Source organism: Amphibalanus amphitrite, unplaced genomic scaffold (genome assembly GCF_019059575.1).
Source record: "Amphibalanus amphitrite isolate SeventyFive unplaced genomic scaffold, NRLGWU_Aamphi_draft 000210F_arrow, whole genome shotgun sequence".
Classification (NCBI taxonomy): domain Eukaryota; kingdom Metazoa; phylum Arthropoda; class Thecostraca; order Balanomorpha; family Balanidae; genus Amphibalanus; species Amphibalanus amphitrite.
In genome coordinates this window covers 723,810-828,753 of record NW_024881705.1, presented here as the reverse complement: position 1 = coordinate 828,753, position 104,944 = coordinate 723,810, and the positions used below count along the sequence as shown (strand labels likewise).

At 49.9% G+C, this 104,944-nt stretch overlaps 2 protein-coding genes across 7 annotated transcripts; one reads left to right on the top strand and one right to left on the bottom strand.

The window, feature by feature from the left end:
• The first annotated feature begins 3,232 nt into the window (after positions 1 to 3,232).
• LOC122385160 lies at positions 3,233 to 47,102 on the top strand. Of its 2 annotated transcripts, none has more exons than XM_043373233.1 (7): positions 3,233 to 3,379; positions 10,648 to 10,826; positions 19,242 to 19,395; positions 21,518 to 21,672; positions 29,616 to 29,739; positions 29,930 to 30,038; positions 43,671 to 47,102. In XM_043373233.1, exons 2-7 carry the CDS (start codon positions 10,709 to 10,711, stop codon positions 44,331 to 44,333), a joined length of 1,323 nt encoding a protein of 440 aa, XP_043229168.1. In that variant the 5' UTR covers positions 3,233 to 3,379; positions 10,648 to 10,708; the 3' UTR covers positions 44,334 to 47,102. The 2 variants fall into 2 exon arrangements, with proteins under 2 accessions (XP_043229168.1, XP_043229167.1); XM_043373232.1 differs by having other exon boundaries at positions 3,292 to 3,365.
• Positions 47,103 to 53,315: 6,213 nt separating this feature from the next.
• Positions 53,316 to 103,767, bottom strand: LOC122385141 (dnaJ homolog subfamily B member 6-like). Of its 5 annotated transcripts, none has more exons than XM_043373186.1 (8): positions 103,561 to 103,767; positions 95,941 to 96,145; positions 81,602 to 81,879; positions 68,417 to 68,545; positions 65,380 to 65,489; positions 63,023 to 63,256; positions 59,399 to 59,792; positions 53,316 to 54,548 (listed from the first exon to the last, which is right to left on the bottom strand). In XM_043373186.1, exons 4-8 carry the CDS (start codon positions 68,479 to 68,481, stop codon positions 54,446 to 54,448), a joined length of 906 nt encoding a protein of 301 aa, XP_043229121.1. In that variant the 5' UTR covers positions 68,482 to 68,545; positions 81,602 to 81,879; positions 95,941 to 96,145; positions 103,561 to 103,767; the 3' UTR covers positions 53,316 to 54,445. The 5 variants fall into 5 exon arrangements, with proteins under 5 accessions (XP_043229121.1, XP_043229118.1, XP_043229119.1 ...); XM_043373183.1 differs by having other exon boundaries at positions 103,582 to 103,767; XM_043373184.1 differs by lacking the exon at positions 81,602 to 81,879 and having other exon boundaries at positions 103,582 to 103,767.
• Between the last annotated feature and the right edge of the window lie 1,177 nt (positions 103,768 to 104,944).

The window sequence follows — 104,944 nt, the reverse complement described above, 5'->3', positions numbered from 1 at the left end:
CCCGAAAACGCCGGGGATGTAACACTTTAACCGCTACCTCTCCCTTCCGGAGGCCGATCTGTTAATGAATTTATCCCCACCTTATAAGTTAGAACACAGACACTTAGAAATATGACCCCCAAATATAGCTGACTCATAGACAATCCTCTCGGACGGATGGTTTCTGTGCTGATATTTTTTTCAAAGACGGCATTCATGACGTCTCTGAATTCGCTTCAGCGCATGTGCAGCGAGCTCCACGTTCCTTTTTGCTCTAGCAAGGCAAAGGAGCCCTACCGTATCCTCACCTTCCCACGTAAAGAATGTTTTACATTCCAAGTTCTTAATGAGTACTGTAGATACATCAGCATGAGTGCGTCCATCGGGCAGAAAGTGAAGCTCCAGTGTGATCACCGGGGTAGGACGGATTAGGCTCGCTATTAACGCTTAAAAATCTCCCCTATCGCGACGTTCAAATCTTACATTGGTTTCATAACTTGCGTGCGTGGGTGGATCGGCCTTGGGAGTGTTTTCCTACGCCGAACGTATGATCTGCACCAAGGCACGTTCCGTCCGCACCATCGCATGGCGGTCAGAAAGACAGCACGTTTGGATCTCAGGGCATGGCCGATGATGTTGGTCCTTTTTGCCCAGGCCATGGGACTGGGGCTACCACGTCCCCGTAATCCATAGAAGTGTTCATGGCAGTAGCGCTGGCTCCTGCTACGACACGAGCCTATCACGCTGTCTGAAAGGAGCAGAACTTTCCTCGGGAGTCGGCTTCTGACAGCCTGTTTCTAGTCAGCGTCACAAATGTTGACAACCTTTGGCCAAGCAGAGTTTTGCGTACTGCAATGCTTTTGCTAGAGCTGGGACAGCTATGTAACGCTCGCCGGCAAGTCACCATGTTTCGTTCAAATTGCTCAACGTTCCATGCCATTTTCACGCTGTTTTTTTGCCCCTCTCCGTCGCGGCGAAATGGTCCGTTGCGGGCTACAGGAACATACTGGTGCACGTGCAGTGCCATTGAGTCCTGGCCACGACGCAGTTGTAGTATTCCGTGCTTCTTCCCGTGCTCTCTTTCCGGTGCGTGTTAGTCGCCATGCTCCACTGAGCGTTGGTCGTTGTGCCAGTTTGGCCAGAGGATTCATGTAAGCGATTCTCCTGGCTCTCTTGCCGTGCACTGGTCCGAAAGGAAAGGTTGCCAGTTCCGCCAGCCGAACTTTCTCTTTGCACTGTTCAGCCGTGCGCTGGTCCAAGATTGGTGCCAGTTACGCCGGCCGATTTTTCGTTGCACTGCTCAGCTGTGCGCTGGTGCCAGTTACGCTGGCCGATTTTTCGTTGCACTGCTCAGCCGTGCGCTGGTCCAAGATTGGTGCCAGTTTCGCCGGCCGATTTTTCATTGCACTGCTCAGCCGTACGCTGGTCCAAGAAAGGTGCCAGTCTCGCCGCTACACTGCTCAGCCGTGCGCTGGTCCAAGATTGGTGCCAGTTACGCCGGCCGATTTTTCGTTGCACTGCTCAGCCGTCCAAGATTGGTGCCAGTTTCGCCGGCCGATTTTTCATTGCACTGCTCAGCCGTACGCTGGTCCAAGAAAGGTGCCAGTCTCGCCGCTACACTGTTCAGCCGTGCGCTGGTCCAAGATTGGTGCCAGTTACGCCGGCCGATTTTTCGTTGCACTGCTCAGCCGTGCGCTGGTCCAAGATTGGTGCCAGTTTCGCCGGCCGATTTTTCATTGCACTGCTCAGCCGTACGCTGGTCCAAGAAAGGTGCCAGTCTCGCCGCTACACTGCTCAGCCGTGCGCTGGTCCAAGATTGGTGCCAGTTACGCCGGCCGATTTTTCGTTGTAATGCTCAGCCGTGCGCTGGTCCAAGATTGGTGCCAGTTACGCCGCTACACCGCTCATGCAGCTGCGCGCTGGTCCAAGTTTGGTGCCAGTTACGCCAGCCGAAATTCGCGACACGAATGTTCTGTAGTCCCTGTTCTGCTGATCTCCCCCGTGCTATAGCAGCGCATTACTCTCAACGTAATGTAACTCGCTAGGGCTTCCGTGTATGCAGCAGATGTAGTTTTGCTAATTTGCAAGCACGCTGCGTGTGTTGCGGACCATGTGCTGGTGTTGAAGCGAGCTGCGTCTCACGCGCTCCTCAGTTACCGTTTGCGGCTATTGTATGTTGTGTGCCGGACATGCGCCGGGTGAATGCATTTGTTTTACTTTTATGCAAATTTTTATCTGCACTTAATTTTGCTAAGCTTACCTGCCTACGCATCGTTCTCGGGTTCGTGGGGGTAATGGGCTTTTCCTCACCCAAAGGCATTGTTGGAGTGCACAATACATAGACCCATAATCACAACAACGCCTTTGCGAGCTCGAACGAAGCGTAGAAATGTAACATTATAAGTCAACTGATAATGTTTTTTCTCCGCGGTGAGGGCGAGCGCCGCCCATGTGATTGCGTCATACCGCCCGCTCGTCAGGTCCGCATGACCCGAGCCCGGGTCATTCGCGCTCGCAGCGCCGCCGAGAGCAGTCAGCCACTGAGCCGTGGGCTGAGCGCGGCGCTTCCTGCTTTTCGCCATCCACCTCCCCTCCGCCACCGACGCGACTGTATTTTATCATTCGTGTAATTGTGCAGCTTCGCGTACATGCTTGATGCGTTGTGCAATGTACATACCCTCGTCTTCGGCTATGTATTGTGGGCTTTTCCTCACCCAAAGGCATTGTTGGAGTGCACAATACATAGACCCATAATCACAACAACGCCTTTGCGAGCTCGAACGAAGCGTAGAAATATCTTTTTCGATTTGACTCATTGAACTTGAATGACGATTGAGCGTTGATCTTTCCAGGGCGGTATGTAAATATCAAATTATGCCTATTAATACGTATCATTCATTATGCATGCAATTCATCCGCTTGTTGAAATTTATGGGCTGTCCATGAGCCATGAGCGATCAGCTATTGCCAAAGTGCACCATCGTGAATAAATCACGCGCGCAATTACAATAATCAATCCCTCATCGGACGCGGATAAACAAACCATTCTCCCTGCGCAAGTGACGGCGCATGGCATCTCCCCTCCCCTCGGAGCACATGTAGACGTCTTCAGACGCAGCTGTAAGCGGGGACTGTGAAGGCTCGAGGGCGTGTCGTCATCTCTGCCTGGGCGACTGCGGGGCGCGGGGGCACGGCGGACACCTTGGTGGGTGCTCGGCGCCCGCTCGGTCGGTCGCCCGCGCGGTCGGACGGTCGGACGGTCGGACGGTCGGAGGTTCAGTCGGGCGGCGGACGGCGTGTGAGAAGGTGTGCCGGGTGCAGAGTGGAGGTCTGTGTCGACGAGGATCGGTGAGGGAGGAAACTGAGCTGGTGGAGGATAGAAGGAGGTATGGTGATACAGGTACGACACACGGAGTCAGATGATGGGATTCCGGATGCTGATGTGCCCGTGTGAGAGGTTGGGATTGACGTTTACTTTTATAAACAAAAACAAAAAAAATTACACGGTGCATCTCTTTGAATTTTGAAGCTTTGTGTTTTTGCTACTGAATGTTACCGTCACAATGTGAAAACAGAAAATTAAACAATACATTCCATACATTTGATAAAGTAGACATAAACGTTATGCTTGATCATGTAAAGTGCATCACCTAAATTCAAGAAGAGCAAACATTTTACTTGAATTGACAATTCAGTTATTGTTCGATACCATATTATTGACCGAAGCCTCTTGAAACTGTTCGACAAGTAAACTTTTGGTTTTAAAGCCCTCTTCTTCTGTTGAGGTTCATGATTGTTTTCCATTCAATCATGAACTCGTCTCAGAGCTCTCGCCATCTAATATCAAAAAGCAATTAGATTGTGGCCAAATAAATACCTTGGCCAATGGCCAATCATTGGAGCCAGGAAACTTTGATCCAAACTCCTTGGTAATCGGCCCCGCTTGATCAAGTCAAACTGTTAAAAAGCCATTGAACAGGTGTGGGTATGATATACAAATATGCTTTCCAATGTTATCCAATACCCTCATGCATGCTTTATGTTATCCAATTACGCCTTTTTGCAGAAAATAATAGCAGGCCGCAGGGCGAATAGGAAGCTAATACACGTTACTGTCACATTCCATTCCTTTGCTATAGATAGAGGCTCATTATGCGTACACACATTGACACAGTAGGAAAAAAATGGCGCGGCCAACATTATTATTGTACACTGGGCATTAGGCACGCTGGCCAGTATTATTCTAAGTGGCAAGTGGTGAACGGAAAAGGCGAAAATATGAGTCGCTTTGCAACCGGGTGCGATCAGGCTTTCAATGAGCATGGACAATGGCTGACGCCATACTATTACATTTTATTTCGTTTTATTAATCACATTTTACATTTGCTATACCTAACATTTCTATCCCTACTTTATAACGTTTTATTTCGTAAACCTTAGTGTTCATCCTAACGTTCGTGTGCATAGTCAAATTAAATAGTGCGAAACGAAGCAGCTCAATGCTCGTCGAAAATTGCTGGGTCATTCCGCTGGAAAACATTATGCTCCATCGTACAATAAACATTCATTGTGACAGCCCATGGGTGCAATGTGACAAGTTGACAGCCATCCTAGTGCCGCTGAAAAGCATGCAAATTTCATATTTGATGTATGCAAGCATTGACACACTTCAGTTTCCACGAGGGCATGCTAATGCATTAGCAGCACCAAGCTCAATCAGCCATGAAGGAACAGTCACTCCCAAAGACATGTCTATGTTGAACAGCAGGCTTGCCCTAAGACTTATTACCTACCATCTGTGACGGAATACTGAGCTATGTTTCTTGGATGCGCCTTCACCGTTACCTGCTGAATGCATAACATTAAACGCAGCTCGGGTAAAGCCTTTACTGTAGCAAAGTTGTGTTCTAATCTGAAGCAACTCCCGATCCCTGTAACGCGACGCGCTCCGGCAGAGTGCCTGCAATGCCAGGCTGTACCGCAGAGCACGATGGTATGCGGCACAGCCTACATCACAAACAGCCAAGAGGCTGCCTGCTTGATAATCTCCCCGCATTGCTGTCTGATGTAATTCGGTTTTCAGTGCCCTCAGCCTGTTTTTCTTCACTTTTAAATTGCTTCATCTAATAACTCCTTCTTTCCTATCCCTGGACGGAAGAGCCTCTCGGAAAGGACGGTAGGAAAATCTTCCCGATTTGATCTTACCACTATTTCGTTGCGTGCGCTCGGCTATCTGCTGCAATTGGGGCTCAGCAGGAGAATGTGCGACCATCAGTTGGCAATAAACTGGGTGTTAAGAGTGGAAATCTGACCACATGTGTCGGCCGCGGGCGGAACGCGCCTCTGAAAATATCAGATAGTTGGCAAATTATGATTGAACGTTTAGTTTAAAGCATCGTGGCAAAATTCTTCCGGATAGTTGAGTACGGAAGACAAGTTATAACTGAACGCCAAATATTGGTTTTATTGATGCTGTCTCACACTAATCCTTTCGCGGGCATGAACTATGAAGTCTAATTAGATCGTTGACGATGACGATCAGCATTCAGCGGCTATTTATTTTACCCTGCAAGATAAAGGGAGCATCACTTAAAATTGCTTCAGCAATGTTCCAGTGGCGCTAAGCTCGGCATACTTTCTTCATAAACATTTTTGCTGTGAATACCTCCAGTTGGATTAATGCAAATCTCGAAAAATAAATTGTTAAATTTACTTAGCAGGACGATGCGCCCGGTAACCTATCAGCATGTCCTGTAATTTCGTCTTCGGTCTCCTGGAGGTCGAAGCACTGACGTTATCTGAGGCCTGACGACAGCCCCAGAACAGCCCTAAAGGGGCTATCAATTGCCTTTATCGCGCGTTTTCCTACCTCTTCTAGCTTCGCTATGCATGATGTTTGCCAGAAATGTCAGTTTTAGTTGGCGCCATACAAAGTTTGACGTTTGAAAACTTCTGCAGTTCTTCAGACATTCCTTTAGCGGCGGCAAAGAGTGGTCAAGCTCGCCAGAACAAATTAATTAAGGAAATGTTGGACTAATGGACGTTTTTAATGGCTGATATGGAAGCTAGTATTGATATAATTGCAGCACGTGCTTATTTACGCCGCACGTTATGTACCGTCCAGATCACAATGGATGACACTAGCATACCAAAGTACACCAGAAACGCCTAAGGGCTTCACGAACACATTAAACAAGCACGGAAACATGATATTTTTGAAAGATAAGTAAACGCCTATGCATTAACTTACAAGTTATCATTTACTGAACTAAACAGGGGTCGTAAACTAAGAATACCTGATGGTCTGAATAGTAGGTGGCCAAATGCGTCCTTAGCTTTTCGCCATTCAACCATTTCGTTGAAAGCGTGATTCTCAAGTATGACATTAGCATTTATCAATAGTCAATGAGACGAACTGCAAGAAATCAACCCTCCCTTTATACAACCATTGTCAATCTGAGAAAGAGTTTTACTAACACTTGAGATTGAGGTTCTTTGCTGAAAAGTGTACTTCAATGCGTTATTGCGTTGGAAATGAAGTTCTTGTATTACCGTTCGCACACTAGGTTGACTGGTAGAAAAAAGCCCTGTAGGGAGCTTAGAGTGTTTTTCACTTTCTCTTGAATTGCTAAAATATTTGCCCTAGCTGTTGTCACCACCCCTGCTTTTCGCTAGCCTGTAGTTTGCGTTTGCATGTTTGCTGCGATGTTTGATTTAAAGGTAGTGTGCCAGCTTTCTTGGACCGTATGGAGTTAATGGCCCAGATAAGGAGAACCGGATTTTTAGATCTTATCCATACCTTCAAAACTCATGGAAACGTCTTAAATTCTTCAAATTTTGAGTACCCCAGTGCGAAGTTCGCCCCGACGGGTTGTCGGTCGTACCCCAACCACATTTCACACCACTATGAACAATAAATGCACACACTGAAATCGCTATTACCGATATGCTCATCCAATCAAGTTTCGATAAACCCGTTCATCATCATCTCCTGCGGTTTCGAACACGCCTGTTAGGTGGCTTCTGATGCTCGTCGAGGTCGGAATTTCCAAATACGCGTGGTGCGTCGGGCCGCGCGCTCTGACTTCGGCCAAGAAAAATGCGTCAGCTGATCATTGTCATTTCTGCCACTTGCGTGTGGTGAAATGGGGTCATAACTTAAAAGACGGCTTTTTCATATCAATTATTTTACATAAAATCATATTTCAAACCATAAATAATGTTCGACAGCCAAATAAAAGAAACAATACCAATACGGGCTTACAGTTTAAGGCTCGACATTGTGTTGTCTACGATTAGACAGCTGATAACTCATTCCCGTACGTCGTATGGTCGTAACACTATAATGACCTTTGCTTATTGTCACAAGTGCGCCGCATTCGCGATTGTTGCCCGACGCCTGTTTGCAGGTGAGCCCACTACAGTTGTTATACATATCTAAAAACCGATAAACTTTTAGGCGAAAAAGGCACTATTCCAGGCCCATTTTTGATTTTTTTTGCGATATTAGGTAAAAACAGAAGCTTCTTATCCTAGGAAAAATAAAATGGGAAATCTTTCAAAGGTGGCACACTACCTTTAACCCTCGCCCGCACATGGGGGGGGGGGGTGGTTGCCACCCCCCCCCCAGGCAGTCTTTCTGCTCTGCACTTAACATTTTTAGAGCTAGAAGGCTGATTTTTCGTATAGCTGCTCGTCTATCCTTTCTTGATGTCCACTAAAATTTCAAGTTTCTGTGATTTTTGGTTTCGGAGATATGACCTTGTTTTTCAGGTCATGTCATGACCCAAATGGCCAATTCTCAACATCTTGCGTTTGCCATGGGCCTTGTGAGCTTTTGACACCCTGATTTCGGCCTTTTTTGCCAGTCTTACCTCCCACCTATCATGGAACATGTTGTTCGACGATGTACAGGGGTCAAGGTCAGGGTCAAGGTCAACCTAGGTCATCTAAGATAATTGCGTTTTAGGCAAGCTGAATTTACTTTTTGTGAAGTTTTTTGACTGCATTTTGGGTAAAAGCTTCTCAGATCATGATTTCATGTGATATGGACCCAAAAACAATCGGTGCACACATCAGTATACACACAGACACACACAGACATACAAACACATATAATTGACCTTGACCTAACTTGACCTGAAATGACCTCAGCAGCAAAATTCTGGTCGGATAGTGTGACAAAGAGGTTCTAGCTGGCTTGGCACCAGAAAACAGCATCGTCATCGGTATTTGATAAGCAGCGCACTTGATATCCAACGGTGACCCAAAACAGCAACATTTTTTAGTTTGACCTGACCTGGAAGGTCAATGACTGACCTGAGAAGGTAAAACTGGGTATCATTGGATTCGTCTCTTCCCAAAGAATCTTTTTGGTCTTTACTGCTAAGCTCTATCTCCAACAGGAACGAAATGGCGCGGGGGGGGGTGGCAACCACCCCCCCCCCATGTGCGTTCTAGGATGGGAAAATGGCATGTGCGGGCGAGGGTAAGTTGCGGTTTCTGATCTCACTCAATGTTATTTTCATTTATTCAGTTGCCCACTATATACGTACAGGCATAGTCAGGCATAAGTTCCTTATATCTTTTGCCGTTTCTTTTCCATTTTTATATGCAGTGCTGCCATGAGAAGGTGCAAACAATGCGACCATCAAAGCTCCCTCAGGAGAAGTATAAATTGGCAGTACTGCCGCCAGACATGAAATGTAATGGTCTCATGCACTGCATGCCACCAACAAAATATGCAATGCATACCATACTCGTAACTGAGTGTTCTTAGGTGAATATCTGACGCGTTCAGTGTTTTCCTTGATGCATACTTGAAATTCGTTGAGCTAGCCTCGACATAAGCTGAGTACCTATGTCGCATCATCGAGGTTTTAAACGTGCACATTTTCTCTCACTGTGCTTCTATGCCACATCCCAACTATGCTAATTCCTTCCTACTAGGCAAGTAACCGATGCGACATTTTCTAAATCTGTGGAAGGTGGAAAATGTGACTCAGCTGCTAAATTCTCAGAAACTAATCATAACTTTTCATCATTTGCATGATTATAAAGCTGTGCTTGGGTCATATTTAAGGAGATATCCCAACAGAGTAAGCAAACTAACTAAAGCCTGTGCGGGCTGAAGACCACAAATGGGGCAGTTTCAGAAATCAATTCTGGATTTGGTGATTAATCGCTTTAGTCTGTTACGCCATAAAGGATTATGGTTTCTGGGCAGCCTTAATGATCGAACCATCGCTAAAAAATTTACAATCGTCTGTCACCCGTCTACGTCTACGCGCAAGTAAATATAAGGTGCGTGTAACCCTCCGTATAATGTGATTACCGGTGGATTACCGTTATCTTTACGCACAAACTTAACTCACAGATGTGATTATAGAAGTTTGCCTTGTCGCTTCACTGTAGAGCTGTCGCATCTTACAGCTTGGAATATCTGAGAAAAAAAAAATAGTCGAGAAAATGAAAATGGTTAAAAATCCAACATTTTAGTGACGTCGGTATGAATAAGAGCAGTTTAAATATTGCTTGGACACAAGAATTGCACGAGTAATGCATACAAGATACTTGGAAAACATATGGGGCTATGAATAACGTATGGGAAGCGAGGAGTGAGGACGTTCATCCACATGCAGCATAAGAGGAAGAGTGTGATGTTAAATTTGTTGCTGCGTGTGGAATGTGATTAGTAGCTATAAAACGTTGTCTTTCCAAAAACTTAAGTTTAAGGTGTCTCAAATGATTTAGAATAATTGTCTCTTTCTTACCCTTTAACTGACAATTGACAATGGACTGTTTCCCTCCAGTCCTCTCGCCAGCACATCTGCGTGAACACGTTGTCTGTTCTCGAACTCAAGCTGCGGCTGTCAGGACAGATTTCTGTGACATATCACTCAATCCCGCACTCGCTAAGAGCAGCTGCTATACTGAATCAGAAAACTTCGTGATCCAGCTCCGTGTAAGTGCTGGCGGCGCGACTTTCTAGGGCCACACGAGACCTCACAAAGCTCCTTAAATCCCACAGGCGAATGCAACACCTTCTACCGTGTTTCAGCCGCCGTGAGAAAGCTCCTGGTCGTGTCAGCCGCGCCGAAATCGTCGCTTTCTCCATCTGACAGCTGTCACAGCCTCTCCTGTGTGTTTACCAGACATTTCCCCATCTGTCCAAACTCCCGCAGCCACTGGAGCGGACTACCCTCCTCAGATTCCGTCTGGAGAGTTTTTGAGCCGGGGAGTTTTTCCAATGCGTGGATGGCGGCCGGCTGCGGTCGAATGCAGAATGGAGCCGGCTCCCGTAAAGGCGACGAGCCGCCGAGAGAGCGAATGGAAGGAATAAGAAGAAGGCGTGGGGTCGATGGGGTTGGTGTAGAAAGGGAGAGGAGGGGACAATGGGGAAGAAAGGCGACAAAATTGACACGTTCCGAGGAGATCCACAGTGAACTTAAAAGAGGAATGAACTCCCAGGCTGAAATGTTAAAATCTGTAATATGTTAGAAAATGTTGGAACCTTGGACCAATCATGATGCCGAAGATAATGGTGAATAATTGCCTTTATTGGTACGGATCGAAGTCACTATTCAGATTGTGTGTTGTTTATATTCGCACCCGCAGCTGTATGCCATTACGAGCATTGTCACAGTGGCGTGTTTTTGTTGTTTTCAGGCCGAGGATGCGTCACCATGCCTGTCCCCGTCTGTGAGTGCCCGCGCGTGCTGGGCATGAAATGTTGCTCAGACGAGGTCACCTCGGCCAGTGTCGTTCTGCGCACGCGCAGCAGGCGGCGCTGATCGTGACGTCACTGATTCTGCAGCTATGGAGTGTCACGGTGGCAGCGGATTTCGGTAAGATTTGAACATGGGCCAAAGAGGGTTTGTGCATTCATATGCTATGGATCTCCTTGAGCGACCCCAGTAGCTATCCTCAATTTGAATGCGCGATGCACTTTTTCGACTGCACACGTAACACAACGAAGGGGATGCGCATTATGTGTTGTCCCTCCAATTTATTTTCAATAAACATGCAATCTACTAACAAGATGAATGCAGCCCACCACTCATTCCTAGATGTCGACCTTTGCGAATTAGCAATGATGCCTGTGACGCCCCAGCCCTGCTGTAAATCCACCTTCGTGTGCAATGGCACGCGAGTTCCAGCGTCATTTTCAGCGCTCACGTGCAGGAATGCCAACATTACATTGCATGGCTGCTACAAACACGGTGGGCTGTTCGGATAGATCATCAAAATGGATAGGTACTATAGATATAGTGCCATCGAATTTGTTCATAATTAGCTTTGATTGAAACGTTATTTATGATGGGCATTCATTTTATCCAATTGGATCAACAAACATATGCCTAATTCATTCCGACCCTTCAAAAAATATAATGAATGATCGGAAAGTATCAAAACAAAGCAATGACAGAACGTGAAAATCGGTGTCCGGTGGTGCTTTTCATTCCTTAATATAAATTTCGAACCGCGTGATCTCATCAGCGATCGGATGACTGATATCAAAGGGCAATGACATCTCAAACGGAATAGCTGGCCGTTCGTATAAAATTGACCTGCTGCCTTAAATAACTCTTTGTCTTCTTCAGAGGTAACGACCCCTACTCCAGATGGCTCGCCTGTACGGCAGCCCTAAGCCTGAGTGATGGCCCAGTCGTCTCTCTCCGGGCACACACCCTTTGCTGGATCAGAATTCACTGCAGCTGGAGGAGGCTCATGTCTCACCAGATCAGACGGGGGCTCGTTACGAAAGGTCGCCGCCGCTGCGGCACGTCGCCCGGCCACTCTGCACCCGAGCGGTCACGGTCAAAACGAACCGCCGACCGACACCGGCCGCGCCAAAACGGACCTTTGCTTCCAGTGGTCACTGCTCGGTCCGACAGCGGCTGGAACCACCGCCACGGCACCCATAGGAGCGCCATAGGTCAGGTCAAAGGTCACTGCATGAGGCGCAGGGTCACCTGTCTGGCGGGAGAGATTAGATGGAAGGTGCGCAGTGATAAATGGTAGATTGGAAGGCAGGTGGGGAAAGGGCTAATTTACACTCGCATGGTGCAGCATAACATGTGTATTTTAGTGCAACCATACGAGTTAAATAAACAATAATCATGACACAAACATCATCCATTATATATTTAAAGTGATACGACAAATGATTATGACCAATAGGAGTGCTGAGCATCGATTTAGATACAGCGATAGAATATATTAATATAATAAATAACATAATAAGGTAGGGAATAGTGATTTCTCATCACCGTTATAGTGGCACAGCTATGTTATTAAACAAATGCTATAAAAGGAATCTGGAACGAAGATTAAACGAACTTTTCATCTCTCACGGAGGGAGACGGCGACGACTTATTTCAAATTCAGATAAAACGGGCAAGTAAGGCCGAGGCAGATCGTCTTCTAGATCCTCCCAGAACTCCAAACTTTCGACACTTTCGACACCGACCTCCACCATTGCCCGAAATCGTGCCACCCGAACTTGGGGTCAGCTCTCCACTGAAGAGGCTGGAGCACCGAACTTCGTGACCAAGTCGTAACATTTGTGAGTAGGATGAATAGCTTCAGCTGAAATCGTTCTTTCAGATGAGTAGTTTTCTGAATCAGCAGCAAAAAAAAAAATAGTCACGGATTGATCTTTTCAACAGAAATCGACACGTTATGTGTAGCGAATTGGAGTCAGTTCCCAATAATTGCCATGTTATTTTACTAAGAACTTACATGGACCTGCAGTGATTCATTTGCCTGGTCTGATAAGCTCAGCCGGGGGCCTGGGACTTCCCCGACCGACCGGACTATGCAGCTGGGCAGAGCTGAGCCCTCTCTCCCGACCAGAGCAGTCGACTGGGTTATCGGAAGTACATAAATCTTAGAGGATTTCCCGGCATTCCACAGGTGGCCGGCACAGTCCCCATAGCCCTCGCTCGACGACCCAAATGATCTAACGTCGGCACGTAGTTAGTTAGGTGGGCAGTGTTGACTTTCTGCCGGTCAAAGTTGGACCAGCTGATTGATTTAAAGAGGATAACTTAATGTCGATAAATTATGCTAACGTGAAGACGCGTGTTTAAGTGAAGTTCGGCTCATGGTCCGAGATTCACAATGTTATTTTGGGACCTTCCAGAGCAGAGAAGCCTGAAGAGACGCATGATTGAAATACATAATTCTAAAGAACGAGGATTACAGATTTAGCGTCCAGCTTTTCAATCCTTTTTCATCATTTTATTCATTCTTTTTGCATTTTCATAATGAAGATCGCTATACGTGTGGCATACAAGTGGATTGCTTTCGACTTATCACATTTTTACGCTATCGCTTCAAAAGCGACGGCCTGCTATACGCTGTTCCCGTGGCTGAAACATCACATTCCATGCATAGTCTATTCCAGGAGTCCGAAGACAGAGCCGTCGCCGTGTAATCCTGTTATAAGGTGCCGTGTCACCTCATAGGAGAGTGGTACTAAACGTGGATCCTGTTAAAGCCGGCTTTACATGCTACTTCTGCACGTTCGGGGCTGATGCAAAGACGGTAAAGACGGCCAACATATTTTGTTATTTATTTAATTGCTAATTTCCTATGTCTAAGTCCGTTTGGCACCCATGTCCCTCTGGCATTAAGCTGATTAAATTGTTGGATAGTGGATACCTAATTATATTTTTAATTTTATGTTCTCTGACAACTATTTCACGGCATGCTAACGGTATCATATACCTTGGTCACTGTGTTCTCTTGCGATATCTACACTATGCAATTACGAGTATAGCTACAGGCGACGACGTCTTAACCTTCCAGGCGGTGGGGGGGGGGGGCATTTTTTTGCCTCCCCCCTTTAGTTTTTTCGATATATCTCGAGAACCGCTGCGCCGATCGTCACCAAACTTTCAGTACCCTCCCGGGAGCAGCTAGCGCACATGGTGACCAAATTTTTTTCCAAAGGCTATGATAGGTTGGCCGCTAATGACGTCAGAGTGACGCCATTTTTGCCATTTTCGACCCAAAAAAAGGTTTCGCGGGAAGAGCTGTCAGGCCTACAGCTTTAAAGATACAGAAAAATATTTCAGACATAAGAGGTGTGGAATTAAAAGGGCTACAAAACTGCTATTTCGGTTTTTCGAATTTTTTGAATTTTGACCCCCAAAAATAAAAAATAGATTTTTTGAATATAATAGCCAAAAAATCAAAAAAGTTTTTAGAATTTCGAAAAAACCGGAATATCTTTGATAGCCCCTACCGCCTTCTATCTACATACCAAATTTGAGATCGATACCTCTTTTTTTGGTTAAGTTATAGCGAAAAAAACTGTTCAAAATTGATGACGTCAAATTTTCAAACTCAATTTTTAGCAATTATAGACCTCGTAGCGCAAAACAAAGACCACCATTAGACTCCCCGTGACGAGCTGCATCGAATCGATACCCATTTTATGCAAAAATATCAACTTTGAAATTTGACCTTTTTTGACCTGACCTTGACCTGACCTCCACCAGAAAGTACCCTAAACCGTACCTGATGGTCTTATAACCAACACCATTGAGTTGGAAATGAAAAACTGGCCATAAAACATGCATCGCATAACCTTAGTAAAGTTGGGCTCATGTGGTGACCCTTGGTGACCTTTGGTGACCTGACCTGTGACCTGACCTGGTATGACCAGTGACCTCTAATAGCAACATATGTACTAGACAACTGACGCCTTATCGCTGATTTTCGACAAAATGCGTTTTACTCGGTGTTATAGCGCTTTCCCTAGAAGCCCCGTGAACGGTGAAACATTTTATCTTTGACCTGACCTGTGACGTCATCGGTGACCCCGAGGTCAATGAAATTTGGTTTCCTTCGACAAATTTGACAGGGCTATCGAACGCTCTTTGAATTTTCCGGATCCGTCCAGTAGTTTCGGAGATACGGGGGGGGGGCAAAAAAGTGCCCCCCCACCGCGCGGAAGGTGGCTGGTAGGCCCACCGCCTGCCGGGTTAAGATCATAAGTGCAATGTTATCGACCAGCCCGTATGCACATTCAGGGAAATAAGATGCAAACTTTTCTTGCAACCATGAATACAAAAAACCTACTTTGCATTTATTCGTGTTTTGGTCATTTTTCATCTGGCTTCCATTCCTTTGTCAGGTAGAAAACGCCAGCCTATCGGCCGAAAAACTCGCACGACATTTCGCTGCCAATGGCTGTTCCATTTATCAACCTGGCTGTCGCCCAGAGGACCGCAAAAATAGCCGGCATTGTTTGCCTTCTTTCAGCGGAGCGATCTATGGCTCAAGGTGTGAGCGCTGCCAGTGGAGGGCCGACCTCCCCTGCTGGTCCCTCGAGCCGCGCGGCCCACGAAACCCCAATGAAAACCATTCTCACCGCCATAAATTGGCGGCGAATAAATTGAAAAGCTAGCGGTGTCCCTGCTGTGGCCGGCGGCGGTAGAGGCGGATTGGGGAGACTGGCCGGCCAGACGTGCCGTCCTGGGGTGTGACTGTGTGACCCGACTGCCGGTCACAGGTCACGGGGTGGGGCGGCAGCGTCTGAGCCACTGACCCAGCTGAGAGGCCGAGTCCGTCTCCAGACGGCCCGGCGGTAATTGTTCCAGCACCAACTGTACTCCCCAGCGGGTCGTGACCGAATTAGAGGGATAAGACTGGCGAGTTCATCAGTGACGGCGGTGAAAAGTTGAATTGCGTTTCGAGCTCGCCTCTAGAAGCTTTCAAGAAGTGTAGGTTTTATGGCGGGTGCAGTGAGTAACGTCCAGTGGGTGTGAAGAATCGAGTGGTAATGGGCTCCAGAAGCCCGGCACTGAACCACCTAACCTTTAACCTACCTTTTTCTTAATTTTATGAGAGTCTTCGTAGCAATGCGGGGTGCGTTTCTTTTCTATATGATTAATTGAAAACTACGGGCCGCCTGACCTGTGGTTAATGACCCGTGAGCGGGATTCGTCAGACCTAGCAACAGACATACTCACCATTTTCGTTACATATACCCACCTACTCCACCTACACTCAACCGGAAATCGTATGATCGACACGCAAACGGTAGACCGCATTCCGCACCAGCAGAATATTACCAATGCCCTGAGCACCGCACGGTCTTCCGGTCAGCTCGTGACCGTTCAGACGTGCGCCACACGAACCCTTCTAGAGAGAGGGGCGGGGAGGCTCTGCGCAGTGCTGCTGACAGACCATCGTTGCGTCAGTGACATCAATGACCCCGCGGGGTGTCGTCTTAGCCATGTGCGCTGAATGCCAGTCACACCTTTCAGCCGGGTGTATAGACGCCATGACTCGCAGATATAGGGAGAGGATGTCACTTACAGATCTAGATGAATAGGTGCGGACTGCGGAGATTTATATTGACGGTAACGAGCTCATAGGTCCTGCGAGTAACCAAGGTAACGAACGCTCATTATGTGAGTTTGGGTAATAAGGAACACGTTATAGACGAGGTGGTGGCGTCACGTATAGATTAGTGCCGATCTTATTAGTCGCTTCTTTGGAACAGGTGGCTCTGTGGATTGAAGCGCTCGGTGCTCAATACGTGTTTCTCAGATGTGCTCATAAGGACCACGCCTTTACACAGGTTTATCTAATTTTTCCAATGCTAATTTTTCTGGTCATTGATTTCTTACCGTAATTGAGACATACGCGTCGCAAGAAACGAGCTTAGATGATGACTCAAGACATACCTACAGGCTCACAGCTAGTAGCTTAAAAAGGAAGCAAGCGAAATGATTGAGATCGTTTAGATTTTTTTCGAATTGTATTTCCTATGCGTACGCTTCAGAAGCGTGCGTAAGGACGAGCTGGGCCACTTCTGTTTAAATTCTTTGCGAGAAAGGAAACAAGGAGCGCCTTTCATCTCGTGTCGGGTGGTGCTCGCTTTGATGCAGTTCTTGCGCGAAGATCGGCGGCTCAGTTACACGCCCTATAAGGAGCCTGGCATGCTTGGGTGGCGTTAATTACAATCGTCCTCCAATTACACACCTTAATTGTGATACACGCCACACGGTACTGCCTCAGAGACAGGTCGCTACCGTTTTCTTCATTCTTCTTGTCACAACTGATAAAAGTCAAAAACACAAGAGAGCCATCTATAGCCTCTACACCAAAAGTAAATCTAACTGTTGACCCACAATTCAGATCACACACACGGTCCACTACACCCCAGTCCCTTCTGAGTCAAGTCGGGTGTAAACTTCAGCACCGCGCGCTCCTCTGCCCCCTCCCTCTGAGGGGTTCAGACTGCGCCAGATGAAGCGGCCACGTAACTTCGCACGGTGGCCGAACTTACTCTTAGGCACCAGCTGGCCCCCGGGGAGGGGCCTCGGGCTTGGTGGCACCTCCCGACCCGGCGGCGCCTTTCAACAGGAGGTGTGCTTACTTCAGCCTCTAACGCACTCGGACTGTGTGCTGGGAGTAATGGTCACCAGTGCTTTACTGTCGCCCTTCGGCGAAAGCTCTTACGTAGGGTTCTGGTTAATCATGGATGCTTACTTCCTCGAAACTGGCTGCTGGCTCGTGCGAATTCTATTAACTCTAGCTGGAACTCCGAGAAACCTTTTGTACGTGCATGTCATTGTTTTTCTAAGCTTCCTGTTGAAGTGGAAACCATCTTGCGAGAAGGTTAGAACGACATTCTTGATGTGATCAATTTATGATCTTGCCAGGGCTAATCTTTCACTCACCCTTGAGCCGTATTACATAGAAAGTCTAAGAAATTGTATTGTATTTTACATTCAAGAGCGATCCACATTTTCAAATTGCGTGGCGATTGCTGCGAAACTATAAAAAGAATGACTCTTCTCTAGGCTAAGAATCCATTGAAATGTTTTATGGCCCCATCTACGCCGGTCAGTCCTATGCCCAACGTTTGAATGGAGAATAGCAAAATAGTGTCCGACTCTCCAACGTGCTACAATGTTGCTAATCTGGCCCTATTAAATTTCAATCTATCGGGCCCCCAACCTTTCCGGATGGCCACGCTAAGTGCATGAGCCTGCAGGGGAAACACTACCCAATAAAAGTCGCTGGAGGATTTAGCAGGAACCGCCAAGTAACCCACAAGCGTCCCACACAATCGACATTGATTCTACACGGAAAACCGCTTCCCAACGGCGCGTGTTTAGTGTTCGATGTGACTGGGCGCGCGTTTCTGGCATTTCGATGCTGCCTTTCTGGCGCAGTAGAGCTCCCCACAGTCGCATCGGTTCTTCAGGAGCTGGATGTTTGGACAGGCGGTGCGATGGGCTCTGAGAAACAACCGCACCGTATTGGGAACGACAGCACTTTTTGTGATTGTGAAACAATGCAACTGGGAGATATCTGTAGAAGTCAGCTGGTGTCTGACCTGATTTCGTTGCGCCAAGTGATATATTGAAGGATGATGTATTTTACTTATCACGAAGTAAATAAGTTTTAGGCAATTTGAATAAAGCCAATTAATAGTGCAAAAGGCTCAACGCTCTCTTAAGTAATGTCAATCATCTTTTGTATTAAAGTTTTAAGTTTACATATTATTGGCCATTTCGGGACAGGACAGTTACTAGAATTTTCAACCTTTGTCCTTTGACTATCCATGCTTTGACGAACAAGGATTTCGGACTCCTCTTCGCGTTTGGCATTCCTATTTACGTCCTCAGCAATAAAAGCTACACCAGATGCGCACTTGATTAATATCTGCTTATCTACCTCACAAACAGCCGTTGACACTCACTGATTTACAGCCCGTTTCACGTGTTATGGCCCATGGGCGTTAATATGTTTGTACTGCACTTAGACTGCACTAAAACACAGGTTCTGATTGACTTAATAGCGAGTTGCTGGCGAGTTGCAAACTCATAATCGGGCACTAAAACATTAAAGCGTAATGGTGGTGCTTAGCGAAATAATGAGCTAATTCGTGAACATGGGGTAATGAGTTAAGTTGGCACAGCTACGCGTAAACTGCAAATGACATTTTTACGTCCTAGAAGTGCCAAAAGTGTTCAAGAGGTGTCCCTGATACTCCAGACATGCCATTAAATTTGTCAATTCAAGAAGCAGCCTAGCCGATCAGATCAGAACACTAAATGCGGTTTATAAAGTCATTACACCGTTGCCAACGCCTTGCAGTTTCTGATTGCTCTATATCCAGATTTTCCATTTTTCAGCTTACTAACAGGTCCCTCATCTGTGATATGTCCCATACTTCTGACTGATCCCACCAATCTAACCCTCTCCCGCCCGTTCTCTATATTTTCCAGGAGTGCCGGCGAACCTGACGATCCGCGACTCCACACCGTATGCCGTGTGTTTGACCTGGTCTCTGACTGCCGCCGGCGGCGGGGGGAGGAAGGGCGAGGGTCAGGCCGCCGGCCCGGTGCAGCTGCAGCTCATCTACAGGCCGGTCAACGCCAGGTCAGCCGCCGAGAAAAGGCCAGTCTCACTTTCGGCTCACTCTTTTACTATCCCTCTAGCTCTAGCTTTGCACCACTGTGTCTGTTTAGGTCTAGCCTTAGCTCCACCTCTGGCTCTAGCTTAATCTCTGGCTTTATCACTAGCTCTCTCTCTCTCTCTCTCTCTCTCTCTCTCTCTCTCTCTCTCTCTCTCTCTCTCTCTCTCTCTCTCTCTCTCTCTCTCTCTCTCTCTCTCTCTCTCTCTCTCTCTCTCTCTCTCTCTCTCTCTCTCTCTCTCTCTCTCTCTCTCTCTCTCTCTCTCTCTCTCTCTCTCCAGCTATCTTCCTAGTTTCCTTCTTGCGTGCCTGCCTTTCTGTCACTGCCAGGGCTTATGGCTGTGATGTTGTATGCATGCGATAGAAAATATTTTTAAAAAGCATTTTATTTCTTCCACAATGCTGCTTACTTTTTCCCTTATTGACGGTCATCAACTATTTCCTATAGGTACATGTGCTTTACATTCTTCAGAAAAGCACTAGCCATTTTTGTAGATCCTATAATGTCTAGTAACTCTTGCTCTATCGCTCGTTTCCACGAATGACTTCCCTGTCGCTTCCGACCCTAGGCAAGCCCGATAATAGTGTCTAGCTTGGACATGTCTTGCGGCGAAGCAGTGCAAAACGTCGGTGTTTGCCCGCCCGATCGCAGGAATCCGTTCGCCTGCTGAACAATTCATGCATCTCTGCGGCACTCCAGAGTTCAGTGCAGGCCCACCTTTTGCCCGGAAATTGACAGGCGCGTTAGTTATTCAGGCCTGTTGCTCCAGGCACCGGTGCTTACTGGTGCGTGGACATCTATTTTCGATGAGAACCCACCCGTCATCGAGCCTTCGCAAAGCGTCATCACATATTAACGCCGATGAGAGGTGAACGGGGTATGCCTACGAACTTCAGCTAAATTGGCTTTTTACCAATCGTCTGCGTTTATGAGTTTAAGTTCTGGGGAAGGACGGAGGCTACAACTTATTTCTTTTCTGTTTTCTTTGCTTTTTTTAGTAGGCAACGTTTAAAAGTTTGAAGTGTTGGCCTTCTCGTCTCTTTAAAATGTGTTAATTATCAATTTTGACATGGCAAAGATAGACACTAACACCCCAACCGCCCCCCTCCCCCCAAAAATGAGGCAGATATGTCTCCAGTGAGAACAACACTGGTAGCCTGCCGGCTCCGAAAATGAGGTGTGGGCGAAAAAGAAAGGCACCTTTGCAATATTCGGCTTTCAAATCCAGGCCAGCTCAAACCTCAGAGGAACGCAGTAACGCAACTGTTGATTCTTTTTGTTGAAATGGCCCAGGCGTTAAAGCAAAAGTTTGCTAATGTGCATTGTGTAAGTTAGGTGGCTGCTGAATCTGTTGCCACCAAACATCAAACCTGAAGATATTTTTATATGCATTCGCTTACTGCGGAGTGCTTGCGACACTTCCATGTGCACTGACTTTAAATGAACCACATTAATGCCATCCTCTGCCAGCTTCCTGCTATTCCAAATCACGGTAAAGACATCAGGAGACCGGCCATCCAATCTAGGCGTCTTTGAAACTACGACTCGGACCTGGTTTCTGGCCGAGTGCGGTCGGTCAGTTCAGTTAGTTTCTCGGGCGCCACGGTCGACGGCCGCCCGGGCGCTGTATGCCGACCAAACTGCATTTCCTGGCGTGAGAGCGCACCGGCTGCGCGGCATTCAGCTCGGACGAACACGGTCGGCTGGCTCTGAAAGCTCGGCTGCAAGTGCCGCCGATCGAGTCATGTGCTCAGGTGACGGCCATTCAGCTTCTTATGGCCGCGACCGCAGGCGCGGCTTGCGGTGGTGAGAAGTCAAAGAGCAATGAATCATTTTTGGATGAAGAAAGAAGTTGCTCACCAGTTTTTAGCATTCAGAGCCTTTACTGATCGATTTTTAACTATGTCGGCTGTGGACTAGAAGTGGATTGGTAAAACAAACGCAAGGAGGTTGTGGGAAGCGCATTCTTCGGGACTTCGTATTGTTATCCTCTTCTTCCCTGTACCCACAACTACCTAGGGGGAAATTAACTTTTTTCCCGTCTGTCCACAGGAGCCTCTCTGTTAACTTCCCCTCTCACCCCACAGTTACCGCGTGGTGGCCGACCTGCACGGCCACCGTCGCTCGGCCACGCTGGACAACCTGCGGCCAGAGACCCAGTACCGACTGGTGATGACGTCATCCGTGAACGGCTCCCTGGTCGGCACCAGTCCCGTGATCTTCTTCCACACTCCGCCCACGTGTGAGTGAGGCTGGGGGATTTGCGGGGGGGGGAGGAGACGACTACCGTGGTAGGAGATTAAATTCAGTGCTTGTTCTGCAGTTTGATGAGCTATTCATGTTTGCATGCATGCATGTATGCCTGGGGTGTTGACACGTGGGCTTTGACAAGACGTGCAGGATATCTCATATGAAGATGTTGAGTTGATTGGTGAAAAGGTCACTCGTTAATGACGTCTGGGAGTAGCTCATTTTGCCCAGCCGGCATAGGATTCGGAGGAACGAAATTAAAGCTCTAGCACCGGCACATTAGAAAATGATAAATATTATCTCTGAGTTATCAGAAAACCTTTCCCGTTTTCCGATGTCACATGTTAATTTAATCATCGCTGTCGAAACCGACTACGTAAGTCATCCAGTTAACTAGCTCATTCGGTACACGACTTTAACCCATTAATGCCGGAATTTTTATTTTTTGATTCTTTAGTTGTCCTTAACAAATGTTAGCCACACGGGTCCCTGTAAGAAAACTGTGCAAGCTTAAAAAAATTGTTCCATCGGTTCTCAAGTTATAAGTATGGGTCATAAATGACCCAACCGGCATTGGCATAGTCACAAATAAGGAGTTGTCACGAAAACCGATTTAGCTAGATACCTTATTGTGTATACTGTATAGCGGTCTCAGCCAAACAATATTAAGAGGCACTGCATTGCAATGCTTTGCAACGTCTCATTGACGAGGCCGTTGGTGCTGCTGGCAGGCCTGTGGTGCCCCTGTTAGGCCTCTGGTGCTCCAGAGGGGACACCATAGGCCTGGCGGGCCTGTGTTGTCCCTGGAAGGACTGTGGTGCCCCTGGGCCCTGACAAGCCTGAGGTGCCCCTGACAGGCTTGCGGAGCCCCTGACAGGTCTGTGGTGCCATTGCTAGGTTTGTGGTGCCCCTGGCAGGGCTGTGGTGCCCTTGGCGGGCCTGTGGTGCTCCTGCTAGGCCGCTGGTGCCCCTGGGTCCTGGCAGGACTGTGGTGCCCCTGACAAGCCTGAAGTGCTCCCGACAGGCCCGTGGAGCCCTTTACAAGCCCAAGGTGCACGTGCGAGGCTGGTGGTGCCCCTGTGAGGTCGATGGTGCCCCTGGCAGACCTCTGGCTGGTGCCCCTGGCAGGTCTGTGGTGCCCCTGACAGACCTGTGGTGCTCTTGCTAGGCTGATGGTGCTCCTGCAGGCCTGTGGTGCCCCTAACAAGCCTGTGGTACCCCTGACAGGCCCGTGGTGCCCCTCGGCCGGCCGAGTCGCCGGCCCGCCCCGCGTCACGGCCCGGGACAACCGGTCCGCTCATGATATCCCAACATCGCAACAATAGGCCTGTGGTGCCCCTGATAGGTCGGTGGTGCCCCCGGGTCCCAGGGGAGGTCATGAGTGACCCATATGACCCCCCTCCTTTGGATCCGCCACTGTGATCTGATCACAACCCCCAGAAATAAATAATCGTATAATCATCAATTGCTTCCCTTGTATTCAACATACGAGAAAATTGACAACACTATTGCCGGCTGGGTCATTTATGACCCAAGGATATTTGTCGAGGAAAAAAAGTTATCCGATGGCGACAAGAAGGGCAAAAATAAACATCATGTCTTTTTCAGACAAATTTAGATGCCAGGTGGACGATCATTCAATGGATAGTAAAGTGCAAACATAACATAATATTACTTTTTGGGACGGCGCGCCATTGCCAGTGACCGGCGGCTGTGCAGTCCCGTCGTCTTGGGCTCCAGAAACTTCAGTGGACGAGCTCACACGAGTTTTATGCGGCTCCGACGCTCGTCGCTGAACCCACAAATCCAACAAAACACACGCACAAGTTCCTCAAAGTGCCACTTGCCTCCATTTAGAAAAAAATGTTAAGATGTTGCTTTTGGGTCATATATGACCCAAGCGGCATTAATGGGTTAACGAAAAACTGGAATTCAACACTTAACCCTATTCCTGGCGGGCTCCGCCGGGGACAAGAAACTGGCGGGGGGGGGGGGGCCGATTCGGCCCCCCCCCCTGAGATCTCGAGAACGAAGCAAGATAGCGACAAGCGGTAAACGGCATCGGATACGCACGGCCAAGATCTACAATTTTTACAGAGGTCATTTTCAGGTCAGGTCAAAGATGACGTCACAGGGGTCGAAAAAGTCAAAATGGCGGCGCTAGATATGGAGCGAGTTTTTCTCGAATAACTTTCGAATTAGTCAAGATAGGAACAAACTAAGGGCATCATCGTGATCCTCTCGTCAATCCGCATCGAATGATATATATGTTGACCTCGAAAGGTCAAGGTCAAAGGTTGACCTCAGGTCACGTGACCTCGAGGTCATCATGTATATCATTCGATGCGTCTTGACGAGCTGAACACAATGAGACCATCCACGCGCCTGTATCTTGTTCCTGTACGGAGTTATTGGCCAAAAACCTTTGGTGACCTTTGATGACGTCACATGACCTCACAGCTGCCCAACAGCAAAACAGACCTCAAGGTAGTGAAGGTTGATCGTATATGAAGTCATGTATGGTATGTGGGGCCATTCCGACCCGTTTTAGTGGTAAAAACAGGGAGTTGATTTTTCCCCCATTGACTTATAATGGGGAGGTCGCGAAATTGACCTGACCTTAGGTCACCGATATCAAAATTCCGAGATATACAAATTGCACATACTGGTACCCTAACTAAACCCTGAAGAGAAGAAATTGATCGGTCAAAAACTCTAGCTCTGGCGTGATTGCAAACTTTTCTGAGGTAGGGTCACCAAACCGCCTCTGGTGACCTGACCTGAGGTCAGATCAACTCAAAATTTTCAGACATGTTGCGTAGAAGCCTTTTAGGAAAAGTCAGAAAATTTGAGCTTCCTAGCTCAACGCGTTTGGGAGAAATAACCAAAAAACCTCAGGGGGGGCTCCTGAGGCCCCCCCCCCCCCCCCGCCAGGAATAGGGTTAAGTAACGTTTAAATTCCCGCTATGCGGAGGCGATGCGCTGGCAACGTTTATACGACATTCCTCATCATAATCACACGACAGTCATAAAGAACTACGACAACACAATCTCCTCCCATCACGAACCACCCCACTGCATATATGATTTATCGTCGGTGCTTCTCTCTCTACATCGCGTATAGTTAGCGGCTCTCCGAATTTCCGGCTCTGCCGCCGCTAAACTCATTCATCTCTGCTGGGGCGGATCGCTCGGCTGTGTGTTTTTGCCGGTGTGATTTAAGTGGCTCAGCGGACGTGAGCGCGGTTGGCTGTGATATTTCCACTGCAGGGCTGTCGGACGGGTGTGTGGGTGATGTTTTCCGACACGAATTCCGCCAGTAGCTTCCGGTTATGTATGCAAACGTGATAAGATAGCTGAAGAGGATAATCGTCGAGACTAACAGCGTTTAGTTTTGAAAGATTTTGTGGGGTAGCTGCCAAGTGGTGGTTTCATTTGATGTGAATTTATAAAGTATTTTAAATGTGGTAAAGAAATAGTCATGCTGCCTGATAGATGCCTTTCTATAGCATTTAGAGTTTCTTGAATTGTCTCTAGAACATTGCTATTCATCACACGAAATATGGCAATTCGTTTAACATAAAACAAAAGCATAACTTTGCCATGACATTTTATATCCTGACGTTCACTGTATGTTTTTAAATCTAGTAAGCCCTTTTTAAATGAAGACATTCATACGATTGTCACACTTATCACAAGTATATCGTGTTTCTAGCTGAATGCAACTCGCCCTATCTCTGGTGGCTGTGGCTGGCCGAGAAAGGCTGAAGCCCTGCTAGCGTCTGTTCTTCCGAGGCGAATCACGCCCGCTTTTTCTCCGAGCCGCACCGCGCATACATGATCAAGCGATTTATTGGGGACCAATGCGGGGAATTAGCCGGGCAATTCCGCGACTAATTGGTATTGATCATAGCCCGAACGGACGGCTTTCCTGGTGGTATTGCTTTACGCCATTATCGACCGCGTACGCGCAGTGGCGAGTAACAAGTTTAACTTGCTGGGGCCGATGTAATTTTGGTTTTTACCCGGTATCGGTGCTAAAGGTGAAATACAATCAGCCTACGATTGGAAAAGGGTAAATCAATTGAAGGCAGCAATCGGCTTGATTTCTTGATTAATGCAAGCAATTAAAAGGTAATAGTGGAAACAGATGCTTTACATTATAGAAACATACCTATCCTGTGGTACCATACGTACATACATATAAAAAAGGGCGTTTGCAACTTACCTGAAATGCAAACTGCAATAAGGCAATCCTAGACATGTAAAATATAAGCAAGCATATCTTTCGCAATGGCCTAACAACGATGCCATCAATCACAAGCCTTAAAGTGTCAGTGGGCAGCAAATGTCTTGTCCAGCGTGATTGAAGACCCTCTATATCGTTCAAAGCCTACCATTTGCTTTCAATTTGGTGGAACGCTACACATATTATTTCTAGCTTTATGTGGGTTTAATTTTCGTACTCGACCGGCGCCCCGGGCAGTGAACGACAGCCGTTCAGTTACACCGTGGAATTATTTATGAGCTTCCGTGTTATCCTGGAATATCTCACTAACCAAGGCGTGTTGAATAAACATTGACACGCCTTGGGATAGACAGATGTCGATTCAACACGCTTTGGGATGGTAAGGTTTTCCAGGATAGCACGGAAGTTAGCAAATATTTTTTTTTACCTGTGAGCGACCCGAGCCCCTGTCACTGGCCTGGATACTGTGCCGCCGTGCACAGCGTCCCGTCCGTCGCAACCGCTTAGAGATTGAGGGACGACGTTCGCGACCTACTTTCCAGGCACACACGCTGGAATAGTGGTACGCCTGCCAAGCTGGTCATTTTTCTTGATCTGGTTACGCGTTGCAGTATAATGTATGACGTGTGTAGAATGATAAACGTTGCGCAGAAGGCATCAAATATCAAAGCCAAAATTACGCGGCGTGGGCCAGTTTGTACCAGCATTTGTGGCTATCAATTATTGCCGTCAAGCATCTCGTGCTTTCTCAGAATTCATGACCAGCCGGGCCATGCCACGTGTCACATTTTCTGCCCTCTTTGTATTCACTCCTTTCACGTCCCCCTGTGGAGTTCTGACCCCGAGCTCGGATCAAAGCCCGTCTTCATGACTGTGTGTCATATCAGCGTCACGCCAGTCCGTCATCGATTGTTGGACCTGCAACGAGCACCATCTGCTAGCAATCGTTGTGATGCGGCCATTTTGCTCAGAAGGTCAAGGCAGCTCTTTGTCAATGTCACAGAAGCAATATGTATCGATTGTCTCAAACAAAAGACAGTAAAAGCGATCTTATGTGCCTCCAAGTGATAAAGCGTTCCGCAAAGAGGGTATTGAAAACGGCTAATGACGCGTAAACGGTATCGGAAGGCGGATATTAGCAAAGGCTGGTTGTTGGAAACCTGTATGAGCATTGAGATCGGAGTTGTTGCGTAGGTATTTAAGTGTGTACATTTGTCAATCCCAAATAAGCTGTTTTATTTTTACCATGAATAATTGTTAAACATTTACTTAGTACTTTCCGTTTAATATCTGTGGGCATGATGGAAGCGGTCTTTGTTTCTTTTGATCCTTTTCGGAAATCTTCCTCAAGCATACCTATATAAGTGGCAGTGATAAAAATTCCACATTCCACTTTTGTGAGTAGCCTATCACACTTGAATATGGGGAATGCATAAGTCATTTCCATATTATCGTCGTCTATCGTGCGGTCTGTCGCAACCATTTGAAGCAGTTCACCAGCACCCATTTCCCTGACTTCGCCGCTGTAACACGGGCTCTAGCAGGGACGTCTCTGCCATATCTCTGTCCGGTGCCTTTAACTAGCGTCTTCACCGCCTTTAGCGGCTGCGGCTGGCTCAATATGCGGACAAATTACCGCGATACCGACCGGGAAACGCGGCAATAAATCGCTAGCGCGGACCACGGGGAGCTTGTGCATGTCATCGGCCAGTTAGGGCGTCCTGCTTCTGTGGCCGTCTAACCGCAGGGAGATTTAACGCAGAGTTGGTGTCAGCGCCAGAGGAAATGCCCGGAGCACCGGTTTTTGGCAGAACGTTGAACTGGTCGAGATCTTGCTTGACTGAAAGATGTTTCACCAAGTATTAGCACACATAGGATCAAAATATTGTCATAGTTATTGTTTGCGATGCATGAGTGCTGTGTAATGTCTGTTTCCGGTTAATTACCGCAACAGCTAAAGGTATTTATAGAATAAAAGCTAACGTTTTTTATTTGACTAGTGTACCGATTAGGAAAAGACCAAGCACACAAATGTATGCCCAAAACTTTGGAAGCGATTCGACCTCATCAACTCTCATTGCACCAGGATACTGTTAATGTTTTGAATATCTACATTAATATGCACAAGTAGGCTCACATGTCCCTCGTCCATTTGTCTTTCTTCGCCGTCATCGCTTTCTTTGCCATATTCAGGTCAAAGACACCGTAATTGCGTAGGATGAAGAATGAAAAATAAATTGCTTGGTGTCTCATGATGCTGTGTGAACCGATCTATTACGAGCACAAACAGCGTGTGCGCTTCACACGTACGATGAGCTCAGTCCTCGCTTAGTTTAACGGCGTGGTACCTGAATAAACGAGACAGAACTCGCAAAGAAATATGTTCGTCACTTGATAAAGTCTTGTGATTTATGAGCGTACGTTGCTTGAAGTATACGGTCCATTCAGAACGCGTTGTCACGATATTACGGCTGCGTAAATTATTACGTGTAAATAGCACACCCAGCACGCTTTCCTCATGCTTTATCATATAGATTGTGATCATCATCAGTGTTAAAGTCCTTAAAACAAATGGTGCTATTTACTCTTTGCGTTTCACGACCTTTGCCTACGGATAAAATATTTTGTGTGCCTGTGCCGTTTTTTTTCTCGCACTTATCGACCATTTTCCCTTTAAGAATCATTGCGCTACTGTGTGATACCGTGAGGACTGAAACGACCCGTATCCGTAATTCGAGTTGTGCATTTTACGAAGCAGGTACATATGTACTCTTACGACGTGGCATGTGGGAGTTTTGTGTCTTTGACGTTCACGTCGATACGGCACAAATTCATTGTTTAGCTTAAAACCGCTCCCGGGGAAATACGTTGGAGTTTCGGAGTCTTAGAGCTTCACGAGCTGCTCTGATCTCTCAGGTACTAAGTTTTGATGAATCGTGATGCTTGAGGGAAGTCTTATGCGGAGCAAAAGACTTGCGCCAATACCCAGCTGGGACATGAGGCTTTAGAAGTATTTTTAAGACAAATTCCGCTTTCCCAGCTAACATTTACAAGGCATCGCTTAAGGAAAAGCTCACTGATGGGTTCTCAAGGAGAAATGCTACTCCACGCACTAATACCATGACCGCTCGACCTCCTTTTGCCGTTGTGTATGGACACTGTAAACTGCCTGATGAATTTATCGTGTAATGGCAGCGCCTTGTTTACGCGCCTTTTCAGCTGACCTTCAGACCGACATTTACGAGCAGGCAGTCTGTTTACCGTCCGGAGCTAACAGCCCGCTCCCTATCCGTTCGCACGTGGTGCAAACTTTGCCGCCGAGGCGTGCGCTCAGGTGCTCGGCAGGAAGCGCAAGTTTCAGAGCACAATTTAGGTCATTGAATTTAGAGGTCTTTGCCACTCGCATATTTCTGCTCGAGCTATCGACACTACACCCGGCTACAGCAGTGTGCTGATTGTGATTTTCATTACCTACCTATGGTTTCAGAACATGTCAAATTTGTTACTGCTTCTCTGCATTGCGGTGCGACAGATAGCCATCCTCTTCGTCCGGTACGCATCCATTTTATATTTATAGCTTTTAGGAATTTCCCAGCAGACTGTGTGAAGATCGGCTATCCACCTATACGTCACACCCTCTCCGCTACTCAGTGATTTCACATTTTCCCTGTCCCGTGTGATTTCAGTGCCGCTCGGCTTCGTCCCGTCTTCCTACAGCGATCGAGAAGAGATGCTCAGCGCAGAAGAGATCGGCATCATCGTCATCGTGCTCGGTGTCTGGATGATGGCCATAGTCCTATTCTTCAACAGGTGTGTGACCCGATAGCCGAGGAAGACAAGGCATCAATCGCGTCCACTTTGTCAAGATAATGCATGATTTAGCTCACTTTCAGTCGAACTTCAGTAAGAGAACCATCAAAAGTATTATGGATGTTTTAGGAAAAAAAGGGACGATTGGCTGAAATGATAACCTGAAATTGGCCACTTTTTTGCATTACAGGTGGGGCAAGATCCGTATGCTGGAGCCGTACGAGTACAATTTCAAGTACCACCATCCGATCCCTGAGGTGGCCAACCACCGCCCCAGCTGTCCGCTGGCCGACGGAGCGGTGAGTCAAAACGGCGCAGAATCACACACAGAGCAGCGCGCTGTTCGCCCTTACTGCCGTCCTAGAACTGTGTTATGTGATGCAAATCTGTTGAAAGGACAGCTGGCTTATCTCCTGAGAAGTGCCAACTACTTTTGCATTTTTTGTTTAGCTCGCTTCTGCAACAGCAGCCAGCTGGCGCAATCTTCCTTAGCTTAATGAGAGAGAGAGAGAGAACTTTGTATTTACAGACACTTGGTCCAATGTTACATAACATGAAGATTCATGGCACTCCCAGAGCATCATTCCATGCCGCTCTTAGCGGTGATCGCCGGCGTATGTCACTGTCAACCAGGACATTGATGATCGCGTTGGTGGATGCATCTAAACGCTGCATGAAACCCCATGCTGCTTTTCGGTACATCACGTCAAAATTATCTAATCCTTCACACACATGCATAGACGAAGCGCTACAGAACCTGGAGTAGCCAAAGAATATTCTGACAGCATTGTTAAGACACACTTTGAATTTTCTTATAACCGCAGCACTATAAGCACGCCACAAGTGAACACAGTACACAGAAGCACAGTAGGTCGTGAATAAATACTTTTTCACAGCATACGTACACATGCCAAATTTGCGAATAAGCGAATTGGTTCTACAGCACAGCATACGATATTGCTGCTGAATCTCAAGATCATCACGCACATTGTCAGTCATGAAGTAACCAAGATATTTGTACTCACTTACAACTCTTAATATTGTGCCACATAGAGACAGCTCAGGAGTTTTAAGATTTTTCAAAGCCTTTGGACGCATAATCAAGCATACAGTTTTCTTTGTGTTGTACTTGATATCATACTCCTCTGCAAATCGTTCGCAAGTATTCAAGAGCACTTGCAAGCCATGGTGAGATGGCGAAAGAAGGATGACATCATCAGCATAAGCAATGTGATTCATGCTGCCTAAATAACGGCAGCCAACGCCAGTTTCATCCAGTGCTGAAGAAAGAGAGTCTATATACACATTGAACATGAAGGGGGAAAGTATACCTCCCTGCCTCACGCCGTTACTTACATTAAAACCGCCAGTTGTGACACCACCCCATTTGACGTGAAAAAGCTGAGTACCGTACCATTCAACTAGAAGTTTAACGAGGCTTTTATCAATTCCACGCTTTAAAAGTTTGTCATAGAGTTTCCAGTGATTCACTCTATCAAAAGCTTTTGATGCATCCAGAAAACAAACATACACGGCACTATTGTTTCTAAGGTAATAATCTGAAATTTCTTTGACTGCATATATTGCCATATCAGTACCATGAGCTGGCTTAAAACCAAATTGATGGTCAGTTGTTTTTAGGTTCTCCTTGCAGCGCATAAAGATCAACGTCTCTAGAAGTTTAGAGCTAACACTGGCCAAAGCAATTGGTCTGTAGTTGTCCTTCTCCGAGATATTACCAGTTTTATCCTTCACGATTGGGACCAATACAACTTTAGTAAGGGCCTGAGGCAGATGCCCGTGCTTTACCATCATACTGAAACATAGCGAGAGGTGAACAACACATGATTGAGGTGCGAACTTTAAATGCTCCGTCTGTAGGTCGTCGTGCCCTGGGCTACGACCTGATGACAGATCACGTATCGATCTGGAAACTTCAGCAACCGAAATAAGTGGGATATCAGGAAGGTCAGCATCAAGCTGTGACAGTACGGAAGGCCTTAAGCTTTGGTCCGTCACTGAATTAAGTATTTCAGCAAAATGGTTCTTCCACATTTCACCAATATTAGAAGCACCAGTGACGCCACCAACCGTAGATGCTAGCGGTGGCGAACTGTTGAGCTTTCTAACTTCATTCCAAAAAGAGGATACATTTCGTGGATACCTGGCTAGTTTATCGGCCATCGACTTAGCCCGTAGATCTTTTTCGTTCCTAAGGCACCAACGCAATGAATACTTGAATCGAGCTTTAGCCAGTCTCAATTGATCATAGATGTAGCCATCTCTTGGTTTACCTACCAACGCCCACAGACAGTATATGTCCCCGAGAACTGAGTGGGCTTCCTTGACAAAGTCATTCCACCCTGAGATGGCCTTGCCATTCCCTGTTACCGCCTTGCCAATGCTTCGGCGTGAAGACTCGCGCAGGCATGCCATTATGCTCTGGTAGTATTTGTCTATCTCATCTGAGTGCCTTCTACAAGCAGCGTCTGTGCAATCAAGGACATGGTACGGTACGTCTACGTCCTGGAGAAATTCCTCGACACAACTGCGGTACATCGCTATACTATGTTCGTCAAGAGACGACCAATCCACAACCCATTTAGTGCTCCCAACCTCTTCATTAGGAGCTGTCACATGTCCAGGATCAGGGGTCGCAAGCGTTACGGTCATGGGAAAATGATCAGAGCCATGAATGTCACCAGAGATAATAATTTGCTGAACAAGATCGTAAGCACTTGAAGTACATACAACATGATCAAGCCATGATTCTGAGGCATGCCCATCATTGACATGAGTAACGGAATTTCTGTCAAGAAGTAAGTCATCCGCTACAATCAAACTAGAGTCATCGCAAAAACATTGAAGCTCTCTGCCAAAGGCCGTAAGTTTAACCAGATCAGCGTTGTAATCTCCAAGTATATAGACGAGTGGAGAGTCAAACTCTTCAATAATTGCTCTTATCTTCCCTAAACAGAACACAAACTCCTCAAAATTATGATTGGCGTTATAGGGCAAATAAATTCCAAGGAACAAGATCTTAAACTCGTTAGAACAATATTCCAGACCAATAATTCTGTCGTCATCAAAGGTCACTACTCTCATAAACGGTGCATACTTTCTTTTCCACATTACAGCTACCCCTCCATAAGGCCTCCCTATAACAATATTTTCCTCGGGCTTCATAGAAGATACGCCATACGCCATAAAGTCAGAATTGATATTATTTAAGCTCGGAAGATCGGAGGGAAAAAGCCAGTGCTCTTGCAAGAAGATGATATCAGAGCTGTCACAAAGCAACTGAATACTACCAATATTACGTTTCGATGACTGACAATTGTATGTGCTGACCTTCATAAAATTTACAGAGAAGAGAAAACACAGTAAAAATAAGGCAACACTCATGATACAGTTCCCGAGTACCCCAGCACGCATCCTCATACTGTAGCAGTCGCAGGACCTTCAGACAGCGCGTTATCGGCTTTCTTTCTTTTCTTTCTTAATGCCACCTGAAAATGTTACAAGCCCAACTAACCAGTAAACACATGCGAATAAACTAAACAAACTAAATACTGAACAGCATGTGTGTTAATGAAGTGAACGTTAACGAAGCATGCTGCTTGTGAGACAAAACTCTTCAATTATGCATGTCTCATATCCGTTAGGTGGCATTGAGGGCGTTAGAAAGTGTAATATCGCTGACAGCTTAATACCTTATCATCAACATCCGGAAGAAAGTTTCGCGTACATTGCTCACTTAAGTTTCCTATTGCAATCTGCCTTATTTGATGAAACACACGGATGAGATACAATTACCTTTCTGGCGTCGGAACTTTGCAGCGAAATTGCCTTCATCTCTTGAGCTAACTGAAAGCCAACGGCGAAGTTCGCACTTTTACACGTGGCGTAGTTCGTATTGGAGAAGTTATAGAATTTGGTCCCCAAGAATAGTGCTTCTCTAATAGGAAATACCTTGAAAGGGATGGGAGTGATACGCTGAGTACCTAATTGAGAATTATTCCAAGTTTGATGGGCTTTGATCAGTTAGTCAGACTTTCAATCACATTATTAAAAGCAGCACATTGCTTTCAAAATGTGGAACGTCTTGAATCTGAATGTCTTGAATCTAAGATTGTGACGGGAACTCATGAATAGCAACGATTTGTTTCTTTCTGAGGCATGCTGAAGGCCTTATGTAAGCTTCAATAGCATGTCTTTTCTCTCTCATTCGTACCTACACATGGTCCTGTTTGGTTAGCGTGCAGTAAGGACGAAAAATAATCCAATACGATAGTCAGCATGGGCTTGATGATGTCGCACGTATTACTAGTATTACTTATTACTAGTATTATTACTAGCATTACAAGTATTACTAAATCAAAAGTAAGGGTTTTATCTTGAAATTTGAAACTTATTTATTCACAACGAGTCCACTGCAATCAGTGGCTTTTCGTCATTGCACGTCACAGAAGTAAACAAACATCGTTGATGGGGGGCACTCGTTCACAAACTCACAGCTCACTGCAAATCAGACACGACACACCACTCATGCCCGAATAACGTCTGCGAACGATACGAGTACATACATAGGCGTCAATCGCGGCGGCTAAACAGATGCCGCTTGGTAGCGGTTTTGAAAGACATTCCGGGTGGTCTCGGTACGTCGTTGTACGCCTTCACAGCACTGTAGCACAAACGACTGCGCCCTGACTCGGTGCGGATGCGCGGCACAGAGAGGAGACCCGCAGTCCGTGTATTGTGATCGTGCTGATGGTGAGCGGGAGGGCAGATAGTCTGAGCTATGGGTGACGGCACATGGTAGTCTAACAGTCGGTGAATGACTAGAACTCGGTGGTAAGTTATGAGCTCTTCAGCAGTAAACCAGCCCAGCGCTCGTACTGCATCTGAAATGTGATCAGTTTTCCGGCGTCCGGTCACAACACGTGCGGCAAAGTTGACTAATTTTTGGATACGACGCACCTGGGTTTTGTTGCAAATTCCATAGATAGACATGCAGTACCGCATTGTGGGAATATATATTACTGAACGGCTCTGGGAAAGAAAAATGGAAACCGAGGTCTTTAAAAAATTGTAGGCACGAGGTGTAGCCGAGTGCCGGAGATTTTTTGAAGACCGAGGTTTCCATTTTTGTTCCCAGAGCAAGTTCAGTAAGATATTTCCCATACGTCGTTTAATATCTATTCAGAAACTCACAATTTAATTATTGAAATCACCTTCTTTAAGATTTTTATCAAAAAATCACCAGAACTGTAGGTCATCAACCCGTGCCGGAAAACAGTGCAGGAAAGATCACGTGCAAATGTTTCCCGCACGGCTAGGATAATGCTAAAGGGATATCTCGGCGTATGGGAAAGACTAGAGCTTGCACAAGGTACTTCACAGTCGCGATGGGAATAACATGTTTGGCATGGTTCAGCGCGAGCAGCATTGCAGTACATTTTGGAATCAAGTGATCGACATGTGGCTGAAAATCTAAGTTGCGGTCGAAAATCACACCAAGATTGCGAACCTGGCTTGTGGATCTGATCGTTGCATGGTTAAATTTAACACTTACATTGCCAACATTCCTAAGCATTTGTTTCGTGCCCATCACCAAGAACTCTGTTTTTGCCTCATTTACTCTCATACCATGATCGCAAAACCAATCAAACATGCATTGTAAAGCAGTTTCAATTCGGTTCACAAGCTCCGGTAAATCCTGCTTTGCACCGGTAGTCCAGATTTGGGTGTCATCGGCGAATTGAACCACTTTTACGAATTCTGGCACGTGAAGACATATGTCGTTAGCAAAAATGCACCATAATATACAGCTCAGAGATCCCCCCTGGTAGACGCCTATAGAGTTCCGTCTCGAAGACGATCGCATCGAACATCCACTATGGTTGTTAATCTGCACCTGTTGCGTGTGACCTTGTAAATAATCCTCTATCCAAAAAGGATCAATACCATACAAACACAATTTTTCGATCAGTCTGTCGTGCGGCACCATATCAAAACATTTCGAAAGGTCAACCATTGCCCAGAGGGTAATTTCGCCACAGTCCATTGCTCGCAGTACATCATCAGTAACAACATGAAGGGCAGTCTCGCACGAGTGTTTTCGCCGGTATCCGTGCTGTGCCTCACTCAGCAGGTGGTGGGTCTCCATGTAGTCCGTGAGCTGGAGTTGAACGGCCCTCTCGGTGATTTTGGTGATTGCCGGCAGCATTGAGATAGGCCGCGTACTGGACGGGTCTGACGTGACACGCTTTCCCTTGGGAATCGGGGTTATGATTGCGTGTTTCCACGATGCCGGGACTCTACCGGTCTCCAGACTGGCATTCACCACGTCCAGCACGATGTGTCCGAGTCCTGGGAAGAAATCTTGAATGACTTTGGCACTTAGTCCATCACTGCTTTCAAAACTGGTACACTGACAACCAAAACGATTTTCCATTCCCTTTGATCATGGTGTGTCATGCTCCTATAACTCTGCCGTTTTCCTGGCGGAATGCCCTTAAGATACTCAAATGATTCCTCAAATGATTCCTTTTAAGCATATCAGGGGTTTTGGTCTAAAACAACACCCTGATCATTTTCTTCAAACATACCCAAACTATACCCTCATTCTTTAAATACCTTCCTTGAATTCTTCTAATATACCCTAGTGTACAGTCTCTGCCGCTACTGTCAGATACCGTACCTGTGCCGCTCGGCGCCTCCGGCGGTGACCGGTCGGCGGGCCGGGCGGGCGAGGAGGACGGGCAGTCGCTCCCTGGACGTGTTGCTGACCACTAACCCGCGCCCCGCTGGGCTATTCAGCCATACGCGCCCTGCTGGGGATAGAACCTTAACCCTCGTTTTGGATGTGTTACGATATATAAAGAGAAATCGGACGAGGGAGCTGAGAGTAATGAGACAGTTTCTGAGCAAGTTCTACGACGAATATACCTAGGGCATTATTATTTTCCCTTCTGGGTCTATGTGGGGTCTAATGCAAGAATACATTGAGATCAGTGATGGAAATCACAGAACAATACGGGAGTGTTACGTGGTATAATGCGAGTATAGTTTGCAAAATATTCCCCTTATACGCTTAGAAGGAATACTAGAGGTTTCGATGTAAGGGTATTTTGGTAGGTTAAAAGGAGTGTACTGTGGGTATCGCAGGGAATAGAACAGGAATAATATTCCTTTCCTATTCGGTACTTACTAGGGTATATTAGAAGAATTCAAGGGAGCTATTTAAAGAACAAGGGTATAGTTTGGGTATATTCGAAGAAATGATCAGGGTGTTGTTTTAGACCAAAACCCCTAATATGCTCAAAAGGAATCAAAAAGGTTCTCAGTGTAGGGTATATTAGAAGAATTTCAGAGTGATATTCAAAGAAAGTGTATTTGGGGTATATTCGGAGAAATGATCAGGGTGTTGTTTTAGACCAATTCCCCTAATATGCTTAAAAGGAATCAAAACAGCTCTCAGTGTACGATAGGACCTTTATTTACGGTAGGACCTTTATTCCACGAAAGACACATGAGCCTTGTGTTCCGGTGAGACGAATAGTTTAGGAGAAAATATTGTTTGACTAGCCAAATCGGGTCAGCATTAGCAAGCTCAGATGCAAGCTGCGACACCCAGCTGTTGTAGCTGCTTAGTTCAGTTTTGAAGCCTAATTGCTGGGTAACTACCAGCATAACGTGCGCTGAAACCATCCGTCTAAGGAGAACATCGCTAATGCCACTATCAGCCCCGGGCTGGGCTGAAGGGCCACGGGAGCATACAGATGCGGCCGCCGCCTTCCTGAACCGAACTACACTCCAAATCAAGTTAGATGAGTTAGCCGGGAGTGGATTTGTGGACCAGTGTAGTGGAGTGATATAAATGGGGAGAACTGATGTGCAGCTGAGAGCTTAAACCACGGACAAAAGGGACTTATAAAGTTAAAAATATGCATCGACTATGGTTTTCCTGAGCGTGTGAGTCTGTAAATAGGTCAGGATACATAATACCTATCAAATGACACTTTTGTAAGAGTATTTTAATAATAGTAATAAGAAGAATTACAACAATAATCTGACTTTCTATGACGGTATTTTATAAGTAACGTTCAATGCTTAGCCAGGCGAAGTTTGTTCGTGACTCCTAGATGTCGCTAGTTGTAATCGCCTGAAGTGGTAGACTGTGCCGCACGACGCTAACCTGGATCGGTAGACTGTGCCGCATGGCCTAGCATCGGGCCGAACGGAATACGGATATTGGGCGAGAACTGAGAAGACATTTTTGGCCATTCGTTTGCTGGCATAAGCTCGTGTTGGTATACCTCTTTGTCGGTACTTTGCCGTATTCTTCCATGTACAGAAACGCACAAATGTCATGTCGTTGACAAGTGTCACCAAAGGCATGTGACTGTGTCTGCGTTTGCGAAAAAATCAAATGTGCACGATGGTCATTTGGGCTTGTGCACCCAAAGACGATTGTGTAGTCGACGCAAGAAAGTTGTGCTGTAATGAACGTCTTGTGAAGGTCATTCTTGCGACAGGATAAGTCACGAAGCCAATGCAATGCAATGAAAGTAAATGATAACATTGATGCCATCACATTGAAAACTAAACGAATAAAACAAATCAAGAAACGAAATAAAAGTGACTTGCACCAAGAGACGGTACGTGAACAGCCATTTGCAGTTTGATGTTCCAGAAGCGGGTCATTTTCCGTCTGGGACGGTGTGGATCGCCATCGGGCCGGCTCGGCGGCTCTTTTGATCGCCGGTCGTCGGTTGAACGGTCCGCTCAGCGGTCCATTTCCCCGCCCGGAGTGAACCGAGGCGCGCCGCGGAGCCTCTCATTTCCCGACCGCCGCCTCCGCCATCGGCTTTGTGACGGGGGACCGGCGATGATGCGGTGATGTGACTCCGGCGACACAGACGTTACGGTCAGCAATGACGGCCAGCCGGGGACGGGTGGGTGGCGTTTGCCGCTGTTGGCACCACTGACTGGCTTTGGTGACATCTCATTCTCTGAAAGAGTAGCTCCAGCTAGATAAGACTCACCTTCGCTGCTCCCTCCGCCTGAATTCGTTCAGGATATTCTCTAAATCGGCCCTGCGGATGAAATCAGGAGGCGATTTGCCCCGGAGAATCGGCCTAATGGGATGAAAGGTGCAGTTAGGGACGCAATGGGCACTCCCAGGTGATGAGGCTATTGTGGGAGAGGCGTTTCCCACACTTTGCCGAAGTCATTGCTTTCATGTAAGTAACAAAAGCTACTGCTGCAAAACCTACAGATAGTAGTTAGGTAAGTACATGTACACTGTTGTCTATGCAGCCTTGTACGCGTAAAGATCTTAATTGGAACATTTGCCCCACACCCACACATTAACAAAGTCAATGCGTATTACAAGCGGATAAGCCGCCGATGTTCAGCACGAAACCCGTTAGCAATGCGCACGTATTTTTCCCCATTTGTTAAGATTAATCAAAACGCAATTTATTATGTAATTGGTTACTATTATAGTAAGTATTTTTGTCAGTTTATCGAAACTATTGGTTACGTGAAGCGAGCCAAGTGCCCAGGGGCGTCGCCACGGCTCTCCAACTTGTACGGACACATTCTGTCAGCCGTAACACTCGTCAGAGGTGTAAACCCACGCGGGCCCGTGGAGGGCATTTTTCGTCCTCCTCCCCCCACCCCGGACGAATAGTTGCGATAGCCCCCGAATGCCTAGGGGCTTCGGAAAAAATACAAACACATTTTTGATACCTACATTAGGGTAGATGGCAGGTCAGCGACCCCGAGCTGCGGCTTTTTTTGCAGAGTTCTTCAGCAAAGAAGGTGGTGCCAACGCATTATATCAAGATGCGTCGAATGACATATAGTTAGGTTGTTTGAAACGGTCAAGTCTTATGTTGACCTCATGTGACCTCGAATGGCCTTTGGTTGACTTTTGCACATGATCAGTCTCATCTCATTTGCTGTATTTGAAGTCACTGGTCACGATTTTGTCATTTTCTTTTGCTCTAAGCATTCATTTAGTTTAGTTAGAGCCTTAGGATGACAAAAGTCACAGAATTATTATGGCTGACGTATCAGTGAATATCAGTCTATAGAATGATACAGAGTGTAACGAAATTATCCGCACACCTTTTTTCCGCTGTAATTAAGAAACAAACAACCTGAGGTTGTTTCCCTTTGATGATGATATAGCCATCTTTTATAAGATCATATTTAGAAATGCGTAGAACATTCCAGCTACTGGGTTTTTAAGCAGAGTGGGTTTGATGTGGACCGACGCCGTATTAGCATGTGCCTACGCCTACATCAACATACAGTTGCTCTGTCCTGGTGCCGGGTGTCCCCTTATTCACCTTTTGCTGGACAAAAGTCCATAAGATCTCGATGGAATTAGGATGAAAACTACCTATTTCCAAGCCGTAGTCCGTTAGTCCAGAAGGATAAGAGCTTCTCCCGGCGCCACTTCTCATTCTCCATACGGACTAATTTGTCTGACAGGATGTTGCTCCGGTAATACTCGTCAGTCGTCACTGATGGTGGACTCTTCTGTTAATGGGTTGGTCAATGCATGCCGGAACATCGCACAGCAGCTGAATATGCTCCAAATCTGGATCTCGGCCGCATGTTTAACGCCGGTGACGGCCGGGATGTTTGAGTTACCTGGCAGTCAACACATGGCCGCTTTGACAGTTCAAAGGACAATACAGCGCGAATAGCTGCCCATTTCATTACACCATGCCTTGCTTATGTGTTCCTTCGACCAGTGGACGCGTCTTGGCGTGAGGCTAAAGGTGGTGCACCGGCTATTTTCCCGTCAATTTCGTTGTCTTTTTCAGTTTGATGAGCAGAAGAACCAAGGTAAGGGGCGGATAGCGGTGGGCCATGATTTGGGCCCTCTTATCATCGGTCTTGAATTCAAGTCAATCTGCTTTGGCAAAGGGTGGCTTTTGCGGTCGCAGCCGGGCTGAGTTCATCAATCAAGTCCGGCAGCTTATTACGCCTCAGGCAGATGTGCAGTTGGCTGCTGCTGATGTCCATGGAGCTGCTGGCAGACCAGCTTCAGGCTCATTGCCGCAATGCCACAAACATGCTTCCTAATACAAAAAGAGAGAGTGTGCTCCTTTCTGTCCATTGCTTTTGACGAAAACTATGTAGTTATCAAATGAACCCGTCGATGACTCGACTAATTACTCAGAGCAAGAGTCATCTGGCAACGGTAAGTCTTTGCTGAGATGAGAGCCGATACCGGAGGCACTTATGTATACCGCTTCTAACATCAGAAAAGAAACTGTGCGAACAGATAGGACTAACAAATATATGTCCGGATAATTTCGTCACACCCTAAATGCTAGTAGTAAATACTCTTGCGTGACATTGACTTTGGGGCTGCCTTGGATCGTAACTTTACCCACAAATAGGGGACTGATAGGTAAGCGTTAGGCTACTTCAAAACATGTGCAAAGACTGTTTTGCAGTAGTCGAAACTTGTACGGACATTCCGTACAAGTTTTCGGGCCTTCCAAAACTTGTACGGACACTGTCCGTAGTGTCCGTAGTGGTGGCGACGCCCATGCAAGTGCCCAGCCCCCAGCACCTCAATTCGATGATGGGAGTGTTGAGCGGCTACTTACGTTTTACGGATTAGCCAGCCCGTCATGCTCCAATCGACGAAATTGCCTAACGATTAGTAACTACGCCATCCATTAACTCTGCCGATAATTAACGTGTCCTTCATGGCCGACACAAATTTCCCTGGCACGGCAATTCATACCGCCTATTTCCGGACTGATATTACACATAATTACCTGGTGGTCGAAAATGTCATCCTGCGGTCGTGTGTGTCGTCGTCCGTCGGCTCGGATCGCTGTAGGGTTATTGGGTGCAGAGGGACTCCAGCGGCAGCGGTGCCCGGCGCGCTGGACTGGGGAGGAGCAGGCCGGGACATTGCGTGTGTCACACACGACTGCTCACAGTGGCCCGGGCAGTGGCCGTGTCAGTGGGTGGCGTGCAGCATGCGAGAGAGGTGAATGGAGCGTTCCGCCATCGCTCCCCATTGCCCCATAGTTCCACCTATCTTTCCCACTACTAGAGTGGCACGTTTCGTGGGAGGGCTACTGAGATCGGATGAGACGGAGACGGGACGGAGACGGGACGGAGACGGGACGAAGACGGGATGGAGACGGGACGGAGACGGGACGGAGACGGGACGGAGACGGGATGGAGGTGGAACGAAGACAGACGCGGAACAGAGACGAATCAAACGTTCTAGCCCAAATTTGAATCGACTTTCTACTGTTAAGACCTGTTAAATTTTGTACGAATTCGTCTCTGAGATAAACTGTTTCATTGACAAAACAGCCACCTGCCACCTGATAATGCTAACAGAGCGCTACTTTTCTTACATATAAGTTGCATTCTGCCTAAATGATAAATTTTCAGCACCACTCTACTCGCTTAACGGTTATTCCAGTACCATTATGATAACTTATAACACCCGACCGTTCGGAACGCTAGCAATGCTTGCCTCAGATATCAACCACATGTTTTGCTCGCTTAATTTAAACTGGCATTTGGACAGCCGGCGCAAAATCAGATCTGCAGCTCGAAAAGGAAGCCCCACATTCCACTCCCTGGAGGTCAAGGCCAGTAGGTTGATGTCTGATGACCATCTGGCTACCAAGGCAGGTGTCAGCGCTGTCGCTAACGCCAACAGCCGCTCCTCATTGCCGGCTGACGGCGCGTCATATATTGGGTTTGGAAATGTCAGTCTTTTTGTGGGGCTACAAATAGGCACGCCTTATTGATAATGTGGGGAAGTACGCGGGCCGACTGGTATATGGGCTGAATGTCATGCGGTAGTGTGTGGCGTGTGTATGTGTGTATGTGTGTTTTCATTAATTAACTGTATGGTGGTCCACATGAGATCCTCGTGACATTTGTCCCTTTGGGGTCTGCGTGTTTGGCTGATAAGGCACATGCTCGGCACATGCTATGTTGTGTGCACTCTACAATAGAAGGTTGTATATATTCCTAGGTGCGGGATCATATCTATGATCAGTTGATGTGTTCTGGCCAGTCCGCCCCTATATATTCTGCTTAAGCGTATGCTTATTTACGTGCAAGTTTTGATTAGAGTTCATATGTATAATATTCCAACTTTGAAGTAATTTTAACGAAGACTGGCACGTGTGGATAACACTTTGCGGTAGAGATCATTAATCAGAATAGGCTCATATTCCTACCGCTGAATAAAAAGGAAACAACCAGTGCATCTGCTATTCTTGGTTTCGGGTTTCCACCATTACAGTCCACTACACCAGTACCGTCCGTCCCACTAGCCGTGACAGCGAGATCCGGGAGATTTAGCACGGACTAAGGAGTCTTATCTCGCCTCAACTGAAATGGAGCTGCTGCTCTCACTCGATAAATGAATATTCATATTAGAGGCGGCAGCGTCACAGAGTCGAGCACTAAGAACGCGGCATTCTTTTAAAATAAACTAAGAGGCGAGAGCTGAGTTCCGCTCCCTGTTGCTCTTATACCATCACCACCGGTCGTCTTTTAGGCGTATCTCGATAGCAGACATGCATCGCAGGATGACGTTGACTGGCGGATTATAGTGGTAACCTTTCGCTGATGAGTGTCGGCAACTGACCAGTGACCCTTTAACTGCCGACCAATGGTCACAGGACCACTGGACCACTGACCTCCGGCTGCTGACCATCCCATCACTGACCTGCGCCCCACCCTTCTGTCCCAGTCGCTGGCCGCTGACTGCGCTCCTCTTTCTGCCCTCTAGCCGCAGACCCGTGCCTCTCCGTGTGTCTCCGGTCTTTAACTACCGGGGTGCTGACGCCTGACTGCGTCCCCCCCTCTGCGCCCCCAGCCGCTGACCTGCGTCCCTCCCTCTGCGCCCCCAGCCGTTGCTGCAGACCTCGTTTGACCGGCACTGCTCGCTGGACCGGCGGCTGGCTCCATACGGCCGCCGCTGCTCCTCCCTGTCCGCCTACCTGAGCACCGAGCCCAGGATGATCCGCAACAACAGCGACCCGGCGCCTCCACACCCTCCGGGTCAGCCCCGGCCGGGCGGTTACCGCAGCAGCATGCAGGAGCTCCGCCGGGAGACCGCTCACTACGGACCCGACCTGGGGCCGGCGGTCGGCCGACCGGCCCGGCCCGCGCAGGACTCACCGGTGGCCGTGGCGGTGGTGCAGGGGGCGGCAGAGACCAGCGGAGTGTCCCGGGTGAGCCCGGCGCCGCCACCGGCGGGCGTTGGACGGGGGAGTCCCACCGTCGCGAGGAGAGAGACAGGGAGAGAGGTGGGACTGACCAGGGGTCGTAGTGTGGTGGCGGAGGAGGGCAGACTCGCCGGGGAGGCCGGCGGCAGGCGCGCGGAGCCCAGTAGAGCACTGGAGCGGCCCCGGGAGCTACTGCTGAATCTTGAGAGGGATGGTCACCCGGCCGAGACCGGCACCGCGCCAGGAAAGGCGTCGGAGCCGGACAGACGACAGAAGCTCACCAAACCGTTCCGCCTGACCTGTCGGGAGACGGAGACCGAACCAGCTCGGGATTCAGAGGTATGACGTCAGACCCACGACCGACGTCACCAGACTGTGTGGCGTCATTCGGCCGTGTCACGTTACACGTTATGACCTGCCACTAATTAACACGACGTGCCACCGGTGAGATTCCGAACCCGGTAGCAATCCAGAAGCCTCAGCGTCCTGGTGGAACGTCATCAATTCGGGGCGCACTCCGCGGCCCGCCCGGGTCTGATCACGACGGCGCCACAAGATGCGGGCTCGGGGCGTCTCTCAGAAGGCTTCCCGGCCGCCGGCGCCGACAGCGTCCGCTGTCGATAGTCCGGTGATTACCTGCTGCAACCGTACCGCGGCCCCTTCTCGGGAGCGGAAGGGGAGGGGGAGGGGTAGCTGCGGACAGGTGGCTCGGCGACGGACTCTGTTGAGCTGGGTTGAAACTGAGCTGAGCTAGCTGAGTAGTGAGTTGAGATGGACTGAAATGATGTGGAAAAGGGTTAAGTGAGGCCGTAACCGAGCTTCGAGAAGCTGAGTTGGTGCTGGACTCAGTTGAGTTGTGCTGAACTGCAGATGGAAGTCTCTGCAAAACTTTGAGCAGCACAAGGACCGGGCTTCACTGCCGTGGTAATTGTGGAGAGGGTCGACCTTTTGACGCGCCAGTTATTTGGCAAGTGCTGACATGCGTGCAGGTGCTGCGGGAAATGTGACGAACTTCTTCGCCATTGGAGATGTTCAAAGACGATTATCAGTGTCCATTTTGAACGCTACAATGCGACTTGTTTAGAAGGACGCACGTACTGTCAGTGTCGACAATGGATTGATCTCAATTTGTGATCAGCGAGAGTCTATGTGCGGAGCATAAGTGAACGAGTGATTCCGGTGAGATGTTTTGTAAGTGCGGTGCCCGTATCGATCAGTGAATTTGACCACCTCCCTCATGCCACCTCCCACGGTACGATTATCACTCCTATGTGCCGCAGTGCAGTGACGTCCTGCGGCACAGTCTGCCTCTGCAGTGACTCTGAGCGCTAGTCCCGACTCAAAACCCACCGTGACCTCCCCCGGTCCGCCGCGGACACATTTTCCGACCACACCACCGGCCCTGACCACGATCGTGGTCGCCGCCGCGGCCAGATGGCCCGCCGCGTCCGTCCTGATTAGGGCTGCGCACATTGGCCCCAAACAGATACCAGACGGTCGGCGGGTCGGACGGCGGAGGGCCGGTCGTATTTCGGCGGCAATAGGTCACAGTAACGACAGTAAACGCCCGTGTGAAGGTCAAACGGCTCCCGTTACCACCCCTGGGCCCCGGTCTATCGTCTGACTCAGGTCGGCAGGATCAGCGATCGAGGTAAATCGATCCTAAATCCGCCGTCAGTGAGCTGTATCGGTCCAACGCACTACAGTCCGCCGCTAATTCACCGTTACAAAGCCATCTTCTTTCCAAAGTCCCACCGTTTCAAATCCATCGTCCGTAATCCACTGCAAGGTCCGCCACTACAATTCCATTGCCGGTCAAACGTCGCCGTGTCGGGCAATCCATCGCCCGGCGCCATTTAGGGCTATTAAATTTACACAGCACGTGTTGACACAACCGTGCGAGACGACCTGACGCGAACTGTAATATCGTGCACGCGTGTGACGTGATCTTTACAGTTCGGACACGAAACGTTACCGGCTATTTATGGTTTGTGTTTCCGTCATAATTCTCGTTTTAATGAAGTGTTTTACTGAGAAGGATGTTTGCGTTAGCTATCCATTGTGTACAGTGCACACAATCATAAGGGAAGTGTCCTTCCATTAAGCCATCAACTGCGGCATTAACCATGTTTTGCGGTATTGATTAAAAGCTTCCGAAATTTCGGTAGCATATCAGAAAAGGTGAAGACATCTGCAGAATTTATGTAAAATGACATGATCTCAAATGGTTGCTCCTGCATCTGAGAACAATGCATGAATGCTGACCCTATCATATCGACCTTGTGCCGATAAACGCGAATGTGTAGACAAGTGCTAGCATTTATTCACTCGATGTATATACCATATCACATATCTCGGCAGCTGGCACTCTTGTCTCGAATTTAAGCCCCTCTGTTCTAGCGTAGACCGCCTAGAACAGCAGATCATGCGCCCACACCCTCGTGTAACTCCCATATTGTGTGATCTACGCGGGCACTGTGGCTGTGCTGAGCGACTTGTCCGAGCCTGGCGCGGCGCTGTGCGGCGTGCGATGGCGCGGTCCGACGTGAAGTGGCGCGGTGCGACGTGTAACGGTGCGTGTCGTCTGCCGGTCACCTGGCTATCGTGGTGTGACACCACCGTCTGGGAATGAGTTATCGATTGTTGGACGGAGAGTCACTGTTTGCAGACGGTCATAGCGGCCGTCATTGCCGACAATTGAGACGGGAGAGACGAGAGACAGAAAGACCAGATACGAGAGACGGAGGAGACGGAGACACAAATCTGAGAGAATGAGACAAACGATGGGAGACGAAGAGACGGAGAGACGGAGGAATGGGAGACTGTTGGGCTGAGACAGAAGATGAGAGGCAAAGAGACTTAGAGACGTATACAGACGCGACCGGAGACGGGTGTCTGGTGAGAGAAGTAAAGACGAGAGACGGAGAGACGGAGAGACAAGGAAACGAGAGAGGTATAGATGACAGACGAAAAATGAGCGTCGGTAGACGAGGTGTGAGTGAGACGGTATTGTGAATAACTGTTGTCTACTTTCGTATCCACCGAAACGCGTCAAATAATCAAACCGTATTGCGCATGTTTTTCAAACGCGCGAAATACAGATTGCTTAAACAATCGCGCATGTTGTGCGGGGAACGATTAGTAATGAATGTGAGTGGACTGTGGAAGAGCGCCAGATGGTATGGCATGCCTCTTTACGTTATTGTTTTCTTTCGAAAGTATCATTGAAAGGAACATGTTTTCTTTGATGTGTTTATCTTGATAGGGCGAGTCAGCAGATGGCAACAAGACCTCTTTCGGACATGCCTCGTCATCACTTCTTGACAGCTGGCGCGGGATACTGTCGCGTCGCCGGCTTGAGAATTTTCAGTCTCTATGGCCACGAGGTGTCTTTTCTCGCACGTGTCATTGATCGGCACTTCAGACGAGTAGGAGCCGTGCCAATCGACTTCGATCTCTCTCTGTCTAACATTCTGCAGACAGCTTTAATTCACTAACTTTGAACAGAAACCTGAGCAGTTTGCCCCAGGGAGCTTGGCTTTCTGACGATTGCTTCAGAATAGACCTGAGGATCGAACGGCGGGTGAAGATTGTTTTCGGTGTCCTTATATAGACCAAGAGCGAAAAGTGAAGCTCTGCTCCGGGGCTCTCTTATGCCAAGTTCTGAATCTGAACTAGGCATTATTGATGGATGGTTGCAAATTTCTGTTCCGTTCTGTCTCGCGCTAAAACTCTCCGGTCACTTGAAGGCACTGGTCAATATAAAAAAGTTGTCATTGATATTGAATCGGTATTGAATGCTTTTGGGTTCCATAAAGTGATGGCTTATCCCAGCAGCTGATCAACCAAGGCAGTCAAGTCTTTCAAAGTTCAAAGGCATACCGACTCCCAACACTTTTTGTGCTCTTTTTAGAATCGCACACATCAGTCAGCCGGACGGCCGTAGGCTATTAACCCGAGTACGAGCATTTCAATCCCAATAAGCAGCTTTCTGAGCTGCCAGGAATGCTGGTCCCATACTGGGAACATCAATTAATTATTCCCAGCCCACTTCATTTCCCGAAAACGTGCTGGTCTAGCTACAGTGACAGATCAAATTTTACAATTATGTTAATGAGGAATCCTTGGTTAGGGGCAGGCGTTTCGTTCAGCCCAGCCAACCTGCAGGCGCCTATACATAAGAAACGTTCACGGGAACATTCCAACAGTTAAATGTTTTTCACTTGCCCCAGTCTCACTTTTGACTCTACACAGTTTAAACCACGGACTATGGCTAGTGGCAAGTGTGAGAAAACGAGGAAAGTGGGGTGATTAAAAGTGGATATATTCCGAGAAGTGACATTCACACTCTATCTGTTTAATTGTCCGCGTTCCAGCGCTACAAAAATGTAGCATAGGTATATGGCGTACTGCGACGCTCAACATTGACTTTTGTGTAAAGGCTTACGCCATCAAGCCCCTGAGCTAAGTTCCTCTGCGATTACAGAAAGTCACAATCTCATGGCGTCCTGAATCGGTCGAATCTTCCATACCATTGGAATTTGAAGCAGCCTTCCCTGTTCTTTTCGGATCTGACCTCTCCACTTGGTCCTGGTTCAATTCTCGAAATGAAAATAAAAGTCACAAGTCGACCATGAAGTGTAGTTTAGGGCCCTCAGCGCTGCGCAGGAAACGCCATTATAGGTTATTTTGGCACACCTGAGCTCGGACGACATTTTCCAACGGCTTTGAGGGAATCGGCTAGATGTCAATTATGCATGTAAGGTTTCTTATCATTCCCAAGCTACCAAATATATTTTAATAAAAGATAAGCGGAAATTGGTACGTTTACCGGAAATGATTATTCGTTAAAAAAACTGCAAGAAACATTTAGCATTACTGGCGTTGTTCAACTAGCTCAGCACCCAGATTACCGTCCCGACTTCGTCCCACCCCTGCTTACATAACTAAATACTTCATAGCCACGGAACTAAACCACTAACCAGCCCAAGCATCAGCGTCCAACTCAGTCCTACCAGACAGTTAAAACACCAGCTCACAAATGTCTGAGATTCCAGCCCCGACACCGGCTCAGTGTTCAGGCCAGTGTCAGTCCACCGAGGCTGCGGACGGACCAACCCCGGCACTACATCAGCAGGCGGTCGGCGCCACTGACCCGCAGTGTCAGCGTGCCAGCGTGGCAGTCGTCCGCGCCGTCACGGACCGGCCGTCACGCCATCCAGCCGTGATGTCCGTGTCACGGCCCGTCACATTGTTCAGGGAAGGCTGTGACATCAATGTGACGGAGTGACGCAGCTGAACAACGCATACCGCGGCCGCAAGACAGGATCCGAGAGACAGGAAATGATAGCGAAGAGTGCTTGTATAGCTGACGCTAGATGGCAGTAGTAGTCGGCGCCTGAAGTGGTATGCTGTGCCGCACGACTCCTACTCCGCTCAACCGATACTCAGTACTCACTCAGCCAGAGCTACGGAAAGCGATCTTTCTTACCAAATGCGTATTGATAGGTAACTGTTAAACTGGTCAGATAGGCACTTAAGTCAATTATAGTTCGTTTTTTTCAAAAGGACTCTGGCTCCAAGTATGTTTTTCGAAAAAGCACGCGTTTTAGCGAGCAAAACGAGCAAAAACTGAACTTGAGAAACTCGAACGTCGCCTTATTTTAACATGTGAATTATTCCAGATAATTTCCATATGTGCGTTTTGGAACCAGATTTTAGAACAGTGGTGACGTCATGCTGTCGAACTTGTTTTGCAATATAGCGTATAACTATCATGGATGAAACCGCTTACTCGATTATAACCTCGGCAACAGTGAAAAACGAAGTTTCCCCCCAAATTTGTCGAAACTTTGTCCCATCGTACGGACATTGAGTGCCTGCTGCCACCAGTGACGTCATCATAGTATGCTAATTTTTCAAGACACAATTTCCAGGTACTTACCGTGCACAATTTGAAATCGAATATTTTTTCGGTAAGAAATTCTTGGCCAGACGCTGAAGCTGCCAAAACTCACGTGAGAGCTTCGATAAGGAACTTGGAGCCAGCGTCCTTTTGAAAAAAAAACGAACTATAATGTGCTGAGTTTTTGCTTCACTAAAATACTTATGGTGAAATAATGGAAGAGGCAAAGCCAGATGATGCTCACTCGCCAATCGACTCGCCGCCGGCCCTCTCAGGACGGTGTTCCAGTCCAGCCCACTGTCCGCAGCGCGGTGCAAAGATCGGCCTGCACGCACTGACCGGACCGGCCGTCGATAATCAATGAGCCCTATTGGACGGACGTGCCGCCCATTAGATCCACGGACAAATATAAGCACACAAGCTAACAACAGCTCGGCGGCGCCCGGTATGTCAGGCACGCCGCCCAGGCAGGTGAATGTGCCTCCGTGAGGATAGGTGATTGGAAGGATTTGTTACGGGACAAAAAGGGGAATTTTTACCTACGAAACATCCCTAGGTGATGCACCTAATGATCGGGTTCAATTGCTATTGACGTTGAAATAATGGACATAAATGTCGAAGCGATAACAGTGGAGCAAGGTGGTTCAGTTTGAAGAAATATTTCATCTCAAACTTTTGCACAGTCCATTTCAAGGATAAGGAAATAGGACCAAGACAGATATCTAAAGCAACTTCGTGACCACCGACCATTTAATTTTACGTGAAAGCTAAGCTTCTGTCAGTTTGTGAATCAATCAAACTTCAATACCTATCTTATTGACGTTTGCCTAATCGAGCATAACTATGTATATACGAGTAGGTAAGTATACTGAAAAGGCATACATCCGGCATTACATAATGTATAGTTAATAGTTAGTTACCCCATTTTACCAATTCTCATATCCGCTGAATGTCTTATCACACCAGCACACGTACCTAACGATAACAATTTCCTATTTTACCGACATTCGAACTTATGTGCATGCACGTTTACTGAATTAGCCTTCGACACAACTAAGTTCATGAATAGCTAAAACGTTCCTTTGCATGGCGAAGTCCATTCTTAGCTCGCAGTCTGACAAACATTTCACGACAGCCTCTGTTGTGCGGTGAGTTATGACAAATGGCATTCGTGTCAATACAGACCAAGGTCAGTCAGTCAATATCGGCCGAAGTAGATATGGTTGGCTTTATTGTGTGGCTGTGCCTTAAACATTTTGAAGGTTAGGTACTGAAATAAAAACCAGTAAAAAAGTTATCACTTTCAGGTGATCAATCGTTTAAACATGAGAATGTTGTTTTCATTAGGTAGTGAGAGTTATTGCCGACACATGCATATTGATATGTGAACATTATACGACAAAGCAAAAATTCATTACTCGTCCCTGTTCACATGGACGAGGGTAAAACAAACCCCTTGTGCAGCACCGACAGACAGTTGGTTCCACGTACCGCCATAATGTAATGGCCGGACCGCCAGCCCTTCCAGCCGGCTGCCATACAATGGGCCACTGTCAGAGGGTCAGAGAGGTCAGTATTTGACGTCTCGAGCGGCAGGTTCTCATTGCAGACCCGCCGTCTTTGTCTGCACATTCCCCGCTCGGGTCACGACACACGGACTCATGTCCAGCAGCACCGCCCACATATTGGCTATATTTGACCCGCTCCTGTTGCCCCCTAATGCGTCATCAACGGTTAACCATTGAGCCGAGTGGTATCGTGTCCTGTGGCACAACTTGGCAGCTTAGCAGTCTGAGCCGCTTTACGGCAACAGCCTCTTAGTCGTGCTGTGTTGAGGACGTATTATGAGTCGAGTCGTCGGCGAATTAGGAGTGTCTTGGAAACGGGTGAGCTGCTGACAAGTGCGCATATTGTAGGCTGAACAGTGGACGGGCAGCTCATGATTCCTGAATAGTCGTGTCGTGTCATGTCGATAAGGTTAACTTAGCCTCTATTGATGATTAGATTACTCCTATGCGCGGGAGTGTGCAGGACCGCAGGGGGACCTGGAGTTGCCCGACTATAGGAGGCAGAGCATTACAAAATAAGTCACTTGCAATGGGAATTCTCACCAAACTAGACTACATGGTTAATGTTTCAAGTCGTCGTGTGTCACTTCACGCATGGCGCAATTGAAAACTCAAAACAAACACCAAAGCTTATGCAGCACCGTCGCTGTCACTCAAACCGGTCAGTCAGTACCGCACACCGACCCTCGCCGGACCGGAAGAAGGCCCTTCCGTTTACGCCACCGTAAGCTCTCTATTTTCAGGGGAGAATGTTTAGCGTCGGATTTAGGCTCATGACCTCACGGAAACGTCCTATTTCTTGGCCGCGTGAACAGCACCTGGCGGCTGAAGTGTGACGAGCTCCTTACCATGACACGAACCGAGCGCAAATGTTTGATGTTCTCGATCGATACACACAGGGGTCGTATGGATTTTCCATGGCTGATAGCGCCCGTACTCATTCGGCATTGCAGACTGATGACATGCGGGTCACAATTTCCAGGGAGCCCTCTGTGAAGTTGCGTGATCACGCGATTCGACGGGATGATGCCTGGGCATGAAATGTCAGAGTTGCTCGTCTTCATCAGTAGTAGTTATCGCTCTGGGTATGGTCAACAAGGCGGGCTATGTAGCTCTCTGTGTTGTTACGCGGGAGTCAGAATCTCATCATGTTTATACTGTCGGTACTCGGTGTAACATGAAGCCCTAGGGCATAAGCAGCATGAACCATATCCCGTTATTAGGTCGCCTACATGCTGCTAAATTTCACTGCCACGAACATAGCTGCGGTACGAGCAGAGCCTGTCTCGGATATACAGGAAATGGCTGAGCTGGTTAAGGGCAATCCGAACAGATGGTGACAGCATGCCAACACTGTGTCCTGAGCAGCGGAGAACGCCGAATTACGACGGAGTTGATGTGGGACCGGTAATGAGTAATTTAGTTAAATTACAATATTTTTAATGCCATCATATACACTGTATATGATTATACAGACACCAAATACCGTCAAAGTGGCGCTCGTTGCCTATGCCTCAGTCGCAATCAAAAGAACAGAAAATCTGAAATAGCCCGTCGGTCACCTCTCTGTGCGTTTTCAGCCCTCACAAGCCTTCGAACTTCCCTTCGAACCAGCTTACGCGGTAAGCGGTGTCCGCCGGTCCGCGGACCGACCCCCCCCCCTTCCCCAGCACCGGAGCCCATCGGTCGGTCGCCGCGTCCGTCCCCAGGTGGCCCCGCTCCCACACCGTTCCCTGACCGGCCGACAGTCGCTGCCAGTCCAACCCTCCCGCTTTTAGTAGTCGGCGGCAGCCGGAGAGCCCACCCATCTCCGGTCCGGACGTCAGATGTCAACTCCCACGGCTCAACACGCCACGCTGCGAGAGACGGCTGTTTATTAATTCCGCTGGAACTAAACCTGAACGCGATCGGTCAAACGCAAAATCGCTTTGGACTGGACGGCCAACCGCCGGAGAGCGCTACACTGAGATAACTGGGACCGCAGACCGGCCACGGTAACACGCAGACGGTCTGACGTCATCACATTGGTGACGTCACACACATACACACACAGACGGGTCGCAGCGACAATGAAAGCTCGGAATACCACCTCTCTGGCCCGAGGCTGGCCGGCTCTTTCCGAGCCGTCGTCTCGGAGTCACAACACGCAGTATTCAGTCCGCACAGCTCAGCCGCCGCGACCTCTCAACACAGAACAAACAACTCCTCGGCGTGTCACATCCGAGCCGTGACGTCACAATATCCAACACGTCATACATACGTTCACATGACGTCACACACGTAACGTATCGAACCGCACGGGTTCGCCTTTATTGAAGTTCAATGTGTCTCGGTGCTGGGTTCGCCACACACTCTGAAGTTGGTCCGTCACGAGGTTCCTTCTGGCAGTACCATCCCTGACGGTAGTTCGCCCCCTCCGGCCCTCACATGAGAGCAACTCCGACCATCCGGGAGATCCACTCACTTTGGAGCGTTTGAGCCACTCCGATCGCCTTACCAAGTCTGAGCGAGGCGACACCGCTTCTTCGGTCAGCTTTGTGACCATACAGCCATCGTCTCGGATGCGATGGCAAGTTAGTTGAGTCCTAGTTTCATCGCCTATACCGTTCACTGGTCATCGGCGCCTTGAGAATCACGTCGTGGGGTAACGTCCAATGGTTCCTGCAGACATGGTAATAAACGGCGTATGACGTCACATATTTGTCAGTGATGTCACACAACACGAGTCACGGACCGGATCCTTCCAGATCAGCAGTCCGCTGCGGCCGTGCGTCCTCATCCATCGACCCGCCGACTTCTCTCCATCTCAGCCAACCTTCCAGCGCACCGAGGTCCTCACTGAGTTACGCCAGTACGGCAGCTCCCTCGAGCCAGGCCGTGGCGGGCCGGAGTAGGGCTGGATGCAGTCGAGCCAGGTCATGTCGCGTGACCGGTGACAAAGTCCGTCATATATCCTAGACGCGTGCGTCGCGCGGCGGCGGCTCCTACCGCGAGTAGGCCAACTGCTGTGGCACGCCGTTCACTATGTGCTGCTTCAGCACGTCGTTCTCGTAGGTGTCGACCGTTTCCCGGCCGTTCTCATACACCCTGTGGGAAGAAAGAGAGGAGAATCAGCGAGAGGGATAGAGGGAGTTAATGAGGCATACAAGTGCGTGGTAGTGGAAGGGAAGGGTGAATGCATGAAAAGGAGGGACGAATAGGGTTAATCGAGTCTGCTTCCATTCTACTTGCCGGAAGAGGAAGAAACAGCGCATGTAAGACTCCGAGACAGCCTATTGTAGGCAGAGGATAGACGTCAAAGGGAAGAATACGAATCACGGCAGTTTTGTTCCGCCTCGCGGCCACGCTGACAGAGAGGATAGGCTCCCTTTGTGCGTGGTCGCTCTGGCGGGTGGGGAAGGAGCGACACGGCGGCGGGCGACAGGTGCGGCAGGCAGAGTCCGTGGGTCAATACACACACGGCACACACGTCCCACACCCACTCACCACAGTACACACACATACATACAAACATACACACACCTCACATGGGAAGCAGACGGGGAGCCGAGTGAAAGTCAGAGCAAAGAAATTGAAAATAGAAGAGCTTATGACTGCTTAAGGAATGAAAAGGCACAAATGAAGAGTAGTCGTGTTTACATAGGGTTCCCTTAATCTTCCCCTATTTCTCCCCTATTTTCAGATCGAATTTTAGGCATCATAGCGCTCACGTGTAACGTTGCTATGGACGCTATTGTTGTTAGAAGCATACTAAGCATCGTTTATGCTGTAAACAATATAAATATTATTTGATATTATATTATATTATCAAATATTATTTGATACTCGAAATTCAACAATTCATATTTTAAATATGGTGATGAAATTGACCAGTAACATGGCAGTAAGATGTATTTTTAAATAACAAAATGAGGCCGAAATATAGAACGAGCTTTCGTCTTACGACATCATCGGGTTCTGGCTTAGCCGAGGCCCGGCACATATCAACGCCCGGCACATATCAACCAATCAATTCAGCAATAATTCATATTTTGAAGTAATTTTATCCTGCCCTCCAATTCCCTCTTTAAGCGACAAATAGGGGAGGATTTGGTAGCGTAGCGCCTTTCCAAAAGCTGCTACGCTACCATATCCAGTGGTTCTCAAACTATCACATCACAAAAGCGGCGTGCTGATTGGCCGGCAGTTCCGAATCGTCCGACTGGTGGTCCCCGACTCGACAAGCGCACGTGCGCCGACTGAGGATTTTTAAGTGGCATTAACCAGTGCTGCCAGATTTGGAGGATTTCCGCAAATCTGGAGGATTTTGAACTCTATTTGCGGACAAATTTCGCTTTTGGAGGATTTTTGATTCTGGAGGAAAATCTGGAGGATTTGTCGCCCGATTATTATACCTATGTATTATTCAATTTCATAAATATAACACATTGATGACTAAAAAGGCATTTTCCTGCCCAGCGTCACCCTACCCGTTAGGATATATCACGTCCTTTATCACCGTGAGACTGCAGAATGTCTCAGTCTGTAGCTATATCTACGAGGGCACCAAACTACTGGCGGATCTAAGGAGGACATTTGGGGCAAATGCCTCCGGCCCCCCTTTAGCGCCCGAAATCGACGAAAATTTTCGTGTTTCTAAGGATAAAACGAAAACTGAACAACTTTTATTAGAAAAAGTATCTTTTAAACTGCACACAGCACAGTAGAGCGAAAGGATTCGAAATCCGATGAGTTTTTAGAATTTGGTGAAACTTTTTTGGGGGTATAGCCCCCCGCAGCGTCCAAGACAGCCTTTCTATATCTACCAATAGGATTTGGAGGAATCTGGAGGATTTTTGTAACTGATTTGGAGGATTACAGCTTTCCTCATCTGGCAGCACTGGCATTAACGCATAAACGGCAGAAAGTCAAGGCGGTCAAGGCGGAAATTTGACAGGTGCGGTGTTCTGATATTGCCGTGGATGTGATTACACCTACTTGAATAATAGCTCAGCCGTTTAAAGTATGTTAAATGCCAGATAGTTTTCTGATTTTTCTTGCTTTGAGCTTTCATGTGCTATCACTTTTACCTCAGTGTCTAGCAGGGGCGCGGGAACTTCTTTCCGACTGGGGGGGCACACCATAATAGAGATCAACCTAGGGTACCCCCAAATCTAGTTTTCTCACCGGTTTTAGGCCACTTATTTTTCACCCCTCGGCTTTTTCAACAAAAAAAGAAAACATTTGCAAAAAAAGTGTGGTATTCCGTCTCAAAGCTGTGGGGGCACCGCCCCCACGGCCCCAGAGTTGGGGGGGCAAGCTGCCCCCACTGCCCCCCCGGCTCCCGCGCCTATGGTGTCTAGTCTGGAAGCTATTTGGGAGAGCCCTAAAGGTAAGTAAAAATTGCAAACTGCTTCTAGAATGACTTAGTTGCGCCATATTTGTAGTGAAGCGAGGTAAAGGAGACAGAGGATTCCTTTATAAGGGACATTTAAGAGACAAATAGGGGAAGATTAAGGGAACCCTATGTAAACACGGTTAATGCTGGCTTGTAAAAGCCAGTAAAATCCTTACAACAATGTAATCAGTGAACTCATAAACGGAAAGGAAACAACAAAGCACTAAAGGCAAAAGGAGGATAAAAGGAGAAAGAGAAAAGGAGCTCCATTAACACCAGTAAGTACCGGTTTCTGAGTACGAACGATGCCTTTCACAGCTAGCCATAGGCCATCGAACCCTAGTGAATACGTGGCGCCGCGAGCCACATTACATTATGAACAATGCATCGTCCGAAATGGGCCGCCGACAGTTGTCACCGCGGTAAAGTTCAGGCCGCCACCGTTCCAGGAACTCTCATGGGCCTGTCGTCGGCTCCGAGCGCGCTTGTTACGATACCAACAGGCAGATGCATCAAAGGCCACGCAGCACTCATCTTTTATTGCAGACCAACGACAACGCTCGATTAGCGGCCTTCAGAACGGGGCCGGCAGCGCGCCCTCCTTGAGGCTGCCGGCGCCCGCAGCGGTGCAGGCTTTAATAACTCATCAGGTAGCACATTAGGGCCTGTTCCAGCGCCTCCAGTAGAAATTCTTGACTGGAGGCTCTACCAGAGGTTTCACTGGAGGCGCTGGAACGCAATCTGGAGATTTCTGGAGATTGGCATCACATATACCAAAATAATGACAATTGCTCTCTCTTGAAACGCAAAATTTGTTTTCAATTTTATTTAGAAACATTAACAAAATTATAGCAATGTAATTTTCTTTACATTCAAGTTGTAAAATAATCAGTCAAAAGTCCTTTGTTTACATTCGTGATTGTCACATGTGCGCCATAATTGTAGACCAGAGCCTCCAGAGAAATTTGGACCTCCCAACTCTCTGGATGCTACTGGAGGTTTCTGGAGCTTTGGCGAGAGCTTTCTGGAGCTTTCTGGAGGCGCTGGAACGCTCTCTGGAGGATTCTAGAGCTTTCTGGAGCTTTCTGGAGGTTTCTGGAGGCGCTGGAACAGGCCCATAATCTTTGAAGGGGACTGCGCTATCCCCAAAACAACCGCCCGGCACATATCAACCAATCAATTCAGCAATATTCACCGGTCTGTCCAATCATAATGGAAAACGACGCCAAATGTCAAAAGGAATGATTACGGAGCCATCAACTGATACCGGATCTCGATTATCTAGCAGGAGACAGATAATATCGCAACAGCAGCTTCTAAAGGTCACCATGTATGACATTTCATTACTGATTGTCTCAGAGGCATATAGGTACAGTTTTAGCAACAACGTATAGCAATCTATCATTAGTGGCTTCTGAAATGAGTTTTTTTTTTTATAAATCGGTTGTTTGCGTCTGCGGGCTTACGAAACTGATCCCCCAACTAATTCCGCTGACATTACAGATTGTTGGCAATATCAAAGTACCTTATCTGTTGATCGCTTGCGGTCATCTCAGGTACCCAGAAAGGTCATCATTAGAGTAATGCGCCGCAGTTAGAATATTATTTGCTGTTCGCCATTTACCATAAAACAGTCTTAGGCTTACTTGGGCGATTAGTAATAGTTCAGGAAAAATAATAAGGCACCAAGCTATGAAAATAGGACACCTGCCAATCTCCTTCTCTTTCCCAGCTCTGCCCTCTTCCCTCTCCTGCCTCCGAGTCGCTACCCGTCCATGTCAGATCCATCAACGTGTCATCACTGAAGAGGATTTGTAGATACCTGAATGTTCTACAAACTAGGTGATGTCGCTTTGGCAGTTTCAATTTTACCAGCGCAGATTACTATCAATAAAACACAGCTTCCTATACTATACCGGCGGGCAATCCACAGGCGCTACTTTTCTATCCAGCCTTTTCGTTGTCAATGTCGCCACTGTCGCCTGCAGTTACCTCTGCTACCACGCCTTCCGCCGCCTCCACCTCAGTCCGCCACCACCGTTTGTTGGGCCTGTGTTTGTGGACCAAATTCCGGCACGGCGAACAACGCGAACAACGCGCTACCAGCGACCAGCCCGGCCGTAAATTGACGCTCTTTTTCGGGACGACCGACTCGGAAATGTTTTATGGGTCTGGACAAGGCAGGGCAGTGGAAAATGTGGGGCCCAAACAGTGTACGGCACGCCAATAGTGGAAGAGGCATACTTGAAAAATGACGGTGCGTTAACTCTTGATGACCGGTAGTATTGAACTGATGGATGACAGTGATACTGTAGGTTCTGAACCTAGAGACGATGGATATAAACAGGAACTGTCGGACGAGCATTGGTTACGTAAGGTGAGCCGATGTGGAGGGGCATAGGATACAACTCGGCAGCAGCTCATCAGCAGTGAATATCTAGGTCACATTTTACGGCGAGTGAACGCTTGATTACATACATTATTGATGCCGACACTCACATCACAGTTCACAACACATAAAAACTCCACACTAGACTTACACGCCGCGGGTATGGCTCACCTTCTCGTGGTGATTTTCTTTCCGTTAATGAACTTTGTGCTGGTGGAGGTCCGCTTCACGCCGGCGCTGCCGCCCGGCGAGCCGCCCAGGCTGCTGAAGCTGGTCGACGACACGAAGGTGGTCCCTGCCCCGGCGCCGGGGCCGGCCACCGAGCGCGCCGCCAGCGCCGGGTGGTGCGCCGCCGCCGACGCCATCATGCCGTCGATGGCGGCAAACGAGGACATCATGCCGCCGAGTCCTGCGAACCCGAGCGGCGGGAAGAGCAGTGGCGCGCCGAACAGCTGGTGGCCGGCGGCCGCCGCCGCCGGGTGGTGCCGGCTCCGACTGCGGCCGTGCCGGCTCCGGTGCGGACCGCCGCCCACCAGCGGGTCGCCCAGGCCGGCCGAGAAGAAATCTGTGGGGCGCGAGCGGTGAGCCCGGGGAGGTTAGTGGGCTGGGGGAGCGAGGCCGTGCAGCCGGCAGCGGCAGGCACGCGGACAGAGCAGGCAGACAAGACACGGCACACGACACACGACAGACGGACGAGCTGGCGGGCCGGGCGAGCTGGCTGGCGAGGAGGGGAGAGGGAGAGAGTAATCACAGGAGAGAGGGACCGGAGTCGGGTTACCCCAGTGCGCCGGAACAAACACATGGTGACGGATACAGTTGCAGCCCGGCGTCAGCCGTGCTTATACAGTACCGGGATGCTCGCCAATATTGACAGGGAATCAATAGAAATGGCTTAACTGGTCTGATAACCCCAAACGCCTGTTGGTAACTGGAAAAGTGGATATTTTTTTTTTAGTAATAAGTAGACGCAGGAATATGCCCAAGTTTCAAATTTCATTATAACAAAATTTCCAGCACATCAGCTGAAGTACTCCTAGCGTACCTTGTACCTACTACCTACACAGTACATCCCTCACTACACCATCCTGCGCAGTGCGCGCTCCACCCCTCCCCCGCCCCATTCCACATATGCCTGCCGTCCCACGCCCGGCGAGCCGCCGCGACACCTGTCACCGCGCGCCGCAGCGTCCGTCCCGGTCATTACATCACGTCGCCTCCTCAGCGCGCGATCGATGAGACGCGTCCGACGGGCCGCCGGTCAACTGGCGACCGAAACGAGTCACCGGCGACACGCCACGACGAAATGAATTACACTCATCGTCAGGGGGGGGGGGGGCAATGGAAGCCCGATATCGGTCCGATGACGCTGTATTACCGACTCGATAAGGAAGTGATATTTTATTCATGGCTGGTAATTTCGGGGTAGCGGAAGTGAGCGACCGCTTCACGCGGTGTGTAGAGAATGCAGCGACAGCAGCGGTCGTACTAATTTTGACCTCGTCTGCTCCACGAGGCGTTCTAAAGTTTGAGCTCTCAAGAATCGGACGCCCGGCACCCAGCTGTCAGCCGCTGGACCACAACGCAAAACTTTCAGGCGGCGATCATTGCCATACCACCACCGTCAGCCCCCAGGAACAGGGTGTTAGTCCCCCCCCCCATCGGAACAGCAGCTCAGCCTCCACCCCCCACCCCGTATCCGGCCCCGCAGTCCCCTGGTTCCCCCGGAAGCGCCCGCCGGTCGGCAAACCGCCACCGGCGGCGGTCAGTCGGCCCGGGGCGCCGCAGCGCGGATCCAATGCCAATTAGAGAATGGCCGCGGCCCGGTCAGCGCCGGCGGGCGCCGCTAATGTAATGACGCCGGCTCACGGCGGCCGGTCAGAGTCCGGTTACAGCGCGGCGGGGCAGGGATCCACCGGGCCGCAGCGGGACCGCACGGCGCCACGTGCCGCACGTGCCACGGGACGTGCCGCCGAACGGCGCTCTGATGGTGTTACGGCGCCGTGTAATGCCGTGTAACGGCCGGCACGGGCGCAGCGCCGTGCGGCCTGCGAGGAAACGGTAAAGAGCGCGCTTAGATGTTTCTACGAACGTCTGGCCGGAGATAATATAAGCAAGTGATTCTACCGAACGATAACTCTTGATCAGTTGCGGGAAGCGATTTCCATCATCAAAGTGAATATGAGCCTCCGTAAAGAATAAACCATTATTTCTGGGTAGCTCAAGTAGCTCTAGGCGATTCTAGCCGGGACAAAGCGCTCCTAGCCAGGCTTACCTGGATCTATTGTAGGCATATTCCCATCAAAGCCTGACGGATTGTTCTCGTCAGCTTCTATGCGAGATCAAAAAGCGGAATCAAGTTCCATTAGACTAAGCCTCCTATGTGGCCGTTATGGTCTGACAACCTTTCTGAAGAGGGATTAGCGCTGCATATTACAGGTATTGATCATGTTCATAGAGGATAACATGGACCACGGGACACATTAGGAACAAAGAGGAACTCAGACAGCTCAAAACTACAGCAAAACTTCAGCACGGCCTCAGCAATACTGCGCACTAACTCACAAATAAAAATACTATAACTCCAGCCAAGCCGAAGCGGCGCAGCCCCGGGGTCCCCTGCCGACCCGCGGCGCCCCCTAATGAAACCCGACGTCGGTCTGCGGCGCCCGCTGTTTGGCCAAGACGACCCGACATTTCATCATCGGGGATCGACCGCGCATGCATCGACCGCACGGCGACAGCCACGGAGTCGAGCCATCGAGCACGATCCGACGCTCGACGACGCCCGGTCGACCACAATGAGCGGCCGGGGAGCGGAGTCGCGCTCCCCGCGGATAGCAGCTAGCCGGCGGGCGGGGAGCAGACCTCGAGCGGGCGTCTCACAGCGCCGAGACGCGCCGCAGGTAGGGCGTCATCGATTTCTGACGGCGACACCTGCCGTCCCCGCGGGCCGGCCGTCGCCGTTTTATGGCTCCATTCACCCGAAGTTGACAGGAAGAGGGAGGGGCGCGCCGGGGGACCGTTTCTGACGGCGCAGACACGATAGGCTCGCCACAGTGCGTGTGCTCGCCGCTGGCAGTCGCGTCCGCGGGAGGCTGGTCTCTGTCCAGTGCGAGCTGACAGCCGGAATGAGACAGATAATACCAAGGGAGGGACGAGCGTGGACATTACTCACATCTCGGGCCGTTAGTGTCACTGTGCGTTAGATGCTAGTGATAAAGCTAACGCACACACACGTACACACACGTCAGGCGGTCAGCCACGCCAGCCCGCGCCAAGGGGATATTAGCATGATGCAGCCGTCTCAAAGGCCTGTCTGCCGTCACCGGCCGCCGGCGCTGGGTCCAGTCACCGGAGCCAGCGCTGCGAGCCGTCTCAAATGCCATCTGGTTCACGGAAAATGTCTGGATCTGCCGGGACCCAGCGACCCGCGGCCAGAGAGCCAGGTAAAGGAGCGAGGGGCTAGATGGGAGGTGGCTGGTAGATGGGCTAGTCACTGACGTGCAAAGGTTATGCGGCGGGCGCCAGGCTATCGGGCACATCTCTTCGTCAAAGTTGACTTTACACCTAAAACACTCCCCAAAGCTCCACTGACTTGAGTCGACATTTCTCCACATACCTCGATCAAAGGACTAAAACGCATTGTCTCTCCCACATCCCATCATAAATCAATACCTTTCAGCATCCCTCCCTGCCTCTCCATTGCCCGCTCTGTCCCCTAGCACCCTTTTCGTCCCTCCATCACCCTTTTCGTCCCTCCCTCACCCCTCCTACACCCCATGCCGCGCCGCTCACCATCAAAGAAATCCTGGAACGGGTCTCCGCCGAAGAACTCCCTGAAAACGTCCTGCGGGTCCCTGAACGTGAAGCCACCGCCGCCGAACAGGAAGCTGATGTCGTCGTCGAACAGACTCCCGTGGCCGTGGTGATGGTGCCCGTGGTGGTGATGGTGGTGGTGATGATGGTTGCTCGGTCCACCGTTCTTCAGACCCTCCTTGCCGTACTTGTCGTACACTTTCCGCTTCTTCTCTGTGGGTCGGACGGGGAAGGAGTTAGAAAGGTTCACAATAGAGGTGGGAATGCTTCAGATAATGGAGTCTATCATGGTGGCTGAGCGACTCGAACACACATTCCCCGATGCTAGATGACACTTCACTGATATGCACGGTGATCAATGGCTACGTTATGGCCGATGCTGCTAACCGTCAGCAAAGAAGTGCTTAGCCGACAGTTCGTGGAAAGGGTGTTACATACGACGAAACTCTTCTAAAAGAAACTCTAGCGAATTTTCTTTATTCGCTAGAGTTTTATTTTTTAGCGAAAAGTCTTCATTTTAAGTCAATTAACACATAAACACATGCCGTTTTCCAGTCGGTAGTTGTGTGTGACTGAATGCACTATCTACGATCTACGATCTGTAATCTAATTTCACTTTGTCCAGTAACAGACGCTCAACTCCTTTTAAGCTTGCTATGTCGATAATAACCTCTCAGAGCTGATCTCAAAGCATCGTCTACCCGTATGCTTAATCAAGGCATCAAACAATATCGATGAGACTCGAAAGGTCACGATAATTAGTCAGCATTAAGCCTTCATACGATCTGCATATCAGAGTGAAATAAGCACCGATCTATTCGGACTTAACAATGTCATTACAGCTCGTACAAATCCTGGCTTCAGAAGGGTACAATTCGATACAGCTGGTAGTCCATATCATGCCTATGGAATCGGTTAGGGTTCGCGCCGGGAACTGCAGCAGTTAAAAATACTCGTCTCTAGCATCAGGCATCAGCGCGACTGAGTTTAGTTAGGGGACCAAATAGGTGCTCTTTAGGGATGCGGGGCAGAGCAGAACAGGGGAGGGGGTAGGGGCAACACGACACACAAAGCCTGTCACGCGGCTGCAAAAAGCCATTTGCGGTGGTGCGGGTACTGTTACTCGGCGAAACAAAAATATGAGGGCAGACAGGGCCAATGGATACACGACAGCGGGCGGCAGCGGTCGATGACGGCACTCGGACAAGACATTGGCCCACGGAGCCATCCGGTAAAAATGTGAGGTATCTTGTTTCCTACCCCACTAATGTGCAGCACTGAGCACCAGCATGAAACGGCATCAATCCGATGCTTTTGATCAATTGTAAAGCTTAAGCCACATCTGTATAGGGATCATCATTTCAAAGCACTCAGAGAATGCTGACACAAAAGCAAAATAAACGGAATATTTTTTATATTATTCTGAAACTGTCATACGGCGTTAGATGGGATGTTAAATGTAGGACCTATATGTTTAGACACACGGGCTTTGAGAGCCAGCGTCACTATACTGATACTGCGGACTGCCTAGTGGACAAAGGCACTCATTTCTTCACACAATTACGAGCCTCTGCACTTCAAACAGACACGCAAACACAACAAAGGCGCTATCGTGTTAGTCACACTCACTGGCTACCTCTAAACAAAACTATCCACACGGGCGTTATAGCGGCAGGCGTCGTCTCACTCCTCAGCAAAACGCGCATCAGGGCGCGAGTAAAACCACTGCACAACACACGTTAGTTTGCACTCGACGGCACCGTCACACCGTTACCAAAGAAGCGGAACACGGGCCAAAAGTGGAAGCCGTGAAATCCGTGGGAGCGCTGCGGCCGGCGGCCGGCCGCCGGCGCCGCGCGCGACCTCTGGTCGTACACTCGCCGCTTGGACTCTGTCGGCGCGGCGCCATAGTACGAGAGCGGTCAGGTATAGACGTCACCGTAAAGGTACACGGAGGGGCGCTGTGCAGGTGGCGCTAACAGCGCGTACTCAGAACCATTTCCTAGGTTGGGATACATACGGACCGTGCTACTGTTGGGATGGATGGAAAGCATAAAGGCTCCTATAGCTGGGGGAAATGTATTTGCCCTTTGAGGCAATTTCTGAGAGGCGACTTCCCATATCCATGAAGAAGCTGCACAAAGTATTGACACCATCTTCCTAGGTTTGACCTCATGAAAACGGATTAAAAACCGAGTCGAGGCACAACTGCCACCTCTCGTTACGCTACCACTCACAGGCAGCACCACTGCAACAGTAAGTGCAGCGTTCACTGGTCGTCATTCAAATGAACTCACGTCTGGCCAATAGCCCCCTAAAATTAAGTGCCATCTTACCGTCTATCAACACCTCGTAGGCTTCTGAGATCTCTTTGAACCGTCGCGTGGCATCTTCCTTATTGTTTGGGTTCTTGTCTGGATGCCACTGCAGGGCCAATTTACGATACCTGTGAAAAAAGGAACGAAAGGAAAAAAGTCAGCGAAATGACATCAGCATCAGCAGTGCCACCTGTGTACGATGAAACGATGGCAAAACTAGAGCTTTCAAACTGGCCACCAGGTGGCTGATTCTCGCCAGTCTCCAGCGCTACACCCTCATCACACCACAACAACTAAAAGTGAAAGACACAACTGCTCACAACAAAACACTTGACACACCTCCCAGCCAAGGAAAAGGCAGCCACCCGTCCCAGCTACCACCCGCCTGCGCCACCCGCACACCCCCGTCCTCCGCGCTCTGTAGGCGTCTCTCGGCTCTGCAGGGGAGTCGAGGCGGCGGACACTACCACGTGGTGTAGGGCCCGGGCGGACACCGGCGACAGGTGTGCCAGCCGCCCCCGTCCCCGCCAGGACAGAGAGTCACACAGTAACGCACCAAGGTCTCCGCCCCAGTGGCTGCTGGTCGGTGAAGGACCCGCGTGGGCCACCGAGTAGGGAGGAGAGACTGCGTCGGAGGTCGCGAGGTTGTGGGATGGGAGACACAGCTGGAGCCTTAGAGCCTGGTTATCCCTCTATTTCCTACTCCTTACCTACCATTCTATCCCTTCAATTATCATAACCCATCTCTCCCAATTCTATTTCCTGATTCCTCCCACCCAGTTAATAACATTTATCTTCCATCTCACCTACATAGCATCGCCTCACACCCACACATATATCAGCATATCACCTCCCATCCACACCTCAATCTCGTTCCATCCCTATTCCTACCCCGTTGAAATGTACCCAGTCCCTCTCCAACACCATCACCATTGCTCAGTGACCATGAACCAAAGTGTGCCACTGCAGCAGCCGGTGACACAGGTGCAGTATTTCCCGCACCCCCTCCCCTCCCCCGCCCTCAATGTCTGCAGAATGACTGCCATCTCCTGCACGAGCCTGCAGAGAACATGACTGTGCGCGACCCGAGCGGCGAGGGTTTCCAGCGCCCGTCACAAAAACTATGGAGCGTGCAGAAATCGGTGGTAGCGGAATACCAAACACGACACAGCGCGCTGTGAACAACATCGGAGTGCGCTGAGAAGAACATCAGAGTTCGCTCAGAACAGCAGCGAAGTTCGCTCAGAATGGAACGTAAATATTTGGAAAAGCAAAGCTATGCAGACTCCGTTTGGTTTATGTTTCGAAGCAATGATGTTTGATTAATCGGTTTAAAGCATAACAATAGAAACATTGTACTGACAAAACGTGAATGCGACCACGTCGGCAAATGTGTAATGATAATTCATTCCCCCGGAGGGCTTACTACATTGTAACTATGAATGGTAGTACGATAGAAAGAGCAAAGTACATTTCTATAGCAACATACAGCACACAATACATGTGGCGTAAAAACACAATCCGCCTTCCCAAGATCGGGCAGCTTAATATATTAGGTCAGACTTCCAAATAGCCAACACCGCAAAGAGCAATATGCCTCGATAGTCGATAGACGATATGCCCTTGGTTTTAGGCCAAGGTCTCGCATATCCCTAAGAGCACCTACAGTACAGACAACTTCCATTCCCTGGCAACAATGAATCTTCCTCCTGCCACGTGCTGCCCCCCCCCCCCCCCGTCAGAACACACGGCAGCCGGTGCGGTCCCTGCACCCGGGTCCGGCTGGCGCGGGACGGGACGGGACGGGGCAGCCACGTGCGCAGCCAGCTGCCTCTCAGCAGGAGGCGCGATACCCGAGCTCAGCACTCCACGAGCTACGTAGATGGAGTGGGGAACGGCGAACTTTTGGTGGATCCGGTAGGGAGGGGAACGAATCTCTGATAAATCCCAAGGAATGTAACTTAACATTTACGTATGAGTTTTAAAATTTAGACACTAACGTAGGTAATTTTTGGTGAAATCAGTCCGACTAAGAATATATGCACAATCACTCCGTCAAGCCGTTAAGCCGATGAGTTGATTGCTAGTTAGAGGCACCTAACTCTTCATCATCTGATCCCATCAGATACCCCGCTCGCCCATTCGATTCATCAGTCTGGCAGCCGCACCGTCTTATCACGGCGCTTCGGACGGCCGTTTCGTGACACTCTCCGACGTCCCATTCATTTCCGCTGGCTCTCTCCATCAGACGCGTAACAACCTTTGCTGAAGTATCTTAGCGGCTGTCTCACCACCAGTCCTCGGTCAACTCCCCTCCTCTACCCACCACTCCGACGTTCTCTCGAACAAGTGACGCCCTCAGGCAGACCCTCAGACGTCTCAGTTGGTCGGTTACCCCGTTCAGACAGCCGTTTTGTCTCGGCCGTCCTGTCATTTGTCCGAGCCCGTCCAATGGTTTGTCTAAGATGAGAACGGGGAGCCAGGCGACTGCAGCCACAAAAAGCCTGGCCCGCGGAGCAGAGTAAAGCAGGCTAGCAGCTGCCAAGCTTGCCGACAAAATGAACTTGAAATTCCAACTTATCTTACGCTTGGCTTTACTTCATTCAACTCGAAGTGAACGAAACAATCGTCTCATTTGTTTCTGCCCCAACTCATAAAATTGCAATACGAGCCACGTTTCAGTTTACCCATTATAAGACATTCACTAGCATAATCCTGCCTAAAGTAAGTCCCGCTTCCCTCGTCCATCTCCCTAAAAAATCTACTCGAGCCATTTCCCAAGTTTATCTCAGTCATCATTGTAGCCTTCAAAATATCTACCTGAAACACTAGAATCTCTTCAAAGTTCAAACCTTGGGAGCCAGAATTGAACCTATCCTCTGGACCTCTCCACCCAGCTCCTCTACCACCCCAGTCACTACTCCTCCACCTCAAGGCTCCAGTCCCCCTACCGCATCCTTTCAACCCTCAGTCATTCCGTACTTAAACCATCAGTCCATTAATCCCTCAGTTCCTCAATCCCAATCCCTCCACCCTTCCCGCGCCCAATACTCACGCCTTGCGGATCTGTTCACTGGGCGCGTTCCGGGGCACATCCAGCACCGTGTAGTAGTCCACCATGGTGATGGCCGGTGAGGTCAGGTCAGGTGAGGTCAGGTCAGGCGGGCCGGGCCGCGGCGCGCGCCTGAAACACACAGAACGGGCGGTGTGGTCAGTTACTGACATCTCAAAAAGGTCACTGACATTGACGCGGTTTGAAGGGATTAATTACTACACATTACAGCTAAAATCAATAAAAGAACTGATTGCTGTCACTATAAGGGTGTCACAACTCACAGCCATTGCCACTGGGAAATTTAATCGTTCCTGAACACGACAAAATACGGTCACAACGGCATCCCGCTGTAAACGGAGACACTTATGACAGAATCACTCCAAATTCCTCCGACAAACACGCTGTGTCAGTCACTGACATTTCGGAAAGGACGGTTAGAGCGGTCGGTATATGGTGTGAAAGGTCAACGCTACACACGGGGTTACACAAGGCCAAAGGGCAGGGACCACCGACCGCAAAGCTTCACCACACCAAACAAGAAATTGCACTATTCATGAGGGGTAACTATACCGTTTGCTCACAAATATAGGTGTTACACGCGCAGTAGGTAAGGCAAGATTCATGTGAAGGATGAAATGGTGAGCAATGCGCATGGCACACAGCATTGAATCGATTTCTTGCGAGACAAAGGACAAGTAATGATAATTGTTCAAAGCATGGAACTCAGTATAGACCTCGCTATACATATGTCTGTTTGGAATCAAGAGCGGACTGTGACTAATTGTTATTCAATTGTGCGCATTGGGGAAACCATAGATCAGCGAGCTGCGTGCTGCCAAGTGGTGGTTTGGGTGTGTGATGTCAAACTGAAGATAAAGCAGTGATCTGATGGGTCGATAACTTGTACAGACGCAAAAATTGTCTGAGTTGCTGACCAAGTTCGTCTATTATCCCGTCCAATTCGACAAAGAACGGGACTATCAGATTCCAGGGATTTCTTGATTTGAGACTGACTTCGTCGCATGGAAACATCACCAGTAACAACCTAAAACCGATCACCTATATATCCACCCATAAAAAGTGTCATCAAGGCAAATGTCCCCAGCAACGCCCATCACAAAAACGCCCAGTTCTGTGAGCTTTTCGGTGCGCCTCAATGCAGACGTGATGTCAGGACCCACGACGCTGGCACCCCTCTCAATTTTCCCCAGCTCGGACCTACCCAAACCATGCTCCTCCCGGTGTGTCAGATCGCTGTTACCGCCGCCGATCTCTCTCGGCAAAACACACACCGCACGGCGCACAGTCACAGCCCCATCGCAGGCCGCAGGGTCCGACACTGACCCACCACTCGCCAGCGTGGCCTCGCCCATACGCACTGAACACTACGCCACGCCCGCACAGTCCTATCTCAGTCTCATCGTCCTCCACTGACCAGCCGCGCGGCCGTCTCACTCACAAACCGTACACCGCTATCCTGTGGCAGTAGCAGCAGCGGCGGTGGCGGCGGCGGGCGGGCCGTATCGACCCCAGTCAGCTGAGTGGATCGGCCCGCCGCCACCGCTACCGGCAGTCACACGCGTCACTCTCTCTCCACACTGACCCACTGCCGGTCAGCGGCCTACGGGCACCGTCCAACACCGGCGGTAGTCCATGCAGTACACGCTGTAACCCGTCCTGACATTTCCGCAGGCCGCTGAAATCACACGGATCCCGGCGGCTCGTGTTTCCGCCCGGCCGCTGAGCGGCTTCCACAGAGCTGGGGTCGCTGGCCCCGTCACCCCGACCGCTGAACGCGCTGCATCGTCACGCAACCGGTGACGTCAGGTATCGCTACGTGCTAGACTAGACGATAACGGCTCACTGCGGTAGACGGAGCACCGTAAATACGGCTTCCAATCGGCTAATGTCGTGAGGGATGACAACGGGCAGCCGAGTCCCTTCGACATAATATACCTGCTCTAATCACTTTCTGGGAGAAACACGAGTAAAATGCTCCAAAAGTTATATAATTGACTACACCCTACAATACCATCATTTGCCGCCATCCTGCTACCCTAGAGTCGCTACCGTTGAGTCGACCTAAATCCTCACCACCTGAAGAGCACACGTGGAGCGGCTTTCAGCACAGCACGCGTGCCCCTCCGCCCGTCCGCGGCCGCTGCCGTGCCGGCATACGATAAGCAACGGTGAGCGGAATCCACATTACAGATTGCACCGTGCAGTCCCGCTATATTCCGCGGCCTCTGCCGGTCGTCTGCCGCCCGGTCGCTCAGTGTGCACGGCCGGCCGGTCCGGTACGGCCCACGCGGCACCGCTGTTGGCCGAGCTCGGCTGAAATTGGCACATTATCGTCCCCAGATAGTGGCGGACGGTGTTACGGAGCCGTCGGACGGTGTTCAGAGTCGGAGGACGGTGTTCGAAGTCGGAGGAGGGCGCCGCCAAATGGGCTCGACTGCTGACCGGATCTGTAGCCGGAGCTCACTGCACCTTACGAACCGGCGTTCATCAGCTCAGTGGACCATCAGTGGACTGGTTAAACCGGGATACAGCAGTAGTTGCAGTCGCAGTAGCAGATGTTAGATCTACTTTTGGAACGAGAAGCGGACGGCGACTGGGACGGTTCGGATAAAGTTCAAAACTAAGGAAATTTGTCTAGACTTGCAACAATAATGGAGTAGCTTTAGACTTTCAAAGCAATGCTAAATGCATATCGCTATGAGAAATATCTGACAAACTGGCAAACCCGAATCAGCCGACAGCCGATTAGCGGGCACGGTTTCGGACACCCAGACGATACCGGGTCCATGACACCCGAAACGGTCTGATATACCGCACTACTCCCCCCGGACGATAACATGGCACCTTCATTTGTCTGCTGTCGGCAATTTTTGCCGCCATTTTCACCCGTTCCACACAATTACAGGACCATTAATCACCGTAAATCGAAACGAATGGCGTCTAGTTAACGGATCGCGAGGCTGAAAGGCAATGCCGCTTTTTCACTCTGCCACCATTTGTAACGATATTCACAGCTCCTAGAGGGCGATAGAGATTCACAGCTGCGAACGGGGGCGGAGAAACCCTACTGTAGTGACTATTTAATGAATAAAACACGGAACTTATCGGTCTGAAGAGAGTTTCGAAGATCAGCTTAGCATTCAGATCTCTTCCCACACGGTATTTCTCACAAACTCGACCAGCACTGCCTCATGCATACAAAATGTTCAGCCTAACCCCAAGCCCAGTTCATACGGAGTTGCGCCAGTTCGATGGCCACTTCACTTTATGAAACATCCAATACATGAACCGCTGAAACAAGTGCCCTTCTGTGGTCTGTACGGAAGAAGACTTCACAGCTGAGCGGGCGCAGGCACGGGCCGAGCGCGGAACAAAGCCCACCCGCCCGGAAGTAGTCGCCGCAGACGGCGCGCCGCCCCACCAACAGAGGCACCTCTGTTGAGCCCCGCCGTCGAGAAACACCCTGTCAAACACACCAGCCGCCAACAGAGGCCGCATTCTAAATAAACCGGGCCGTGACGCCGCAGCCAGGGACGGGGTCCTTTGATCAACGGCCGCCCCGTCCTGCCGACAGGGCGCGGAGAAAAAGTACCCATCCTCCGCGCTGTTCCAACGCGTAACGCATGTCCTTTGGGTCCCGACTCTGCAACAAAGGCTGCTCAGCAGACGAGCGGACACTTCCGGTTCCGTCAGAGAGAAGATGGCGGCGGTGGTCCACCCGTTTCCGGACGCTGAGAGCCAGTTGGGAGGGCGGGCGGCTCGAGGAAACGATGTTTTGCTGCAAACAGTGGGAGAGACCGGGGCCGGACAGCGCCAAACTGCAAATGTCGGACGTGATTGGAGTTCCACAGTGGGAGTCGATTTACACGGAGCCACTACCAAACAACGAACTGGACCGGAGAGGCGCGAACCAATTTGGTACACGCCTGAGGAATCATTCGCACCATTTAAAACATCTATGCCAAAGGCACTCCAGGATCAACTCCCACCTTATTCCAAGGCGTGGGGAGGGGAACCAGCCTTACATGATAAATGCAATGTCTGCAACAGCCATTTCCAGAAATGCCATTCCGGATGCTGCGCGAGCCTATTAACTGTGAAGCATCAAGACTGAGGTCCGGTCAGGTCGGGGTCAGTCGGGTCAGATCATTAGGGGTGTGCTCACAAAAACGTAGAGAAAGAACATGGAGACGAGGGAGATGGGGAGGAAGAGAGAGAGAGAGAGAGAGAGAGAGAGAGAGAGAGAGAGAGAGAGAGAGAGAGAGAGAGAGAGAGAGAGAGAGAGAGAGAGAGAGAGAGAGAGAGAGAGAGAGAGAGAGAGAGAGAGAGAGAGAGAGAGAGAGAGAGAGAGAGAGAGAGAGAGAGAGAGAGAGAGAGAGAGAGAGAGAGAGAGAGAGAGAGAGAGAGAGAGAGAGAGAGAGAGAGAGAGAGAGAGAGAGAGAGAGAGAGAGAGAGAGAGAGAGAGAGAGAGAGAGAGAGACGCCGTTACGCCCCCATAACGGTACTTTCCCCAACGCCGTGCCTCGCCTCTCCCAATTGCTCACTCATTGGCTCACCATCCCATCCTCACAGCGGGAATCGTCAGAAACGCCCACTGCACTCTATGTGGCAACAGCACGCACCATTCCAGGAGTGAGCCGATCGGCCATCCCTGGACATTAGGCCGGACACGCACCCGCTGAGCCGGGGCCCATCGGTGCCCCGTCAGTTGGGCCATCGGTGCCCGGTCAGACTGCCCATCGGTGTGCGGTCAGACTGTCCATCGGTGTGCCGTCAGGCCGTCTATCCGCGTGCGCGGTAGACGGTCCATCGGTGTGCGGTCAGAAACTGGGTCACCGTGTTTGTCACGTGAGGTCTGCCGCGATCGGCTGGCGCTCGGAGCTATCAGTATCGACCACCCTAGAGGGAGGGAAGGGTTATGGCGAAACGGAGGGAGACGGTCTTCGGCAGGCCGGTGGTCTGTGAATTGGCAAAGGAAAGTCAGTCTTCAGCGGTTGACGATAAGTTGACTATCAAGATCAGCAGGCAATCGGCCAATCCTCAGCGGCCAATCCCATTGGACTGAGATGGATTGCAGTTGCACACTAGGCACGATTAAGTCAGCAAATAACAAATTTCGGATCGGTAAGAACGTCTGTCCGTGCTGTATCACAAAGACAAACACCAATCCTGTGATATTGCGGTACTTTTCGTGACGCTGCCATCATCACGTCATGGCGTCACACATTCGCGTGTCACGGTCTCTAGCGTCACAGCACAGCGTTATTCGGTCTACAGTGACGCCACTGCCAGCGCCGGCTGTGAGTCTCAGTTCGACCACGAGCAGTATTTGCTCAAAGTCCGCGACCTTACCGTCTTACAGCCGGCATGACGCTAGCGGTCGATCAGTAACCGTTTGAACACCGCAGCTACCAGCCAAACCGAGTACGGCTGCCCCGATGTAAACAAACAACCAAACACGGGCGGATGCCATGTCCGGATGACGACATAGCCCCCGTAACCACCACCACACGAGCAGGGCAGGGCCGATTCAAACGTCTGTCAGACTGGCCCAACATGCAACGGCTGAGATGACCTCAGAGTTATACGTCATCCGTACCGTGACCGTTGGCGTCCCATCTCTGAGGCGGAGGATATAGACGGTGGGGGACTGGACGAGCTTCTGGTGGTTTTATGATGTAAGCGAAGGCGGACCTGAGGATAACGTCATCGACACCATGGCGCCATGGATCCTATTTAGTGCAGATTTAGAGGTGTGCCTTTTGAAAACGACGGATCGTAGGCGACAAAACGTACCACGCCATCAAATACCGAGGCAGCCACCGCAATTACATAACCTAACCCCACAAAGTGTGACTCCATCAAAGCTGCCACCCATGTCGCGCCAGCATTTGAGCTGTTGCCAGCGGCTAGCGACCGACCGGGGGCGGGGGCGTTGGCGGGGGCGGGGGCGGCCACACGCAGACCGCGGCGGGCGGCCGGGTCGGTTCACCACTCGCCGTGAAACCCGGCACCGTCGGGCTGTGGTCCACAGCAGCTCTATAGCCTGCTGGGACGGTCCAGGGTCGGCCGGCGGCAGTGGGGCGCGCCCGCCCGCGTGCTTGCGCCGGTGACCGCCCTCCGCCACCCCTCATCGGAGGGAACTGAGCGCCATCCACCAGACCCTCATCAGTGGGCGGTGTAGGTACTGGGAAAGGTATGATGGACGGCGGGCGGTGGCCCGTCCATTTACGGTGCATGATGGAGGAAGACCCGGGTCAGGGAGGGAGAAAGACGGTCTGTGTCTTGGATAGTAGACTGAGACACCGGTCAATGCCATGAGGCGTTAGAACGACAATTTGCAGTCAGCATGTCACCTGTGCTTAGCATGCTAACTTCAGGCAGGGCGAAACTCGCCAGGAGCACTGCATCAAAGCTATAGCCACAGGTCAGCGTACTGAACCGGCAAATAGAGAAACGACCCTAAGCTGGAATCCTCCAATCGGCGCGCACCTACCCAAAGACAACGAAATTAACTGCTGCCGCTTGGGTAAATGCAGAGTTGGACAACGGGATGTTCACCGGGCGTCACTGGGGCGTGTGTCAGTGGTGTCAAGGTCAGGTCTCAAGTCAGCGTCAGTGTCTGGGTGTTTTTCTCCGAGGTCAGGGTCACTCCACCCAACACCCTCATGCCCGCTCCAGGCAAACAAACTCAGCTGGGACGGAAAGATTTCCATAACTCACAGTTCATAACCAACTGACGATTAGCTCCATTCATATTCAAATTCTGGAACCGCTTGGAAAACAAATGGGAGTCAAAGCTTACACCGCTGAAGGAACAATATATCCTACGCGAGGTAAATGTTTATCGGTAATACTAACCGTCGTCCGAATCACCGACACTTTAGGCCCAACAGATTTGGCAGACAGACTCCTCGATCACCTAACATCAACGCCAGCACAGACCACAGACAATACAGGCCTCACAGACCACAGACACATCACAAACAGACCACTCAAACCACACCAGGTGCAGACACAATCCACGATGAACACTGAACAGTAGTCAGAAGTCAGCAGGACAGACAGGCGAGTAAACACCACTACAACAAGCAGCCTCAAGGATGGTAAGTGTCTATCAGACTCCAGAGCTACCGCTATCAAACGCCGAGTCGAGACACAAGGCACAGATATTCCACTTCCAGGTAGGCATCGTTCAACACTGCCAATCGACTTCCAGAGGCGCCATCCACGCCCGGCGGTCTGAAGAATCCATCAGACCACCGCAGTGCCGTCCAGCGTCAGTGCCTGTTTGTGTGTTTAAGTCGTGTGTTGCCAATCACCAGGTGGTATAACGTGAACAGCGGGCGGCCGGCCACCTGGTAACATCCCTCCTGACATATGGCAACAGCTGACAGGGTTACCAGGTGGTCCGTCACCAGTCGACGGCTCAGTAAGGGCAGTGGTCGGTCCGAATACCCGTTCGAGTTGACATGATGCGCGGCACGGAACCGCCAGTAAGGTCTGGTTGGGAGGAGCATCGAATTCTTAGTCCAGAAGCAATAACATCATGGTTATTAGCTATATCATTCCAAGCACTTCTGAAACTGCTCGACTTTTATCTTTTTATTATGGAAACGAACCGTTTACAGAAAACTTTGGACCAGTTCCTTAGCAGCACAAATCTCTTTCTATCCTTCTCAGGGGCGTAGGCAGGGGGGGGGGCCACTGGGCCATGGCCCCCCCCCCCCCCCTTGGGCGCCGAAGGCGCCCTTTGCGATTGGAGGGCGCCGAAGGCGCCCTCCAATCGCAAATGCAATTGTGATATAATCGAATCGAAAAACAATCGCGACTGGAGGGCGCCCTCCAATCGCGAATGTGTTTACAGGGAAAATACGGATGGAGGGCGCCCTCGGAGGACGCCCATTCCAAATACGCCCTCCAAATACGGTTGGAGGGCTCCCTCGGGCGCCCTCCAACCACATTTGTAGGCTGTAGCTCTCTAAGCGTAACGGTGGTCGCCTATGTAAGCCGCTGTCCTGTAAATAAGCGCCCTCTCACCCGAAGGCGCCCTCCTGTAGGTCGCCACCCTGCTACACATTGCCGCCCTTCTGCTGATCGGCGTCCTCATAATTATTGGCGCTCTTCTACCTATTGCGCCCTCATGTGAAATTTTGAAGGCCGCCTTTCTCCCTTTTGGCACCCTCTTGTTCAGTGCCGCCCTCCTACCTATTGGTTCCCTAGTCCTTCCTGTTGAATGCTAATCGGGGCCCTTCTCCTATTGGCGCCCTCGTGTTGATCGCCGCCCTCCTAACCACTGGCACCCTCCTGTTGATCACCGCCCTCCTATCTACTGGCACCTTCCTGTTGACCAGCGCCCTCCGCACAGACGCCGTCCTGTTCGTGTCATCCTCTTGAGCAAAGGCGCCCTCCTCACCATTGCCACCCCCATTTTAATCGTCACCCTTCCGCTCATTGGCGACTTGCAGTTGATGACCGCCCTCCCACCTATTGGCGACCTCTTGTTGATCGCCACCCTCCTATTGGTGCTCTCCTGTTCCTCGCCACCCTCTTACCTGGTGGCGCCCTCCTGTTGATTGTTGATCGGGGCCCTCCTACCTATTGGTGCCCTCCTGTTGATCGCTGCCCTTCTATCCATTGGCGCCCTCCTGCTGCTCGCCAACTTCCTACCTATCGGTGCCCTACTGTCGAAACTCGGGATGTTGATCGGGGCTCTTCTACCTATTAGCGCCCTCCTGTGGATCGCAGCCCTTCTACCTATTGGCAACATCCGTTGATCGCTGCCCTCCTATCATTTATTTACTCCTTTGGCATGTTCTTCAACTTAGTCGTTCTATTGCACATAGTTGGTGTCTTGCCTGTGAAAACTGCCACAAATGAACGTGCATTCAGCACAATGAATGAAGTACCTATACCTACCAAAACTATCTACGCTCTACGATGCATAAAACACGTCTTTGGTCTTAACGGATTGATCCTACTTTACGTGCATCATGGCATCTAGTTATATGTATTACGATTAAGTATTGTCAACAGGTTCGGCCGCAACAGCAGGCATCTGAAGTTTCGGTGATTGAAACTGGTTATGTGGGTACACTGTATGCACCTGTGAGAAGGCTATGAAGGCTGGTCTGAGGTAATTTGGATGATGTTTACGCATCTCGCGCTCCGGTATCAATCCGATACGGTGATATGTTGCGTAGATATGCCACCGCCAATAAACTTTTATACATCGACACCCATGAGCCAAGCTTTCTATACAGTTTGTGTGGCAGCGGCCCGACCAAACCTTAGGTATTTTTTATACCTTCAAATTTGGTAAAAGAGCGAGAGGAGCTTTGAACAGTGATCGTATAAAAGGCGTGCCTAAAAAGCGGAGGAAAAGGTTGTTTTCAAAAATTTCGCGCGCCTTCGGCGCAGCATTTCAAGACCACTTGACCTTTTGTGACCTGGAGTATAAAGAATACGCACGATGCAAAATCAATGCAGCACGACCTATACGAGGTTACGCAAAAAAAAACTGGTGGCATGGTAAAAAAACGCCTCCCAACCCCCCCCCCCCCCCCGTTGAGTGATTTTTTATCTCGCGACCGTATGGCGCCCTCCTTGGGTGAGGTGGCGCCCTCCAAACCCTTGGCCCCCCCCTTCGCGATTTTCTAAATACGCCGCTGATCCTTCTCCTTTCTCTGTTCTCTCTCGCGGGGAGCATCGAACTCAGTGGGAAAATAGCCAAGCGTGACCGGAGACAGGGGAAAGCCCACCGGCAATCAGCAGCCATTGTCGGTAGTTTGAACGCTGATTGAAAACAATCGGATGAGATTAACACGGGCGTAAAACGGCTCAATCGATTTGATAGTGCTTTGAAAGTCACCAAACCAAGCTCAGGGCCAGAATGGACCGGAAATGTCTCGTAAACTAGGACTGGAAAACACCATAAAAGCGTTCAAGTGAAAATACGTTCACTTTATGGGACAGCGGCGATTGACACCTATTCCGACCATGTTATCATGAAGCCAATGGGCTGGGTTCTTAGCACCACCATTAGGTATTCTATCCTCAGCACTGAGCTGCCGGTTCTATCGATGTGAGTCAGCCGCCGAGAACGCCGACATCTCCATATCATTAGGCGTTTTTTGTCGTTTTTGCACCGCCACACCTCTGTGAGACGGTGAGAGCACGAGGTTCCCACACAGACCACAGCGAGCAACACAAAGTCACCCGGCCATAGCGGAGCTCACAGTGCTGATCTGAGGTCAAACAGATGGGACTGGTCGAGTCCGCACCCATTGCCATTTCGGACCAAAGCCGTGCCGGTGACTAGGGTCACTAAATTTCGCCAAGCCCATCGAATTGCGTAACAGCTCGCCATTAATTTTCAGCCATTCCACAAAGCCGTGAAATCTTACTAGTTTAATATGGCACACAATAATCCCGCACTAATAAATACGTGTCAGTCAAGCTCCACAATTCCAATCAAAGGCACACAATCCTCCCCTGATACCCCTCACGTGCCCGGCACAGTGACGAGTTCCCCTAGACCGAAATTGACGAGGGGAGAAGGAGTGTCAACTGTCAGGCAGCGAGGAGGGGATGGCCAGACAGCCTATCCGCTACACACGCCACAGGCGAGTCCCTAATGAAACCCATCCGGGCCGCGCTGAGTGAGAGAGCAGTCACTCAGCTCGGCGGCAGGGCGGTGGACGAGCCCGCACCTGCTGCGGTCTGTAACCCCCTCAGCCGCCGTCCGTCAGTACGTCTGTGAGGCGGCGGGCAGCTGGAGTGCGCGCTCGGCTCTCCGAGCCTCCCCTGGTGACAGGCGGAGACCTTCAGAGACGACTGCGGTCGCTGCAGACACCGGGCATGTATATTGGCTGACGGCGCAGCAGCGGGTGCGAGTGAGCAGCGCTAATGCTCTGAGTGGCTTGCAGGCTGGCACGCTGCACTAGTGGCGTTCGCATACTCATGCCAGGTGGCAGCTGGTATAAATGGGACGCTTCCGTTCCGTAGCAGTTATGGACAAACATGCTCCATCATTATGCAGGCAGCCAGTCTGACGGTCAGTGGTCGGCCGACCAGTCCAGTCCTGCGAACGACATAGGTCCAATCCCGCAGCCGACAAGTCTAGTCAAATAGTCTAGTCACCGGCTGAAAGCTTGTTTAGGACGTGTAGCTGCGAGGCACAATCATCGTAAGTCAGTTCAAGTCGTAGGTCACTTCGTCACAAAGGTCCGTGCCAGCGTCATCTGAAGCATCCATGGAACTGACCGCATGCTCCCGACTGACTGGCTAAGTGGCTAATCGCATGAAGATCCTCCAAGTGAGTTCGCATGAGGAATGAGGATCCTCCAAGTGACTGACGACATGATCCCGTATGACTGATCATGAGACTGATCACATACGGCCATACGCCGCGACTCTTCACCAGTTCCACCGCCGGCCAACGCACACACATCACACACGCACATAACAGACACGCACACACTGTGCAATGAGGAAGTAGCTGATGATGTTCCGAGCGCCCTGCCAAAATACACTAGATGGGATGAAAGTGATCTCCCCAGTGAGACACGCCAATTCTCAGCCATGATCTAACTTCAGGTTTGGGAGGGGGCAGACACTGACTGATTATCAAACACCATCAGTCCTGATCACATGAGGTGACTCACACTCTGTGCGATAACGTGATGTGATACCCCAGAAGGCTAACTTCTATAACCTTCAAAGCAGGCTGCACTCTGCCGCCTGGAGTGAAACAACCTCGCTGGTGTATCAGGCTTGACACCGGATCACCGATGGGACGGCAGGGAGGAAACAGCGCTGGACCAGAGCACAGGACGAGAGCAAATACACCGCGTCTTACAGCCACACAAACAGCCAGTTGTCCCCACTATCGACTCGACAAGGAACAATCATAGCAACTGGTTGCTACCCGGCGCTTCCTAATGGGCTATGCGCAATGCCAATGGACGCCGCGTCTCCTCCGTGCAATATCGTGAAATTGTAATTAATATACCTTACGCGATTCGACCATCCGCGCCACCCGAAACAATCAGTGTTTGTCCAAGAATTAATCGGTAATAGACTCACAGTAGCCTGTCTGTGGGACCATCGACCCTTGAGGGATTATCATAGGTAATATGGCTACTCCTGGGGAACGGTAGAGCGAGGGAGAGGGAGGAGGGAGAGGGAGAGGGAGAGGGAGGGAGCGGGAGTCTGAAGAGAGGTCGATAATGGATCACCCAGGTCCCACAGGTCCGACCCCAGCCCGATGAGATGCCCTCGGGGCGCAGAGGGAAGCCTGCTCCGTCCCGGGGCGAATTTCAATTTGCACTGGGTCTAGCACTCAATGGAATAAGCCGCTGAAATCCTGTCTGGAGTAATGGAAAACTGCATCCCAGAACGGGGGCCGGAGGGCTATGAACAAAAGGTCTCCACAAATTTCGTAAGAGCATAGGTGTGAGTGCTTTAGGGTTTTGGCTATTTGGGTTTAATCATGATTAACCAATTTATCACAAGAATTCATAAATCACCAAAGGAGCCAGATATTGCGGCTAACGTGAAATAATGAAGACCGACAGTGCCTTAAAATTAAATAATTAGTGGCCCTAGCAGCTGGGGAAAACCAGCAGCAAATGCGATACCAGCAACGCCCTTCATGAATACCTAACTGATAGGACAGGATGGATTCTGGAATGAACTTTTTCACCATTCTGGCCAGAGTCGCCAAGAGGGCGGAGACGGTCAGCTGACCACCAGCTGATTCCCCCTCCCCTCCCCTCCCAGAGCAGCCCCTCCGGCGTCCGGGGCCGGTCCGGCCCGGACCCCGTGCCCGATAACCGAGTGTCAATCGATACGCGTGCCGTCCGGCCGGCGCCAGGTGCCCATCGGTGCCCGATTATCGAGTCCGCCCGCCCCACCGGCCACTACCATATATGACGCCGGCCGGCCAATGTGCGGGCCTTGATAACCTTCAGCTTTATGATAGTCACCGGCGCAGGAAACACACTCCGTCAGCCGGCCCCGGTGGCCGGCCGGCCAGCTGCAGCGGGCTTGACGGACACGGTGTGGCATTTTCCTGACCTGCGCACCCGGCACCCGGCGCCGGCGCACCCCGCACGCACCCGCAGCGCACCCCACACGCACCCGCAGCGCACCGAGACTGACCTTCGGAATGGACGGTGCGTGGCGATCGGCCGGGCGCGAGAACAAAGGCCAGCGAGAGCGCGCTGTCCGGTGGACAGGCTGCGCTCCCGGTCCGCCGCGGCGGGTGGCGAGGTGACTGTGCCCTCTAGGTGGTCCCAGGGAGGTCAGTAGCCTCACGACACGCTGAGTTGGGCGATAGAGCTGCGGTCCGCTCCGGTAGTCCTGAGACGCCTCGCGATTTCTATCGCCAGTCGCCTGCTTCCTCAGCAAGCTCCTCGCGTCTCAAACGCCGTCACCAACTGCAGGAAAATCGATGTCCCAGTCACTTCGGCTTCACTGCAGCTTCATGCCTCCCATGCAGTCCAACGAACTTTGAACCCACCACAGCCACGCAGACTTCACGGCACCATCGAATTCACTGACGAGGGGTTCCTTTTCACTCACTTAGCCAAACCGTCCACATACCGACCAACAACAAGTCAGCAGACGTCCACACCAGCCCCCACTCTCCCTCACCACCCCTCCACCCAGTCCGCCGCAGTTTTTCGACGGAGCGGCATCCACGGCACACACCCCTCTCACAGCTCGGCGCGACTGGCAAACGGCCGACGGCCGGCGCCCGCCGCCCGGCGGCCGCCCCGACTCTGGTGACATCAGAGTGACGTCACGACCGCCGCCCGGGCGGCCGGCGAGGCTCGCCACCTCACTACAGACACTACAGAGTACAGACACAGGACCGGTACGGTATTCGGGTGGTGGTGACTGGCAGACCCGGCGACGTGGATTTCCGAAACGTGTCGGCGAAGCCAATCGGCTAATTTGGAAATCCCTTACCGGGTAATTTCGTGATGATTTGAAGAAGCGTTCGGTGGAAGTTGCAACATTGCATCTGCCGCCACAGCGCCACAGCGCCACAGCAGGCAGCAGCTATAAAGCTAGTGCAATGGATTTCAATTTTCAGGAGCGGAAAATATAACATGTTTACATGTGTATTTGTGGGCAGATATGCATGTCAAAACGCATTAATTTGTACATTTTTAACTGCTCATTATGTACAAGCAATGCATAAAGAAAACGTTAATAAATACTACCTAATAGATGCTTTGGGAATGGATAGTTATGCTATTGGGTGGAGCCAAGAGCCGCCAATGAGCCTGAGCATTCGAATGTCCACTAGGGTGGTTCACATTTACATGGTAAAAAATAAAGTTCGTCAGATTCATCGGGCCGGGTCGGAATTCTTGTCGATACTATAGCACAAGCTTCTGTGCAAAATTTCATTAAGATCGGATGATTTTTTCCCGTCCCGCAAAGCGGTCAAAGTTTCCATTATACGTACCAGCCTTTAGTATAGGGCGAATACTTGTCTTTCAACATTGCCCAGTCGCGCCAGCGGCTATCTACCAAGGAGCTTGCTTGCTCAACGCACCAACCCTCTCCTGTCTTCTCAATGATAGATCTAGTCTTTCTATCAGCCACAGGCAGGAACGATAATCCACAGTTCCTGTTGCAGTTCCTGTTCTCAGTGCCAGGAGCAAGGCCCTGTATGCCAGGAGGTGCGAATGCATTACGCTAGTTATGAATTTGCCTGCGTCTGGGCTGGGATGGCCGCTGAAGCTGCAAAAGACACACGCTCAATCACCGAAATGTGGCTTGTTTTGGCAGTCAGAAGCAAATCCGTGCAGGATGAAACAGCCTCTTACGAAATGCATGACGCATCTTTTCACTTTACACACCATCCGTCTTCAGGCCCCGGACTCCCGAGATCCCGTCTTTCAAGCCGTTTGTAAAGTGGTGGCAGCTCACGGATCGAGTGTCGCTCAAACCGCTCAATGACTTAATCGACTTGGCCGACAAGATGATCGTCACCTGACGCGCATTGCTGAAGAAGCAGCGGCCCCGTGATGACTACCGCAATGTGGTGTACTTCACCATCGTCGTGATGGACGGTGACTTGGAAGCGAGCATCCTGAAACCGGTTGCCCTACAACGTGCTCGTTGGATGGCAAAGGTGATCAACACGTAAGATCTCAACACGTAAGTCAAGAACACTCTCAAGAACACTCTTCTGTCAGCTCGCGCTCACCGAGCACGAGAAGAGGACGATGGTCCGGTTCACCACCTTCATCGTCACAAGGTAAGTAGGGCTGTCTGCCCACTGATCGACCTCAGCATCGTGAACTGACATCGCCCTCCGCAAAGGCTCCTTCCTACCGCTTACCACACAGATATCGGACGGTAACCGGGCAAGGTGATGGGCATGGCCAGGGGGCGTCGAAGTCTAGTAGGAAAATCTGGCAATCCCCGGCGTGACGTAACGTCGGGGATGACCGACGGCACCTTGCACTGAAAGATACGGCAGAACGGCTATTTTTGAAAAATGATTAAAAATACTTTTGTGCTGTTATGACATATAAAACGCTTATCAGCATGTTCCTCATCATGTGATAAAGCCATATCCGTGGTCGAAAATAGCTGAGCCCCTCCCAATTTCCAACCACCGACCTCATAAGCAAAGGATGCAAGCGTAATCCTTAAGGGCGACTTTCCTATACATATCCGTACAAATGCGTCCTTATGGAAATCGGTAGTGTGGCGATTGGCGACGCGCGCGACATCTGTGTGGCGACCAAGTGGCGACTGTGGCGACACCTGGTGGCTGCTTTTCTGCTGTGTGAAGGCATTGGGGTTTTGCCAGATATGGTTCCTACTGCTACACAACTATGTTGACCCAATACTAGAAAGTTATTTTGCCAGTAAAAGGCAAGCAAATTGAAAGTCAATTTATAAAATTGTTTATAAATGATAACGAGAAAATAATAAAGAAGTTTTGATTGAAGAGTTATTAAAATACCCAACCGTGAAACTATATTCTGGTAGGTTTAGTAGACAATAGTCCGTGCAACCTTGTATTTAGGGCCTTAGGCAAGGCCATCGGTCTCTCCTTCTTCAACGACGGGACGACGGTCGAGGAAAAGAGGCGATCGCCACCTCCATGCAGCAGCGGCTGAGAGAGAAGAACCCTGCCGCGCCGAAGTCGCCCTCGACGCAGTGGGGCAGGGCAGCGCTCGCTGGCGTCGTTTGCATCTGTCGGTCGGTACATCCCTCGGGGCCAGCCACGATTTCCTCAATGTCGACTCGGCCGAGTGGTCAGACAATGACGACTTGACCACTGCTCATCGGCGACCGGCACATATACGGGTGGTGAACGACTTTGCGAGAGCTGGGTATTGCACTGTTGCCCTCATCAGTGGGAAATTTTTAGCGCCATCGCGCACGGCAAGGAATAGTAAAAGCACTTCCTTCAGGTCGAGGAGCACCACTGCACTGGACGTTGCATCCGAGAGGGATATTGGTGTTATTGGTCTCAAGATCAGGGCCCAGGCGACCTGTAGTTCGGATGCGGTGAATACCCTCACCCTCGCCACAATTCGAGTGGGGGTTGCGCTGGGTGGGAGGAGGGATGCACTCGGCCCGAGCTGTGGCGAGGTTCAGGGTATTTACCGCATTAAAACTACAGGTCGCCTGGGCCCTTATATTGAGACCAATAGTACATGATGGCACGCACGGTGGGTTTCGTTTTTTATCTATACCAGATATGCTATTTTAACGGATGCCTATTCCACTCTAATGTGTTTCACTCCTTTGCTGCTCTTTTTTTTAGTGACTGCCAGTGCGTATTGAGCAAAAAAATGTGGACTGAGTGGGAGAATTCGTATTATCGCTCGCCCCGTTATTGATAACATAGGAAAACTTTGGTCGCTTTGCGGGACGGGATAAATTTATCCGATCGGAATAAAATTTTGCACACAACCTTGTATCATGGTATTGACAAGAATTCCGACCCGGCCCGAAAGATCCTAGAAACTTTTGCAAAATGGACCACCCTAATGTCCACGTCCATCAATAATTCATTGTGGTTGCCATGGCATCAGCCTGCGAAGAGTCCGCTCGTAAAATCATCTTGGTTTCAGAAATGAGCGGCCTTGTCAAGCACTTCACGAGGTGGGGTAGTTCAGAGGTCGACAGCAGCGCGAAGTTTGAGATTTGCAGAAATTATATGCTATGAAAACGATGCCAACGCCACAGCCACTAACAGTATCAAATTCAGGCAGAACAAACAAATATGCCCTCAAAAGCTACTCAGTAGTCAGGTTTCAACAAGGCACAACGCACTCAACTTCCACGTACACGCACAACGGTAAACACATTACATAAGATCAGGCATTGGTAGGATTGTGATTGCAGGATTGCAAAATCCTGATTGCATTCCTTTTTGGTGGATTGCACCTGTATTTGAAATCCATTAAAAAAAGCAGGATTTGATTGCGGATTGGATTGCATCATACTTCAAATTTTTGCAATCCAATCCGGATTGTGTTTGATTAGTGCTTTAAAATGGTTTGTTGGGATTGAAAATTATGAGATCGGCTTCATCAGCTTAATGTACTTTGCTATCAAGGGCTTTACATCGAAACTTGAAATAATTTAAACGCTTTTAATTTAAACGCTGATGAACTACATAGGAAGGGCAAAATTACGTATTTGAGGGCGAGTTTTAAAAATATAAAACACTGCTTGGGTAGAGGTTTAAATGTGGGGGTGTTTGAGGCAAAAAATATTTCCCATAAAATACCTGTGCCTTAGATAGGAATTACTCGCAAGACTAGGTACTAGTGATTTGGGGTGATTTGGGGATGGAGGCACGGCCCTATGCCCCCCTCCCTCCCCCAGATCCACTAGTGCACATAATAATACAACAGGATTGCAAAAAAGGATTGCGGATTTGATCACAATCCAAGTGAAAAAAGGGGATTGCGGGTAGGAATGCAATCCACTTCGGCACTAGGAATGTGGATTGGGAATGCAATCCTTTCAAAAAGGATTTTACCGATGCCTGCATAAGATACACGATACACACCAGCGCGGCGCGCAGCTAAGGCGACCACTCAACCACCCACGGGTCCCAGCCCTCCAGGCTTCGGCTAGTCCTGCGCGTACCAAACAGCCGTTTCAGCAGGGCGAGAGACGGGGATGAGACACGGGAACGAGCTCCAGTCACCGGGAGAAGAGGTGAGCCCAAATGAACACACCGTATGAGCACACTCTGGGGGACCCTAAAGCCGGCCAGTGCAGTTCTAGGAAGAAACTGGTTAAAAACAGACACGGGAAGAGAGAAAACGGGGTGACGTAAACCTAGGGCGAACGGAGGGAAGAAATTATATAATGTAGTCCACTCTCCATAAATTTAATCCAGGACATTATTTGACAGATGGTTTTAATGATGTTTCGCACATTATAACGTTATTGTAGGGGCCGATGCCAGTGAAGAAAACAAATCAACGAAGTCATGTGCCAAAGAAAACATGAAACCATAACACGCCTCTAAAACTATCGCTTGCCCTCGCATTAGCATTTCGTTTAGCTTCACCCCAACGATAAACATTGGCGGGTTCATCGGGTTTAATTTAGCCCAGCGAAATAAAATAATCATTATTAGTGAGTAGACGCGCCTGGTCCAGCCAGCGCGGCGCCAAGAAATTCAGACGATCAGTTTGACGCATGGTGGCTGATTTTGTCGCTGACGTACGCTGACCGACCGCACTCAGCTGCTGACCGGAGACTGAGAGCGATCACTGACCGATCCATCACCCCACCGGCCGACCTGACCTGACTGCGGAGACTGGGAGATAAAAACGAACCGGAAAGGTCACAGGTCGGCCCGTCTCAGCCACCCTGAGCCGCAATCAGGCGGCCCGTGATTCAAGCCGGTCCAAGCTCCGGCAAAGGAGGAGGTCAGGCGGTCAGGCCATAACTCGGAACACAAAAACTCTGGGCCTTTCGGTTTGCAAGACTGCCGGCTACGAGAGTAGATGAAACTGAGCTACTTAGGTATTCAAAATCAAAAGCGATCTATTGTAGTCTAGTCTCGATGAGCAGCCAGATTGAGCAGGATTCGTCTGAATGTTTCTGAATTACTTATCCCTGATACGCCCGCATCGGAGGTTCACTGTCAGTGCGACCTCGAGCTCAGTATAGCTGCGGCCTGCGCCGCTCGTTTATGCGTGCGGAATTCCGCCACTGACACTGTCTCGACCTCTGAGTGCCGCTAACAGTGACAGTGACAGTGGCTGTGTGACCGTCCGGCGGTCACTGCCAACACCAGAATAACCGCCGGCCGGACACCGCGCGCCGACCGTGCGCCACAACTGCCGCAGCGTGCGCCACGAACGTTACAACCGCGCCACGAGCGAGCCAGCGGCGCCGGAGAGGGCGTGGCGCCCCTCCACCGGCGCTGAGGCGTCTCTCGGCGAGCGTGGCATCCCAGACCGATGTCCGGTCAGGCAGGCGAGGTCATCCGTGTCAGCGCGGCGCACGAGCTACAGGAGGAATGGGATGAAAAACCAACAAAACGTGCCTAAGAGTTACGAAATGCAGCTGGATGGGAGCCATAAAAACCACCCCCACAGACCAAGTGGTTACCAAATAAAGCCGGTAACGGGTAAAAGTACAATGAGGAAAATAAAACCCACGTATCTTTTGCCCGCTGCACAGTTCTGTACCCGCCGAACCTCATTGAAACATAAAATATTGTTATTCTGTCAATTGATAATTCTGTCAATGTCTTGCTGAGTATTGAATTAGAGACACTGCAAAGCTAGGAGTTTCTCGGTCCCCCATCCCGAGAGTCCGAGACAACAAGCATTAGCGGGGGCGTGTCATCAACACAATCAGCAGGCAGTCTGTCGGCCCACAGCGTCTGCCGGACTCAGTATCAACAGAGATGGGCTATCAATAACACAACCCACTGGCGCCTTTGCCGTCCCGCCGTTTGCATAACACAACGTATACTGCAAGCTCCATCAATAAGGTAATAAGAAAACCTTTGGTTTCTCAGCTGACAGCAGTTCTCCAAGTAAGGCAACCCGAGCACTACAAGCCTGACTGAAATTTCGCCGCCAACCGACGCGTGTCTGCCTCCTGCGCTGCCGCCGTTACAGCTCTCCAACGGCTCGCAACGGCCGACGGAAGCTAATAAAACAAGCAGCCAGCCCCGCCTCGAGCATGACTCGGGGTGCATTCCGGGCTGACTCAGACTCTAACTCCGCCGAGTGCCGACCGCAGGGCTGAGTCCTTGCACGCCTGGCGATCACTGATGCGGGGACAGGGCGGCGGCGAGGGGAGAGACGGCGGAAGAGGAGGGGCAGAGGCGGGTCAGACGGCGGAAGGGTTGGTGGGTTGACAGACTTGGAACAGGGACCAGTAACAGAGATAACATATCATCGAGAGTAAGATCCTCTCAGTCTGTTCCAGTCGCACATCCTAACACCTCTGAACTCCTCCAAGATTGTTTCCCTGTTCCAGTGGCAGCTCTAGCCCCTGCAAAGCCAAGGAGGGCCCTGCTCCAACCTCCTCTATCTTGCTCTTGGAGGAGTTTAGAGGTATTAGGAAGTGCGACTGGAACAGACCCTATGACTCCACAGATTGACTTGTGGACTTCCGACACGGACAGGTCAGCTAAGGGTCAAGCGCCGACTGCTGCTCAACTTACCCTCCCCTGAACGGCTGACACGTCGAAGAGAGGTGTCACCAACTGTCACACAGCTCGGCGTCAGCGGCACTGTCACAAAGTGACCGCAGCGTCCCGGCCTGTCCCCATGTGACAGTCTGAGTAAACTGCTGCGGTCACAGCGCCACCCGAGTCCATTAGCTCTATCTGAGCGGCCATTCAGACGAGACGAAAAACCAGGTCGATGCGGCGGTTGGTGGTCAAACAAACTGGAGCCTGTCCCCTGAGTGCTGGCAGATGGAAAAAACACTAAGGATCGCTGATGCTGATCTTGTTCAAAGGTCACGCAGAAATAAAACGTCAGAGGATGAGAGCTCCCCCAATAGAACATCCCAAAAATGGTATCATATCACCAACGGCATATCAATGATCGTAAAGAAAAAAGCTTTTAGCGATTACCAAAACATGGCTGATGCCCTAGCAGTCTTGATATCTCCATAAATGATAGCCTAAATGGATGAGCCAACATTGGGCGATAAATTACCATCCTGTCCACACAACATGCACACGAAAATAACGAACAAAAATATATCGTCCAAACATAACACTGTGAAACATGAAACCTAATGGAACCATGCAGAAAACTGCATACCTACCTAAAGGCCAAGCAATAGTGACACTACATCAGCAAAAGGGAACTAAATGTTTTCCGGGAAACTATAGCGCAATAGGAATGCGAGTCAGCTGAGCTGCTTGGCCCAAATCGACATGACTTGACATCAATCGAAGAATGTGAGATTATGGCTACGCGCCCAATAGTCCACCATTACAAAAAAGTGTTAGCGTTTCCGAAAAAAAAAAACTGAAAACGCTAGTGCAGCGGTGGCGACGAGCTCAGAACAGAGCTAACGTCTCAGGACCGAGCCACGAACACGATCGGCCGGCCCAGAAAAAACATCGCGGCCGACGACCCCGTGTGCGCAATCGACGGGGGCGGCGCGGGGGCGGGGGGAGGCCCGGAGGCGGCAGCGATCCGAGTCAGACAGATCGGCACAGGTTAGCGAGGACCTGGGGTCAACGGCCCGAGAGTGGAGGTGTCACTGGGTGTTAGTATGGTGTCACCAGTCATCCCAGTGCCACCGCACAGACCGCGCAGTCAAGGACACCGCACGCGGCCGACAAAGTTCGACAAGTTCCAGGCGAGGCGTTTATTTTAACAATCGACTGTATTTTGGATTAAGACGCTGTCTACGACGCAGAACCTGCCCTTGAACTCCCAACGTCAATGACAATAATAATGAATACGTCTGAAGTCGGCATAATTAAACTATCGCCAGATCGCCGAGGTGTACATCTTACAGCACAAGGATGACAGTTTCGAGTAGCAGCTACATTTCGCCGGAATCACGCCAGGCACCAAAGTCTAGCACATCTTAGCCTCACAGACCAAGCCGTAATGTCCAGGCGCCTGCGGTGACAGCCGTTACGCCTGCAGGCGAAGGAGCCCGGAAGGCGTCATGGGCAGCGAGCGCAGGCTGAACACGGACAGCGACCACGGGCTGAAGGACAGGTGGGGCCGGCGCGGCACGGTCCAGCCGCCGGTCCCGTGATCGTGCACCGTGGCCGCCGCCTCAACGGTCACGGACTCACGAGCCGAGCGCGACGTTAAACCGGGCTGTCTAGAACAGTACGAAGCGATGAAAGCAGAGGCCGACAGACCCAGGCAGGGTGAAAGATACAGAGACAGGCGAATATATGTTTTCGGAGAGGGCAGGCAGAAAGAAAAGGACAACGGTAGATTGAGAGAAACAGACTTCAACAGAAAAACAGGCAAAAACGGACGACAGAAGCACCGCCAAACAGAAACAGAAACACAACACACGCCTGAGACGGAGATGCTTACGACCCCACCACTAACATCACCAACACAAACCAGAGAGAGCCACCATCGTGCTCACGTGACTCCATTCAGAACCAAAACGTCCGGCTGGCTACGCTCCCGGCGGGGCCACCGACACCGTCCGGCGGGCCGAGCACAAATATTTGACCGTGCCGACACGACAGACCGCCAATTCGCACCAGATCGCGCACCGGCGGCACAGGGGCGGTGTCAGGGGACTCGTCACATGCCGGACGGCAGAGTGAGAGCCTGGCAATGTGTGAAGTGGTTGGAGGTTTGAGGGGTTGATATGTCAACCAGGATAGAGGTTGTGATAAAAATGTCGTCAGGCGGATGCGTCCTCGGATGTATCCGACAGCTGGGATCTACTGACGTCATTAGTTTGAAAGGAAGGAAAACACGGCAATCGTCTGTCGTGACGGCTTAAACCACCCACCGCTTCAAACTGTTCTGTTCCGCCACGATGGAGAAAAATAGCGACCCGAGTCTAAGTGGACGTGCAACTGGATAGTTTGGACGCCTGCCCAATGTCCACACCGTCAGCAGCGGGCTTGTCCACTCGCAGATCAAAGTGACCGTGTCGGAGAGAGAGAGAGAGAGAGAGAGAGAGAGAGAGAGAGAGAGAGAGAGAGAGAGAGAGAGAGAGAGAGAGAGAGAGAGAGAGAAAGAGAGAGAGAAAAAAGAAAGAAAGAAAGAAAGAAAGAAAGAAAGAAAGAAAGAGAGAGAGAGAGAGAGAGAGAGAGAGAGAGAGAGAGAGAGAGAGAGAGAGAGAGAGAGAGAGAGAGAGAGAGGAGAGAGAGAGAGAGAGAGAGAGAGAGAGAGAGAGAGAGAGAGAGAGAGAGAGAGAGAGAGAGAGAGAGAGAGAGAGAGAGAGAGAGAGAGAGAGAGAGAGAGAGAGAGAGAGAGAGAGAGAGAGAGAGAGAGAGAGAGAGAGAGAGAGAGAGAGAGAGAGAGAGAGAGAGAGAGAGAGAGAGAGAGAGAGAGAGAGAGAGAGAGAGAGAGAGAGAGAGAGAGAGAGAGAGAGAGAGAGAGAGAGAGAGAGAGAGAGAGAGAGAGAGAGAGAGAGAGAGAGAGAGAGAGAGAGAGAGAGAGAGAGAGAGAGAGAGAGAGAGAGAGAGAGAGAGAGAGAGAGAGAGAGAGAGAGAGAGAGAGAGAGAGAGAGAGAGAGAGAGAGAGAGAGAGAGAGAGAGAGAGAGAGAGAGAGAGAGAGAGAGAGAGAGAGAGAGAGAGAGAGAGAGAGAGAGAGAGAGAGAGAGAGAGAGAGAGAGAGAGAGAGAGAGAGAGAGAGAGAGAGAGAGAGAGAGAGAGAGAGAGAGAGAGAGAAAGATCAGCGACCGCCATACCGCGATGCTTGGCTCCGTCGGGGCACAGCAGTGCCGGTCCGGCCAATTTCCGTCCGTCCACAGCATCGTGTTAGGAATGTGACTTCCATCACGTCCGATTGAGCGGGCTACTGTGAAACCAACACGCCCACCAGGGCTACTGTAGCCACACTAGCGACATGGCACGGCGGCACGCAATGCTTCCAGGGAGTGATAACATACCGCATACCAGCGGCTGGCTTACCACTCATGTTGGCTCCTGAGGGCGTGGTTTCTAAATAAATAAATACGCGACCGGCAGTTGCAATGCAAACATGTGCATTACAAGCTGACATGAAACAATAAATGTCCATTGAGCTGAGTTATTTCATAATAGACCCGCCTGTGACGACAAACAGTCATCCGATGATACTCGCTCAGTCTTAGTGCTTCCCAGAACGGCCAATACCAATCCGGAAACAATCTGATAACGATGCTACTCGCCCGACGACCATGGGAAGCCCACTGATGTGATGCCACCGCCGAACAATCCAGCACCGACTTCAATGACGACATTCTCCAGATTGTAAGAACGACATTCGACAAAATTATCCGCATTTGTCTCCAGTACGCGCGACATTAGGTAACAAGAGATAAGCCTCACTACACTGGGAGCCCGTGGACAGTCTTGGCTTTCTATGGATTCCAATCGCTCCCGTCTCCATTCTCTCACACATGTTCAACTCTGAGTCCAGTCAGTCTCCAGGCGGCGCTGATAAATCCGCTGCTCCAGAGCTCTCCGTTTGCAGACTCGCCAGGAGTGTGCGTCGTCCTGCAGCGGCCAGCACACCCTGCAGCGGCTCTGACAGCTCGTCCGGCCCTCGAAGACCGGTCACGGCCGGTCATGGGGCGGCGCCAGCAATAACCCGGCTAAGGCCGCCCACACGCGCACACGCACTTTGCCGCGGGGAGCGAGACGGGGCTGACACTGGCACGCACTTCTGGCGGGAGGAGAGGGGATGAGGTTCCGGGTGGAGATGAATCGCTGGATGGTGCAATGGTGCCGAGTGGGTGTTTCTGAATGTCAGGATGTGGATTACATACGGCGGCCAAGAAAATCAGAGGCGGTAAGGATCGCTTGAAACTTCACACCGGTCACCTGAGGGATTTTGTAAATTGCTTGCCCTACAAAGGTCATAAGCCGCTATTGATCGCTAGCATTCTAAAATTTCGGAATAATATTCGGAGCTTTGCACCATGGGCGCTGCCTTCCTGGCGGTGGCTAAGCTAAGCCCTGGCCTGGACCGTGTGCCAGCCGCAATAGTTTGCAACAATACCTGGTGTTGAAGTTCCCAGCGCTATTTTCATATCACGGAGATATGGCCGTGTTTACACAGCGCCGCGATAACGGGGAGCAAGTGTTCCAAAACGGCAGCTTTAGGTATATCGCTTGGACACGAACGCAGACCATGGTATATACTGTGTAAGGTCGGAGCGGGAAGGACATTGCAAGGACGTTGAGCAAAATACCATAATAAAACTGCAAACTGGAGCAACTTTTCAGAATGCCAATTGGACGTCTACAACAAAACTTCCGCCAGAAGCAGCTCCACTATTTGAATATCCTATGAGCAAACCGCAGTACAGCGCCAGGGCGCCCGGCGTGCAGTACCCCTCCCCCTCCCTCCCCAGACATTGCGCAGACCGCCCCCACACACCGCCAGACGGTGTGCAGATACGCCCACAGCAGAGAGCGCACACGCACAAGTCAATGCAAATGAGGCAATTAACAATCAACGCACAGACGGCGCCGGCCCATGGTTGGATGGAGATCTGCATATGATACTCGTGTGGCAGACTGCAGGAGAGTTGTGAGAGAGGTGTGGACTGAGGCAGTCTGAGAGTTTGCGGGAGTCTGACGTGGCCTGAGAGAGCATGCATGAGCCGGTCTGAACTCTGACATAAGTTTCGTTTCCATAGCATTTTTGACGAGGCTCTAGCTCATTTATTTTGCGATAATTTCGATGCAGTGATCTTTGTATATTTAGAGGGGATAATTTTGTAAATTGTAAAGCACCATTGGCATCTTTTGCAACATAACGGGCGGAGCTATAAGCTTGCAACAATCCCTATGTAAACGGGGTTATAGTTGAGCACACATTGTGGCTGAATGCACCGGTGGTTTAGCCCAGGACAAAGCTACCTATTGCTAGTTTGCCGTTTGCCGGTGAAAACTAGCCAGTTGGTTGCTCTCATACTCCCAGGCCCTCGCAGTACATTACCCTGCCATTGACACATATTATGTAAACATTGATCGGGTGTATTTGTCAGATGGCTGTTATTATTTTCCCGTACAGGAAACAGCAGAGGGGGACCGGACGGAGGGAGAGCTCAGAAGAAAGAGGTGTTCCCGCTGGTATCTAGATTGTACTACCCATGTTACCATGCCATTCTGCGACAATTGTCGTAATGTGATAAATAACGGAAGAGTAATCGGCCGAACGGATATCGATTTAGTGCGGGGGAGCCGAGCGGGTTTGATACGTACTAGATGATGGCTAGCAACAGCGCTTATATTGTGAAAGAGAATAAATGGCTTACATCATGGTTGACGCAAGTTTGCATTTGCCAGGAATGTTTAATGACTCGGGCGTTATATCTGTGAATATTACTTCCCAGGTGGTAATGATCGTTCGGACTTCGGAGTCACTGCATTCCTGTTGGCATGAAGCAACCACGTTGGCAACCACATCTCAGCGAGTATTTTGAGCAATACCGATACTTGAGCGTAGTGAATATGCAAGGGTAACAGTACCCAAGACTAAAAGCGCCACTAGCGGACATTTTTCCATATTGCATCGCAGTTAACATGTCTCCAACTCCCTAATCGCTCCACCTTAATCGAGCCAACCACCTACCCCATCACCAACACAGCTATATAACAGTGATCTTGTACTGAATTCACCAGCATCAGCACCAGGGTTGACACCAGCCCTGACACCACCGCACCGATCAGCTCTGTCGGGCGCAGCCGGCGCCGCTCCTGCGACCCTGACCAAACAAGGCAGCGGCGGCGGCGGCGCGGCCACTCGCCGCCGGTCGGCAATCACCTGGCGTGGCCGCGACACACAGCCGTACCCCGGAGTCGGCGCCGCCGCCGCCTCACTCAGGGACGAGCCCACAGACTCCTTGGACGAGGGGGACGCTCTGAGGGGGAGGGGATATGCCACCGGGACCGGGTGCGGCTACTCAAAGTATTGTAGTAGCATGGCCACCGGAGATTGGTTTTAGGTTTATGGGTGCGTCAGGAGCTGGTTTTCATCAATATACGAGTACATTTGGATATCAATTCGATCGATGGCCACTGCTGCAAGCTAAGGCGACCGACGCCACGTGCATGATTTCAGTTTGGGGTGGCTTATCCATACAGATCCACGAGCATTTAGTAAAGCGTCAGTGCCTAAAGCTATAGGTCTAATCTTCCAATTAGAACTACATCCACGCAAAGCACAGATGTCGCCTCCTCACTGGAAATGCCCGTCACCTGTCAAATCTCCACCACACCAGCCCTAGCAAACCATCTGCAATCTGCATTCTCCACCGCCCAACACCTGAGTCAGCGCCTCGGCACGACGCATTAACGACTAACCTGCTGGAACTGTTCGAGCTCGGAGCTCCGATGACGTGGATGACGTGATTCGCTGTGACGTGGATGACGTGACCCCCAGTGACGTGATCGAAGTGTGTCCCAGTGACGAGCCGAAGTGCGTCCCGGTGACGTGGCCGGTCCCGGTGATGACAGTGGTGGAATGCAGCTGATCAATGCGAGGCGACGGTTCCTTGGTCCACGGTGCCTGGAAAGAGAACGTTCCGTTAAATATGATCGGCGCTGACTGCTGGGTTAACGTGTTTGCGTTAGTAGCGAATCACCATCCAGGATACGGTAGCGTCATCGACCATAGTAGGTAATTAAAATAATTCTGACAACATTGGCGTCTAGTTTGGGAATCGCACAAACACTATCAATTGCCACGCAAGACTCTTTTGATAATCCTTCAGGCACGAAAGAAAAAGGGACAAACACAAAGGTCCCGGAGAACATTGCGGATAGGGGTCAGCCACCGAAGGAGTGAGGCCATCACAAATACGATGAAGTTTGGAAAATGCAACGACAAATGTGATCACGAGGACCATTCTGTTCTCTTTCACGCATCTCCGCTTGCACCTCCCATTCGTCCCATCGCCGCACCCACACCGCCCACCGTCCCGCCACCGCCGCAGTCGGGTCTACCACCACGTGGGCTGACGCCGCCGCTCCTCAGCCGCCAGGGAGCGGCGCCACCTCCAGACACCGAGTCGGCCGCCCCCGCCCCCGCCCCCGCCCGGTGATGTAACCGGCCGCCCGAGTCTGGACGGTAGGCTGACGGCGACTGAAATACGGAGCTGAGCTGAGCTGGGCTGGGCTGGGCTGAGCTGGGCTGAGCTTAGCTACACAGCTGGGGAGAAATCGGAAACATGCAGAGAGCGCACAGCTTGGAGGGCACATCAAAGATAGCATATGTGCTTCCCGGTATGGATGTTTATCAACGTAATGTATGGATAATTCATTGATATTTCATAGCCAATGAAGGAGTGCAGCTTACGCTGAACACCGTGGAGTTAGGCGCCATTATGACCTGGACAAGCCACACCTCAATTGCGTCTTGGATTCTCGCCATCTGGTGTCTTCCTGAGGCTCGCCTGAAAATTTCCATCTCCCGTTCAGCTCCCTTCAGTTTCCGTCCGTTCCCGGTACTATGAAAATTATGCTAGCTACCTTTTGGTATTCTACGAACGCAACGAATGCAGCACGGGTAATGCTAAAATAGAACACATGCCTGGTCTACTGCAGGCTGACACAACAAGAAGACATGCAGTTTGTAGTTTACGTCATGTCATGACAGAACGCCGTTCATAATTCATAGCACCTCTGAGGCATTAACCCAGCTCAATAGCAGATGTCTGGACCGCTGCACTAGTCATCTTCATGGAATGGTCACAGCATGTCTGACAGATTTAACAATGATCAAAGCCAGGGAGAGCTCACGACATCATTTCAAAACAGCTGACGCGCAAGCACTCTTCGCTGACCCAATGTCAGTCATAACAATGTTCCATCAATCCAGGATCACCATTGACTATTGAGCAGTCACAAGACAATCCGGCTAATGGATTCAGAGTCCGACTGCGTTGAATGCCGTCCATTTCCCCCTCAAATTCCCCGGGCCATCGCCATACCGCTGATTTCATGGCCGATTTATCTACACGATGACCTGGGCAGCTGACGGCGGCGGGCAAAATGTCGATCGGACGGTTTATGGCAAGGCGTTGGGATTATCGGTCATTTGACCGGGGTTCAGGGAATGGTAGACAAAGGATACTTTGTCCACTTACCCCCAATGCTCCCATTATATGCTTCAGTAACAAAGGCAATTAAATGACTAACGCGGGTCTCAGAATGCAGACGGTTCCCCACTACTCAGAAATTGAGCCAACAAACGGTGACTCTATTCGAGTCGATCCAATATCATATTAAACAGACTCAAGCGAATGTGCGCCGACTTTGCTCGTTTCAGTTGTCGCCTGACGGAGTGCGATTGGTTCTCGATTTCTTGGGAGTGCACTGAGAACCCTCTCTCAAGTGTCGTCCTGCGACGGGTGTGCGTACCAGCACGAAAAAGTCTTCATTAAACACACTTGTGCTAAAAACCCGAGACCATCGTCAAGCGTACACGCTATCGCACGGCATCGTCAGGTGGCTTAGGCCGGCTTTTCAGATGAACGATAGTGAATAGGAATACCTACGTGGTGCGGATAGCTTGGATTTCCTTTTCAAGTTTTCACAACCCACTAGGCGTAGTTATCAGCCAACATACAGAAATAACTCGAGATAGAACAACTAACCGCTACATCAACTTCCCTCAAAAGTTGGTTCTGCAGTTGCGCTAGCTTCTCCAACCGATCATGCAAGTTTAAAAGAAAATACCGCTAGAAACCTCACGAACATACCACTTGACCCAAGCAACCACAAAGCCCACCCAGTGTTCCGAACTGATCATTTCTCCATGGGAATCGACAGCAACCAGCTCGGCTACCTCAGCGCGAGCGTCGCGTGTCGTGTTCCACGTCATCGACTAAAGTTGCGACAAGAGTCACCAGCTTTATAGCCCCGTTTCACGCGAAACCGTCACGGAAGGCCAACCAATTCCGTACCTTCCAACCCAGCTTCAAGCCCGAGTTTTGGGTGATTCAGAACAAAGAAACCTCTTCCGCAAAGCGAATAAGGCACGACTGATCAGCTCGTGAATAAATCATAAGTAACCTTTGACATGACCAAAAAAGCGTGCGTCAAACTATGCCTATGACGGGTCTAGGACGGAACAGCTGACATCTAAAACATAAACTAATGAACATCAACAACAAGAAGTGTTAAGAAGAACCACCATGAGACGCAGTCTAGCCTGAAGACGAAACTACCTGACCTATAGAACTACCGAGGGCGGCGCGTGTACCGCCCAGGCAGCTCATTCAGCTCCATTCAGCTCAGTCTCTCCCACACAGACTCCCAGACGACTGTGGGCGGGGAGTGTGGGAGGCGCGACCTTCCAGTGATGGTGAGTTACCCGACCTATGAGTCATCTCATTATATAGAGAGCCTCGGGCGGCGCCGACACAGGACACCTGGCGCGAGAGAAATGTGCCCAATCTGCGGCTGACAGGACAGGTAAGCAATACAGCTATAATAGCATCATCAACGACAGAAATTTCATGAGTGGTTTTTTAGTGATCACGTCTACGAGCTGGAATGTAACAGGCCAACCCGGTCCCAGTTCGGAAATCCAGCTGCAAAACTGGAACTGATCAGAACCTGCGATGGTACCCGTCATTCTGCAACCAAATGAATTCCTCGCAAGCTACATCTCTGTTGGGCTCATTTGCCTACACACGCACAATACATACTTCTTATTCACCCACGGAATACGGCATTGAATAGGTCCGAGAAACGCACTTCTATGTAAGATATTCAAGAATTCAAGGCCGCGATTTTTATCGAGCGTCATGCATAATTCGTGCAGACTGCATTAACATCAACACGGTAAATGAGCCCAGACGATTAGACTTTTAGCGTAAAATCACAGTCACGATGGCCTACCGTTACCAACTTCTCAGAAGTAGCAGGACTTCGCCATTAGGCATAGGTGCGAAGACTCTGTGCGAACAAATTACCGCGTCAGAAGTTCTCCGATACAGAGACGACGATCAATATTCCCACCGGTTGTTCTGCACCGTGCAGTGTCATGTTATTCACCCTCCCGTCCCACAGTCCGATCCATTCATCTCCGGCTGTCGTCCGAGCGGACAGACTCGGTCTCGGTCGGCGCCCATCTCCATCCACTTATGGCCGGCACGGAGCTTAGCTCCGGGAACAGCTCGCGCGCAGGGCGGCCAGGCATTTCCGGCTGGCCCGGACGGCAGCTGCCAGCGGCGGCAGGAGTCAGAACTCAGACACAGTCCGAGTCGGAGTCACAGTCGGAGTCCGACAGTCGACACAGCTCCGGAGCTGCACCAGCTTTGAGGTGGAAGTGTTTGAACTAACCAAGCTCGGACTGAGAGTTGGAGCCGCCCTAGCTTAGAAGTTGCTGTTTGACCCGCTACAGTCGGCTTGGAAGCGTTTGAACTATCCCGGGTCAAAGCTGTCCCGGTTCGACAACGACGGTTGCCGTAAGCCGAGCGGGACAGATGCTGTGAAAGTCGCAGGGGAGACAGACTGGAGCTAGCCGAAGCAGAACGGTCTGTCCGGTGGAGGATACGACGCGCTCTGGGTGAATATTTCAGATGTGAGAGCGTGACCCGTTGGGAATACCGCAACACTTCAGATGCATCGAATATTGGCGCACAATAGGTCAGACGATACACCAAACCATCAAAGGAAGAAGCTGCACTGACGTCTTAACCGTCAGCAAGAAGACAGACAGACAGACACGAGTCAAAGGATACGAGCTGGTGGTTATATCCCAAAGCTACTTCCGAACCCCGCACAAAGCATTGGAGACTCAAAATCACGATCTTGTTTTCAGAAAACAGTTTAATTAGCTTTCATAAATCGCGCTCCAACGACGTGTTCCTATTAAAATCCTTGTGTCCTCCTGATTCAATCAGCACTATCCGGATGCCACCCTGACGCTCAATAAGTCAATACCCTCCGGGCGTTGTCTGCGCATCAGTCATTGCGCAATGATGACGAACGGGGATCTGTCATTAATCGTCGATTAATTGTCCGTGCACACAATCTGATCCTCATTTAAAGTCGGAGATGAAAGATAATGGCTCAGTGGGTGGAGTTCAATGACGCAAAACCAGCGCACCGGAAACATAGAACCGGCGCGGCACCACCACCACCACCACTTGGTTTGACCACACAAACCAACTGAGCGGAGCCCAAAAGGCCGGCTGTGGGTGGAAAACTATCGGTGACGGTCTATTGAAGCTGCACATCTCTTGGGAGGAATAAAAACGCATAGAGCGTAAAAAGTTTGTCTGAGACTGCCGCACTTTTAAACCCAATCGCTATCCGAAAACTTTACATGGGGACTGATCACTCTGGCAGAAAAGGGCAAAAATGGTGATGTAACCGCCTTTACGTTTCGACGGATTACATCATGCTGATAACAGAAAACCCCACTGTCCCAAATATACCAGTCCGTAATCCGGCTAAATCCCTGAACAAAGCGTCGCGCCCAGCCATCCCCAAATATGTTCAGCCGTCTCCCCGTCCGGCCGCACCTTTAGTCCCACGGGTCCCACGGACTCTGAGACAGGAGCTTGATAGCCGATGATCCCTGCTAAATGCAACAACAAAGGGAATTGCCGCCTCGCAGCGCCGTAATAGGACATCAGTTTTGCAAAGTTTTCATTCGCAACTTATCGGTAATTCATATGCATTATGCATCTTGCAAAGCAAAATACTACCAAAGCTGCCCTTTCTGACTTGGTCTAGCTCAACCACAAAAAAAAAATCATCCTCCTACGGCACAAACAGAAACCTCACAAATGTGTCCCGTAGCCGCAAACAGCACGTTTCCCTCAAAAGTCACGAAATGAATAGTAGCGAACCGCTACCTATCCAGCAATCACTAAAATCGCATAGCTAAACACCACCTATCGCAGACCCAGCTGCTCTAAAGTGAGGGGAAGCCTAGAGGAGATGAAGCGGCACTAAAGTAGGGTCACATCGCCCGGCACCGTCCAGATCCCGCCCGAAGGAGGGGCCAGGACGTCTGGGGGGGGGGGGAGGAAGGACACCATAGAGCAGTCGGGGCATGCGTCAGTGGAAACGACGAGCGACCGACCGACTCACGGCGGCGGGCATCCGTGTCTTGGCACCGGTCCAATCCTGCGGTGGATAAACCAAACAAAATCGGCGACCGAATCGTGAAGCACATCATCTGTGACGTAATACCACGGGAAGGCACAGGGACTAGCCGAGGAGGGGAGAATATGACGTCACACCGTCGCCTCTGGATGGAATAGGTGTGGCCCGGAACACGTACGGTAACATGATCTCGCGCCTCTGACGCACTCAGCTCAGGATGACGTCACCGCAACGAGCATGGTGTTCCCATAGGGATGGATGGATCAGGGATGGCTCTGAAACTGAATCACTTGCCTAAGTCAGTGTAGAAGGAGCAGTGAAAAATAAGGTATGTAAAGAAGAAAGCTGGGACATTCTTAGAGCCTAGCCATGGGGCTCAAAGGGATGAGATATGGGGATGGTAGTAATGGCACCAGGAAAAGAGACACTTGCATCAGGTATCTGATTGAAACAACTTTGATTTATTTCAGCATGAATTCAGTGGCCTATGGTGTGAAACATACAAAGACAAACTCATTTTAATGAATTTCAACAAACATGGGGAACATAAGAAACTGCTACAGTTTGACCCCCAGCTGAGCAGGTTGACCCTTGTCCTGTGAAAATTCAGGCTCTGTGACAACTAACAACTGACAATCCTATGACAATGCAGCCTATGAGCCTCGGGTACCAATCAACATAATGCCTTCACAGACTCCTGGATAGTCAAGAGCTGATTGATCATTCTCATTATTCAGATAACTTTACAGAATAAACATCAGCATACTGCTTGGAGTGAGTGTGAGAAACTCATATCAATATGTACTCAGGAGGCACATGCCCATTCAAAAACTCCCCATATCAATATTAATTGCAGTGACCACAAAGAGGGAGCAGTCTTTCATGGCATTGCTTTCAATCATCTGTATATTGCTCTGCAACTGGCCACCCATTGGTAGTGGTCACACTTTTCAGGGGGTTTTACCTAAATCCTAGAAGCTTTGGGAATGGTTAGCTTGCATTTATTGTTTTACAACATCGTCCCATGACCCATCATCACCATCTTAATATGGAGTAAGGACTACTACAAGTAAGGATGCCAGCATAAGTCAGCATCTCACTTTGAACATATTCACTGTACACCTGGGCCCTGTTTCACAGCATGACGCTGCAGCGTGCTGCATGTATCACTTATCAGTGTATTAGGTTTCCACAGAAACATCAACAAACTCAGATGCTTGCAATGCTAAAGCGTCAAGGTGAATTTGTCTCAAACACCACACAAACACTGTAGTGCAGCATAGCGCACTGCAGTGGCGAGCAGTGAACCAGTCGGGGAAACTATGGTAAAATCTGCTATTTTTAGCAGTCTGCTATTTTTAGCAGAAATCTGCTAAAAATGGGTACGCATGTGACGTCATCGTACCCAAATATAGCAGATTTGGGTACGGCCCCATACAAAAGCAGATCTGCACCCTAATTGAAGCAAATGCGCATCAAATACCTGGCAGATTCATGATTAGAATAGTGCTGAGAATGTCCTCTGATATTTTTGTTCAGATCCGACTATTTTCAAATAATGAATTTGAAAATAGTCGGATCTGAACAAAAATAGCAGAGATCACTCTCAGCACTATTCTCATCACGAATCTGCCAGGCATTTGATGCGCATTTGCTTCAATTAGGGTGCAGATCTGCTTTTGTATGGGGCCGTACCCAAATCTGCTATATTTGGGTACGATGACGTCACATGCGTACCCATTTTTAGCAGATTTCTGCTAAAAATAGCAGACTTCAAAAAAATAGCAGATTTTACCATAGTTTCCCCGACTGGAACGAGGGCCAAAGAGAAAATGGGTTAACATAGGGTTAACATACCTCGGCTCCCGCTAAACTCACCACAACAGATCTTGAACTAGGTTCCAGATATCAGAGAGGGTCCTCTCTCAGCAGAAAGAACCAAGTGTGATTGTTGTTGCTGACTTAAGAGGTACGCAACAACATCAATATAGCAATGCTTCCGCAATTCCTTCAAACAATCCCCAAGCACCACCACTCACGCCCCAGACTCTCGCACAACCCCCAGAAAAGATCGAGGAGATCGGTCACTGTTTCCTTAGTGTTCAGTAGCTAGCACAGCTAGCGTTCTTTATGAAAAGTAGCATGCGTTGCCAAGCAACTGAATTACATTAGCAGCTTGTGGAGATAGTTGCTAGGCAACTGGCTTTGCTGCAGCTAGATATGAACAGGGTGAATGTCACATTTGCGTTATCAAACGCCTATAAATTTTTCTTGTGATTACTGTTCGTCAGCGAAATCAAGCACTCTTGCAAAACGTTATTTCTTTTCGATAAGCCATTATTTTAGAGCAAGTAAAAAATTAGGAATATTTTTTTTTCTATTCAAATTAAATTTGAAACAATTATTATGGATCATAAAAGGTTATTGGAAATTGATATTTGCTTTTGGGGGATAATTTTTTCAGTACCTAAATTTCCGTTATTTTGCACTATCATAAGTTCAGTTTGCACTATCGTCTTTTCGTAGGCAATTCCTGTCAAACACAGGTATATCCGGTCATTCCGCACTATTTTAGTTAGTATAGAGGCGATGCCAGATCTGACATAATGGGTGTGTGGTAGCTCATTTTGCACTAAATCCGGTATATGAGCACTATTCATGATTTCACTGCCGAGCACGAGCTACTGCTATGATCACAGTATTCTTGAGCCTTGAGGTATTTATTTTTTATGTTGTACGTAAGTTGGACATCAAAGTATGATCCTCCATTCAGCGTATTACTTCAACGATGAAAACGGAATTGGAGCAAGTTTTGTTGCATAGGTCCTGCCCTCTACGCAATACACCACGCCCGCGGTGCTGCCCCCTAACGACTAATTGGAATGCTGGGTATATATTAGGTAAATTTGTGGACAAAAATGCGCAACGCTTAAGTTCGTGGGACAAAATCATGTACGCAAATGTACGGTACACGGTCTGCCCACCGGCTTCATCTGGCTCACGATGCAGCGTGACCACTCATGCTCCTCAGAAGCAAAGTACCAGCCCCTCGAAATGAGAGCTGGCTAGGCGTTAGGCCGCTGATTGCTGAACGATGAAACGCTGCTGCGAAATGCTACAATCAAGATCCATCTAGTTAGATGTGCGTCAATGACAGACACGTCCCTTCCACGACACGTACGGAAGGGACGTCGAGCGCTTCCTACTAAGCATGGGAAAATGCCACCGCACAAAATTTGCT

Excerpts from the sequence above, each read along its gene's own strand:
- LOC122385141 (XM_043373186.1), bottom strand. The coding sequence starts at position 68,481 with ATGGTGGACTACTACACGGTGCTGGATGTGCCCCGGAACGCGCCCAGT. Across the intron at positions 65,490-68,416 it reads AGTGAACAGATCCGCAAGGC|GTATCGTAAATTGGCCCTGC; the intron begins GTGAGTATTGGG and ends CTTTTTTCACAG. Across the intron at positions 54,549-59,398 it reads AAGAAAATCACCACGAGAAG|GGTGTATGAGAACGGCCGGG; the intron begins GTGAGCCATACC and ends TTCTTCCCACAG.
- LOC122385160 (XM_043373233.1), top strand. The coding sequence starts at position 10,709 with ATGTTGCTCAGACGAGGTCACCTCGGCCAGTGTCGTTCTGCGCACGCG. Across the intron at positions 19,396-21,517 it reads TACAGGCCGGTCAACGCCAG|TTACCGCGTGGTGGCCGACC; the intron begins GTCAGCCGCCGA and ends CTCACCCCACAG. Across the intron at positions 30,039-43,670 it reads GTCCGCTGGCCGACGGAGCG|CCGTTGCTGCAGACCTCGTT; the intron begins GTGAGTCAAAAC and ends CTGCGCCCCCAG.